Here is a 144179-nt window from a genome sequence, read left to right as displayed (position 1 = left end):
CTGCGGTGTCTAGTTTAGGGTCCAATCTCACAATGTCCATATACTACCTGATGCCAATCTGCCAATATGTCTGTTTCAGGTCCCAGTGTCACAATGTCCATATACTACTGATGTCAATTCGCCACATGTCTGTATAGGTCTCATTCATCAATGTCCATATACTACCTGATGTCAATCTCACATGTCTGTTTAGAATTTCATTCTAATCAATGTTCATATACTTCAATCTATGTCAATCTGCCACATGTCTGTTTAGGGTCTCAATCTCACAATGTCCATATATACTAGCTGATGTCAATTCCTGTCACATGTCTGTTTAGATCTCAATCTCACAATGTCCATATATATTAGCTGATGTCGGTTCACATGTCTGTTTAGACACCCAACCATCACCAATGTCCATATGCCCAATCTGCTACCTGTCTGCTTCACTCATCTATCACTGTCCATATCTCAGCTTAGATCTCACATGTCTGTTTAGGGTCTCTGCCTTATCAATGTCCATATTGCTAGTCGATGTCAATCTGCCATGTTGTGTTTAGGTCTAGCTGGATGTCAATTCGCCACATGTCCATATAGTCTCCAATTCCCACAATGCCTGAGCATGTCAATGGAGGCTAATCTCACATAGTCTGTTTAGGTTCGCAGTGTCATAATGTCCATATACTCAGCTGATGTCAATCTGCCACATGTCTGTTTAGGTCTTCATACTTCACAATGTCCATATACTACCTGATGTCAATCTGCCACATGTCTGTTTAGGGTCTCAATTCATCAATGTCCATATTATGCCTCTATGTCAATCTGCCACATGTCTGTTTTAGGTCCCATAATCACAATGTCCATATACTACCTGATGTCAATTCCAAGCATGTCTGTTTAGGTCTCATTCTTAGCTAGGACAGTCAACTGTCACATATAATCCTATACCTGATGTCAATCTGCCACATGCTGTCTGTTTAGGTCTCAATTCACAATGTCCATATACTTAGGCTTGATGGCCAATCTGCCACATGTTCGTTTGAGTCTCAATCTCAAGCAATGTCCATATATTTCACTTGATGTCAATCTTGCCACATGTCTGTTTTAGGTCTCACCCACTAAATGTCTATACCAGCTGAGGCTCAATCTGCCACATGTCTGTTTAAAGTCTCAATCTCACAATGTCCATATACCAGCCGAGTTTCATTCACGTCAATATATTAGCGATGTTACTCAGCTACGTCCGTTTAATGTCTGTTTAGGTCAGACATGTGGCAGATTGACATCAGCTAGTATATGGACATTGATAGATTGAGACCTAAACAGACATGTAAGTGGCAGATTGACATCAGGTAGTATATGGACATTGTGAGATTGAGACCTAAACAGACATGTGGCAGATTGACATCAGCTAGTATATGGACATTGTGAGATTGAGACCTAAACAGACATGTGGCAGATTGACATCAGGTAGTATAGGGATTGAGACCTATATTAATCCCAATCCAACCAGCCACACCCTCTAGACATGTGCCATATTCTAGAGATTGACAGTATCAGCATATGTACAGGTGAGATTGAGACCTAAACAGACATGTGGCAGATTGACATCAGCTAGTATATGGACATTGTGAGATTGAGACCTAAACAGACATGTGGCAGATTGACATCAGCTAGTATATGGACATTGATAGATTGAGACCTAAACAGACATGTGGCAGATTGACATCAGGTAGTATATGGACATTGATAGAATGAGAATCTAAACAGACATGTGGCAGATTGACATCAGCTAGTATATGGACATTGTGAGATTGAGACCTAAACAGACATGTGGCAGATTGACATCAGCTAGTATATGGACAAACAGACATGTGTGAGATTGAGATATGGACAAACAGACATGTGGACATGTGATTGACATCAGCTAGTATATGGACATTGTGAGATTGAGACCTAAACAGACATGTGGCAGATTGACATGAGGTAGTATATGGACATTGATAGAATGAGACCTAAACAGACATGTGGCAGATTGACATCAGGTAGTATATGGACATTGATAGAATGAGACCTAAACAGACATGTGGCAGATTGACATCAGCTAGTATATGGACATTGTGACACTGAGACCTAAACAGACATGTGGCAGATTGACATCAGGTAGTATATGGACATTGTGAGATTGAGACCTAAACAGACATGTGGCAGATTGACATCAGCTAGTATATGGACATTGTGAGATTGAGACCTAAACAGACATGTGGCAGATTGACATCAGCTAGTATATGGACATTGATAGAATTGAGACCTAAACAGACATGTGGCAGATTGACATCAGCTAGTATATGGACATTGATAGATTGAGACTAAACAAACAGACATGTGGGACATTGTGAGATTGAGATTGACATCAGATTGACATCAGTATATATGGACATTGAGATTGAGACCTAAACAGACATGTGGCAGATTGACATCAGCTAGTATATGGACATTGTGACACTGAGACCCAAACAGACATGTGGCAGATTGACATCAGCTAGTATATGGACATTGTGAGATTGAGACCCTAAACAGACATGTGGCAGATTGACATCAGCTAGTATATGGACATTGATAGACACTGAGACCTAAACAGACATGTGGCAGATTGACATCAGGTAGTATATGGACATTGATAGAATGAGACCTCTAAACAGACATGTGGCAGATTGACATCAGCTAGTATATGGACATTGATAGAATGAGATCTAAACAGACATGTGGCAGATTGACATCAGGTAGTATATGGACATTGTGAGATTGAGACCTAAACAGACATGTGGCAGATTGACATCAGCTAGTATATGGACATTGTGAGATTGAGATCTAAACAGACATGTGGCAGATTGACATCAGCTAGTATATGGACATTGTGAGATATTGACTTTGAGACCTAAACAGACATGTGGCAGATTGACATCAGCTAGTATATGGACATTGATAGATTGAGACCTAAACAGACATGTGGCAGATTGACATCAGGTAGTATATGGACATTGATAGATTGAGACCTAAACAGACATGGCAGATTGACATCAGCTAGTATATGGACAGTGTGAGATTGAGATCTAAACAGACATGTGGCAGATTGACATCAGCTAGTATATGAACATTGTGAGATTGAGACCTAAACAGACATGTGGCAGATTGACATCAGCTAGTATATGGACATTGTGAGATTGAGATCTAAACAGACATGTGGCAGATTGACATCAGCTAGTATATGGACATTGTGAGATTGAGATCTAAACAGACATGTGGCAGATTGACATCAGCTAGTATATGGACATTGTGAGATCACGTTCATGTGGATGTAAACAGACATGTGATAGACTGACAACAGCCACTGTATGGACATTTTGAGATCACGTCCGTGTCTTCCTGAAGTTGTGGAATTTCTTTGTTGAGTACAGTATTATTTAAGTCCAGATTTTCATTCATAATTTCTTTTCATGATGATGACTAATTAAGAGCCTTCTTGTTGTTAAAGAGTTGAAGCTCTTGTGGCTGAATCATTTTCTAAATCTTTTTCAGAACTATGAGCAAAAACCAATTTTCTTTGCAAGAAAATTTGAGCCTATAGTGAACCAGGAGATAATCAATAGTTTAGACGTCTATTTATTCGGTAATTTCCAACAAGGTAAGAATTTGTTTTAACATCTATAAAGGATACCTGATGGAAAAGTGAGTTCTGATGTGATGAGCTGGGCCCAGTTGACAGTTCTGATGTGATCTGCTGGACCCAGTTGACTGAGTTCTGATGTGATCTGCTGGGCCCAGTTGACTGAGTTCTGATGTGATCTGCTGGACCCAGTTGACTGAGTTCTGATGTGATCTGCTGGACCCAGTTGACTGAGTTCTGATGTGATCTGCTGGACTCAGTTGACTGAGTTCTGATGTGATCTGCTGGGCCAAGTTGACTGAGTTCTGATGTGATCTGCTGGACCCAGTTGAAAGTTCTGATGTGATCTGCAGGGTGCAAGGTTTGTTGTGATTGTGCACTCCTTCCTAGTTGGTTTCTCTGTGCTGGTACAGTGTCTTAGACCTGTGGCATGAAGGCTGTCTTCTCAACCATAAACTTACACAGCCTGAATTGACAGAAGTACTGTACATACTGAACAGAAGTACTGTACATACTGAACAGAGGTACTGTACATACTGAACAGAGGTACTGTACATACTAAACAGCAGGGATTCAGGCAGTGGAATGTAACAATATTCATGTTTTAGATATGAAAAATGAGTTTTTCAATTATAAAAATACATTTAAAGGCATCATTTGTTTTGAGAAACAATTGTGTGTATGTTTCAGACATGACTGGCTTAACCAGCTACTGGCAAAACGAATACCATCATCTGGACAAGATAGCCAAGGTCAAGGATGCCTACCCAACATTCTACCAGTCATTTGTGAGGCTGGGAGTTGCAGAACTGTCCCGCCAATCTGTATCATGTACATATCGACCTATGAAAACACTGGAGGCCAATGTGTTCTATGAGGCTGACCACTTTCATGGAATCCTGGTCCTTCACGAAGTCGAGGAGGTTGCTACAGGCAACATCATCACCATGGAAACACACATGCATCCAAAACATCACTATTCCATCCTCCAACCAAAGACAATCATAGGAAGACTCCAGACTCTGGAGGTGAGCCCACTAGACCATTAGACCAGTATACCACTGTACCACTAGACCATTAGACCAGTATCCCACTGTACCACTAGCCCATTAGACCAGTATCCCACTGTACCACTAGACCACTACCCCACTAGACCATTAGACCACTGTACCACTAGACCATTATACCACTGTACCACTAGCCCATTAGACCATTATACCACTAGACCATTATACCACTGTACCTCTAGCCCATTATACCATTGGACCACTAGACCATTATACCACTGTACCACTAGACCATAATACCACTGTACCAAAAGCCCACTAGACCATTATACCACTGTACCATTACACCATTAAACCACTGTACCACTAGCCCACTAGACCATTATACCACTGTACCACTAGCCCATTAGACCATTATACCACTGTACCACTAGACCATTATACCACTGTACCACTAGACCACTATACCACTAGACCATTATACCACTGTACCACTAGACCATTATACCACTGTACCACTAGACCATTATACCACTGTACCACTAGACCATTATACCACTGTACCATTATACCACTGTACCACTAGACCATTATACCACTGTACCACTAGCCCATTAGACCATTGTACCACTGTACCACTAGACCATTATACCACTGCCCAGACTGTTATACCACTGTACCATAGACCATATATACCACTGTACCACTAGACCATTATACCACTGTACCATTAGACCATTATACCACTGTACCACTTATAGCACCACTAGACCATTATACCACTGTACCACTAGCCCATTAGACCATTATTACCACTGTACCACTAGACCACTATACCACTTATACCACTGTACCATTATACCACTAGACCATTATACCACTGTACCACTAGACCATTATACCACTGTACCACCACTATACCACTGTACCATTATACCACTGTACCACTAGACCATTATACCACTGTACCATTAGACCATTATACCACTGTACCACTTTAGACCATTATACCACTAGCCCATTATACCATCTGTACCCATTATATAGACCACTATACCACTACGTACCACTAGACCACTAGACCATTATACCACTGTACCACTAGACCATTATACCACTGTACCACTAGACCATTATACCACTATTATACCCACTAGACCATTATACCACTGTACAAATAAGCCCACTAGACCATTATACCACTAGACCATTATACCACTGCCACTAGACCATTATGCCACTGTACCACTAGACCACTGTACCACTGGCCCATAGACCATTATACCACTAGCCCACTAGACCATTATACCGCTGTACCACTAGACCATTATACCACTGTACCACTAGACCATTAGACCACTGTACCACTAGTACCACTGCCACTAGACCATTATACCACTGTAGACCATTTATACCACTAGTACCACTAGACCATTTATACCACTGTACCACTACCACTAGACCATTATGTACCACTAGACCACTGGGCAATTAGACCATCAGACCACTGTACCACTGACCATTATACCACCACTAGACCATTATACCACTGTACCACTAGACCATATATACCACTAGACCATTATACCACTGCACCACTAGACCATTATACCACTGTACCATTAATGGACCACTAGCCTAGACCATTATACCACTAGACCATTATACCACTGTACCACTAGACCATTATACCACTGTACCACTAGACCACTAGACCATTATGCCACTGTACCACTAGACCATTATACCACTGTACCACTAGACCATTATACCACTGTACCACTACCCACTAGACCATTAAACCACTGTACCACTAGCCCACCATGATACCACTGTACCACTAGCCACCCAGACCACTAGCCCACTAGACCATTATACCACTGTACCATTATACCACTTATACCACTTAGACCATTATACCACTAGCCCATTAGACCATTTTACCACTGTACCACTAGACCATTATACCACTGTACCCACTAGACCATTGTACCATTAGACCATTATACCACTGTACCATTATACCACTCTAGCACACTAGACATTATACCACTGTACCACTAGACCATTATACCACTAGACCGCACTAGCCCACTGGACCACTGGAATCATTGTACCACTGGCCACTAGCCCACTGTACCAGTAGATCATTATACCACTGTACCCCTAGACCACACTGGGCGTTAGCCCTTTAGACCACATTATGGACCACTGATCATTATACCACTGTAGACCATTATACCACTGTACCACTAGACCATTAGACCATTATACCACTGTACCACTACTAGACCATTATACCACTGTACCACTAGACCACTACCCCTCCTAGACCATTATACCACTAGACCACTAGACCATTATACCACTGTACCTCTAGCCCATTATACCACCACTAGACCATTATACCACTGTACCATTAGACCATTATACCACTGTACCACAAGCCCACTAGACCATTATATACCACTGTACCACTACACCATTAAACCACTGTACCACTAGCCCACTAGACCATTATACCACTGTACCACTAGACCATTATACCACTAGACCATTATACCACTGTACCACTAGACCTTTATACCACTGTACCACTTTACCCACTAGACCATTATACCACTGTACAAATAGCCGACTAGACCATTATACCACTAGACCATTATACCACTGTACCACTAGACCGTTATACCACTGTACCACTAGCCCATTATACCACTAGACCATTATACCACTAGCCCACTAGACCATTATACCACTGTACAAATAGCCGACTAGACCATTATACCACTAGACCATTATACCACTGTACCACTAGACCATTATACCACTGTACCACTAGACCATTATGCCACTGTACCATTAGACCACTAGACCATTATACCACTGTACCACTAGACCATTGTAACACTGTACCACTAGACCATTATACCACTGTACCACTAGCCCACTAGATCATTATACCACTGTACCATTACACCATTAAACCACTGTACCACTAGCCCACTAGACCATTATACCACTGTACAACTAGCCCATTAGACCATTATACCACTGTACCACTAGACCATTATACCACTGTACCATTAGACCACTGTACCACTGTACCACTAGACCTTTATACCACTGTACCACTTTACCACTGTACCATTATACCACTGTACCACTAGACCATTATACCACTGTACCACTACCCCACTAGACCATTATACCACTGTACCACTAGACCGTTATACCACTGTACCACTAGACCATTATACCACTAGACCATTATACCACTATCCCACTAGACCATTATACCACTGTACAAATAGCCGACTAGACCATTATACCACTAGACCATTATACCACTGTACCACTAGACCATTATACCACTGTACCACTAGCCCATTATACCACTAGACCATTATACCACTAGCCCACTAGACCATTATACCACTGTACAAATAGCCGACTAGACCATTATGCCACTGTACCACTAGACCATTATACCACTAGACCATTATGCCACTGTACCACTAGACCATTGTACCACTGGCCCATTAGACCATTATACCACTAGCCCACTAGACAATTATACCACTGTACCACTAGACCATTATACCACTGTACCATTTCTAGACCATTAGACAACTGTACCACTAGCCCACTGGGCAACTAGACCATCAGACCACTGTACCAATTCTAGACCATTATGCCAGTGTACCACTAGACCATTATACCACTGTACCACTAGACCATTATACCACTAGCCCACTAGACCATTAGACAACTGTACCACTAGCCCACTGGGCAACTAGACCATCAGACCACTGTACCACTTCTAGACCATTATACCAGTGTACCACTAGACCATTATACCACTGTACCACTAGACCATTATACCACTAGCCCATTAGACCATTATACCACTAGACCATTATACCACTGGACCACTAGACCATTATACCACTGTACCATTAGACCACTAGCCCATTAGACCACTGTACCACTAGACCATTATACCACTGTACCATTAGGCCACTAGACCATTATACCACTGTACCACTAGCCCACTAGACCATTATACCACTAGCCCACTAGACCATTATACCACTGTACCACTAGCCCACTAGACCATACCACTGTACCACTACCCACTAGACCATTAAACCACTGTACAAATAGCCCACTAGACCATGATACCACTGTACCACTAGCTACCCAGACCACCAGCCCACTAGACCATTATACCACTGTACCATTATACCACTTTACCACTAGACCATTATACCACTGTACCATTAGACCATTTTACCGCTGTACCACTAGACCATTATACCACTAGCCCACTAGACCATTGTACCATTATACCACTGTACCATTATACCACTGTACCACTAGACCATTATACCACTGTACCACTAGATCATTATACCAGTAGACCACTAGCCCACTGGACCACTAGATCATTATACCACTGTACCACTAGACCACTAGCCCACTGGACCAGTAGATCATTATACCACTGTACCCCTAGACCACTGGACGTATAGCCCTCTAAACCACAGACCACTGGACCACTAGATCATTATACCACTGGACCACTAGACCATTATACCACTGTACCACTAGACCATTATACCACTGTACCACTAGACCACTGTACGTATAGCCCTCTAAACCACAGACCACAGGACTACTAGATTACTAGACCAGGATTGAGAACATTTGATGTGTATGGTAGGAAAATAATGTTTGCAGAATAGTAGAGACTTATTCAAGTTCTTTTTATCATCAGTTATTAGTTCTGATGAATGGTTGTTTAGTAGATTGAAGAGAAAGGAGAAAATTATAAGATAAGTTGAAAAATAATTGTATGCTAGATGCATATCAACTATTCTTTGAGGGATATATTGATGATGTCTTTTCTTTTGTAGGTGGGAACAGATTTTGATCCCAAAGAACTTTTATTCCGAAATTACGGAAAACTTATCGGCCCCTATGATGATGTGGTATTGCGTCATGTTTGGGGAGCTGGGATTGAGTTTGTGATCTCAGTGGCATGGATTGACCCAGTCAATGTCATAGCTGCATCGTATGATGTGAAGGTCCTCAGTAGTGGACACACTGGGTCCCACAAACCGCAGCTGAACCGGCCTCTGCGTCCCGGAATCTGGCAGGTGAAGCTGATGTACAACCTGCAGCTCCTGGCGGAGACCTCCTTCCTCGTCATCCCCCTCACTGTGTATGACGGACACCCCATCTCTGCCGCCGAGATCTACAGAGCTCACAGTGGACCACAAGGCTTCTACGCATCCAAAGACTTCTCTGAATTCCGGGATGTGCTGAACGTTCCTAAGCATGCTGACCTACAGACTCAGGCAGCAGTGAACGCCAAGAAGGTGGGGAAGGACCTGGAAAACTGGGTGGACAGTTTAGTGCCTTTGTTTTGGCAGGTTCAGAGGTCATGTACCATAGAGGATCTGTCTAACACCTGCCTTGTGTTAGAACAGTGCAAAAAAACATCATGGAGTTCAAGATCACCTGATCCAAAGTCAGATCTTTCAAGTGTTGGAGCTAAGTTTGCTCCAGTCAGATAACAGTAGGGGTGCTTAGGAAGTTAGTCAACTTGTTTCATTCAACACTAAGTCATGGTGATAAAAGGGTACGATCTGTCTAGATTCCTCCATAGAGGGGTGGTGAGATAGCATGCCTCACTCACTCACTCACTCACTCACTCACTCACTCCAACCTCACCCACTCACTCCAACACTCACTCACTCACTCCAACACTCACTCACTCACTCACTCACTCACTCCTCTAGTGGAATCATGTTGATCATCAGGAAGATATGGTTCCTTATTCCTGTGTTTTAGTAAATGAGCATCAAATGTATTGAATTGTGGTTTATGCTGACAAAATGTTTTTACTTTTGCTATCAAATGATGTTTGACATTCTGAAAAGTCACTGATGAGTGATTGTGCCAAACAAATTCAGACACGTCTTTTTATGATCTTTTATTATTTATAAGACTTTTTAAAAACTTTGGTATCAAAATGTTTGTGTCTAAATATACAGAATCTGTGTGGCTCAAGGAGGTCCTTTACTGACCGGATTAAAATTAGCTGTGAATATGACAGAGTTAACTTCAAGTTGAAACAGAGAACCCCCACCAAGGGAGGTGCTTGGGCAATCCGACCTGGATGCTCCTTGTCCAGTAAACAGCGGGCTCACAACAGAAGTGTAGGCATGGTCTGGTCAGGGGATCCCCTACTAAGGAAGGTGATTGGTCTGTACTACACTGTATTGATGATATGATGAGTCGACCTGGATGTCTGGTAAACAGCGGGCTCACAACAAAAGTGTAGTTTTGCTGACTAAGACTAACCTCTTGCTGTGATAATGAACCTCTTGTCACCATGGTTACAGCTGACCATGATTACTGGCAGATATGGTTACTTCCATCACTTATGGGCTGAAAGATGTCTCCATGGTTACAATTGACTTGTTGACTAAAAGATATCACCATGGTTACTGCTCACATATTGATCAACAGATATCAAAATCGTTTCTACCAACATGTTAATAGACATACGTCACCATGGTTACTGCTAACATTTTAATAGACATAAGTCACCATAGTTACTGGCTGACAGATATCACAAGTTTTACTGCTGACACATATTGATGGATATCACCATGGTTACAACTGATACATATCTCATATTGTTTCTGCAATGTGCAGCTTGTTTGTGTGGAATGTGATACAATGAACTGTTGTGTGGCCACGTGTATGTAAGCAGTGTCTGATTGTGTGTACATACCACTGCAGCCATGACTGGCTAGCTAGTTGCTGCACTGTGCTGGACCTCTGTCATGTATGTAGAAGTGCTACTCACCTGTCTCCACCTGTATGTGTCCCGTGTTTATCAAGTCCCAAGTGCCTCTCTACTATGTGAATTGGTTGTCGTAAATAGCATTTCTTTCGATACTGAAATTAAGAAAATAATATGAGTTGTCCACATCCCATGGAAGTGGTTTAGACATTTCAGGTGAGTGGAAGATCTGTTAATACCATCACTTACTTTGATGCAGGACTTGGAATATCCTGTAGAACTACTTCCTCGTTGACATATCTACGTCAACCAATTCTTGCTCTGAAGTGCCCCATGTATATTAACTTATAAATATATGTATATAGTAGACTGACATGCCCCATGTCTTGTCACAGGGGATCTGTTCACTATTAGCTGCCTCCTGTCTTGTCACAGGGGATCTGTTCACTATTGGCTGCCTTCTGTCTTGTCACAGAGGATCTGTTCACTATGAGCTGCCTTCTGTCTTGTCACAGAGGATCTGTTCACTATGAGCTGCCTTCTGTCTTGTCACAGAGCATCTGTTCACTATGAGCTACCTTCTGTCTTGTCACAGGGGATCTGTTCACTATGAGCTGCCTCCTGTCTTGTCACAGAAGATCTGTTCACTATGAGCTGCCTCCTGTCTTGTCAGAGGATCCGTTCACTATGAGCTGCCTCCTGTTTTGTCACAGGGGATCTGTTCACTATGAGCTGCCTCCTGTCTTGTCACAGAGGATCTGTTCACTATGAGCTGCCTTCTGTCTTGTCACAGGGGATCTGTTCACTATGAGCTGCCTCCTGTCTTGTCAGAGGATCTGTTCACTATGAGCTGCCTCCTGTCTTGTCACAGGGGATCTGTTCACTATGAGCTGCCTCCTGTCTTGTCACAGAGGATCTGTTCACTATGAGCTGCCTTCTGTCTTGTCACAGAGGATCTGTTCACTATGAGCTGCCTTCTGTCTTGTCACAGGGGATCTGTGCACTATGAGCTGCCTCCTGTCTTGTCACAGAGGATCTGTTCACTATGAGCTGCCTCCTGTCTTGTCACAGGGGATCTGTTCACTATGAGCTGCCTTCTGTCTTGTCACAGGGGATCTGTTCACTATGAGCTGCCTTCTGTCTTGTCACAGGGGATCTGTTCACTATGAGCTGCCTTCTGTCTTGTCACAGAGGATCTGTTCACTATGAGCTGCCTCCTGTCTTGTAACAGAGGATCTGTTCACTATGAGCTGCCTCCTGTCTTGTCACAGGGGATCTGTTCACTATGAGCTGCCTCCTGTCTTGTCACAGGGGATCTGTTCACTATGAGCTGCCTCCTGTCTTGTCACAGGGGATCTGTTCACTATGAGCTGCCTCCTGTCTTGTCACAAGGGATCTGTTCACTATGAGCTGTCTTCTGTCTTGTCACAGGGGATCTGTTCACTATGAGCTGCCTTCTGTCTTGTCACAGGGGATCTGTTCACTATGAGCTGCCTTCTGTCTTGTCACAGGGGATCTGTTCACTATGAGCTGCCTCCTGTCTTGTCACAGGGGATCTGTTCACTATGAGCTGTCTTCTGTCTTGTCACAGGGGATCTGTTCACTATGAGCTGCCTTCTGTCTTGTCACAGGGGATCTGTTCACTATGAGCTGCCTTCTGTCTTGTCACAGAGGATCTGTTCACTATGAGCTGCCTCCTGTCTTGTCACAGGGGATCTGTTCACTATGAGCTGCCTCCTGTCTTGTCACAGGGGATCTGTTCACTATGAGCTGCCTCCTGTCTTGTCACAGGGGATCTGTTCACTATGAGCTGCCTCCTGTCTTGTCACAGGGGATCTGTTCACTATGAGCTGCCTCCTGTCTTGTAACAGAGGATCTGTTCACTATGAGCTGCCTCCTGTCTTGTCACAGGGGATCTGTGCACTATGAGCTGCCTCCTGTCTTGTCACAGGGGATCTGTTCACTATGAGCTGCCTCCTGTCTTGTCACAGGGGATCTGTTCACTATGAGCTGCCTCCTGTCTTGTCACAGGGGATCTGTTCACTATGAGCTGCCTCCTGTCTTGTCACAGGGGATCTGTTCACTATGAGCTGCCTCCTGTCTTGTCACAGGGGATCTGTTCACTATGAGCTGCCTCCTGTCTTGTCACAGGGGATCTGTTCACTATGAGCTGCCTCCTGTCTTGTCACAGGGGATCTGTTCACTATGAGCTGCCTCCTGTCTTGTCACAGGGGATCTGTTCACTATGAGCTGCCTTCTGTCTTGTCACAGGGGATCTGTTCACTATGAGCTGCCTTCTGTCTTGTCACAGGGGATCTGTTCACTATGAGCTGCCTCCTGTCTTGTCACAGGGGATCTGTTCACTATGAGCTGCCTTCTGTCTTGTCACAGGGGATCTGTTCACTATGAGCTGCCTTCTGTCTTGTCACAGGGGATCTGTTCACTATGAGCTGCCTCATGTCTTGTCACAGGGGATCTGTTCACTATGAGCTGCCTCCTGTCTTGTCACAGGGGATCTGTTCACTATGAGCTGCCTTCTGTCTTGTCACAGAGGATCTGTTCACTATGAGCTGCCTCCTGTCTTGTCACAGGGGATCTGTTCACTATGAGCTGCCTCCTGTCTTGTCACAGGGGATCTGTTCACTATGAGCTGCCTCCTGTCTTGTCACAGGGGATCTGTTCACTATGAGCTGCCTCCTGTCTTGTCACAGGGGATCTGTTCACTATGAGCTGCCTCCTGTCTTGTCACAGGGGATCTGTTCACTATGAGCTGCCTCCTGTCTTGTCACAGGGGATCTGTTCACTATGAGCTGCCTCCTGTCTTGTCACAGGGGATCTGTTCACTATGAGCTGCCTCCTGTCTTGTCACAGGGGATCTGTTCACTATGTCACAGGGGATCTGTTCACTATGAGCTGCCTCCTGTCTTGTCACAGGGGATCTGTTCACTATGAGCTGCCTCTTGTCTTGTCACAGGGGATCTGTTCACTATGTCACAGGGGATCTGTTCACTATGAGCTGCCTCCTGTCTTGTCACAGGGGATCTGTTCACTATGTCACAGGGGATCTGTTCACTATGAGCTGCCTCCTGTCTTGTCACAGGGGATCTGTTCACTATGAGCTGCCTCCTGTCTTGTCACAGAGGATCTGTTCACTATGAGCTGCCTCCTGTCTTGTCACAGGGGATCTGTTCACTATGAGCTGCCTCCTGTCTTGTCACAGGGGATCTGTTCACTATGAGCTGCCTCCTGTCTTGTCACAGGGGGATCTGTTCACTATGAGCTGCACAGGGGATCTGTTCACTATGAGCTGCCTCCTGTCTTGTCACAGGGGATCTGTTCACTATGAGCTGCCTCCTGTCTTGTCACAGGGATCTGTTCACTATGAGCTGCCTCCTGTCTTGTCACAGGGGATCTGTTCACTATGAGCTGCCTCCTGTCTTGTCACAGGGGATCTGTTCACTATGAGCTGCCTCCTGTCTTGTCACAGGGGATCTGTTCACTATGAGCTGCCTCCTGTCTTGTCACAGGGGATCTGTTCACTATGAGCTGCCTCCTGTCTTGTCACAGGGGATCTGTTCACTATGAGCTGCCTCCTGTCTTGTCACAGGATCTGTTCACTATGAGCTGCCTCCTGTCTTGTCACAGAGGATCTGTTCACTATGAGCTGCCTCCTGTCTTGTCACAGGGGATCTGTTCACTATGAGCTGCCTCCTGTCTTGTCACAGGGGATCTGTTCACTATGAGCTGCCTCCTGTCTTGTCACAGGGGATCTGTTCACTATGAGCTGCCTCCTGTCTTGTCACAGGGGATCTGTTCACTATGAGCTGCCTCCTGTCTTGTCACAGGGGATCTGTTCACTATGAGCTGCCTCCTGTCTTGTCACAGGGGATCTGTTCACTATGAGCTGCCTCCTGTCTTGTCTGGGGATCTGTTCACTATGAGCTGCCTCCTGTCTTGTCACAGGGATCTGTTCACTATGAGCTGCCTCCTGTCTTGTCACAGAGGGGATCTGTTCACTATGAGCTGCCTCCTGTCTTGTCACAGGGGATCTGTTCACTATGAGCTGCCTCCTGTCTTGTCACAGGGGATCTGTTCACTATGAGCTGCCTCCTGTCTTGTCACAGGGGATCTGTTCACTATGAGCTGCCTCCTGTCTTGTCACAGGGGATCTGTTCACTATGAGCTGCCTCCTGTCTTGTCTGGGGGATCTGTTCACTATGAGCTGCCTCCTGTCTTGTCACAGGGGATCTGTTCACTATATAGGCTGCCTCCTGTCTTGTCACAGGGGATCTGTTCACTATGAGCTGCCTCCTGTCTTGTCACAGGGGATCTGTTCACTATGAGCTGCCTCCTGTCTTGTCAGAGGGGATCTGTTCACTATGAGCTGTCTTCTGTCTTGTCACAGGGGATCTGTTCACTATGTCACAGAGGATCTGTTCACTATGTCACAGAGGATCTGTTCACTATGTCTCAGGGGATCTGTTCACTATGTCTCAGAGGATCTGTTCACTATGTCACAGAGGATCTGTTCACTATGTCTCAGGGGATCTGTTCACTATGCATGAACATGTCCAGTCAGCTCACATGGTCCCACACCATGACATGATGATGTTCAAATAACAAGATTAACTGTCATGATGTTTGATCAGCTCATGTGACCAATGTGATTCATGTGTCATGATGTTTGATCAGCTCCTGTGACCATCATGACTGACATGTCAGGATGTTTGATCAGCTCATGCGACTATTGTGACTCACATGTCAAAATGTTTGATCAGCTCATGTGACCATTGTGACTGACATGTCAGGATGTTTGATCAGCTCATGTGACCATTGTGACTGACATGTCCTGATGTTTGATCAGCCCATGTGACCATTGTGACTGACATGTCATGATGTTTGATCAGCTCCTCTGACCATCGTGACTGACATGTCCTCATGTTTGATCAGCTCATGTGACCATCTTGACTGACATGTCCTGTTGTTTGATCAGCTCATGTGACCATCGTGACTGACATGTCCTGATGCTCATGTGACCATTGTGACTCACATGTCTTGTTCATTAAGCTCCTGTGATCAGCTTGAGTTTCCCTTTCATTCTCTTACATGATGTTCTTTTGGCTGATATGTGTATGAAACCTGTGTTCAAGATGAGACATTTAAGTGCTTAGTACGCATGTGTGTCAGTGTGCATGTGTGTCAATACATAGTCCACCATGTAGCTGCATGCAACTTGAACAAATCTTCAACCACGGACAGTTGATGAGTGTGCTGGATAATGATGCTTCGCCCCCTACTGACTGTATCCTTGAGCGGGTTTTAGTTGATAAGATTTCATCATTTTTCTGATCAAATGTATCCAGTTACAGTGCCACTGCATCATATCAATCATATCAGTGTTTACGTTTTTGTTGATATGCCTCATGATTTCATATTGAAAAAGTCAAGCAATGTTTATCATTGGCTTCAGAAGTTTGTTTGCAACCTAGTGTTCTATAGACCGGATGTTCAGTTGTGGCTGGTGTTCAGTGGATCTGACATTCAGCTATGGCTGATGTTCAGTGGACCTGGTGTTCAAGGTGGTTTTATCATCTCATAATTTTTCCATATATGTTAAGTTCTAAGAATTATTTTGAAAATTTTATTTCAATTGTGTATCTATAACGTAAGAAGTCTTTATTTGTCTGAACTGATAACGGTGGGGAAGTCTTTCTGACTTGTCTGAACTGATAAATATGGGGAAGTCTTTAGTTGTCTGAACTTGATAATGGTGGGGAAGTCTTTACTTGTCTGAACTGATACTTTACTGGTTCTGAACTGATAACGGGGAAGTGTTTGCTTGTCTGAACTGGTAACTGATAACAGATGGGGGTGGGGAAGTGTTTGCTTGTCTGAACTGGTAGCGGTGGGGAAGTCTTTACTTGTCTGAACTGATAATGGTGAGGGAGTATTTACTTGTCTGAAATGATAACGATGGGGAAGTCTTTACTTGTCTGAAATGATAACAGTGGGGAAGTCTTTACTTGTCTGAACTGATAACGGTGGGGAAGTGTTTGCTTGTCTGAATTGATAACAGTAGGGAAGTCTTTACTTGTCTGAACTGATAACAGTGGGGAAGTCTTTACTTGTCTGAACTGATGATAATGGTGGGAAAGTGTTTGCTTGTCTGAACTGATAACTTCTTTACTTGTGGGGAAGTCTTTACTTGTCTGTATCTTTAACTGGGGAAATCTTTACTTGGTTGGGAAGATATTTACTTGTCTGAACTGATAATGGTGGTCTGAAATGAGTATTTACTTGTCTGAAATGATAACTTGAACCATTAACGGGAAAGTCTTTACTTGTCTGTATCTATAACGGTAACGGTGGGAAGTATTTACTTGTCTGAACTGATAACGGTGGGGAAGTATGTACGTTGGAACTGAAAGTGTTTTGATTGTCTGTATCTATAATGGTGGGGAAGTATTTACTTGTCTGAACTGATAACGTTGGGAAAGTGTTTGCTTGTCTGTATCTATAATGGTGGGGAAGTATTTACTTGTCTGAACTGATAACGATGGGAAAGTGTTTGCTTGTCTGTATCTATAATGGTAAGGAAGTCATTCTCAGATTTTTCTGTTTTTGATCTTTTTTCATGTTGCTTGGGTCCCAGTGTCTTTCATGTCACCAACTGATGGATGTAGTTAGGGATACATCACATCTCAGGTCCTAGGGTCCGGTGCGTGACCAACTAGAGTTAGGGTATGACCTACTTGAGTTGTCACTACACAGGTCCTAGGGTCAGGTGCGTGACCAACTAGAGTTAGGGTATGACCTACTTGAGTTGTCACTACACCGGTCCTAGGGTCAGGTGCGTGACCAACCACAGGGGCGTGTCACGCTTTGAAACAGCGTTAGAAAGACATATAGGTATATAGACCCTACCCTAGTATTATATAAAAGGAAAGAGATGTAACGACGGAACCACCCCCTCCTCAATCTAAGTTGAATTTCACTTGAATGTCAAGGCCATCTATGGCCGACAAGTGAGTATGATTGCCGATGGTTTTGGAGAAAATGTCTGCTTACTGTTGAGGAAATGATTTGTAGATGTTGCAATAAGTTTTTAGACCCGTGGAATGGCGCTGCCGATCGAATCTAGCCCTACATAGGTGCTGTCAACGTGGCTGGAATTAATAAACAAATTTAAAAGGTGAGTTTTCGCTGTCTTGGGTGATCCATGATTTTGGCTTGGAATTGCGGAGGTAGCTGTTTTCGATGAGTCGTGGCGTTTAACTTTTGAAATAATGATCCGATTGTGATCATTTATAGCTCATTTTGTAGGGAAATCATCTCGCTTTTGATCCGTAGGCCTCGACGGGGCCTTCAAAATAGTTTACGTGGTGAAATCCAACTTAGATTGAGGAGGGGTGGGTTCGTCGTTACATCCCTTTCCTTTTATATAATACTAGGGTAGGGTCTATATACCTATATGTCTTTCTAACGCTGTTTCTAAGCGTGACACGGGTCCTAGGGTGAGGTGTATTACCAACTGGACTTAGGGTATGACCTACTTGAGTTGTCACTACACAGGTCCTCGGGTCAGGTGCGTGACCAACTAGAGTTAGGGTATGACCTACTTGAGTTGTCACTACACAGGTCCTAGGATCAGGTGCGTGACCAACTAGAGTTAGGGTATGACCTACTTGAGTTGTCACTACACAGGCCCTAGGTCAGGTGTGTGACCAACTAGAGTTAGGGTATGACCTACTTGAGTTGTCACTACACAGGTCCTAGGGTCAGATGCATGACCAACTAGAGTTAGGGTATGACCTACTCGAGTTGTCACTACACAGGTCCTAGGGTCAGGTGTGTGACCAACTAGAGTTAGGGTATGACCTATTGAAGTTGTCACTACACAGGTCCTAGGGTCAGGTGTGTGACCAACTAGAGTTAGGGTATGACCTACTTGAGTTGTCACTACACAGGTCCTAGTGTCAGATGCATGACCAACTAGAGTTAGGGTATGACCTACTTGAGTTGTCACTACACGGGTCCTAGGTCAGGTGTGTGACCAACTAGAGTTAGGGTATGACCTACTTGAGTTGTCACTACACAGGTCCTAGGGTCAGGTGTATTACCAACTGGAGTTAGGGTATGACCTACCTGAGTTGTCACTACACGGGTCCTAGGGTCAGGTGTATTACCAACTGGAGTTAGGGTATGACCTACTTGAGTTGTCACTACACAGGTCCTAGGGTCAGGTGTGTGACCAACTAGAGTTAGGGTATGGCCTACTTGAGTTGTCACTACACGGGTCCTAGGGTCAGGTGTATTACCAACTGGAGTTAGGGTATGGCCTACTTGAGTTGTCACTACACAGGTCCTAGGGTCAGGTGTGTGACCAACTAGAGTTAGGGTATGACCTACTTGAGTTGTCACTACACAGGTCCTAGGTCAGGTGTATGACCTTTAGGGGTAGTCACATTTCAGTTCCTAGGTCAGGAGTATGATCTTTAGGGGTAGTCACATTTTAGATCCTAGGTCAAGTGTATGACCTTTAGGGGCAGTCACATTTCAGGTCTTAGTGTCTGGTTTATGACCTACAGAAGTAGTACTGACTGACTGAAGGGGATGTTGTACTGAGATATGTAGTTTCTGTTGGTACTATGGACAATGAGCACAGTTTACAGAAATGTATCAAACATTCGTTATTTGTTTCATTTAAATGATGTCATATGTTTCTGGTGAAACCTCATCCTTGTATCTGTGATGTATCCGTGTATATTAAGGTTCTTATTTTCTTTATCTTGTGGGTAAACATTTATTGTATGCCAGTGACACCTCCTACTGAGCAAGTGAATGCCCTAATGCAGTGTTTCTGTGTGGGAGTCTGGCCTCTGAATGAACTGTGTATTGGAGCTGTGTTCTGTACAGTGTACAGCACTGGAGCATCAGGTTTCAGTCACATCCTTTCACTGATGCCTTTCAGGTCACCTCTGTCTGTCTCAAAAGTTCTCAGAAAAATAAACTTTACAGATTTTGTATCTTACTTCAGTACAGTCCCTTCAGCTGATCCTGCTATGTGGCGGTACTGTTTGTTTGACAACTGGTAGACAGATTTCAGACTGATCTGAGCAGGATTAATTGTTTGTTGTTTCAAAATGCTTCTAGTCTCATCTTGTATTATATTTAAAGTGCATTATTCAGAAAGGAGGTGTGTCTTGGATGACTGAAGGTTAATGCTGTTTATAATGGATGATTGTAATGAATTTGAGAAATGTACATTAGTGTTCTATGGTCTTTTTATAAGTATTTGCAGGTTGTACAGTAGAGGAGTGCATTTGTATTGAAAGAATCCTTTATGCAGAATTTATGCACCAAAGTTTATGTACAGGTTCTTGATTAAAATGGAGTAGGTCTGTGTTCCTGAGACAAATCATGCAATGTTGCCTCATCCTGAGGATGTACCCTGAAGGTTGTCTCCACACCAGAATGACCCCTTATGTTCTATCATTCTAGGCTGTATCTATGGCTGTGTCTCCACACCAGAATGACCCCTTATGTTCTATCATTCTAGGCTGTATCTATGGCTGTGTCTCCACACCAGAATGACCCCTTATGTTCTATCATTCTAGGCTGTATCTATGGCTGTGTCTCCACACCAGAATGACCCCTTTATGTTCTATCATTCTAGGCTGTATCTATGGTTGTTCTCCACAATTGGAATGACCCTTATGTTCTATCATTCTAGGCTGTATCTATGGCTGTGTCTCCACACCAGAATGACCCCTGATGTTCTATCATTCTAGGCTGTATCTATGGCTGTGTGTCCACACCAGAATGACCCCTTATGTTCTATCATTCTAGGCTGTATCTATGGCTGTGCTTCTACTCCAGGAAGCACTTGATGTTCTATCATTCTAGGCTGTATCTATGGCTGTGTCTCCACACCAGAATGACCCCTGATGTTCTATCATTCTAGGCTGTATCTATGGCTGTGTCTCCACACCAGAATGACCCCTTATGTTCTATCATTCTAGGCTGTATCTATGGCTGTGTCTCCACACCAGAATGACCCCTTATGTTCTATAATTCTAGGCTGTATCTATGGCTGTGTCTCCACACCAGAATGACCCCTTATGTTCTATCATTCTAGGCTGTATCTATGGCTGTGTCTCCACACCAGAATGACCCCTTATGTTCTATCATTCTAGGCTGTATCTATGGCTGTGTCTCCACACCAGAATGACCCCTGATGTTCTATCATTCTAGGCTGTATCTATGGTTGTGTGTGTCCACACCAGAATGACCCCTTTATGTTCTATCATTCTAGGCTGTATCTATGGCTGTGCTTCTACTCCAGGAAGCCCCCTGATGTTCTATCATTCTAGGCTGTATCTATGGCTGTGTCTCCACACCAGAATGACCCCCTTATGTTCTATCATTCTAGGCTGTATCTATGGCTTTGTGTCCACACCAGAATGACCCCTGATGTTCTATCATTCTAGGCTGTATCTATGGCTGTGCTTCTACTCCAGGAAGCCCCCTGATGTTCTATCATTCTAGGCTGTATCTATGGCTGTGCTTCCACTCCAGGAAGCCCCCTGATGTTCTATCCACTCTAGGATGCCCCAAATCCCCCGATGTTCTACCACTCTAGGATGCCCCCATGATGTTCTATCATGCTAGGATGCTGTTTTATCTGCTTCAGGTTGCCCTTGTATGTTCTCTACACTCCACAATCCTTTATGTGGCATCATTACTTTGACATGAAATCTATATTTGTCTTCCATCATGTCAACACTTGAGATATAAGTTTTGTATTCATATTTTTATTACACAAAATTTGATTAAAATATGCATTTGTTTCATGTTTTTGTCTGTCTTTTGTGTGTTTGCAAAGTTGATGTTGAAGGAATACTGGTAACAGAGAAAAGAGGCTGAATCACACACTCTTTTTCTCTGACATAGTCATTCACTCACTGTCTGTTGACTTTCGGAACCTACCAGTCTCGATCAACCAGACATTTGACTTTCTGATGTCCCTTTAGACATGCATTTCCCCATGAATACCATTCCCCGTGTCTCTCACTGTCCCAGCCCAACCTTCATATCTCTCATTGTCCCAGCCCAACCTTCATGTCTCTCACCGTCCCAGCCCAACCTTCATATCTCTCATTGTCCCAGCCCAACCTTCATGTCTCTCATTGTCCCAGCCCAACCTTCATATCTCTCATTGTCCCAGCCCAACCTTCATATCTCTCATTGTCCCAGCCCAACCTTCATGTCTCTCATTGTCCCAGCCCAACCTTCATATCTCTCATTGTCCCAGCCCAACCTTCATGTCTCTCATTGTCCCAGCCCAACCTTCATATCTCTCATTGTCCCAGCCCAACCTTCATGTCTCTCATTGTCCCAGCCCAACCTTCATGTCTCTCACCGTCCCAGCCCAACCTTCATGTCTCTCATTGTCTCAGCCCAACCTTCCTGTCTCACTATACCAGCCCAACCTTCATGTCTCACTGTCCCAGCCCAACCTTCATGTCTCTCACCGTCCCAGCCCAACCTTCATGTCTCTCATTGTCCCAGCCCAACCTTCATGTCTCTCATTGTCCCAGCCCAATCTTCATATCTCTCACTGTTCCAGCCCAACCTTCATATCTCACCGTCCCAGCCCAACCTTCATGTCTCTGACTGTTCCAGCCCAGCCTTCATGTCTCACTGTCCCAGCCTAACCTTTTAGTCTCTCATTGTCCCAGCCCAACCGTCATGTATCTCATTGTCCCACCCCAACCTTCATGTCTCTCATTGTCCCACCCCAACCTTCATATCTCTCACTGTTCCAGCCCAGCCTTCATGTCTCACCATCCCAGCCAAACCTTCATGTCTCTCATTGTCCCAGCCCAACCTTCATGTCTCTCAGCCCAACCTTCATGTCTCATGTTCCATCACTTCATGTTCCATCCCAACCTTCGTCTACTCTTCATGTCACCCCAGCCCTTCCTATGTATCTGCCCAATCTTCATGTCTCTCTGTCCCAGCCCATCTTATGTCTCAGTCCCAGCCCTTCCTATATGTCTCTCACTGTCCCAGCCCAATCTTCATGTCTCTCACTGTCCCAGCCCATCCTATGTCTCTCACTGTCCCAGCCCTTCCTATATGTCTCTCACTGTCCCAGCCCAACCTTCTTGTCTCTCACTGTCCCAGCCCAACCATCATGTTCTCACTGTCCCAGCCCTTCCTATATGTCTCTCTTCGACTGTCCCAGCCCTTCCAATATGTCTCTTACTGTCCCTCACTGTCCCAGCCTGTTCCTAACCATCATGTCTCTCACTGTCCCAGCCCTTCCTATATATGTCTCTCACCGTCCCAGCCCAACCTTTGTCTTGTCTTTAATTTTTCACCTCACTGTCCCAGCCCATATCCTAGCTGTCTCACTGTCTCTAGCCCAGCTCCTTCAGCCTTTCACCTGTCCTTTATGTCTCTCACTGTCCCAGCCCAACCTTCAGGTGTTTACTCACGTCCACCCAACCTTTGTCCTCACTGTCCCATCCTATCTCGAGATGTTCTCAACTGTCCCAGCCCAACCTTTCATGTCTCTCACCGTCCTAGCCCATCCTTATGTCTCTCACTTGTCCCAGCCCAACCTTCATGTCTCTCACTGTCCCACCCCATCCCTATATGTCTCTTCTCACTGTCCCAGCCCAACCTTCACGTCTCTCACTGTCCCAGCCATCCTATATGCCTCTCACTGTCCCAGGCCCATCCTTTATATGTCTCTCACTGTCCCGCACCCATCCTATGTGTCTCTCACTGTCCCAGCCCAACCTTCATGTCTCTCACTTTCACCCGTCCCACTGTCCCCCATCCTATATGTCTCTCACTGTCCCAGCCCAACCTTTTTTATGTCTCTCACTGTCCCAGCCCATCCTATATGTCTCAACTGTCCTCAGCCCATCCTTTATGTCTCTCCTGTCCCCAGCCCATCCTATATCTGTCCCAGCCCATCCTATGCGTCCTCAGTCCCAGCCTTCTCATGTCTCTCACTGTCCCAGCCCAACCATCATGTCTCACTGTCCCAGCCCATGTCTTCCTATATATGTCTCACTGTCCCAGCCCAACCTGATATGTCTCTCACTGTCCCACCCCATCCTATGTCTCTCACTGTCTCTCTCTCACTGTCCCAGCCCAACCTTTATGTCTCTCACTGTCCCAGCCCAACCTTCTTGTCTCTCACTGTCCCAGCCCAACCTTTATGTCTCTCATTGTCCCCAGTCATCCCTTGTGTTGTACATTTTTTCCATATTTGGCATTATAGTTTCAGTTTACCCCATTCAAAATGTTTGAAAATGGATATTCTCTTCTGTCTGTAAATCAAGGCCATCGTACTGTTTGAGACGTTTGTCTGTTCAGAGATACGACATTACCTCCTCGTGTACAACTTGCACAGCATCTGTTATTTTACCAAGATAAATATTAAGGCTCGTATATACACAAAGAGAGTTCTTGTGCAGACAAATATAAAGGATCATATAAATACAAAGAGAGTTCCCCTTGCGCAGACAAACAAAGGATTATATAAATACAAAGAGTGCTCTCCTTGCGTAAATATAAAGGATCATATACATACATAGAGAGTTCCCCTTCGGCAGAAAAACATTAAGGATTATATAAATACAAAGAGTGCTCTCCTTGCGTAAATATAAAGGATCATATAAATACATGGAGAGCTCCCCTTGCGCAGACACACATAAAGGATTATATAAATACAAAGAGTGCTCTCCTTGTGCAGAAAAAGGATTATATAAATACAAAGAGTTCCCCTTGCGCAGACAAACATAAAGGATTATATAAATACAAAGAGAGCTCCCCTTGCGCAGACAAACATAAATGGTTTGTATAAATACAAAGAGTGCTCTCCTTGCGCAGGCTGTAAAAATTCAGAGGTAAGATGAAAACACTTACACGTGTATGGTTCGAGTAATTTGAAAACTGCGATTTACAATATAACGTCTGTGTGAAAACATGATGAACAAACTGACGAGCGGTGGGTTTGAAGACTGGTAGAGGTGTTTCAGTCGAAGGAAACCTGAAGTGTCCTTCTATCATGAAAACAGTACAAGAATTTACACAAAATCTGGGGTCTTCCGGCTGAGTGACGGAGCAAGCAAAGTTGCAAGAGGATGACTATCAAAGTATAGATTTAGTTTGGGATGAACCCCTGACTTAAAACAAACCACAAGGAAACTCTGAATACACAATACCATTTAGAAAGTGGTCAGATGTAACACATGTTATACTTGGGATTACACTTTCTCAGTAAAGTACAGTTTCAAGCACTTTTGTTTGGTTAAGACCCGTCCGGGATTCGAATCCACACTCTCAGAGTTAGGCGCGTTATCGCCAGCACACAAAGTCAGCCATCTCCATACCTTGTATAAAGTTGCCAATATCGCATCACCTCCTATAAAGTTGCCAATATCGCATCACCCCGTCGCCTCGTGCAAAACCGGCAATCTCTGTGTACATCTTCCGTGTCTAGTCTGTGAAATAGACATCAATACCCAACCTTCCCTGTTTAATGTGTGAGAAAAATAACCAGACTACACCTTCCCGGTTTAATGTGTGAGATAAATAACTACACTACACCTTCCCTGTTTAATGTGTGAGATAGATAACTACACTACACCTTCCATGTTTAATGTGTGAGATAAATAACCAGACTACACCTTCCATGTTTAATGTGTGAGATAAATAACTACACTACACCTTCCCTGTTTAATGTGTGAGATAAATAACTACACTACACCTTCCCTGTTTAATGTGTGAGATAAATAACCAGACTACACCTTCCCTGTTTAATGTGTGAGATAAATAACCAGACTACACCTTCCATGTTTAATGTGTGAGATAAATAACTACACTACACCTTCCCTGTTTAATGTGTGAGATAAATAACCAGACTACACCTTCCCTGTTTAATGTGTGAGATAAATAACCAGACTACACCTTCCATGTTTAATGTGTGAGATAAATAACTACACTACACCTTCCCTGTTTAATGTGTGAGATAAATAACTACACTACACCTTCCATGTTTAATGTGTGAGATAAATAACTACACTACACCTACCCTGTTTAATGTGTGAGATAAATAACCATACCGCACCTTAACCTATTTTGTCTTATGTTCCATACAACTAGTTTACTGAAAGAGACAATGCAATAAGCTGTATCATTTCAAGGAAGGATAACAATGTATGGATGTATCATTTCAAGGAAGAATAACAATGTATGGATGTATCATTTCAAGGAAGGATAACAATGTATGGATGTATCATTTCAAGGAAGGATAACAATGTATGGATGTATCATTTCAATACAAATTAAAGACAAAGTAAAGACAATGGATATTTAACGTTCTTTATTTTTGTTGTGGTAACGGTTACGTTACGGTAAGACACCAATGAAGGGTTATTCTTGATTCGCCTCGATTAATTGATGGTAAGCCGTAGGTATGTAACTGGTCGTGTACCGATCCGTCGAATTTCAGATTTTAGAGTAGTAAAATGCATTCGACGGATGAGCTATATGATCTTAGCTATTAATTAGTTATCAAAACATGGTATCATACAAAAAAAAGACGCAAGGGATGTTGGATGATTTGACTCTCTATATTTTTGTACTTTTGTACTTATCTTTGCCTACTCATATGATACAATAGCCCAGCGGATAAGTGATCAAATTGTGCACTTTGTGTTACAAGCATGAAATTTGGCATGATTGTAGCTTATACCATTCTAATTGAATAAAGATCGTGAGGCCTCGCAGATTTTTTATATTTTCCGTTATTTTGGGGGGAAAAGTGAAAAAAAATCATTTTTTATACTATTTTCGCCATAACTTAAAAAGAAATTCTCCAAAATTCTCCAAAGTCACATATCAAATTGTAGGAAATTCATAGCTGATCATTTTCCATCTATACATGTCTTTTTATCTTTAACGGTTAGGTCTACTGAAGTCAATTTATATCATGACTACCCGAAAATGGGAAAATGGTGGCCATTTTTCAAAATGGCCGCCATATAGAGTACATAAGTAGAATAAGTATGAGATCATCCCATGATCTAAAATATTTTTATCATTTCTTTGCAAATTCAATACGAGAAGACTCACAGATTGTGGCAATTTTTCATATTTGGGGGGAAAAGTGGGGAAAAAATTGAATTTTCAAAAAATGTTATTTTAACTCAATTTTAAATCCTCATAAAATTATGTATCTAGAATATTGTGAGAACAGATGAAAGTTTATTTTACATTTTTCAATTTTTGAATGTGAATGTGGGGTGTCCATGGCATAATGTGGTGGTCAAAAGTTACTCCTAAGAATATAGCTTCCTTTTTGAAATTAAATTTCTTGGGATTATTTAGGTTCAGTTTGGGGTATAAGTTTGCATTCGCTGTGTTTTGAATATAATGGCTACGGTGTTTTGACGTTAATATTTTTAAGCCCATTTTTGGATATGATTTAGCATAGTTTGGGTTTTACTGGTGATTTGTTTTACAGACGTGGAGGGGGTCCAGAATGAAATGTCGTCTGCAAATTTAGCTGTAGAAATTTTGGGTTTTTTTTTCTGGGAAAATGTCTTTAATCATAAAATTAAATAAAGTTGGGGACAACTCTCCGAGTATAATAGTGTTGGGACCTATGAATTTTGTTAGTGTATCTAATTCATGGATAGTGAGTTTAATGGATGGTTTTCTGTATACATTTATAATGGTCATTTCTTTGTTATTAAGTTTAGTTTTTGCTGCCAGGACTTCTATATCTTGAGTTGGAATTTCGAGAGTGTGAAATGCTCCACATCTGACCTGTATTTATATATGAACAGAGATACTTCAGATGAATTTCAAGTTGTACTAATACCAACTTACTCCACAGTTTTATAATTAACTAATAAAAAACAGGAAGATGATAGTTGATTGCAAACATCCGCTTCCCTCATCTCAGAAAACATGTAGTCTAATCCAATACAGGCCGACACCTTAATTATTGAACTTAGACTCTCCCAGTGCGTTAACACGGTCTGAAATTCGACCGATTAGCACAGAACCACTCAAGCATGATTCAACGGATCGGCACTGCTGACTGTTCAAAATTCGACGGATTAGGCCGTAATTGCACTAAACTCTGTTGGTTGTCGGGTTGAGTCGTTTGATCTTGACTGCCGCTTATGTTATTGTAACCAGTCAGTGGTGCGTGCAGACTGTCGGTGGCCGACGTTTCGGTAAAGAACCTTCCCCTTGCCCTTCCTGCTTCATAGTCATTATCTGTCATCACAACAACCGTCAGTGGTATCATCACAACGACCGTCAGTAGTGTCATCACAACAACCGTCAGTAGTGTCATCACAACAACCATCAGTAGTGTCATCACAACAACCGTCAGTAGTGTCATCACAACAACCGTCAGTAGTGTCATCACAACAACCGTCAGTAGTGTCATCACAACAACCGTCAGTAGTGTCATCACAACAACCGTCAGTAGTATCATCACAACAACCGTCAGTAGTGTCATCACAACAACCATCAGTAGTATCATCACAACAACCGTCAGTAGTGTCATCACAACAACCGTCAGTAGTAGTCATCATCACAACAACCATCAGTAGTGTCATCACAACAACCGTCAGTAGTGTCATCACAACAACCGTCAGTAGTATCATCACAACAACCATCAGTAGTGTCATCACAACAACCGTCAGTAGTGTCATCACAACAACCATCAGTAGTGTCATCACAACAACCGTCAGTAGTATCATCACAACAACCATCAGTAGTATCATCACAACAACCATCAGTAGTGTCATCACAACGACCGTCAGTAGTGTCATCACAACAACCGTCAGTAGTATCATCACAACGACCGTCAGTAGTGTCATCACAACAACCGTCAGTAGTGTCATCACAACAACCGTCAGTAGTATCATCACAACAACCGTCAGTAGTGTCATCACAACAACCATCAGTAGTATCATCACAACAACCGTCAGTGGTATCATCACAACAATAACCGTCAGTAGTGTCATCACACAACAACCATCAGTAGTGTCATCACAGCAACCGTCAGTAGTGTCATCACAACAACCGTCAGGTAGTATCATCACAACAACCATCAGTAGTGTCATCACAACAACCGTCAGTAGTGTCATCACAACAACCATCAGTAGTGTCATCACAACAACCGTCAGTAGTGTCGTCATCACAACAACCATCAGTGGTGTCATCACAACGACCGTCAGTAGTGTCATCACAACAACCGTCAGTAGTATCATCACAACAACCGTCAGTATAGTGTCATCACAACAACCGACAGTAGTGTCATCACAACAACCATCAGTAGTATCATCACAACGACCGTCAGTAGTGTCATCACAACAACCGTCAGTAGTGTCATCACAACAACCATCAGTAGTCAACAACCATCAGTAGTGTCATCACAACAACCATCAGTAGTGTCATCACAACAACCATCAGTAGTGTCATCACAACAACCGTCAGTAGTGTCATCACAACAACCATCAGTAGTGTCATCACAACAACCATCAGTAGTATCATCACAACAACCATCAGTAGTGTCATCACAACAACCATCAGTAGTATCATCACAACAACCATCGGTAGTATCATCACACAACAACCGTCAGTGGTGTCATCACAACAACCGTCAGTGGTATCATCACAACAACCGTCAGTGAGTATCATCACAGCAACCATCCAGTAGTGTCATCACAACAACCATCAGTAGTATCATCACAGCAACCATCAGTAGTATCATCGCAACAACCATCAGTGGTATCATCACAACAACCGTCGGTAGTGTCATCACAACAACCGTCAGTAGTAGTATCATCACAACAACCATCAGTAGTATCATCACAACAACCATCAGTAGTGTCATCACAACAACCGTCAGTAGTATCATCACAACAACCATCAGTAGTATCATCACAACAACCGTCAGTAGTATCATCACAACAACCGTCAGTAGTGTCATCACAACAACCGTCAGTAGTGTCATCACAACAACCGTCAGTAGTGTCATCACAACAACCGTCAGTAGTGTCATCACAACAACCGTCAGTAGTGTCATCACAACAACCGTCAGTAGTGTCATCACAACAACCGTCAGTAGTGTCATCACAACAACCATCAGTAGTGTCATCACAACAACCGTCAGTAGTATCATCACAACAACCGTCAGTAGTGTCATCACAACAACCATCAGTAGTATCATCACAACAACCATCAGTAGTGTCATCACAACAACTGTCAGTAGTATCATCACAACAACCGTCAGTAGTGTCATCACAACAACCATCAGTAGTGTCATCACAACAACCATCAGTAGTGTCATCACAGCAACCGTCGAGTAGTGTCATCACAACAACCATCAGTAGTATCATCACAACAACCATCAGTAGTGTCATCACAACAACCATCAGTAGTATCATCACAACAACCGTCAGTAGTGTCATCACAACAACCGTCAGTAGTGTCATCACAACAACCGTCAGTAGTGTCATCACAACAACCATCAGTAGTGTCATCACAACAACCATCAGTAGTATCATCACAACAACCGTCAGTAGTGTCATCACAACAACCATCAGTAGTGTCATCACAACAACCGTCAGTAGTGTCATCACAACAACCGTCAGTAGTGTCATCACAACAACCATCAGTAGTATCATCACAACAACCGTCAGTAGTATCATCACAACAACCATCAGTAGTGTCATCACAACAACCGTCAGTAGTGTCATCACAACAACCGTCAGTAGTGTCATCACAACGACCGTCAGTAGTGTCATCACAACGACCGTCAGTAGTGTCATCACAACAACCATCAGTAGTGTCATCACAACAACCATCAGTAGTGTCATCACAACAACCGTCAGTAGTGTCATCACAACGACCGTCAGTAGTGTCATCACAACGACCGTCAGTAGTGTCATCACAACGACCGTCAGTAGTGTCATCACAACGACCGTCAGTAGTGTCATCACACTGTACATTAACCTCTTCAGTTGTATGAACTCTAATATCCTTCATGTGTATGTTCTCCTGGTGTTTAATGTTTTGTATCACTTGCTTGATAATTGTGTTAGCATCTCCACCGAAACATGGCATCTACACCGAAACATGGCATATACACCGACACATTGCATCTACTCCGAAACATGGCATCTCCACCGAAACATGGCATCTCCACCGAAACATGGCATATACACCGAAACATGACATCTCCACCGACACATTGCATCTACTCCGAAACATGGCATCTCCACCGAAACATGGCATCTCCACCGAAACATGGCATATACACCGAAACATGACATCTCCACCGACACATTGCATCTACTCCGAAACATGGCATCTACACCGAAACATGGCATATACACCGAAACATGGCATATACACCGAAACATGGCATCTATTGAAATAGAGAAGTTGTTCCGCTTCAGTACAAATGAGTTTTACAAAAGATTTTCGTTCAGCGATCTCAGCGTTACACATGTTGCCTGTGTTAATCTGTAGAAGTTACAATGGCCTTACATGCAGCCGTACGTGGATCTGCAGCTGTCTACATCACCTTCATGTGGCCGACTTAAATAATCCCGAGTGTGGCGAGTAATAATCTCAGTGTCATGAAAATCAGATCCCTTTGTTCACCTCTTAACTGAGGATCTGAGGACCGGTATTAGAGCAACCTTTCATCCAACCAATCAGACCGACGGAATAATGTCCGAATCCTGCTGGTGTTCGGCAGGGGGTTTGTACTGCCATGGTGGGCAGTCGCGGGTGTATACCTTCCTCACGAACACGCTCACTGATCTTTCCTGTGAGGACTGGAAGTGAAAAAGGTTTGTTTATGCTTAATTCCCTTTACAATATTTTGTAGCTTCAGCTACCTTGATGGAAATGGAAATGGACGGTGTGACACGCTGGTGAAAGAAGCACACGAACACACACGCACGCAACACATCTACGCGCGCATGTATGTGTAATTTTAACGTTATGAGACACTGTTGTGTAGCCATGTAGTGAATGTCGATGTTATACGACACTGTTGTTGTAGCCATGTACTGAATGTCGATGTTATACGACACTGTTGTGCAGCCATGTACTGAATGTCGATGTTATACAACACTGTTGTGTAGCCATGTACTGAATGTCGATGTTATACGACACTGTTGTGTAGCCATGTACTGAATGTCGATGTTATACGACACTGTTGTGTAGCCATGTACTGAATGTCGATGTTATACAACACTGTTGTGTAGCCATGTACTGAATGTCGATGTTATACGACACTGTTGTGTAGCCATGTACTGAATGTCGATGTTATACAACACTGTTGTGTAGCCATGTATTGAATGTCGATGTTATACGACACTGTTGTGTAGCCATGTACTGAATGTCGATGTTATACAACACTGTTGTGGAGCCATGTACTGACTGTACTTAACTTGACTTTCAGATTTGCACACTTATTTGCATACAGACGAGATAGCCGCCATCACCGATGTCGCTGTCACGTCGCTGTGTTCTGTCTGTGTATGTTGTGCTCGGGCTGTTGATCATGACGTTGCAGCTTCGGTGGATGACCTTGACCTTTCTTCACAAACAACAACTGAAACACAGTTTGAACGAGTTTGAGTTTCCACAACGCGCACTTCCTTTACCACACAGTATGATAACAAGCTGTCAAAAGCTCATACAGGGTGATGAAGATGAGATTAACAGGACTAGCATCCTCAGTACCTCGGACCTTCACCTTCAGAAGGACCTAAACGTTCATATTGGTGAGTTGAGGTCATGCAGCAAGTATCTGCGGTCTAGGCGATTCATTAACCACGCAGTGAGATCGGAACTGGACTTTCCTATAGCTTATAGTATTTTAATATTCAAAGATTTCGATCAGTTTGTGTCTTTACTCGAGGCTATATGGCGCCCCCAGAATGTATACTGTGTTCACGTGGACGGGAAGAGCAGCCACATGTTCCACGTGGCCGTGAGGAGGCTGATGTCCTGCTTCACCAACGTCTTTATGGCGTCTAGAGCAGTGAGGGTGCAGTGGGGCACATTTACCGTCCTTCAACCTGAACTTGTGTGCATGAGGGACATGTGGAGGCTGCCAACAAAGTGGCGCTATTTCATAAATCTGACGGGTCAGGAGTTTCCGCTGAAGACAAACTACGAGCTGGTGGAAATCCCTCCAAGCATATAACGGCACGAATGACACATATCGGGACCTCCAGAAGGTATGTAACCACCACGAGCGTCACTGTAACTATAAGCATCACTGTAACTATAAGCATCACTGAAACCACGAGCATCACTGAAACCACGAATATCACTTTAACCACGTCGTGCCCGATGTGTGTACTACTCACTCCTACTACTTCTACTACTACTACTACTACTACTACAGCTGTTACAACTACTACTACTGCTACTACTACTACTACTACTACTGCTGCCACTACTACTACTACTACTGCTACTACAGCCACCAACCACCACTCACTGCCAATGCCATCTACTCACCACCACTACTCACTCACTACAAGAGCTACCACTACCACAGCTGCCACAACCACTACTATTGCTACTACCACTACTCACACCACTACTCACTACTGCTACTACTTCTACTACTACACTACTGTGACTACTAATACTCACTGGTTGCTACTACTACAACCACTAATACTACCAATTACTCACTACTACTTCTAATACTTACTACGGCCACTACTGCCACTGCTACTGCTACTTCTAATACTCTATTTCACACCATCAAGTGACTACTTCACTACTACTACATCAAGTGACTACTACTACTTTACTGCTGCTACTACTACTCACTTCTACTCTCTACTCACTCACTCACTACAGCTGCTACTTCACTACTTCCCCTCTACTCACTACTACTACTACTGCTGACTGCTACTACTACTGCTACTACAGCTAGCCACAACCACCACTCACTGCTTCCCACTACCACCGTTACCACTAATACCAATGACTCACTCACTGCTACTCTTACTCACTCTACCACTACTACCACCACCGTGGACTCACTCACTGCCACTCTCTACCACCACTTGCCACTCACTGTTACCACCCCACTACCACTCTACTCACTCACCACTACCACCACTCACTCACCACTTCTACTCACTGCCTCCTACCACCACCACTCACTACCACCACTCCCACCACCATTCCTACCACCACCACCACCACCACCACCATCCCCACCACCATTCTACCACTAGTACCGCCACTCACCACCACCACTCCCACCGCCACCACTACCACCACCACCACCGCTACTCACACCACCACCACTCTCACTCTACCACCACCACTACCATCACTCACCACTTCACTCACCACCACCACCACCACCACCACCACCACCACCACTCACCACTCACTACCACTACCACTACCACCCCCACCAATCCTACCTCACTCACTCCCCACTACACCACCACCTCTAATCCTGCCACTAATCCCACCACCATTCCCCACTAATTATTCTACCACTACCACCACTGCCACCAATCCCATACCACACTACCACCACCACTACCACTCACCACTACCACCGCCACCAATCTCACTAATGCTACCACCCCACCACCGCTACCCACTAATCCCACTCACCATTCTCCACTACTCTCACTTCACTTCCCCACCACCACTCTTCCCACTCACCACTACCGCTACCAATCCCACCACTATTTCTACTACTACTACTACTGCTACCACTCCTACTACTTCTACTACTACTACTACTACTACTACTGCTAACTGCTGCTACTACTACTGCTACTACTCCTACTACTTTTTCTCCTCCTACTACTACTACTACTACTACTGCTACTACGACTACTACTGCTACTACGACTACTTATGCTACTGATGCTACAGATGCTACGTCGTAGGGCTAAGATTAGAACAATACAATAAGGAGCCTCCTTACCTGGGCAAATTAATAAACTTTCTGAAAGTCAATCTAAATCATCATTTCATACAGACTTTTAAAAACTGGTTTTTACTGGACGATGTATTTCCAGGGCAAACAAAGGTCGGTGGCGGGGAGCCGTACCTACACCACATGCAATAACTCCGATGAAAGGACCTGTCCACGTGATAGCTTCACGTGGCTTTGTCGAATACGTCTTGCATTCGCACGTGGCGCATCATTTTCTGCACTGGACGACTAAAACAAAGTACCCGGATGAGACGTTTTTCGCCTCACTGAACAACAACAAACATCTCGAAGTTCCTGGACATTACGCAGGTAAACACAGGTCATGGCCCCTCCCTGTCACGCAGGTAAAAACAGGTCATGGTTCCCATCTGTCACGCAGGTAAACACAGGTCATGGCCCCTCCCTGTCACGCAGGTAAAAACAGGTCATGGCTTCCCTATCATCTGTCACGCATGGCTCCTCCTATCGTAAACACAGGTCATGGCTCCCCCCTGTCACACAGGTAAACACAGGTCATGGCCCTCCCCTGTCACGCAGGTAAACACAGGTCATGGCCCCTCCCTGTCACGCAGGTAAAAGGTGATGGCACAGGTCATGGCTCCTCTGTCTCACGCAGGTAAACACAGGTCATGGCCCCTCCCTGTCACGCAGGTAAACACAGGTGATGGCTCCTCTGTGTCACGCAGGTAAAAACAGGTCATGGCCCCTCCCTGTCACGCAGGTAAACACAGGTCATGGCCCCTCCATCCCTGTCACGCAGGTAAACACAGGTCATGGCCCCCTGTCATCTGGTCACGCGCAGGTAAACACAGGTCATGGCCCCTCCCTGTCACGCAGGTAAACACAGGTCATGGCCCCTCCCTGTCACGCAGGTAAACACAGGTGATGGCTCCTCTGTGTCACGCAGGTAAACACAGGTCATGGCCCCTCCCTGTCACGCAGGTAAACACAGGTCATGGCTCCTCCCTGTCACGCAGGTAAACACAGGTCATGGCCCCTCCTGTCACGCAGGTAAACACAGGTCATGGCTCCCATCTGTCACACAGGTAAACATGTCATTGCTCCTCCCTATCACGCAGGTAACCACAGGTCATTGCTCCCATCTGTCACGCAAGTAAACACAGGTCATGGCTCCTCTGTGTCACTCAGGTAAACACAGGTCATGGCTCCCATCTGTCACGCAGGTAAACACAGGTCATGGCTCCCATCTGTCACGCAGGTAAACACAGGTCATGGCTCCCATCTGTCACGCAGGTAAACACATGGCATTGCTCCCATCTGTCACGCAGGTAAACACAGGTCATTGCTCCTCCCTGTCACGCAGGTAAACACAGGTCATTGCTCCCATCTGTCACGCAGGTAAACACAGGTCATGGCTCCCATCTCTCACGCAGGTAAACACAGGTCATGGCTCTTCTGTGTCACGCAGGTAAACACAGGTCATTGCTCCTCCCTATCACTCAGGTAAACACAGGTCATTGCTTCTCCCTATCACGCAGGTAAACACATGTCATTGCTCCCATCTGTCTCACGCAGGTAAACACATGTCATTGCACCCATCTGTCACGCAGGTAAACACAGGTCATGGCCCCTCCCTGTCACGCAGGTAAACACAGGTGATGGCTCCTCTGTGTCACGCAGGTAAAAACAGGTCATGGCCCCTCCCTGTCACGCAGGTAAACACAGGTCATGGCCCCTCCCTGTCACGCAGGTAAACACAGGTCATGGCCCCTCCCTGTCACGCAGGTAAACACAGGTGATGGCTCCTCTGTGTCACGCAGGTAAACACAGGTGATGGCTCCTCTGTGTCACGCAGGTAAAAACAGGTCATGGCCCCTCCCTGTCACGCAGGTAAACACAGGTCATGGCCCCTCCCTGTCACGCAGGTAAACACAGGTCATGGCCCCTCCCTGTCACGCAGGTAAAAACAGGTCATGGTTCCCATCTGTCACGCAGGTAAACACAGGTCATGGCCCCTCCCTGTCACGCAGGTATACACAGGTCATGGCTCCTCTGTGTCACGCAGGTAAACACAGGTCATGGCTCCTCCCTATCACGCAGGTAAACACAGGTGATGGCTGCTCTGTGTCACGCAGGTAAACACAGGTCATGGCTCCTCCCTATCACGCAGGTAAACACAGGTCATGGCTCCCATCTGTCACGCAGGTAAACACAGGTCATTGCTCCCATCTGTCACGCAGGTAAACACAGGTCATGGCCCCTCCCTGTCACGCAGGTAAACACAGGTGATGGCTCCTCTGTGTCACGCAGGTAAACACAGGTCATGGCCCCTCCCTGTCACGCAGGTAAACACAGGTCATGGCCCCTCCCTGTCACGCAGGTAAACACAGGTCATGGCCCCTCCTTGTCACGCAGGTAAACACAGGTGATGGCTCTCTGTCACGCGCAGGTAAACACAGGTCATGGCCCCTCCCTCGTCACACAGGTAAAAACAGGTCATGGCCCCTCCCTGTCACACAGGTAAACACAGGTCATGGCCCTCCATCTGTCACGGGTAAACATCATGGCTCCCATCTGTCACGCAGGTAAACACAGGTCATGGCCCCTCCCTGTCAGGGTAAACACAGGTCATGGCTCCCATCTGTCACGCAGGTAAACACAGGTCATGGCCCCTCCCTGTCACGCAGGTAAACACAGGTGATGGCTCCTCTGTGTCACGCAGGTAAACACAGGTCATGGCCCCTCCCTGTCACACAGGTCAAACAGCATGGCCCCTCCCTGTCAAGGTAAACACAGGTCATGGCCCCTCCCTGTCACGCAGGTAAACACAGGTCATGGCCCCTCCCTGTCACGCAGGTAAACACAGGTGATGGCTCCTCTGTGTCACGCAGGTAAACACAGGTCATGGCCCTCCCTGTCACACAGGTAAAACAGGTCATGGCCCCTCCCTGTCACACAGGTAAACACAGGTCATGGCCCCTCCCTGTCACGCAGGTAAACACAGGTCATGGCTCCCATCTGTCACGCAGGTAAACACAGGTCATGGCCCCTCCCTGTCACGCAGGTAAACACAGGTCATGGCTCCCATCTGTCACGCAGGTAAACACAGGTCATGGCCCCTCCCTGTCACGCAGGTAAACACAGGTCATGGCTCCTCTGTGTCACGCAGGTAAACACAGGTCATGGCCCCTCCCTGTCACACAGGTAAAAACAGGTCATGGCCCCTCCCTGTCACACAGGTAAACACAGGTCATGGCCCCTCCCTGTCACGCAGGTAAACACAGGTCATGGCTCCCATCTGTCACGCAGGTAAACACAGGTCATGGCCCTCCCTCCACGCGGGTCACAGGTCATGCAGGTAAACACAGGTCATGGCCCCTCCCTGTCACGCAGGTAAACACAGGTCATGGCCCCTCCCTGTCACGCAGGTAAACACAGGTCATGGCCCCTCCCTGTCACGCAGGTAAACACAGGTCATGGCCCCTCCCTGTCACGCAGGTAAACACAGGTGATGGCTCCTCTGTGTCACGCAGGTAAACACAGGTCATGGCCCCTCCCTGTCACGCAGGTAAACACAGGTCATGGCTCCTCCCTGTCACGCAGGTAAACACAGGTCATGGCTCCTCCCTGTCACGCAGGTAAACACAGGTCATGGCTCCCATCTGTCACACAGGTAAACACAGGTCATTGCTCCTCCCTATCACGCAGGTAAACACATGTCATTGTCCTCAGTCCTCACGCAGGTAAACACAGTCATGGCTCCTCTGTGTCACGCAGGTAAACACAGGTCATGGCTCCCTGTCACGCAGGTAAACACATGTCATGGCGCTGTCACGCAGGTAAACACAGGTCATGGCTCCCATCTGTCACGCAGGTAAACACAGGTCATGGCTCCCATCTGTCACGCAGGTAAACACAGGTCATGGCTCCTCCCTGTCACGCAGGTAAACACAGGTCATGGCTCCTCTGTGTCACGCAGGTAAACACAGGTCATGGCTCCCATCTGTCACGCAGGTAAACACAGGTCATGGCTCCTCTGTGTCACGCAGGTAAACACAGGTCATGGCTCCTCCCTGTCACGCAGGTAAACACAGGTCATTGCTCCTCCCTATCACGCAGGTAAACACATGTCATTGCTCCCATCTGTCTCACGCAGGTAAACACATGTCATTGCTCCCATCTGTCACGCAGGTAAACACAGGTCATGGCTCCTCTGTGTCACGCAGGTAAACACAGGTCATGGCTCCTCTGTGTCACGCAGGTAAACACAGGTCATTGCTCCCATCTGTCACGCAGGTAAACACATGTCATGGCTCCTCTGTGTCACGCAGTTAAACACATGTCATCGCTCATCTGTGTCACGCAGGTAAACACATGTCATGGCTCCTCTGTGTCACGCAGGTAAACACAGCTAACTAGATGCTACAGCTAAACAGAGAACATTTATCTCTAACTAGATGTAACAGCTAAACAGAGAACATTTATCTCTAACTAGATGTAACAGCTAAACAGAGAACATTTATCTCTAACTAGATGTAACAGCTAAACAGAGAACATTTATCTCTAACTAGATGTAACAGCTAAACAGAGAACATTTATCTCTAACTAGATGTAACAGCTAAACAGAGAACATTTATCTCTAACTAGATGTAACAGCTAAACAGAGAACATTTATCTCTAACTAGATGTAACAGCTAAACAGAGAACATTTATCTCTAACTAGATGTAACAGCTAAACAGAGAACATTTATCTCTAACTAGATGTAACAGCTAAACAGAGAACATTTATCTCTAACTAGATGTAACAGCTAAACAGAGAACATTTATCTCTAACTAGATGTAACAGCTAAACAGAGAACATTTATCTCTAACTAGATGTAACAGCTAAACAGAGAACATTTATCTCTAACTAGATGTAACAGCTAAACAGAGAACATTTATCTCTAACTAGATGTAACAGCTAAACAGAGAACATTTATCTCTAACTAGATGTAACAGCTAAACAGAGAACACATTTATCTCTAACTAGATGTAACAGCTAAACAGAGAACATTTATCTCTAACTAGATGTAACAGCTAAACAGAGAACATTTATCTCTAACTAGATGTAACAGCTAAACAGAGAACATTTATCTCTAACTAGATGTAACAGCTAAACAGAGAACATTTATCTCTAACTAGATGTAACAGCTAAACAGAGAACATTTATCTCTAACTAGATGTAACAGCTAAACAGAGAACATTTATCTCTAACTAGATGTAACAGCTAAACAGAGAACATTTATCTCTAACTAGATGTAACAGCTAAACAGAGAACATTTATCTCTAACTAGATGTAACAGCTAAACAGAGAACATTTATCTCTAACTAGATGTAACAGCTAAACAGAGAACATTTATCTCTAACTAGATGTAACAGCTAAACAGAGAACATTTATCTCTAACTAGATGTAACAGCTAAACAGAGAACATTTATCTCTAACTAGATGTAACAGCTAAACAGAGAACATTTATCTCTAACTAGATGTAACAGCTGGACAAACAGAGAACATTTATCTCTAACTAGATGTAACAGCTAAACAGAGAACATTTATCTCTAACTAGATGTAACAGCTAAACAGAGAACATTTATCTCTAACTAGATGTAACAGCTAAACAGAGAGAACATTTATCTCTAACTAGATGTAACAGCTAAACAGAGAACATTTATCTCTAACTAGATGTAACAGCTAAACAGAGAACATTTATCTCTAACTAGATGTAACAGCTAAACAGAGAACATTTATCTCTAACTAGATGTAACAGCTAAACAGAGAACATTTATCTCTAACTAGATGTAACAGCTAAACAGAGAACATTTATCTCTAACTAGATGTAACAGCTAAACAGAGAACATTTATCTCTAACTAGATGTAACAGCTAAACAGAGAACATTTATCTCTAACTAGATGTAACAGCTAAACAGAGAACATTTATCTCTAACTAGATGTAACAGCTACAGAGACATTTATCTCTAACTAGAACATTTATCTCTAACTAGATGTAACAGCTAAACAGAGAACATTTATCTCTAACTAGATGTAAGCTAAACAGAGAACATTTATCTCTAACTAGATGTAACAGCTAAACAGAGAACATTTATCTCTAACTAGATGTAACAGCTAAACAGAGAACAGAGAACATTTATCTCTAACTAGATGTAACAGCTAAACAGAGAACATTTATCTCTAACTAGATGTAACAGCTAAACAGAGAACATCTAACTAGATGTAACAGCTATCTCTAATGTAACAGCTAAACAGAGAACATAGATGTAACAGCTAAACAGAGAACATTTATTATCTCTAACTAGATGTAACAGCTAAACAGAGAACATTTATCTCTAACTAGATGTAACAGCTAAACAGAGAACATTTATCTCTAACTAGATGTAACAGCTAAACAGAGAACATTTATCTCTAACTAGATGTAACAGCTAAACAGAGAACATTTATCTCTAACTAGATGTAACAGCTAAACAGAGAACATTTATCTCTAACTAGATGTAACAACTAGCTGACAGAGAACATGTTATCTCTAACTAGATGTAACAGCTAAACTCGAGTTTTATCTCTTAACTAGATGTAACAGCTAAACAGAGAACATTTATCTCTAACTAGATGTAACAGCTAAACTGAGAACATTTATCTCTAACTAGATGTAACAGCTAAAGAGAGAACATTTATCTCTAACTAGATGTAACAGCTAAACAGAGAACATTTGAAATCACGCTGGATCATTGTGTCTCGTAGTTTTATGAATACACAATGCCATTAACATCGCTGACTTTGTGTGCTGCCCATTAGGTGCCTGACTCTGAAAGTGCGGGTTCGAATCCCGGATGGGACTCATAACAACTGGGACATTGTACACCCTTTTTACCTTGAAGTGCGATCGTATGTCTCCAATGTCGTCATACACAGCGGCTGCACAGAGTAGTTGTTACTTTTACAATATATTGTCAAATGTCATTGTTTATACAATATATTGTCAAATGTCATTGTTTATACAATATATTGTCAAATGTCATTGTTTATACAGATTTACAACACAATAAATGTTAAGAAACACACCAGAAACGTACACAGATATAATCTCAACTCTCGATTTTGTTGTTTCATAACATTTTACGTATGACTACTATATCCAGGTACAATGTATATGTTTCTGATCTGGTCAAAAAATGTTTTTACCTTTATTCTATTTAATCTGTAAAACCTATATTGTGTTACCATAGTTACTACATTGGGTCACCTGTTGTTATTCCCTTTGAACTGAAACAATATGTTTTCATCACAACAATGAAGTCTGCCCTCTACATAGTTCCGGGTCGAACTGGAAGTTCCTTCCCTAAATCAGCAGCTCCATGACAGACATATGATACACGAGTGAGTTTCATATGCTTAATGACATAAATATACTGGTGATTCAAAATATCCAACTTTGGAACAGTAACAATGGGTACTTAATTAAAGCTTTACTTAAAGTACAACTTTAATATGAAACCATCTTAATTCAGTACTTTGTGAACATCTTTTGGCCATAATGTTAGAGTGTATCCTTTCTGTATCTGTATAGTGTGTGCTTCAAAACAATTTTTGCTGTTACACCTTTGTTTAATAAAGTGGACATAATGAACTACCTTCCTTTATACTGCATTATTTATTGTTATACGTTTGGTGCATTATATGACAATATAGGCCTTCGGCAAACAAAACGTTTCACATTGTTATTCTGTGAATAACAGAGCATTGAGGGTTTTACGCCTTGACAGGTAAAACAATCTGTCAGTACTACTTCATCAACTTCACATAATGTCACTGTGTCGAGACTGAAACCAGTTACATGAGCTTACCCTTTTGATGCCACCGTGGAATGTAGAAAGACTTACAACCAATTCTGATTTCGTTATTCCAGACACTTTTCTGCATCATGTCTTTGACAGATGGTTTAACATTATCACAACTGAAGTATGATTTTCGTCCAAACGATATTATCAATGTTTTGAATAATCTTTGCTATAATAAAAGCAGCATCAACCAATCAAATTGCATTTGCATTTACTACATTTTCAAAACGAGAAAAGCTGCCTATGGCGGAATTACCATAAACCGTTTTCTGAATACATCTATAGATAGTTTTCCCAGAAATTATTGAGAAAATCTTTGTTTCCTAATTCTGATAGCAGAATTTTAAAATAGGTGTTACATTATGTAGTAGGGTACTCAGTATGGGAGGCAACTCTTGTAGGCTTAAAGAATGAACCGTTCTACATCAAGAGTGACCTCCCCTGGTGTAGCAGACGGTTTCCTGTCTTGACATGGCAGATTTGACAGCAGAAGCGAAAAAAAACCTGGTTCTAGATGATTTTGAAAGGGGTGTGACCAATGCGAAAGAGTTAGCTGGTAGACATGGCCTTCACTCTATCTACAGTATATATAACTTTGAAGAATATTCAGTCAGGAGTTGGGACTGAGCACAAGACAGGGGCAGGGAGGCCTGTTCCACGGATCGCCGGCGTCGTGCTCACATTGTGAGTAGGGGAAACTTGAAAAGCGTTGAGAATATGAGAAAAGAGAGGCATTCTAGAAGTTGCAAGTAATAGGAATGACAAGTCTTTATGGATGATCAAATTCTTTATTGTATAATAGCGACGTCTCGGTATAGATAGATGCACCGTATTCAAGCATGAGGTGGTGAATGAGTACAGCATCATATATGAGAGCTAACAAAGACATAGGATGACAAACAAGATTATTAACAATGAAAACAAGCATAATTATTGATTACTTCTTACCTCGGCTTGTACCATGTATAAGTATGCTTACGTGTTGGTAGTTTTCGTGTTGCTCTAATTATTTCCCTCTTGCTTCGAGTATATTCTCGTTTCTTCAAAGTTTCTTTCTGTGATTATTATCTGGTTCCTTCGATAACTTTTATGTTTTCGTTACTTCGATTATTTTCAGTTTCTCTTAAAACTTCCGAGTTTCCCCGATATGGACTTCAATTTTAACTCATTACAATTTGCAAATATATTTCTTGATGGCATGATTGTATGATAATCTATTTTCCATTCTTTGACGAGTCCTATATAATGTGAAAGGGCAGAGTTAAATACTGCTGCAATGGCACTAAACTGACTGTGTTAAGATTCTGTAAAAGATCCTGTGTTAACGTAAGTTATATGTATGTATGTATTCACTACCCGTGAAGGTCCGGGTTAGAATATTGATCCTCAGTAACCCATGCGTGTCGTAAGAGGCGACTAACGGGATCGGGTGGTCAGGCCTACTGACTTGGTTGACACATGTCATCGGTTCCCAATTGCGCAGATAGATGCTCATGCTGTTGATCACTGGGTTGCCTGGTCCAGACTCGATTATTTACAGACTGGAAATATTATAGCTAGAATATTGCTGAGTGCGGCGTAAAACTAAACTTACTCACAGATGCCTGGTGTTCCTTGACTGTCATGCTTTGGGGGCCATCGTGACCACATCCGACCACACCCAAGCCCATCCGAATCATATCAGTCTTGGGAACAGCATCAACATCCTTGAAGCCAAGGCAGACGCCGCCATATATCTGGAATATTGCTGAGTGCGGCGTAAAACTAAACTCACTCACTCTAATGCAAACTGTGGCGTGACAGTTGCTATATTTTGATGCTTTTGTAATTAAGAGTAATCTAAAATATTCTTGAACACAAGGCTATAGGCTTGGTAGTCAGGCTATATACATCGGCAAGCACATGCCTCAGTCAGCTTATGTGAAAATTTGACCACGTGCTACTACGGTAATAGTATTATCACTCCATTGCTATTATATATTGTTATATATTGTACTGCAATTTTATTTTGTATTGCGACTATCTTGTGTACTAACATTGCAATTACTTTGATGCAGTTTGTATTGACTTGTAAACCTAGTTATTTGTCTACTACAACTATATATTGTATAACATCTATTTGTTCTTTAATGGTTCTACACTGAACCATTTTGCTGACAGACGTCCTGGTTAACGTATTGCTAACCGAAATATATATAGCCTGCAATCTCTTGAGGTTCCACATGGACTGATAAGATATTTGCGATTCATGCTGATTGAAGGATGTTACAGTGACCAACATTTCTTGTAGAATTAGAGCAGTCAGGTGTTTTAGTGTGGGCTGACCTCGAAACGATAAGCACGGGACGTTACCTCTGACCTCAGACTCACACAGTAACGGTGTCAAGTTCACTGCTGATTCGTGTTATAAATACGGAGCTCTGTGCTAGATACACACACTCCGACATGAGCCAGCTCACTGTCTTGTCTGTTGCCTTGGTAACAACATGTCTTCAACTCATCACTGCTGCTGACAAACCACACATCGTCTTCATCGTGGCAGATGACCTTGGCTGGAATGACGTCGGCTGGATCAACCCGGACATCCAGACGCCGACACTTGACCGCCTCGCCCGTGACGGCGTCATCCTCAACTCCTCCTACGTCCAGCCGCTGTGTTCCCCCTCAAGAAACTGCTTCATGTCGGGCAAGTTCCCCTACCACACGGGGCTCCAGGATAATGTAGTCTTCATAGAACAACCCAAGTACATGCCGGCGGACCTGATCACCATCCCACAGAGGCTGAAGACCCTGGGTTACGATACCCACATGGTCGGCAAGTGGCACCTCGGCTTCTGTAACTTGAAGTACACTCCCACCTACAGAGGCTTCGACACCTTCATGGGCTACTATGCAGGTATGGAGGACTATTTCACACATGTCAGGGACGAGCTGACTGATTACTATGGATATGACTTCAGGAATATGACAGATGCCTACAAAGACGCACAAGGGGAGTACTCCACGTATGTGTTTGTAAAGAGAGCCATCGATATCATAATGAACCACGACAAATCCAAGCCCATGTATCTGTACTTGCCGTTTCAAGCTGTACATATCCCACTGCAGGTGCCTGCTAAATATTCCGATCGCTACAGCCACATTCATGATTTGAATAGGATGGTTTACAGTGGGATGGTGAGTGCTTTGGACGATGCTGTGTACAACATCACCACCGTCCTGGAGGACCTTGGATTCATGGACAATCTGCTTCTTGTGTTTACAACAGACAATGGTGGTCCTCCTGGTGATGGCGCTAATAACTGGCCTCTGAGGGGCGGGAAAGCCACATTATGGGAGGGAGGCACCAGGGGAGCTGGGTTCGTCTACAGTAAGACTCTGCTGAAGAAGAGAGGCTACACTCACCCTGGGATGTTCCATGCCGTGGACTGGTACCCTACGTTACTGGACATAGCTGGGGGAGACTCCCGTCAACTGGATATCGACGGGATGAGTCAGGTCGACATGGTCCTGAACGGAGGCAGCAGCGTAAGGAATGAATTTGTCTACAACATCTACGACGACCACTACGCCGCAGCTCTCAGATGGGGAGACCTGAAGTTGATCGTTGGTGACCCTGGGTACGCAGGGTGGTATCCTCCTGCTGGATCTGACATAGACGGCTCTGCCATGGACGACTCTCCCCTCCCAAGTGTTATGCTGTTCAACATCAGCGCCGACCCCACGGAGCACCATGACATCTCCAAGGACAACCCCATCCTCGTCAAATCCCTCCTGCAGATGCTGGCCCTGAAGAATGCGACTCGGGTGCCTGCGATGGATCCACCCTCTGACCCTCGATCTAACCCGGTCAACTTCAACGGTGTCTGGAGCCCCGGCTGGTGCTAGTTGTGGACATTGCCGTGCCACGCAGTTTCTCTGACTATGAAGTTCCACGTTTCTCACCTAACCCAGACTACCTTTCTCCATTACCATTGCAACAATTCTGCAGCACATTCTACGACTACACGTATAGCTATATGAACCTGGCAAATTCACTTTAACTTGTACATATTCAAATAAAAATATGTCATATACAGTCTTTGAACGGCATTTAGGAATGATACACGAAAAGGCGAGAATTTGGGATGTCAACTTCTTTATTTTGAGGGACACGACAATTATAATCCCTGGCTTCCACTTCCACTTTCCACCCTCCTTACCAATTTAGCACGAATTAACTACTGGCTTCCCTTGTCACCTTACCACTGTTGTTGTTTCACATGCAAATTTACTTATCACTTATTCATGACATATAATATACATTGCTGATTATGAAAAAAACATATAAACAAAATTATAGGCGTACAATCGCAAATCAAAAGTGCAATATTTTGTACTTGGGTTTACTTCCCTCGAAACGAAGCAACCGAGATACCGAACCCAGTCAGAGCGGGTGGGTGTGCACTCAAGTGTAACGGCTGGTTCATTTGCCGATGCCCTCACGGCTCATTGTGTGTGTGTGTGTGTGTGTATAGAGATGTTGGGTTTTGTAAATACATGCTCATTTTTTGTGTATAACATTTTGCAATCAACAGACATCATAACATGTCATGTGTACAAGTATCACACCTGCTTGTCTGTGTAATTACATAATGTGACAGAGACAGAACTCGGGCCATAAATCAATGCGTTTCGTTTATGGTGTATAGCCTGATAGGTGTTAAGTTCAAATTGCATGTGGTCAGTGAGCGAAGTTGTGTATTGAATATTGTCATTAGCAGACAGGCAGGCAGACACATAGGTGTCAATAAAACAGACATTGAGTTTTGTCTGTGACAACGACATATCTATATCACAGTTAGAAATTCTGTCAATGCTAAGTAATGGCATTGCTTTTAAGTATCGAACTGAGAAAGTGACTCGGTAAGAAGAACGTGTGGTGAGATAGACAAATGAAATTATATAAACAGTTAAATCGGTAATCTACTGTCATAACATATAAAAAGCTTGCGCCTGTGAAATATCAACAAAATATTAGAAAAATAGCTCACATCAAAGCCTTCATCGAGTATTCACCGCCAGCGAAAGTTTTCCGTCTTGAAATGTCGAACGCCTCACTGGTTGACACATAGCTGAGTAGATCTAGATCCTAACAAGGTTCCTTTATGTAATGAGTAGATTATTTACTATTTGTTTTGATTAGACTACTCCTGCTCACGACCTTATAATCCGGACACCCGGTGTCCTGCCAAAACTTCGGTTTACTCCCATAAGAACTACATCCCATTTGTAACATATGTTATATTTGGGATTACACTTTCTTTGTAAAGTACAGATTCTAGTACTTTTGTTGGATTGAGTCCCATCCGGGATTCGAACCCACCCCCTCAGAGTCAGGCACCTAATCGCCAGCACACAAAGTCAGACGCCTAGACCGCTCAGCCACCTCGGCTTCCCCAGGGATTAATTAGGGATTAATTATCTGAGTAGGTGCACCCCCATGGCATGTAATGAGCATAGCCCATCAGCTCTCCCAGACCAGTAATTATGTTGTTGTAAAGGTAATCTAATAACCAGAAAGTAAAGAGAGAAGGGTATGCTGTAGTAAGTGAATGTTCTTGTATTCGTATGATAGTTGAGTTGAGTTGAGTTGGGCTTTACGTCACATCGGCATTATTCCAGCCAAAAAGTGACGAGATAAAGTTTCCATTCATTACCATTTTAAGTCCAAGGTCCAAAAGGGTTATATTTAAAAAATATACATTACATTTATATTAAAAGAAGAAAATGTCATAGCACTAAACACAAAAGCAAGCAATTCGTTATTTAAAAAACAAGCTTAGTATATTAGAGTAAAGGTAAAGGTATATTGGAGTAAAGGTGAAATACAGACGAATAGTTTTTAAGTTAAAATACTATTGTTATAGACTACGATCCAGTACCTCATGCAGTTGGCTACTTATTGAAGCTGGGCTACACTAGTTCTACGTGGATCAGATTGAACACTGAGGATGAAGGTGAAACGATATTATCACACTAAATATATAAGCCTATCTTTAGATGAACTATCTATACATCTATATATAAAACTCCGCCGTTCAACAGCTCTTCATGTGTACAATGAAAACTAAGTGTCGTCATAGGCGACGCAAAACAGTAGTAGCTTTGTCGTCATCATGCGTATGACGTTACAGTTAGTGACAATAGGTAATATGTAATAGATATATAAGGCATATCTTCTTAGGTAGTTGAAAATACTGTTCATAAAGCAGTAAAAGTCCCAAGAGAGACACTTATGAAAACAAAAGAGACAAATAAAGATATGTACATTCTTCAATTTGTTTGTACCTACAATCCTAATAACTGTACACTCATGCCCATTACATAAAGGCAAATCCTCCAATTTTGTATGAAAAAAGGTTTGTAAGCCAGTGTAACAAAATGTCAAACACCTCGATGCGGAACTTGTTCAATCATAACTGAAGACTGCAATTTACATTTTGTGAAGGCAAACTATTTACTGTCAAAACCACCATGAACTGCCGCAGCTAAAATGTTATATATGTTTTATTTGTTTTCTGTTGGACGCAGGTGACAGCATGTAGTTAATCTGTGCACTGGACCATAACATGTGTTGTTTTAAGCTGTAGTTCTTATGGGATGTAGTTCTTATCTCCATGAAGGAAGTTCACAGGGTTTTAGTTCAAGCCAAGATAGGGAAGGCGTGTGGCCTTGATGGTATTCCAACGGAGGTCCTAAAAAATACACCTAGTATGCACTTTTGACACAGACTTTTTACTGACTGTTTTATCTCAGGAAGGATCCCTACAGAGTGGGGTAAAGGCATTATTAACCCCATACCTAAAACGTCGACAGCTGATCCCAGAGACCCACTGTCATATCGAGGTATAACTCTGACTAGTGCTTGTTATATACTGTACTGTAACATCCTCAACTCTAGACTAACTGACCACGTGGAGACTCAAAACTTACTGGCTGACGAACAAAACGGTTTCAGAAACAAAAGATCCACAACTGAACATACATATATGCTTTAACTTCAGTGATTGAGTCAAGAAAGAATATGAAGAAACAGACATTTGTTGCTTTTGTGGATTTAAAAAAAGCATATGATTGTGTTGATAGAGCTATTTTATGGAAGAAGGCAATATGTATCGTGCTATTGTGTCTTTGTATGACTCTGTACGGAGCTGTTTGACGTGAAATGTGGCCTTCGACAAGGTTGTTTGCTATCCCCCCTTCTTTTTAACATTTTCATCAACGACTTCATTCTTCGTATAAATCAGCTTGAACTTGGTGTCCAAATCAATGACCACTTTGTAAATGTTCTTGCCTACGCGGATGACGTTGTCCTTCTGGATGAGAATGAAAATAACCTGAACTTGATGCTGGACTGTTTAAACTCGTGGTGTCAAGAGAACAAGATGACTGTGAATCAAGCCAAATCCAAGGTAAATCACTTCCGGAATCCGGCAACTCCTGGGACAGAATCTTCGTTTCTATGTGGGGACATCGAACTGGAGGTATCAGACAGCTACACCTATCTCGGACTTTTTCTTACTGAATATTTAGACTACAGGCGAATGGGCAAGGTGGCAGCAAGTTCAGCAAGTCGGGCGCTTGGACTCCTCATATCTAAGTTACAAAGTGATGGGAGGAATGAGATACCAGACGTACACTAAGCTCTACGATTCTATGGTCTGGTCTGTAGTTGAATATGGAGCGGCAATCTGGGGCCAATACACCGTGCCAGCTGTTAATGCTTTACATAATCGAGCTATGCGGTTCTATAGGGGGCTCAACAAATACGTGCCAAATGCAGCCTTGGTTGGTGATATGGGATGGATTCCACCGTGCGTGAGACAATGGAGAAGCGTTGTAAAGTTCTATAAACGTTTAAGTTCCATACACCATGATCGGTTCTTATCTAAGGTTTTTATCTGGAGCAACACTCAAGCAGAACGTCGCAAGCGGAACTGGAATAAACGAGTCCATGATAAGTTGAGAAGTGTGAACTTAGATCATTTATCCCTCTAAACAACGATTTTCACACCTGTTTTATCGCATCTGAACTATGTGCCAAAGTCAAGGAGAGTTTTAGAGCCAGTTGGCAAACTGATGTGCAAAGGACTCACAGTAGGAGAAGTGTGGAAGGGAATAAGCTGCGGCTGTACAGTCATTTTAAGAGTGATATCTGTGTTGAATCCTATATTTTTAATTCCATTTTCAGAAGCAACAGAAGTGTCCTAGCTCAGGTCAGATGCGGAGTAGCCCCTATACACATACATAGAGACTGAACGGTACACTAATACACCGGTGGAGGAGAGAACTTGTTTTTATTGTAAGGATAAATTTGAATATGAAATCCATGTTTTACTACACTGTCCCCTTTATAATGATATACGTTTTACCCTCCTAAGTAAATGTTCAAATAGCTGTGATAATTTTAATGATTTTACAGATATACAGAAAGTTAGTTTCATCTTAGCCAATACGAATATTGTTTTTTTATTCTGCCAAAACCTGAAAGCTTTTACTTCAGAAACGGAAACAAATTGTATATGGTAATAGGTAATGGTTTTATATTGTCTATGTATGCGTATACTTTATGATATCTTACTGATGTATTGTTTATTGTTCTTCGTTATTTAATAATAACTTTTATTACCCACGTGGTCAACGAATGGGTAGTTGCATATTAATCTCGTACGTCACACGAGTGTCGCATCGCGTTGACCAGGGCCCAGATTTTCGAAGCTCTCTTAGCGCTAAAATAGTCGTAAGTGCCATACATTAACATTAACTTACGACTATCTTAGCGCTAAGATAGCTTCGAAAATCTGGGCCCTGTGTCGTAACGACTTGACCTGAAATTCTAACGATTTGATTGGATAACCGATGACCTCTCAATTAGGTCACATTCTGACGTTACTATTTTTTTCATTCATAATAAACACGTGAATTCATTCATTCTACAACTTAAATTCATTGTGGGAATGTAAACATTGCGAACGTTGCCGTGTCGCTGTTCAATTGTGAGTCGAACTGAGACATTATATCTGTCGAAAAACAAACGCAATGTTTCCACCAGTGATGTTAGCCGAATGAAGCAACTGGAAACCAAGAAACGAGGTGCAATGGAGTAGTTTACTGTAGGAGGCTGTACGAGGCGATGACAACTGACATGGCAGTGACGTCATTAGTGTGACGTCATGCAAATATTGTACTACAGTACAAAACTCTTCCGCAACCTCTTTATGAAACCGGTTTCGGTTTGAAACCAAAAACATAACAAAAATACGCTATTTTGTCAATTTAAATGCATGTAAGACGTGGGTAATAAATAAAATACCACACTCGGTCTCATTACCACAGGGGTTCGAATCACTGTTTGGACAATCATTTTTAAAATTAAAAACTAGATTTTTGCAACCGTATATTGTTTTTATATGTTATGAGTAACTTATATTTCACATTTGAACGAAATCGGTGAAGAAATGGACTTTTTAGAAAATTCTCCCGCTACACTCATTACATAAAATACACAACTTGTGTATTTTATGTAATGAGTGTAGCGGGAGGACACTCGTTTCGTATAATTCGTATGTAATGAGACCTCGTGTAGTATTCTCTATCTATGTGTATATAGTTTTCATATTGTGTGTATATGTTCTTAGGTAATAGTCTCTCGTAATCCAGAAAGGGAGGCTCACTGTTTTATTGTACTTGTATTGTGTATTGTTACTATGCACTTGTGAGGTGAGACTTTAATAAACTATCTGTCTGTCTTATGGGAAGACACCAAAGCTTCTACATGCCAAAACTTCTACAGACTAAAACAACAAAATACATGATCCAGTGCACAGTTATCCCGTGCCCCTCACCTCAAGTGCACTGGATGGACTAGTCCCACTAGTTAGGCTTAATTAGGCTCAAGATCAAGTTGAATAAAAGTACAAGAGATAATATTAGGGACTCAACCCAAAAAGTACTAGAATCTGTACTTTACTGAGAAAGTGTAATCCCAAATATAACGTATGTTACATTTGACCACTTTCTAAATGGCATTGTGGGTTGAGTCCCATCCGGGCATAGTGTATTTCATAGCTTTCGGCCGTGGGAGCCGTGCCAATTAACACTTATCAGAGGGGTACACAAAGTCCGCAGTCTAGACTACCAGTTGACCGACTTCCATTTTTGTGTAAGCCGAGGTGGCTGAGCGGTCTAGGCGTCTGACTTTGTGTGCTGGCGATTAGGTGCCTGACTCTGAGGGTGTGGGTTCGAATCCCGGTTGGGGCTCAACCCCAAAAGTACTAGAATCTGTACTTTACAAAGAAAGTGTCATCCCAAATATGACATATGTTACATTTGACTACTTTCTAAAATGGCATTGTGTATTTCATACTTTTTTTAAGTTTGACTGTAATTTGTCCTCAATCTTTTTTTTACAAACTTTCACCCATTCACAATAAAAAACGAATTTATAGGTCACATAACAATCAATTATTACTTTCACTTTTCAAAATAAGGTGACTTGTTTTAGGACAAAAAAATACCTGTTTTAAATATAGGAAATTATCCTAATTAAAGTACATGGTAATTTCAATTATGTTTTCGTTTTTGAAATGTTAAATGATTGCTCTATCAAATTATAAATGTTATTTTTTGGAAAGGTTTACAATTTCATTTCAGACAAAATTATACGGTAAAAATACAGGGTGGTGCTTATTTTATGCACTGACTATATTAAAATATACTTTACAATATAACAAGACTAATGAGTTTACTTTTATATTTATTGCTTGAAGTTCCTCTACTACAAAAACATACCTGAATTTTGTTGTGCTTACTTGAAGCTGTACTACATATTGAAGCTGTACTACCAAACATTTGAGCTCTACTACCAAACATACTTGAAGCTCTGACTACCAAACATATTTTACATACCTAATTGCTTGAAGCTCTACTACCAAACACTTGACCAAAACATACTTGAAGCTCTACTACCAAAACATACTTGAAGCTCTACTACCAAACATACTTGAAGCTCTACTACCAAATATACTTTGAAGCTCTACTACCAAACATACTTGAAGGTCTACTACCAAATATAAGCTTGAAGCTCTACTACCAAACATACTTGAAGCTCTACTACCAAACATACTTGAAGCTCTACTACCAAACATACTTGAAGGTCTACTACCTAATATACTTGAAGGTCTACTACCAAACATACTTGAAGCTCTACTACCAAACATACTTGAAGGTCTACTACCAAACATACTTGAAGCTCTACTACCTAATATACTTGAAGGTCTACTACCTAATATACTTGAAGGTCTACTACCAAACATAAGCTCTGAAGGTCTACTACCAAACATATACTACCAAATACTTGAAGGTCTACTACCAAACATACTTGAAGCTCTCTACTACCAAACATACTTTGAAGGTCTACTACCTAATATACTTGAAGCTCTACTACCAAACATACTTGAAGCTCTCTACTACCTAATATAATTTGAAGGTCTACTACCAAACATACTTGAAGCTCTACTACCAAATATACTTGAAGGTCTACTACCAAACATACTTGAAGCTCTACTACCTAATATACTTGAAGGTCTACTACCTAATATACTTGAAGGTCTACTACCAAACATACTTGAAGGTCTACTACCAAACATACTTGAAGCTCTACTACCAAACATACTTGAAGGTCTACTACCAAACATACTTGAAGCTCTACTACCTAATATACTTGAAGGTCTACTACCAAACATACTTGAAGCTCTACTACCTAATATACTTGAAGGTCTACTACCAAACATACTTGAAGCTCTACTACCTAATATACTTGAAGGTCTACTACCAAACATACTTGAAGCTCTACTACCTAATATACTTGAAGGTCTACTACCTAATATACTTGAAGGTCTACTACCAAACATACTTGAAGGTCTACTACCAAACATACTTGAAGGTCTACTACCAAACATACTTGAAGGTCTACTACCAAACATACTTGAAGCTCTACTACCTAATATACTTGAAGGTCTACTACCAAACATACTTGAAGCTCTACTACCTAATATACTTGAAGGTCTACTACCAAACATACTTGAAGCTCTACTACCTAATATACTTGAAGGTCTACTACCAAACATACTTGAAGCTCTACTACCTAATATACTTGAAGGTCTACTACCAAACATACTTGAAGGTCTACTACCAAACATACTTGAAGGTCTACTACCAAACATACTTGAAGCTCTACTACCTAACATACTTGAAGCTCTACTACCAAACATACTTGGAGGTCTACTACCTAATATACTTGAAGCTCTGCTACCAAACATACTTGAAGCTCTACTACCAAACATACTTGAAGGTCTACTACCAAACATACTTGAAGCTCTACTACCAAACATACTTGAAGCTCTACTACCAAATATACTTGAAGCTCTACTACCAAACATACTTGAAGCTCTACTACCAAACATACTTGAAGCTCTACTACCAAACATACTTGAAGGTCTACTACCTAATATACTTGAAGCTCTACTACCAAACATACTTGAAGCTCTACTACCTAATATACTTGAAGGTCTACTACCAAACATACTTGAAGCTCTACTACCTAACATACTTGAAGCTCTACTACCAAACATACTTGAAGCTCTACTACCAAACATACTTGAAGGTCTACTACCTAATATACTTGAAGGTCTACTACCAAACATACTTGAAGCTCTACTACCAAACATACTTGAAGGTCTACTACCAAACATACTTGAAGGTCTACTACCAAACATACTTGAAGCTCTACTACCTAATATACTTGAAGGTCTACTACCAAACATACTTGAAGCTCTACTACCAAACATACTTGAAGCTCTACTACCAAACATACTTGAAGCTCTACTACCTAATATACTTGAAGGTCTACTACCAAACATACTTGAAGCTCTACTACCAAACATACTTGAAGCTCTACTACCTAATATACTTGAAGGTCTACTACCTAATATACTTGAAGGTCTACTACCAAACATACTTGAAGGTCTACTACCAAACATACTTGAAGGTCTACTACCAAACATACTTGAAGGTCTACTACCAAACATACTTGAAGCTCTACTACCAAACATACTTGAAGGTCTACCTCTACATACTTGGGTCTTGAAGGTCTACTACCAAACATACTTGAAGCTCTACTACCAAACATATACTTGAAGGTCTACTACCAAACATACTTGAAGCTCTACTACCTAATATACTTGAAGGTCTACTACCTAATATACTTGAAGGTCTACTACCAAACATACTTGAAGGTCTACTACCAAACATACTTGAAGGTCTCTACTACCAAACATACTTGAAGGTCTACTACCAAACATACTTGAAGCTCTACTACCTAATATACTTGAAGGTCTACTACCAAATATACTTGAAGGTCTACTACCTAATATACTTGAAGCTCTACTACCAAACATAAGGTCTACTACCAAACATACTTGAAGCTCTACTACCTAATACTTGAAGCTCTACTACCAAACATACTTGAAGGTCTACTACCTACTACCTGGAACATATAACTTGAAGGTCTACTACCTAATATACTTGAAGGTCTACTACCAAACATACTTGAAGGTCTACTACCAAACATACTTGAAGGTCTACTACCAAACATACTTGAAGGTCTACTACCAAACATACTTGAAGGTCTACTACCAAACATACTTGAAGGTCTACTACCAAACATACTTGAAGGTCTACTACCAAACATACTTGAAGCTCTACTACCTAATATACTTGAAGGTCTACTACCAAACATACTTGAAGCTCTACTACCTAATATACTTGAAGGTCTACTACCTAATATACTTGAAGGTCTACTACCAAACATACTTGAAGGTCTACTACCAAACATACTTGAAGCTCTACTACCAAACATACTTGAAGCTCTACTACCAAACATACTTGAAGCTCTACTACCAAATATACTTAAGGTCTGAAGCTCTACTACCAAACATACTTGAAGCTCTACTACCTAATATACTTGAAGCTCTGCTACCAAACATACTTGAAGCTCTACTACCAAACATACTTGAAGCTCTACTACCAAACATACTTGAAGCTCTACTACCTAATATACTTGAAGCTCTACTACCTAATATACTTGAAGGTCTACTACCAAACATACTTGAAGGTCTACTACCAAACATACTTGAAGGTCTACTACCAAACATACTTGAAGCTCTACTACCAAACATACTTGAAGCTCAACTACCAAACATACTTGGAGGTCTACTACCTAATATACTTGAAGCTCTGCTACCAAACATACTTGAAGCTCTACTACCAAACATATTTGAAGCTCTACTACCAAACATACTTTGGAGGTCTACTACCTAATATACTTGAAGCTCTGCTACCAAACATACTTGAAGCTCTACTACCAAACATATTTGAAGCTCTACTACCAAACATACTTGGAGGTCTACTACCTAATATACTTGAAGCTCTGCTACCAAACATACTTGAAGCTCTACTACCAAACATACTTGAAGCTCTACTACCAAACATACTTGAAGCTCTACTACCTAATATACTTGAAGGTCTACTACCTAATATACTTGAAGGTCTACTACCAAACATACTTGAAGGTCTACTACCAAACACTATAAACCACTTGGAAGGTCTACTACCAAAATATACTTGAAGCTCTACTACCAAACATACTTGAAGCTCTACTACCAAACATACTTGAAGCTCTACTACCAAACATACTTGAAGCTCTACTACCTAATATACTTGAAGGTCTACTACCTAATATACTGGAAGGTCTACTACCAAACATACTTGAAGGTCTACTACCAAACATACTTGAAGCTCTACTACCAAACATACTTGAAGCTCTACTACCAAACATACTTGAAGCTCAACTACCAAACATACTTGGAGGTCTACTACCTAATATACTTGGAGGTCTACTACCTAATATACTTGAAGCTCTGCTACCAAACATACTTGAAGCTGTACTACGAAACATATTTGAAGCTCTACTACTAAACATACTTGAAGGTCTACTACCTAATATACTTGAAGCCCTACTACCAAACATACTGGCATTAAAGATTCGAGACATAAACAGATAAATCAGTTTAATTCAAATACGGAAATTGATAATGTTATGGTATGGACATTGGAATTGATTGTTACGGTAGTGACACAACAACAGTAGTGTGACAACAACAGTAGTGACACAACAACAGTAGTGTGACAACAACAGTAGTGACACAACAACAGTAGTGTGACAACAACAGTAGTGACACAACAACAGTAGTCGCATTTTTAATAATAGCCAGTTTTATATGTTTACTTTTAAAGATAATTTAATGAAATTTCAGAATGTTTGAAGAATATGTAATAGGCAAAAGATTTACTTATGGATGTCCCTGTCATGTAAGAAACAGGTAAAGACTGCATGTTACTGCATTGACATTGTGACGGTATGTAATGTCACTACCGTAACGACCCTATCACAGCCGTTTTCCTCTTTGGCACAATCCGTTACACTACCGTGCCGTAACAAAACCCCTTCACACTTCAGGCGGAATGAGCGGGAAAGCTGTTGGAATGAAAATTCCGTGAGATTCCTGGAAATTCCAACTGCATTCTAACACTTCTTAGTGCATTCCGAATGCACTCAAACTATTCGTGTCAATTCTTGTAACATGCCCGGATGTTATGAACATGTTCAAAACTCACCAGGTATATTCGAAGTGGAAAAATTTCAAACGGCATTTGAAGTGCATTCTAACGGCATTCGAAGTATTCTTACTGCATTCTAACTACATTCTTACTGCAGTCTAAGTATTCTTACTGCATTCTCACTGCATTCTAAGTATTCTTACTGCATTCTAACTGCATTCTAAGTATTCTTACTGCATTCTAAGTAATCTTACTGCATTCTAACTGCAGTCTAAGCATTCTTACTGCATTCTAAGAATTCGTACTGCATTCTAACAGCATTCCAAGTATTCTTACTGCATTCGAACTGCAGTCTAAGTATTCTTACTGCATTCGTACTGCATTCTAAGCATTCTTACTGCATGCCAACAGCATTCTAAGTATTCTTACTGCATTCTGACTGCAGTATACATATTCTAACTGCATTCTAACTGCATTTTAAGCAATCGTACTGCATTCTAAGCATTCTTACTGCATTCTAACTGCATTCTAAGCATTCTTACTTCATTCTAACTGCATTCTAAGTATTCTTACTGCATTCTAACTGCATTCTAAGCATTCTTACTGCATTCTAACTGCATTCTAAGCATTCTTACTGCATTCTATTCTACTGCATTCTAAGTATTCTTACTGCATTCTAACTGCATTCTAAGTATTCTTACTGCATTCTAACTGCATTCTAAGTATTCTTACTGCATTCTAACTGCATTCTAAGCATTCTAACTCCATTCTAAGCTTTCTTACTGCATTCTAAGAAATTCTATCTGCATTCTAAGTATTTGTATTGCTTCTAACTGCATTCTAAACATTCTTACTGCATTCCGACTGCAGTCTATGTATTCAGAACCACCAACATCAACGCCATCAGAACCACCAACATCACCATGAGAACCACTAGGACCAGCATCAGAACCACCATGATCATCACCATCAGAACCAACAGCACCAACACCACCACCACCAGAACCATCAAAATCAACACCATCAGAACCACCAAAATCAACACCATCAAAACCACCAACATCACCATCAGAACCACCAGCACCAACAGAACCACCAGCACAAACACCATCACCATCAGAACCACCAACAACACCATCAAACCACCAGGACCATCACAGACAACCACCACCACCAACACCATCACCATCAGAACCACCAAAATCACCATCAGAGCCACAATCACCAACACCATGACAACCACCAGTACCATCACCATCAGAAGAACCAACATCACCACCATCAGAACCACCAACATCAACACTATCAGAACCACAAGCATCAGCACCATCACCATCAGAACCACCAGCACCAGCACCATCACCATCAAAACCTCCAGCACCACCAGAACCATCACCATCAGAACAACCACCACCAACACCATCACCATCAGAACCTTCAACATCAACACCATCAGAACCACCAGCACCATCACAATCAGAACCACCAGCACCATCACCATCAGAACCACTCGCAACATCACAATCAGAACCACCAGCACCACTACCATCAGAACCACCAGCACCATCACCATAACCATCAGACCCACAAACATCACCATCAGAACCACCAGCACCATCAGAAACACCAGCACCAACACCATCAGAAACACCAACATCAACACCATCAGAACAACCAACATCAACACCATCAGAACCACCAGCACCAGCACCATCAGAACCATCAACATCAACACCATCAGAACCACCAGCACCATCACAATCAGAACCACCAGCACCATCACCATCAGAACCACTCGCAACATCACTATCAGAACCACCAGCATCATCACCATCAACATCAAAACCACCAACATCAACGCCATCAGAACAACAACCACCATCACCATCAACATCAGAACCACCAACATCAACACCATCAGGACGACCAGCACCATCACCATCAGAACCACCAGCACCATCTACCATCAGAACCACCAGCACCATCACCATCAGAACCACCAACATCAAAACCATCAACATCAGAACCACAAACATCACCATCAGAACCACCAACACCATCACCATCAGAACCACCAACACCATCACCATCAGAACCACCAGCACCATCACCAGCACCATCAGAACAACCAACATAAATACCATCAGAAGAACCATCAGAACCACCATCACCATCACCATCAGAACCACCAGCACCATCACCATCAGAACCACCAACATCAACACCATCAGAACCACCAACATCAACACCATCAGAACCACCAACACCATCACCATCAGAACCACCAGCACCATCACCATCAGAACCACCAGCACCATCACCATCAGAACCACCAGCACCACCAGAACCATCACCATCAGAACACCACCACCAACACCATCACCATCAGAACCATCAACATCAACACCATCAGAACCACCAGCACCATCACAATCAGAACCACCAGCACCATCACCATCAGAACCACCAGCATCAGACATCACCATCAGAACCACCAACAGCATCATACCATCAGAACCACCAGCACCCATCACTATCAACCATCAGAACCACCAGCACCATCACCAGAACCACCAGCAAACATCACCATCAGAACCACCACCAGCACCATCAGAACCACCATCAGAACCACCAGCACCAATCACCATCAGAACCACCAATCAACATCAACACCATCAGAACCACCAGCACCATCACCATCAGAACCACCAGCACCACCATCACCATCAGACCACCAGCACCATCACCATCAGAACCACTCAACATCACCACCAGAACCATCAGAACCACACCAGAACCATCAGAACCAAACATCAATCAGAACCACCAAATCATCACCATCAGAACCACCAGCACCATCACCATCAGAACCACCAGCACCATCACCATCAGAACCACCAGCACCACCACCATCAGAACCATCACCCATCAGAACCACCAACATCAAATCACAATCAGAACACCATCAGAATCACCACCATCACCATCAACCACCAGCACCATCACCATCACACATCAGAACCACCAACATCAACACCATCAGAACAACCAACATAAATCACCATCAGAACCACCAACACCATCACCATCAGAACCACACCAGCACCATCAGAACCACCAGCACCATCAGAACCACCAGCACCATCACCATCAGAACCACCAGCACCACCATCAGAACCACCAGCACCATCAGAACAAACACACCAACACATCATCACCATCAGAACCACCAACATCATCACCATCAGAACCACCATCACCATCACAATCAGAACCACCACCATCACCATCACCATCAGAACCACCAACATCACCACCAACATCAGAACCACCAGCACATCACCATCAGAACCACCAACACCATCACCATCAGAACCACCAGCACCATCACCATCAGAACACCAACAAACCATCAGAACCACCAGCACCATCACCATCAGAACCACCAACACTCAACACCATCAGAACCACCAGCACCAACACCATCAGAACCACCAACACCAGCACACCATCAGAACCACCAAACATCATATCATCAGAACCACCAAACATCATCACCATCAGAACCACTCAGCACCATCATCATCAGAACCACCAGCACTTATCAGAACCATCAACATCAGAACCATCAGCACCATCACCATCATCATCAGAACCACCAACACAATCATCACCATCAGAACCACCATGCACCATCATCACCATCAGAGAACCACCATCACTATCAAGAACCACCATCACACCATCAGAACCACCAGCACCATCACCATCAGAACACCAACATCATCACCATCAGAACCACTCAGCACCATCACCATCAGCAACATCAGAACCACCAGCATCACACCATCAACATCAGAACCACCAGCAATCACCATCAGAACATAAACATCACCACCATCAACAGTCCAGCACATCCATCAGAACCACCAACCATCACCATCACCATCAGAACCACCAACATCAACACACCATCAGAACCACCAGCACCATCACTATCAATCATCAGAACCACCAACATCATCACCATCAGAACCACCAACATCATCACTACACATCAGAAACACCAGCACCATCACCACCAGAACCACCATCACAATCACCAACATCACCACCAGCACCATCACCATCAGAACCACCAACATCAACACCATCAGAACCACCAGCACCATCACCATCAGAACCACCAAACCACCATCACATCACCATCAGAACCACCAGCACCATCACCATCAGAACTACCACATCAACACCATCAGAACCACTCAGAACCACCAACATCAACACCATCAGAACCACACCAGCACCATCACCATCAGAACCACCAGCACCATCAACACATCACCACCATCAGAACCACAACATCACTACCACCAGCAACCACATCAACAGACCACCATACATCAACATCAGAACCACCAGCACCATCCAACATCACCACCACAAAACACCACCATCAGAACCACCAACAGAACAACCATCAGACCACCAACACCATCACCATCAGAACCACCAACATCAACACCATCAGAACCACCAGCACCATCACAATCAGAACCACCAGCACCATCACCATCAGAACCACTCGCACCATCACCATCAGAACCACCAGCACCACTACCATCAGAACCACTCAGAACCACATCAACACCATCACCACCATAACCATCAGAACCACCAGCACCATCACCATCAGAACCACCATCACCATCAGAACCACTACAGAACATCACCAACATCAAACCACCAACAGAACCACCATCACCACCAGCACCAGACACCATCAGAACCAGAACCAAACACCAGCATCATCACCATCAACATACCAACACCACCAGCACCAGCAGAACCACTACTCAGCACCACCAGCACCATCACCATCAGAACCACCAACATCAACATCATCAGAACCACCAGCACCATCACCATCAACATCAGAACCACCAACATCATCACCATCAGAAACCACCAACATCAGAACAACTATCAGAACCACCATCAACATCACCATCAGAACCACCAACCATCAACATCAGAAACACCACCAGCACCATCACCATCAGCAACCACCACTCAGCACCATCACCATCAACCATCAGAACCACCAACATCAACATACCATCAGAACCACAAAACCACCATCACCATCAACCATCAGAACCACCAACATCAACACCATCAGAACCACTAGCACCATCACACTCAGACACCACCACCACTATCACCATCAGGAACCACTCAGAACACACATCACCATCAGAACCACCAACATCATCACCATCAGAACCACCAACATCAACACCATCAACATCAGAACCACAAACATCACAATCAAAACCACCAACATAAAACCATCAGAACCACCAACACCATCACCATCAGAACCAGCATCACCATCACCATCAGAACCACCAGCACCAGCACCATCACCATCAGAACCATCACCATCACCATCAGAACCATCAACATAAACACCATCAGAACCACCAACACCATCACCATCAGAACCACCAGCACCATCACCATCACCACCAGAACCACCAACATCACCATCAGAACCACTAACATCAACACCATCAGAACCACCAGCACCAACACCATCAGAATCACCAGCACCATCACCATCACCATCAGAACCACAGCACCAGCACCACTACCGCTACCAGCCTCACCAACACTACCACTGCTAGCCTCACCACCACTACGACCACCAGCCTCACCACCACAACCAAAACCAGCCTGACCACCACTAACACAACTAGCCTCACCACCAAATACCACTACAACTACCAACATCAACTTCACCATCACCACCATTACCACCAGCAGCCTTACCACCACTACCACAACCAGCCTCACCACCACTACCACCACCAGACTCACCACCACTACCACCACCACTACCACAACCAGTCTCACCACCACAACCACAACCAGCCTCACCACCACTACCACAACCAGTCTCACTCACCACCACTACTACTCACAACTACAACTACTACCAACCATCAACTTCACCATCACTCACCACTACCACCAGCAGCCTCACCACCACTACCACAACACCACCTGCCTCACCACCACCAGCCTCATCACCACTACCAACCACCAGCAGCCTCACCACAAATACCAACACCTGCCTCACCACCACTATCACTACCACCAGCCTCACCACCACGACCACCACCAGCCTCACCACCACGACCACCACCAGCCTCACCACCACGACCACCACCAGCCCCACCACCACTACCAAAACCTGCCTCACAACCACTAACACTACCAGCCTCACCACCACTATCACCAACAGCCTCACAACCACTACAACCACCAGCCTGACCACCACTACCACAACCAGCCTCACTACCACTAACACCACCAGCCTCACAACCACTACCCCTACAACTACCACCATCAACTTCACCATCACCACCACTACCACCACTAGCCTCACCAACACTACCACCAGTAGCCTCACCACCACCAGCCTCACAACCACTACCCCTACAACTACAACCATCAACTACACCACCACCACCACTACCACAACCAACCTCACAAACCACTACCATCACCACCTTCACCACCACTAACACCACCAGCCTTACTACCACTACCTCTACAACTACCACCATCAGCTTCACCATCACCACCACTACCACCAGCAGCCTCACCACAACTACGACCACCAGTCTCACCACCACTACCACAACCAGCCTCACCACCACTACGACCACCAGCCTCACCACGACCAACACCACCAGACTCACTACCACCACCACTATCACAACCAGCCTCAACACCACTAACACCACCAGCCTCACCACAACTAACACCACCTGCCTCACCACCACTATCACCATCACCAGCCTCACCACCACCCACCACCACTACCAATCAGAACCACCAGCACCATCACCATCAACATCAGAACCACCAACATCAACACCATCAACATCAGAACCACAAACATCACCATCAGAACCACTCAACATAAACACCATCAGAACCACTCCAACACCATCACCATCAGAACCAGCATCACCATCACCATCAGAACCACCAACATCAACACCATCACCATCAGAACCACCAGCACCATCACCATCACCATCAGAACCATCACCATCACCATCAGAACCACCAACATAAACACCATCAGAACCACCAACACCATCACCATCAGAACCACCAGCACCATCACCATCACCATCACCATCAGAACCACCAACATCACCATCAGAACCACCAACATCAACACCATCAGAATCACCAGCACTATCACCATCAGAACCACGGCACCAGCACCACACACCAGCCTCTCACCACCACTACCACTGCCAGCCTCACCACCACTACCACTGCCAGCTAGCCTCACCACCACTACATGACCACCAGCCTCACCACTCACAACCAAAACCAGCCTCTCACCACTACCAACAACACAACCAGCCTCACCACCAAATACCACTACAACTACCAGCACCAACACTATCAGAATCACTAGCACCACCACCACTAACACTGCCAGCCACTCACCACCACTACAACACCACCACAACCAGCCACCACTTGATCACTACTACAACCAGCCTGACCACATCTACCACCACCAGACTCACCACCACTACCACCACTACTACCACAACCTGCCTCACCACCACTATCACCACCACCAGCCTCACCACCACTCACCACCACTACCAATCAGAACCACCAGCACCATCACCATCAGAACCACCAACATCAACTCCATCAGAAACACCAGCACCATCACCATCAACATCAGAACCACAAGCATCATCACCATCAAACCCACCAGCACCATCAACATCAAAACCACCAGCATCATCAGCATCAACGTCAAAACCACCAACATCAACACCATCAGAACCACAACCACCAACATCAACACCATCAGCACCACAACCACCATCACCATCAACATCAGAACCACCAACATCAACACCATCAGAACCACAACCACCATCACCATCAATATCAGAACCACCAAATATCAATACCATCAACATCAGAATCACAAAATATCACAATCAAACCACCAAATATAAATATCACACCATCAGAACAACCAACACCATCACCATCAGAACCACTACCACCAGCACCATCACCATCAGATCCACCAACATCAACACCATCACCATCAGAACCACCAGCACCATCACCATCACCATCAGAACCATCACCATCACCATCAGAACCACCAACATAAACACCATCAGAACCACCAACACCATCACCATCAGAACCACCAGCACCATCATCACCATCACCACTCAGAACCACTAACAACATCACCATCAGAACCACTAACATCAACACCATCAGAACCACCAGCACCATCACCATCAGAGCCACAGCACCAGCACCTACACCAGCCTCACCACCACTACCACTGCCAGCCTCACCACCACTACCACTGCCAGCCTCACCACCACTACGACCACCAGCCTCACCACCACAACCAAAACCAGCCTGACCACCACCAACACAATCAGCCTCACCACCAAATACCACTACTACTACCAGCACCAACACCATCAGAATCACCAGCACCATCACCGTCAGAACCACAGCACCAGCACCACCACCAGCCTCACCAGCACTAACACTGCCAGCCTAACCACCACAACCACAACCAGCCTCACCACCACTACCACAACCAGCCTGACCACATCTACCACCACCAGACTCACCACCACTACCACCACCACTACCACAACCAGTCTCACCACCACAACCACAACCAGCCTGACCATCACTAACACAACCAGCTTCACCACCACTACCACTACAACTACCAACATCAATTTCACAATCACCACAACTACCACCAGCAACCTCACCACCACAACCACAACACCACCTGTCTCACCACCACTACCACCACCAGCCTCATCACTACTACCACCACCTGCCTCACCACCATCACTACCACCACCAGCCTCACCACAAATACCAACACCTGCCTCACCACAACTATCACCACCACCAGCCTCACCACCACTAACACCACCAGCCTCACCACCACGACCACCACCAGCCTCACCACCACTATCACCACCAGCCCCACCACCACTATCACAAACAGCCTGACCGCCACTACCACCACCAGCCTCACTACCACTAACACCACCAGCCTCACTACCACTAACACCACCAGCCTCACAACCACTACCCCCACAACTACCACCATCAATTTCACCACCACCACCACTACCACCACCAGCCTCACCAACACTACCACCAGCAGCGTCACCACCACCAGCCTCACAACCACTACCCCTACAACTACAACCATCAACTACACCACCACCACCACTACCACAACCAACCTCACCACCACTACCATCACCAGCCTCACCACCACTAACACCACCAGCCTCACTACCACCATCAGCTTTACCATCACCACCACTACCACCACCAGCGTCACTACCACTACCACCTCCAGCCTCACTACCACTACCACCACAAGCGTCACTACCACTACCACCTCCAGCCCCACTACCACTAACACCACTAGCCTCACAACCACTACCACTACAACTACCACCATCAACTTCACCATCACCACCACTACCACCACCAGCCTCTTCACCACTAACACAACTAGCCTCACCACCACTACCAAAACCAGCCTCACCACCACTACCACCACCAGCCTCACCACCACTACCACCACCAGCCTCACCACCACTACCACCACCAGCCTCACCACCATTACCACAACCAGCCTCAACACCACTAACACCACTAGCCTCACCACAACCACTATCACCACCACAGCCTCACCACCACTACACCATCACTACTCACCACTAGCCTCACCACCACTAACACCACCACTAGCACCACCACAACCACTACAACTACCACCACCATCAACTTCACCATCCACCACCAGCCTTTTCACCACCACCACCACCACCACCAACCCTCACCACCACTACTCCACCATCACCACTACCACCACACAACATCCACCACCACCCTCACCACCACTACCACCACCATCCTCACCACCACTACCACCACCATCCTCACCACCACTACCACAACCAGCCTCACCACTACCACCACCAGTCTCACCACAACTACCACCACCAGCCTCACCACAGCTACCACCGCCGCCAACGCCAGCACCAACGGCAACATGAACCCCTGTCAGGTGAGACAACTGACATATTTCTTCAGATGCAATGAGAACACTGAAAAGGGAGATAACTCGTCGAACGTTATCCTTGTTGATGACTGGGACTCCCAAGTTGCATGACTTGATGACTGTATCCTTTGTATTGTTCAGCTGACTTGATGACTGTATCCTTTGTATTGTTCAGCTGACTTGATGACTGTATCCTTTGTATTGTTTAGCTGACTTGATGACTGTATCCTTTGTATTGTTCAGCTGACTTGATGACTGTATCCTTTGTATTGTTCAGCTGACTTGATGACTGTATCCTTTGTATTGTTCAGCTGACTTGAGGACTTGATGACTGTATCCTTTGTATTGTTTAGCTGACTTGATGACTGTATCCTTTGTATTGTTCAGCTGACTTGATGACTGTATCCTTTGTATTGTTCAGCTGACTTGATGACTGTATCCTTTGTATTGTTCAGCTGACTTGATGACTGTATCCTTTGTATTGTTCAGCTGACTTGAGGACTGTATCCTTTGTATTGTTCAGCTGACTTGAGAACTGTATCCTTTGTATTGTTCAGCTGACTTGAGGACTGTATCAATCTTTATTTCAGTACTGAGGAGGCCACAGGCCTATAGTACATTTCATATATACAAATTTCTTATCGACATGGCTTGATAAATGAAAACCGCAACAGTTTTAATTACACTTTCATTTGAAGAATTCAATAGAGACGAAAATTTATCAATTGATGGATGGACAAAATAGAGTTCTTTAATATATATTTTTTCATATAGTATTATATGCTGGGCATAGTAGAAGAAAATGATATTCGTCTTCTATAAAATTATTATTACAACATCTACATATTCTATCCTCTCTTTTGATATTGAGATGAACAACGGAAACGAGCTAAAGCTATTCTATATTATTTTTAACATTAACACATGATAAATAACGTTCAGTATAAATGTGTGTTTTAAAGATTGAATAATAATTACATTTTGTAGCTAATGAAATTGTTTCCAACCATTTCTGCTGGTAAATATCTTTTAATCTTTGCGTGAATGCATTTAGAAACAATGACGATGTGATAAACAAAATGAAGATTCATTCATCGTCAGAGTGCTCATTTATTCCACTTCTCATGTCAGTTCATGTTCAGGTCCCTCAAATTCATAGTTTCACAGATTCAAGCTCAAGACATACATATTCAATTTCATCATTCTCAATTCTCATCATAAATCCTCTCAGACGAATGAAATGTTTGACTGTAAAAACCCCAAAAATAGTAATAGGTACCTAAAGTATTACATGTCTAAAAAAATTACAGTCAATAAATGGAAAAAATAGATGAAATACATTTATTTTAACCTACACCCTAACCTTATAAAATACACTTTAAATTTACTCAATGAAGAAATTTAACCAGTGCATGAAAACTAAGTACATTTATCAAACATGGCAATAAAACATGGAAAATTTATTATAGTAATATTTTATGCATTACCATATCTCAAACACACAAATAAATTATATTAACAATAAAAATATCTACATACCATTTTGTTAGACCCCATTTGCTCAGCTTTCCATATCTCAAAAACAAAATGTCTTCACTCAGACCACATGACCACATGACCACATGGACTGCATCCTTTGTATTGTTCAGCTCACTTGTGGATTGTGTGTTTTCTATTGCTCAGCTGACTTGAGGACTGTATGCTTTGTATTTTGTTAGCTGACTTCAGAATTGTGTGTTTTCTATTGTTCAGTTGACTTAAATACTGTATCCTTTGTATTGTTCAGCTCACTTGTGGATTGTGAGTTTTCTATTGTTCAATTGAATTGTTTTCTGAATCGTTTGTATTGTCAGGGACCATATTCCGATATATGTATATCCCCAGGTCAGCTGAACAATACCAGAGACCATATACATATATATTGTTCAGCTGACCTTGGGACTGTATCCTTTGTCTTGTTCAGCTGATCTGAGGACTGTATGTTTTGTATTGTTCAGCTGACCTGAGGACTGTATGTTTTGTATTGTTCAGCTGACCTGAGGACTGTATGTTTTGTATTGTTCAGCTGACTTAAGGGCTGTATCCTTTGTATTGTTCAGCTGGCTCGTGGGCATGTGTGTAGCTGCTGTTCCTGGCTCCAGCTGTGAGAACGCAATGCTAGTGAGTACCTGTTGTTCTAAGTAACTGAGTCAACGTGTTTTTTAACAGTACATTAAGGTCAGAACTCCGACGGCAGGTCGGGGTCGGTCTGACCTGTCCATCCAACCTGTTTGAAGCCAGGTAGAGTTTGATCATGCATGACTCACCTCGCTCTGTCATACAGCAGCAAACCACGGTGCCCATGATCTACGAACAGTTGCTCTTCCTCAGTACACACATGTAATAACACCATTTTATAACATCGTATAATAACACCGTGTAATAACACCGTATAATAACACCATGTAATAACACCGTGTAATCTCACCGTATAATGACATCGTGTAATAACACCGTACAATAACACCATGTAATAACACCGTATAATAACAGCGTATAATAACACCGTCTAATGACACCGTGTAATAACACCATGTAATAACACCGTGTAATAACTGACTGACTGACTGACTGAGTTTAGTTTTACGCCGCTTTTGGCAATATTCCAGCAATATCACGGCGGGGGACGCCAGAAATGGGCTTAACACATTGTGCCCATGTGGGGAATCGAACCCGGGTCTTCGGCGTGACGAGCCAACGCTTTAACCACTAGGCTACCCCACCGCCTCCCGTGTAATAACTCCGTATAATAACACCATGTAATAACACCGTATAATAACACCATGTAATGACACCGTGTAATAACACCATGTAATAACACCGTATAATAACACCCTGTAATAACACCATGTAATAACACCGTGTAATAACACCGTATAATAACACCGTGTAATAACACCGTATAATAACACCATGTAAACTCACATTGGATTGAATAAGCGAGCAACAAGGACCCCTAGCCACCGCTCAAGGCTCTAATGAAATGAACCTTATCACATTATCGACTGCCTAGCCTTGTGGAATCCCACCGCCGTTGTGGAAGAAAAGTATTAATTATGCATGGCGTGCTGAGATGGTGAGACAGGACGAGGCTGGCAGGCTGGGGAGGGAAGAGGGATGTTGCTATGTAGTCCTCTGAAGTCGGAATTTTACACTTGAATAATCGGCGGGGAACGAGCAGTGCGTGTCGGTTCTCATCTCTGATGACTGTCAATCCCCGCTCAGTGAGCGTCTTGCTCGTGCAGTGACTACCAGTCTTCACGTTCGTAGCAGATCGATAAAATTGACATGCTTGTTCTGATAAAATTTTGCTTCGGGAACTAAGTTGGACGAAGAAAGAGGACAACCTGTTTTTACAACCTGGGAGAGAGTAGTTGATCGTTAACACGCTGTTGGTGGAGTCGGAATGTTGGAGTCACAGACGCCGCCTCAGCGACTACATCCGTCCCTCCTCCCCGTTCACCTGTAGCTGGTCAGCTGGTCATCAGAGAGGTCGCGTGACCCACACGATCAGGACGTGCCCATGGAGCTAGCGAGGACTGCACGCGCGACTTGATGAACTAAACTGTGTGTGACTCGATGAAGCGCCTGCTCCAATGGGTTGAAACGGACCATACAGCACGGTTGTGAGTATTAACCTATACACTTCTCACACAACTTATAGCAGATATATACTAGCACTGAAACTCTCTTCGACCGGAAACAAACCCTCACCAGCTTCCGTGTTACCCCCGCCCCTCCTGCTGGATGCAAGCTGTCTGCAGGATGAGCTTCACGTAGACAACACAAACTCAGTTTATGCTAATATTGGTAGTTGTAGATCTACATGTGCAGGACGAGCCGGGATAACACGATCAACTAAAAGCGTACACCATAGTTACATGGCAGCAGCATAGCTAACTCGCAGGAATGAAACGTATACACTGTTGTGTGAGCTACTTGTGTCATTGTCACAAGGGTCAAGGGTCTGACTGTCACACGAGCAACCTGTATCCATGTGTCACAATCTGTATCCATGTGTCACAGTCTGTCTTCATGTGTCACAGTCTGTATCCGTCTGTCACAGTTTGTATCCATGTCTGACAGTCTATATCCATGTGTGACAGTCTGTATCGATGAGTCACACTCTGCATCCATGTCACAGTCTGTATTCATGTGCCACAGTCTGTATTCATGTGCCACAGTCTGTATTCATGTGTCACTGTCTGTATCCATGTGTCACTGTCTGTATTCACGTGCAACAGTCTGTATTCATGTGTCACTGTCTGTATCCATGTGTCACAGTCTGCATTCATATGTAACAGTCTGTATTCATGTGTCACAGTCTGTATTCATGTGTCACTGTCTGTATCCATGTGTCACTGTCTGTATCCATGTGTCACAGTCTGTATTCATATGTCACAGTCTGTATTCATGTGTCACAGTCTGTATCAATGTGTCACAGTCTGTATCCATATGTAACAGTCTGTATTCATATGTCACAGTCTGTATCAATGTGTCACAGTCTGTATCAATGTGTCACAGTCTGTATCTACACGGTACCTAACATGTTACACTCACGTTCATTACAACACTGTCCACATAGCAACACATTACACTCACGTACATCAAGACTGTCTACACAGTGACAGGTTACACTCACATACATTACAACACTGTCTACATAGCATCAGGCTGCACTCACGTACATTGCAACACTGTTTACATAGCAACAGGTTACACTCACCTACATTACAACACTGTCTACATAGCATCAGGCTGCACTCACGTACATTGCAACACTGTTTACATAGCAACAGGTTACACTCACCTACATTGCAACACTGTCTACATAGCCACAGGTTACACTCACGTACATCAAGATACTGTCTACATAGCAACAGGTTACGTTCAGATACGCTGGAACACTCTCTCTATCTGTTGATCTTTGTCTCGGGCTGCAATAATCACATTACGATCATGTCGTGTTATTGTCATAGCTGCCGATTTTGCAATAGCCCAGAGATCGATGACCAAGACTCATCGTTTAATCGGGAGGAAACGCGCTGATTGATTGTAGCGTGCCCCGTCGGTAATTATCGTGAAAACATCACGGCTTGCCCCACCAGGACGCTGAGTCTGTCTCATGCATGCTCACGTGATGTTTTAGTGGGGAGACCAGCTGATTCACGTGTTGTTTTAGTGGGAAGACTAGCTGACTCACGTGATGTTTTAGTGGGAAGACCAGCTGACTCACGTGATGTTTTAGTGGGAAGACCAGCTGACTCACGTGTTGTTTTAGTGGGAAGACCATCTGACTCACGTGATGTTTTAGTGGGGAGACCAGCTGATTCACGTGATGTTTTAGTTGGGAGACCAGCTGATTCACGTGATGTTTTAGTGGGAAGACCATCTGACTCACGTGATGTTTTAGTGGGAAGACCAGCTGATTCACGTGATGTTTTAGTGGGAAGACCATCTGACTCACGTGATGTTTTAGTGGGGAGACCAGCTGATTCACGTGATGTTTTAGTGGGAAGACCAGCTGATTCACGTGATGTTTTAGTGGGAAGACCATCTGACTCACGTGATGTTTTAGTGGGAAGACCAGCTGATTCACGTGATGTTTTAGCGGGAAGACCATCTGACTCACGTGATGTTTTAGTGGGAAGACCAGCCTGATTCAGTACACTAGTCATATCACCATTGTTTTTTCAGTTATGACAAGATGTTTAGGAAAACCTTTCACATTTCTCGGCACAGAATCTACAAGGATGAAAATGGCGGCATGTAAAACACATTGGACGATGCGTTACACGTCGCCGCTGTGACTGTAGTAGACATGGACAGAGCTCCGATTATCAGAATAAATGAAGGCCGTAAAAGAAACATGAGCGAAATATAAATGCGGCTTTATGTTTCTCAGTGCCATAAACTGTACTCTCGGCAAAGTATTTTCCATTAAGTTTATGTCATCGTAATCGATATTCTATCTGCGGCCGATACTTGAGTGATACCAGATGGTGAAGGACTGTTCTTGTGCTGAGGTATGCGTTCATATCAGTTTGGGCTTTCATCACGTCACTGGACATACACACCATAGATAACATTGGCTTATGTAAGTTCTCATAACTGTTACTGGACAGCTCAGTACCCACGATATGAATAGGTTTGAACGGTATCACATCAAGGATGCCAGTGCAGCTTCGGAATCCTGGCAATCTCGGAAACATGGATCTGAATTCATGGATCTGATCATTGCTACTTCATCAAGATCTGAGTTATCACTGCTTCATAAAGATCTGCGTTATCACTGCTTCATCAAGATCTGTGTTATCACTGCTTCATCAAGATCTGCGTTATCACTGCTTCATCAGGATCTGCGTTATCACTGCTTCATCAAGATCTGCGTTATCACTGCTTCATCAGGATCTGCGTTATCACTGCTTCATCAGGATCTGCGTTAACACTGCTTCATCAAGATCTGCGTAATCACTGCGTCATCAAGATCTAAGTTATCACTGCTTCATCAAGATCTAAGGTATCACTGCTTCCCCAGCTTCTTGACCATTGAACTCAAACCTTGGTTATTGCATCGTTAGAATTTAGGTCACCTCGTCTTTAACTTCAAGATCATAACAAGGTCTTTAGCTTCAAGGTTATCCCAACGTCTTTTGGTTATTGCATAGTCAGATTTTAGGTCACCTCGTCTTTAGCTTCAAGGTCATCCCAACATCTTTTGATGTTAGGTCACCCCCACGTCATTTGACGTTACGTCGTCCCCACGTCTTTCGATGTTAGGTCATCCCCACATCTTTTGACGTTAAGTCATCCCCACATCTTCTGACGTTAGGTCACCCCACGTGTTTTGTCGTTAGGTCGTCCCCGGTCCTTCGATGTTAGGTCATCCCCACGTCTTTTGACGTTAGGTTGTCCCCGCGTCTTTTGATGATATGTCATCCTCACGTGTTTTGTCGTTAGGTCGTCCCCGGGTCCTTTAATGTTAGGTCATCCCCATGTCTTTTGACGTTAGGTTGTCCCCACGTCTTTCGATGATATGTCATCCTCACGTCTTTCGATGTTAGGTCATCCTCACGTCTTTTGACGTTAGTTGTCCCCGCGTCTTTCAATGCAAGGTCATCCCCACGTCTTTGGATGTTAAGTCATCCCCATGTCTTTTGACGTTATATCATTACCATGTCTTTTGCTGATAGGTCATTCCTACGTCTTTTACGTTAGGTCATCCCCACGTCTTTTGCAGTTTGGTCATCCCCACGTCTTTTGATGTTAGGTCATCCCCAGGTCTTTGGATGTTAGGTCATTCCCATGTCATTTGACGTTAGGTCATCCCACGACTTTTGATGTTAGGTCATTCCCATGTCTTTAGATGTTAGGTCATCTCCGCATCTGTTGATGTTAGGTCATCCCCACGTCTTTCGATGTTTGGTCATCTCCACGTCCTTCGATGTTAGGTCATCCCAACGTCTTTTGACGTTAGGTCATCCCCACGTGTTTCGATGTTAAATCATTACCATGTCTTTAGATGTTAGGTAATCACCACATCTTTCAATGTTAGGTCATCCCCGCGTCTTTCGATGTTTGGTCGTCCCCGCATATGTTTACGTTAGGTCATCCACACGTCTTTCGACGTTAGGTTGTCCCCGCATCTTTCGATGTGAGGTCATCCCCACGTCTTTGGATGTTAGGTCATCCCCATGTCTTTGGATGTAAGGTCATCCCCACGTCTTTGGATGTTAAGTCGTCCCCGCGTCTTTGGATGTTAGGTCATCCCCATGTCTTTTGACGTTAGGTCATCCCCACGTCTTTGGATGTAAGGTCATCCCCACGTCTTTGGATGTTAAGTCGTCCCCACGTCTTTGGATGTTAGGTCATCCCCATGTCTTTTGATGTTAGGTCATCCCCACGTCTTTGGATGTTAAGTCGTCCCCGCGTCTTTGGATGTTAGGTCATCCCCATGTCTTTTGATGTTAGGTCATCCCCACGTCTTTCGATGTTAGGTCATCCCCATGTCTTTTGATGTTAGGTCTTCCCCGCGTCTTTCGATGTGAGGCCATCCCCACGTCTTTGGATGTTAGGTCATCCCCACGTCTTTGGATGTTAGGTCATCCCCACGTCTTTTGATGTTAGGTCGTCCCCGCGTCTTTTGATGCAAGGGCATCCCCACGTCTTTTGATGTTAGGTCGTCCCCGCGTCTTTAAATGTTAGGTCGTCCCCGCGTCTTTAGATGTTAGGTCATCCCCATGTCTTTTGACGTTAGGTCATCCCCACGTCTTTGGATGTTAGGTCATCCCCATGTCTCTAGATGTTAGGTCATCCCCATGTCTCTAGATGTTAGGTCATCCCCATGCCTTTTGACGTTAGGTCGTCCCCGCATCTTTCGATGTGAGGTCATCCCCACGTCTTTGGATGTTAGGTCATCCCCATGTCTTTGGATGTTAGGTCATCCCCACGTCTTTGGATGCTAGGGCATTCCCACGTCTTTGGATGTTAGGTCGTCCCCGCGTCTTTGGATGCTAGGGCATCCCCACGTCTTTTGATGTTAGGTCGTCCCCGCGTCTTTAAATGTTAAGTCGTCCCCGCATCTTTAGATGTGAGGTCATCCCCATGTCTTTTGACGTTAGGTCACCCCACGACCTTTGATGTTAGGTCATCCCCACGTCTTTCGATGTTAGGTCATCCCCATGTCTCTAGATGTTAGGTCATCCCCATGTCTCTAAATGTTAGGTCATCCCCACGTCTTTCTATGTGAGGTCATCCCCATGTCTTTTGACGTTAGGTCATCCCTTATGTCTTTGGATGTAAGGTCATTCCCATTTTTTTGATGTTAGGTCATCCCTACGTCTTTGGATGTTAGGTCATCCCCACGTCTTTGGATGTTAGGTCATCCCCATGTCTTTTGATGTTAGGTCATCCCCACGTCTTTTGATGTTAGGTCGTCCCCGCGTCTTTAGATGTTAGGTCATCCCTAGGTCTTTGGATGCTAGGGCATCCCCATGTCTTTTGATGTTAGGTCGTCCCCGCGTCTTTAGATGTTAGGTCGTTCCCGCGTCTTTAGATGTTAGGTCATCCCCATGTCTTTTGACGTTATGTCACCCCACGACTTTTGATGTTAGGTCATCCCCACGTCTTTGGGTGTTAGGTCATCCCCATGTCTTTAGATGTTAGGTCATCCCCACGTCTTTCGATGTGAGGTCATGTCCATGTCTTTTGACGTTAGTTCGTCCCCGCGTCTTTCGATGTGAGGCCATCCCCACGTCTTTGGATGTTAGGTCATCCCCACGTCTTTGGATGTTAGGTCATCCCCATGTCTTTTGATGTTAGGTCATCCCCACGTCTTTTGATGTTAGGTCGTCCCCGCGTCTTTAGATGTTAGGTCATCCTTAGGTCTTTGGATGCTAGGTCATCCCCACGTCTTTTGATGTTAGGTCGTCCCCGCGTCTTTAGATGTTAGGTCGTCCCCGCGTCTTTAGATGTTGGGTCATCCCCACGTCTTTTGACGTTAGGTCACCCCACGACTTTTGTTGTTAGTTCATCCCCACGTCCTTCGATGTTAGGTCATCCCTACGTCTTTTGACGTTAGGTCATCCCCACGTCTTTTGACGTTAGGTCATCTCCACGTTTTCGTTGTTAGGTCATCCCCACGTCTTTTGACGTTAGGTCATCCCCACGGTTTTTGCTGTTAGGTCATCCCCACGTCTTTCGATGTGAGGTCATCTCCATGTCTTTTGACGTTAGTTCGTCCCCGCGTCTTTCGATGTGAGGCCATCCCCACGTCTTTGGATGTTAGGTCATCCCCATGTCTTTTGATGTTAGGTCATCCCCACGTCTTTTGATGTTAGGTCGTCCCCGCGTCTTTAGATGTTAGGTCATCCTTAGGTCTTTGGATGCTAGGGCATCCCCACGTCTTTTGATGTTAGGTCGTCCCCGCGTCTTTAGATGTTAGGTCGTCCCCGCGTCTTTAGATGTTGGGTCATCCCCATGTCTCTTGACGTTAGGTGACCCCACGACTTTTGTTGTTAGTTCATCCCCACATCCTTCGATGTTAGGTCATCCCTACGTCTTTTGACGTTAGGTCATCCCCACGTCTTTTGACGTTAGGTCATCTCCACGTTTTCGTTGTTAGGTCATCCCCACGTCTTTTGACGTTAGGTCATCCCCACGGTTTTTGCTGTTAGGTGATCCCCACGTCTTTTGACGTTAGGTCGTCCTCGCATCTTTCAATGTGAGGTCATCCCCACGTCTTTGGATGTTTTGTCATCTCCACGTCCTTCGATGTTAGGTCATCCCCACGTCTTTTGACGTTAGGTAATCCCCACGTCTTTTGACGTTAGGTCGTCCTCGCATCTTTCAATGTGAGGTCATCCCCACGTCTTTGGATGTTTTGTCATCTCCACGTCCTTCGATGTTAGGTCATCCCCACGTCTTTTGACGTTAGGTCATCCCCACGTCTTTTACTGTTAGGCCATCCCCAGGTCTTTTGACGTTAGGTCTTCCCTACGTGTTTTACTGTTAGGCCATCCCCACGTCTTTTGACGTTAGGTCATCCCCACGTCTTTTACTGTTAGGCCATCCCCAGGTCTTTTGACGTTAGGTCTTCCCTACGTGTTTTGACGTTAGGTCGTCCCCATGTCTTTTGACGTTAGGTCATCCCCACGTGTTTTGACGTTAGGTCGTCCTCGCGTCTTTCGATGTTTGGTCATCCCCACGTTTTTTGCTGTTAGGTGATCCCCACGTCTTTTGACGTTAGGTCGTCCCCGCATCTTTCGATGTGAGGTCATCCCCACGTCTTTGGATGTTAGGCCATCCCCAGGTCTTTTGACGTTAGGTCGTCCCCACGTCTTTTGACGTTAGATCATCTTCACGCTGCAGATCAGCCTCATGTCTTTAATTTCTAAGTCAACCCCCACCTAACACATCCCCATATACCGGTAACAATCGTTCTACTCCGACCCGGTGGGGGGTAGGCTGCATACTTTAGTGTGATGGGATCACAGACAACACACTAGCCGTATTGAGCATGTTCGTCTTCTCAGTCGCCGTCCTACAGCTACTTGAAACATCGACTTACAGCGACAAGCTGTCATAATGATCTCTTCCAGAAGACACAATGCATGCATAACAGTTATAACAGGAATATGTGGTCAGTATGTTTGCACACTGTGGTGAACGTGTATATTCCCCTCTGTATGTTTGCACACTGTGGTGAACGTGTATATTCCCCTCTGTATGTTTGCACACTGTGGTGAACGTGTATATTTCCCTCTGTATGTTTGCACACTGTGGTGAACGTGTATATTCCCCTCTGTATGTTTGCACACTGTGGTGAACGTGTATATTCCCCTCTGTATGTTTGCACACTGTGGTGAACGTGTATATTCCCCTCTGTATGTTTGCACACTGTGGTGAACGTGTATATTCCCCTCTGTATGTTTGCACACTGTGGTGAACGTGTATATTCCCCTCTGTATATTTGCACACTGTGGTGAACGTGTATATTCCCCTCTGTATGTTTGCACACTGTGGTGAACGTGTATATTCCCCTCTGTATGTTTGCACATTGTGGTGAACGTGTATATTCCCCTCTGTATGTTTGCACACTGTGGTGAACGTGTATATTTCCCTCTGTATGTTTGCACACTGTGGTGAACGTGATATTCGTGTATATGTATATTCCCCTCTGTATGTTTGCACATTGTGGTGAACGTGTATATTCCCCTCTGTATGTTTGCACATTGTGGTGAAGGTGTATATTTCCCTCTGTATGTTTGCACATTGTGTCCACAGGTTAGCTCAATACGTTGGTGAACGTGTATATTCCCCTCTGTATGTTTGCACATTGTGTCCACAGGTTAGCTCAATACGTTGGTGAACGTGTATATTTCCCTCTGTATGTTTGCACACTGTGGTGAACGGGTTAGCTCAATACGTTGGTGAACGTGTATATTCCCCTCTGTATGTTTGCACATTGTGTCCACAGGTTAGCTCAATACGTTGGTGAACGTGTATATTCCCCTCTGTATGTTTGCACATTGTGTCCACAGGTTAGCTCAATACGTTGGTGAACGTGTATATTCCCCTCTGTATGTTTGCACATTGTGTCCACAGGTTAGCTCAATACGTTGGTGAACGTGTATATTCCCCTCTGTATGTTTGCACATTGTGTCCACAGGTTAGCTCAATACGTTGGTGAACGTGTATATTCCCCTCTGTATGTTTGCACACTGTGGTGAACGTGTATATTTCCCTCTGTATGTTTGCACATTGTGGTGAACGTGTATATTCCCCTCTGTATGTTTGCACACTGTGGTGAACGTGTATATTCCCCTCTGTATGTTTGCACATTGTGTCCACAGGTTGCCTGATGATGCAAACAGTGATCACCTGGAGACGGCCGATGGATGCCAGTATCTACCCTCCCACGGGCAACCCATGCACCTACCTGCTGGGGAACGCGCTGTGCTACATCATCTCGGGGATGCTGCTGCTAGTGGTTGGTGTTATCATAACGTCACTGACGTTCCAGAATCTGGAGGATTACCAAGATGAGAACAAAGAACGTTACGCGGGTCCAGTGTTGATTGGGGCTGGGATACTGGTGATCGCTCGCGGGGCGTTCAGTCGACTCCGGCCTCACAGGTCGAACCTTGCTCGGAGACGCTCGCTGTTGAGGCGTTACGTCAGGGAGGTGTACAGTCGCCCCATTTTAGCAGTAAGTGTCACTGTTTCATGTCTTCACCCCAATATACAGAAGTATTTATAACTTGATGTTATCTAGATGGTTTTAAAGCGTCAACACGCACGTGTCTTCACCCCTTATCTCGATGCCAAACAATGTATGTACGACGACAACGTTAACTGGCCGGTGTTAACGAGTCAGGATTCACATGCTTTCAGAATGCTGTCTAGCGAGTACTAGTCTATATTCACCCGTACCTTGTGTTTTGGAACATTCTTTTGGACCCTTTCAGTCACTGGGTTGTCCAGACTTAGATTATAAACAGACCCAGAAGTTGTTGGGTGCAGCATGTGACAATATTCGTCATTCATACACTCCATTTAGTACGACGCTTTCACGTTACGCACGTGGGTTATCACCCAGCATGACATTTAGACAATCTATATACCTGGAGCAAGGACTGGTTGGTCTCATGGAATCCCAAGAAGCAATGTTTTGTTGATGAAACTAAAGAATTGAAATTATTTTTTTGACGGAAAGCAAATCAATTTAGGGATGGTTGTACCGTACAACAGATGGAAAACTTAGCGAAACCTCAGTTATAAGCTGTCAGAATAGTTACGGGTCTTACTAGATATACCTCACGGGAAATTCTATATTATAAGACAGGATGGGAAAGGCTGGATGAAGGAAGAAAAAGAAGAATGCTTTATCCATTCTATAAAATGATTAGCTCCTGTATACTTAAAAGATATCATTCCAGACAATGTAGGATCAAGATATACTAATAACCTTCTGCTGGGTCAGGACATACGTATCATTCCTCTGTCATCTAGAAGGTTATGGAACAGTTGTTCTGATACCGAAAGAAATCGGCCTTCATTTCAAAGTTTCAAGCCATACTTAAAGTGTCAGCAGCCTGTAGCTCCACCATATTACTCGTTTAGAATTAGCAAATTTAATATTATACCAACAAAGTTGAGATATATGACTAGTCAGCTAAACCATGACCTGTATCCTTTCAACATGAAAGAGTCGGCTTCTTGTCTCTGCGGCAACGCTTGTGGAAATGTACATCACTGCCTGTTAGAGTAAACTGTATAACATTCAAAGAGAGACCTTAGTGTTAAAGTTTAAAAGTATTGTCAAATGTGATTCTCCAGTCACATTGTCATTAATGTTACTTGGAAGTCCAGATATGGCTATTCAACAGAATGAATATGTTTTCAAATGTGTTTTTATTTATCAATCACGTGTCCCTTCCTCTCTTCCCCATCAACTTTCCTATACTTTCTATCTATTCCCTCCCAGGTTGTATGATAGTGAAAATGCATGTATGTAAATATTAGGGAGGGGGTATTTTAAGATGGATAACTTCTCCAATCCCTTTCACATTTGTGGATAAAATATGTTTAAATCAAACTGGAATAAATGGTTCACCTCCAGGTGTACTGTGTGTAACTGACATTGGAGACAGATGTCCTCACATGAGAGTACAAGTAGTGTTGTGTTTCTCCGAGACAGTGTGATGTGCGGGCGCTGATTGCCACGGCAGTCCCGGCAATCAATGAAGACCCCACACCTGCGCTCGCTGCTGGCAACGCGAGGAGAACCCGTCTCTCTTGAACTGCTTGTCAATAGAATTAGCTCGATAATGTAAAAACCAAGCAACAAATCACTGGCAGATAGCAACTGATCTGGTGATATATCTTAGTAATTATACAAAACTCACCTTTTCTCCATCAGTCCTCAGTTGCTCCTATTTGACAAATAACACCTGCTCCTGTATCTCGTAGCAGCATAAGCTGCATAAAGGACTGGGGGATATTGGTTGCAGCCAGCCGAGCTTTGTCAAGTAGGTTGGAAAAGCAAGACTTTATGTAGGCTTCGACCTTAGGCAGCGATGCGACTTGTGTAATAGCATTGGTAGGATTGAATAAGGAAGGAATAACATTGGTAGGATTGAATAAGGAAGGAATAACATGGGTAGGATTGAATAAGGAAGGAATAACATAGGTAGGATTGAATAAGGAAGGAATAACATGGGTAGGATTGAATAAGGAAGGAATAACATGGGTAGGATTGAATAAGGAAGTAATAACATTGGTAGGATTGAATAAGGAAGGAATAACATGGGTAGGATTGAATAAGGAAGGAATAACATAGGCAGGATTGAATAAGGAAGGAATAACATGGGTAGGATTGAATAAGGAAGGAATAACATGGGTAGGATTGAATAAGGAAGGAATAACATAGGTAGGATTGAATAAGGAAGGAATAACATTGGTAGGATTGAATAAGGAAGGAATAACATGGGTAGGATTGAATAAGGAAGGAATAACATTGGTAGGATTGAATAAGGAAGGAATAACATGGGTAGGATTGAATAAGGAAGGAATAACATAGGCAGGATTGAATAAGGAAGGAATAACATGGGTAGGATTGAATCAGGATGGAATATCATTAGTAGGATTGAATCAAGGTGGAATAACATTGGTAGGATTGAATCAGCAACGAATAACATTGGTAGGACTGAATAAGGGTGGAATTCAGGGATGATTTTTAAATGCCTGTTCCCAGCGGATTATAAGATCATTGGCTATCCCTAGATATCAAGCCTTCGTCTATATGGAAGATCATTGGCTATCCCTAGATATCAAGCCTTCGTCTATATGGAAGATCATTGGCTATCCCTAGATATCAAGCCTTCGTCTATATGGAAGATCATTGGCTATCCCTAGATATCAAGCCTTCGATAAGATCATTGGCTATCCCTAGATATCAAGCCTTCTTCTATATGGAAGATCATTGGCTATCCCTAGATATCAAGCCTTCGTCTATATGGAAGATCATTGGCTATCCCTAGATATCAAGCCTTCGTCTATATGGAAGATCATTGGCTATCCCTAGATATCAAGCCTTCGTCTATATGGAAGATCATTGGCTATCCCTAGATATCAAGCCTTCGTCTATATGGAAGATCATTGGCTATCCCTAGATATCAAGCCTTCGTCTATATGGAAGGTCATTGGCTATCCCTAGATATCAAGCCTTCTTCTATATGGAAGATCATTGGCTATCCCTAGATATCAAGCCTTCGTCTATATGGAAGATCATTGGCTATCCCTAGATATCAAGCCTTCGTCTATATGGAAGATCATTGGCTATCCCTAGATATCAAGCCTTCGTCTATATGGAAGGTCAGCCACTGTGGTTATCAGCTGAACATTATTATCATTGACTTAATGGTTTTACCACTCCTATTTTATTTCATACTGGCCTCTTCGTTGTGCACTCATACATATCATACACATTCATCCTTTGCGGTAATTTGTATTGAATTGTGAACCTACATAATTGGTTCACTGGTAACAGCACAGTAACGCCACAGGTAACAGCACTGGTAACATAACTGGTAACGCCACAGGTAACAGCACAGGTAACAGCACTGGTAACATCACTGGCAACGGCACTGCTAACATCACTGGCAACGGCACTGCTAACGGCACATGTAACAGCAATGGTAACGGCACAGGTAACATAACTGGTAACATCACTGCTAACGGCACAGGTAACAGCACTTAAATAAGCGATGAAAATATTCACGAAGCGGTAGCTGTTGTGATTTTGAAACAATGGCGTGAGTTGGCCTTCTTACGTCGTCGTAATTACGTGCAGAAAGTTTTATATCATACTGAATAAGCCTATGGCTGTTCCATTCCAGATTGCACTTGGTCGCAACAGCATGAACATAGCATTTCCAAACCACTGCTTACATCAGCTAGTAACATGCTATAACTTCCAGTAATCCTACAGATCTGGTCCGAAACTATGCCATACAATGACAGCATTACAGTGTCATATCATGCTGTACAATACTATAGTTGCAAAGCAAGCAACCCATGAGGAACATACTAACATGCCAGCATGGCTTTCTGGAACCACAGATCTCAACGTAACTGCGGTGAACAATCTACATTGGTGTGTCCTTTCTTACAATCTAGTCGAGCGATTAATCTATGTGATCGCCCGGGGTACATCGGCCAGGTCGAGGGAGAGTTTGTTTTGAAACGTACTGTATGAATATATACATAACAAAGAGTATATGTTTGGATTTGGGTGTTCAGAGCAATAGCGGGACCAGACATTCCAAGTGGATGTTTGTTGAGTGCCAATACTCCACGAAGCACTGATCTGTTGGTTATGTGACAACTTTCTTCCACTGTGTCTGTTATGGCTTTACGATGAAACTTGTTACGTTTCTTCTGATGTCAATATGCGTCCAATAGTCTTAGTTCGTGATGTGATTAAGTAAACATCCGCCAGTCAATCATCACATTTCCTGATGCTGTTATGTAACCAATCATCACATTTCCTGATGCTAATATGTAACCAATCATCACATTTCCTGATGCTGTTATGTAACCAATCATCACATTTCCTGATGCTGTTATGTAACCAATCATCACATTTCCTGATGCTGTTATGTAACCAATCATCACATTTCCTGATGCTAATATGTAACCAATCATCACATTTCCTGATGCTAATATGTAATCAATCATCACATTTCCTGATGCTAATATGTAACCAATCATCACATTTCCTGATGCTGTTATGTAACCAATCATCACATTTCCTGATGCTAATATGTAACCAATTATCACATTTCCTGATGCTAATATGTAACCAATCATCACATTTCCTGATGCTAATATGTAACCAATCATCACATTTCCTGATGCTAATATGTAACCAATCATCACATTTCCTGATGCTAATATGTAACCAATCATCACATTTCTTGATGCTAATATGAAACCAATCATCACATTTCCTGATGCTAATATGTAACCAATCATCACATTTCCTGATGCTGTTATGTAACCAATCATCACATTTCCTGATGCTGTTATGTAACCAATCATCACATTTCCTGATGCTAATATGTAACCAATCATCACATTTCCTGATGCTGTTATGTAACCAATCATCACATTTCCTGATGCTAATATGTAACCAATCATCACATTTCCTGATGCTAATATGTAACCAATCATCACATTTCCTGATGCTGTTATGTAACCAATCATCACATTTCCTGAGGCTGTTATGTAACCAATCATCACATTTCCTGATGCTGTTATGTAACCAATCATCACATTTCCTGTGATGCAATCAAACCTTGACCTTGAAAGCCGTGTTTGAGGAACTGCAAAGAATGTGCTGGATTCATTCCAGGTAAGTCATCTCTGCGCCAATATGCCAGACGTGGACGAAAGTAGAACGAGAGTAGCTGATTCAAAATGTCACCAACTGCTTTATGGAATAATAGGTGGATGAATAGCGACAAAACAGTTTTACATCTATAAATAGGTTTTAATAAATGGTTTCCTTTTCAGTATGCATAATCTGACCAATCATCTGTCTGTTTCAGTTTCGTAACAGCTCCTCCCTGAGCCTGTGTGATATTCAAGTAACAGACCTACACGACTGCCCCAGGTGAGTGTAGTCGCCCACGTCGATCTTGTATGACGTCATCAGGAACATGTGACTAACATTGTATATTAAGTCATCTCATGTTGACATTAGAGGTCTCTTGTTTAACATCAGGTTATACCGCCACTGAGTGGTATATCAGATTCCAATCACCAGTTGGTTGACCAGCATTCGTCATTCTGAACATTAAAGGTGATTTTGTTTAACATGTAAGCAGAGCCAGTTTAACATATCGTTACATTACAGGTGATTTTGTTTAACATGTAAGCAGAGCCAGTTTAACATATCGTTACATTAGAAAGGAATAGCCTTGAGGAAGATATATTTGGTCAAGCGTAGGTATGGCACCTTTCTCATTTTGAAGCGTACCATATCGATTTTATGGTGTGTTGAGAAACATCTGTTCTCCCATTAGACTGTTGGCAATCTGAACAGGCTAGGTAGGCCTATGCGCGTGTGTCTCTGTGTGTGTCTGCCTGTGTGTCTGTCTATCTGTGTTTGTGTGTGTGTGTGTGTGTGTGCGTGCGTGCGCGCGCACTCGTATTGGCGTTGGCAATACTTGTTCTACTTATGTTTTGAATGTATGAAAACTGACCACTTCTTGTTCTGGATATAAACTATACCTGATACCTGATACCTGTAACCTGATTTCCCCCAGCCAGGTGTGATTCTATCAGCATTTAGTCCTTGACCTTGACCTGATACCTGTAACCTGATTTCCCCCAGCCAGGTGTGATTCTATCAGCATTTAGTCCTTGACCTTGACCTGATACCTGTAACCTGATTTCCCCCAGCCAGGTGTGATTCTATCAGCATTTAGTCCTTGACCTTGACCTGATACCTGTAACCTAATTTCCCCGAGCCAGGTGTGATTCTATCAGCATTTAGACCTTGACCTTGACCTGATACCTGTAACCTGATTTCCCCCAGCCAGGTGTGATTCTATCAGCATTTAGTCCTTGACCTTGACCTGATACCTGTAACCTGATTTCCCCCAGCCAGGTGTGATTCTATCAGCATTTAGTCCTTGACCTTGACCTGATACCTGTAACCTGATTTCCCCCAGCCAGGTGTGATTCTATCAGCATTTAGTCCTTGACCTTGACCTGATACCTGTAACCTGATTCCCCCCAGCCAGGTGTGATTCTATCAGCATTTAGTCCTTGACCTTGACCTGATACCTGTAACCTAATTTCCCCCAGCCAGATGTGATTCTATCAGCATTTAGACCTTGACCTTGACCTGATACCTGTAACCTGATTTCCCCCAGCCAGGTGTGATTCTATCAGCATTTATACCTTGACCTTGACCTGATACCTGTAACCTGATTTCCCCCAGCCAGGTGTGATTCTATCAGCATTTAGACCTTGACCTTGACCTGATACCTGTAACCTAATTTCCCCCAGCCAGGTGTGATTCTATCAGCATTTAGACCTTGACCTTGACCTGATACCTGTAACCTGATTTCCCCCAGCCAGGTGTGATTCTATCAGCATTTAGTCCTTGACCTTGACCTGATACCTGTAACCTGATTTCCCCTAGCCAGGTGTGATTCTATCAGCATTTAGTCCTTGACCTTGACCTGATACCTGTAACCTGATTTCCCCCAGCCAGGTGTGATTCTATCAGCATTTAGTCCTTGACCTTGACCTGATACCTGTAACCTGATTTCCCCCAGCCAGGTGTGATTCTATCAGCATTTAGACCTTGACCTTGACCTGATACCTGTAACCTGATTTCACCTAGCCAGGTGTGATTCTATCAGCATTTATACCTTGACCTTGACCTGATACCTGTAACCTGATTTCCCCCAGCCAGGTGTGATTCTATCAGCATTTAGTCCTTGACCTTGACCTGATACCTGTAACCTGATTTCCTCCAGCCAGGTGTGATTCTATCAGCATTTAGTCTTTGACCTTGACCTGATACCTGTAACCTGATTTCCCCCAGCCAGGTGTGATTCTATCAGCATTTAGTCCTTGACCATATGTTGTATATACGTTTCCATCACAAGACAATATTTCCCCACCACAACGTACTGGTTTCACTATCACAGCCCACCGCTATTTGATCACAAGACAATATTTCCCCATCACAATGTACTGGTTTCCCTATCACAGCGCACCACGTTTCCATCACAACACAATATTTCCCCATCACAATGTACTGGTTTCCCTATCACAGCCCATCGCTATTTGGTCACAAGACAATATTTCCCCATTAAAACGTACCTTCAGCAGTTCAATGAGGTGCTACTGGAAACAGGAAAACGGATGTTTGAACACAAAAAGAAGAAGAGAAAAGAATGGATATCAGATGACACCTGGAGGAAAATAGAAATGCGAAAAGGGAAAAAGAGTAAAATCCTTGGCACCAGGTCGCAGAGATTAACAGAACAATTGCAGACAAGAGGAGATACATCGAAAGAATAGCAGAGGAAGCCGAGCAAGTAGCATCTAAACAAGACATGAAAACCCTCTACAGACTGACCAAGACACTCTGAGGGAAATGCCAAACTGCTGCTGATCCGGTCAGACCAACAGGGAAACATCGTGTCCAAAGAGGAAGAAGTCATGCTGCGCTGGAAAGAACACTCCGAGAAAGTGCTGAACCGGGAAGACCAAGATATAGAAGCAAACATTGAACCTGCAGCCGACGGCCTGGACATCAGCACAGAACCACCGAACATTGAAGAGGTGAAAAGAGTAATGAGGGCACTTAAGAACGGGAGAGCACCAGGAATGAACCAGATATATACAGATATGCTCAAGGCAGAGGACACCAGCGCTACTAACAGACATAATATCAAACATATGGGAGTCTGAAGAAGCGCCTGAGACCTGGAAGATAGGCTTATTAGTAAAACTGCCAAAGAAAGGGGATTTGACCAACTGCGATAACTGGAGAGGGATAATGTTGCTATCTGTGACCAGCAAAGTACTGAGCCGAGTAATCCTCAACAGACTTTCGAGAACCATGGACACACTCATGCGAGAAGAACAAGCTGGCTTCAGGAAAGGAAGATCATGCATGGACCAAATATTCACCCTCAGACAGATCACAGAACAAAGTAACGAATGGAACGCAACCGTCTATGCCAACTTCATAGACTTTTCCAAGGCCTTCGACAGTATTAACAGAGCCGCTCTCTGGAAAATCCTCACCCAGGGATCCCAGACAAACTATCATGAAGATGCTGTACAACAACTTCAGCACCAGAGTCATATGTGGATCGACCGTAACCGAGGACTTCAACATCAGAACAGGGGTGAAACAAGGCTGTATCTTATCCCCGCTCCCCTTCACCATCTGCTTGGACTGGGTACTAAAGAGAGTCACCGAGAGCAAGCAAAGAGGAATCAGCTGGACATTCACCCAGAGTCTAGAAGATCTTGACTTTGCTGACGACATTGCCCTGCTCGCCCAACGTTTCCAAGACATCCAAAGCAAAACACAAGACCTTGCCACAACAGAAGAAACGATTGGCTTGAAGATCAACACCGAGAAGACCAAAATTCTCAAGATTAATGCCAAATCTACACTGCCAGTATCCCTTGGAAGTACAAACATCGACGAAGTTCAAGACTTCTCCTATCTTGGCAGCAAGAAGCAGATGTACAGTCAAGAATAGGCAAAGCTAGCGGAGTGTTCAGTTCACTGAAGAACATCTGGAGGTCAAAATCAATGAGCACAATCACCAAAATGCGAATCTTCAAGAGCAACATTCTTGGAGTCCTATTGTATGGAGCAGAATCCTGGAAGATATCCCACAACATCTGCAACAAACTTGATGTATTCCAAACCAGATATCTCAGAAGAATACTTCGCATCTTCTGGCCAAGCACCATCTAAAATGAAGAACAGTACATGCGCATGAACACCAGCCCACTGTCCCTCGAGATCCAGAAGAGAAAATGGCGTTGGATCGGTCATGTCTGCAGGATGCACCCAGATTCCATACCAAGGGTTGCTATGCGATGGACACCAACAGGAAAAAGAAACAGAGGACATCCAAAGGAGACATGGAGAAGATCTGTGGAGGCAGCGATGAAGGTCGCAGGATGGACCTCGGGACAGGTGCAGCAATGGGCCCAGGATAGACAGCATTGGAAAACTCTAGTAACGGCCTTATGTGCTAAGAGTACGAAGAGGATTAAGTAAGTAAGTAAGTACAACGTACTCAGTTTCCCAATGACAGACCACCACGTTTCCATCACAAGACAATATTTCCCCATCACAACGTACTGGTTTCCCTATCACAGCCCACCGCTATTTGGTCACAAGATAAGGTTTCCCCACCAAAACATTATATTTCCTTATGCTAACTCACGTTTCCCCTGTAAGATCTCAACGTTCATCCGTCACAACACAATATCTTTCTATCACAATGCTGTTTCCTATAACAACTGCAATGTTGTCCATCACAGCAGTGCTCCCTGCGCACAACATAATGTAGCAATATAATATGTTTATCAAACATAAACACGACACAGTACGTAAATGTCACGTAACATTACGTAACTGCCATGTAGCCGTACGTATTTGTCATGTAACAAACCGTACGTAAGTGTCATGTAACAAACCGCAGGTAACTGTCACGTAACCGCAACACGGCAATCCAGTTCCCACAACAAACATCGTCTAGGGCCTTACTGTACGTATCAGCCATTCACAGTGGCTGCTTTCACCATGATTCACCAGACCTCTTACTGTACGTATCAGCCATTCACAGTGGCTGCTTTCACCATGATTCACCAGACCTCTTACTGTACATATCAGCCAATCACAGTGGCTGCTTTTACCATGTTTCACCAGACCTCTTGCTGTATGTATCAGCCAATCACAGTGACTGCTTTCACCATGATTCACCAGACCTCTTTCTGTATGTATCAGCCAATCACAGTGACTGCTTTCACCATGATTCACCAGACCTCTTACTGTATGTATCAGCCAATCACAGTGGTTGCTTTCACCATGATTCACCAGACCTTTTACTGTATGTATTAGCCAATCACAGTGGTTGCTTTCACTATGATTCACCAGACCTCTTACTGTATGTATCAGCCAATCACAGTGGTTGCTTTCACCATGATTCACCAGACCTTTTACTGTATGTATCAGCCAATCACAGTGGTTGCCTTCCCCATGATTCACCAGACCTCTTACTGTATGTATCAGCCAATCACAGTGGTTGCTTTCACCATGATTCACCAGACCTTTTACTGTATGTATCAGCCAATCACAGTGGTTGCTTTCACCATGATTCACCAGACCTCTTACTGTATGTATCAGCCAATCACAGTGGTTGCTTTCACCATGATTCACCAGACCTCTTGCTGTATGTATCAGCCAATCACAGTGGTTGCTTTCACCATGATTCACCAGACCTCTTGCTGTATGTATCAGCCAATCACAGTGACTGCTTTCACCATGATTCACCAGACCTCTTACTGTATGTATCAGCCAATCACAGTGGTTGCTTTCACCATGATTCACCAGACCTCTTGCTGTATGTATCAGCCAATCACAGTGACTGCTTTCACCATGATTCACCAGACCTCTTACTGTATGTATCAGCCAATCACAGTGGTTGCTTTCACCATGTTTCACCAGACCTCTTACTGTATGTATCAGCCATTCACAGTGACTGCTTTCACCATGATTCACCAGACCTTTTACTGTATGTATCAGCCAATCACAGTGGCTGCTTTCACCATGATTCACCAGACCTTTTACTGTATGTATCAGCCAATCACAGTGGTTGCTTTTACTATGATTCACCAGACCTCTTACTGTATGTATCAGCCAATCACAGTGACTGCTTTCACCATGATTCACCAGACCTCTTACTGTATGTATCAGCCAATCACAGTGGTTGCTTTCACTATGATTCACCAGACCTCTTGCTGTATGTATCAGCCAATCACAGTGGTTGCTTTCACCATGATTCACCAGACCTCTTGCTGTATGTATCAGCCAATCACAGTGGTTGCTTTCACTATGATTCACCAGACCTCTTACTGTATGTATCAGCCAATCACAGTGACTGCTTTCACCATGATTCACCAGACCTCTTACTGTATGTATCAGCCAATCACAGTGGTTGCTTTCACCATGATTCACCAGACCTTTTACTGTATGTATCAGCCAATCACAGTGGCTGCTTTCACCATGATTCACCAGACCTATTGCTGTATATATCAGCCATTCACAGTGGCTGCTTTCACTATGATTCACCAGACCTCTTACTGGACGTATCAGCCATTCACAGTGACTGCTTTCACCATGTTTCACCAGACCTTTGTCAGTACATTTACTTCTTTGTTCAAACACCACGTGTGATGGTTTACTGGGCAGATCCGTTACATATGTCGAGTATAGATTCCAACACAGAATCGCTTAGGTTAGGCATTGTAATAAACCATGGCATATGCAGGCTGTACAAGCTGCTCTGGTAGATGGAGATGTGGCAGGAGACGTTGATGCACCCACCTCTCCCGGGTCGAGACTGAGAGTTACACTTCGATCAAAGAATTCCAGCGTGCTGGGCCTTTTCAAAAACTCATTGATTTTACAGTGGCCAGCACAATGGGAGGCAGCTAAAGAGTGAACATAGCAAATAGCGGCACGACATCAACAATGATACACAGCCGTCATAAATATATACCTAATTGGTAAATACAACCAATAGTGATTGTACGTAACCAACAGTGAAACATAACCAACAGTGATCACACGTAACCAATACGTGGCCAATAATGATACACGACCAATAGTGATACACAACCAGCAGTGACGCATATCCAGTGATGTTATCTTGTTATCTTTGTCGAAAGAGATATGACTGTGTTACCATTGTCTGTAGAGACAAGTCTGTGTTACCATTGTCTGTAGAGACAGGACTGTGTTACCATTGTCTGTAGAGACAGGACTGTGTTACCATTGTCTGTAGAGACAGGACTGTGTTACCTTTGTCTGTAGAGACAGGACTGTGTTACCTTTGTCTGTAGAGACAGGACTGTGTTACCATTGTCTGTAGAAACAGGACTGTGTTACCATTGTCTGTGGAGACAGGACTGTGTTCCACAACCAGCAGTGACGCATATCCAGTGATGTTATCTTGTTATCTTTGTCGAAAGAGATATGACTGTGTTACCATTGTCTGTAGAGACAAGTCTGTGTTACCATTGTCTGTAGAGACAGGACTGTGTTACCATTGTCTGTAGAGACAGGACTGTGTTACCATTGTCTGTAGAGACAGGACTGTGTTCCCATTGTCTGTAGAGACAGGACTGTGTTACCATTGTCTGTAGAGACATGACTGTGTTCCCATTGTCTGTAGAGACAGGACTGTGATAGCATTGTCTGTAGAGACAGGACTGTGTTACCATTGTCTGTGGGGACAGGACTGTGTTACCATTGCCTGTAGAGACATGGCTATGTTACCATTGTCTGTGGGCACAGGACTGTGTTCCCATTGTCTGTAGAGACAGGACTGTGTTACCATAGTCTGTAGAGACAGGACTGTGTTACCATTGTCTGTAGAGACATGACTGTGTTACCATTGTCTGTAGAGACAAGACTGTGTTACCATTGTCTGTGGAGACAGGACTGTGTTACCTTTGTCTGTAGAGACAGGACTGTGTTACCATTGTCTGTAGAGACATGACTGTGTTACCATTGTCTGTGGGGACAGGACTGTGTTAACATTGTCTGTAGAGACAGGACTGTGTTACCATTGTCTGTGGGGACAGGACTGTGTTACCATTGCCTGTAGAGACATGGCTATGTTACCATTGTCTGTCGGCACAGGACTGTGTTCCCATTGTCTGTAGAGACAGGACTGTGTTACCATAGTCTGTAGAGACAGGACTGTGTTACCATTGTCTGTAGAGACATGACTGTGTTACCATTGTCTGTAGAGACAAGACTGTGTTACCATTGTCTGTGGAGACAGGACTGTGTTACCTTTGTCTGTAGAAACAGGACTGTGTTCCAATTGTCTGTAGAGACAGGACTGTGTTACCGTTGTCTGTAGAGACAGGACTGTGTTACCATTGTCTGTGGAGACAGGACTGTGTTACCATTGTCTGTAGAGACATGACTGTGTTACCATTGTCTGTGGGGACAGGACTGTGTTAACATTGTCTGTGGAGACAAGACTGTGTTACCATTGTCTGTGGAGACAAGACTGTGTTACCATTGTCTGTAGAGACAAGACTGTGTTACCATTGTCTGTAGAGACAGGACTATGTTACCATTGTCTGTAGAGACAGGACTGTGTTACCGTTGTCTGTAGAGACAGGACTGTGTTTCCATTGTCTGTAGAGACATGACTGTGTTCCCATTGTCTGTAGAGACAGGACTGTGATAGCATTGTCTGTGGAGACAGGACTGTGTTACCGTTGTCTGTAGAGACAGGACTGTGTTACCATTGTCTGTAGTGACATGGCTGTGTTACCATTGTCTGTAGTCACTGTTTGACTCTATCATGGACAACACAATGTATACATGCCTGTGTAGACAGTGTGTACCTCAGTGATAATGGCGGCCTTGTTGGCTATCAGGAATATGGACGCCCCTTCATGAATATTTATGCATTGTAATTTCTCAAACAGACGAGCGGATATTAGTCACACATAGTTTTCGTTTTCTTTCTTCCTTTGCGCAGATAATAAACGCTTCTCAAGACAGTCAGGGAATGTAAAATCCTGTGCACGAGCACGTCAATACGCACGAGTAATGCTGTCAAGGCGTGCTGGTAGCGGCAGCACCAGCCATAGACGCTCATACACCGTACGTGGGTCAAACCGACTGGGATGTTTTAAGGGAATTGAGCCACAGAAATATGAAATAAGCAAACATGTATACTCATGTAACACGTAGGGGATTACGGCTGGAGACATATAACACGTAGGACATTACTGCTGTAGATATATAACACGTAGGACATTACTGCTGTAGATATATAACACGTAGGACATTACTGCTGTAGACATAAAACACGTTGGACATTACTGCTGTAGACATATAACAGGTAGGACATTACTGCTGTAGACATATAACACGTAGGACATTACTGCTGTAGACATATAACACGTAGGACGTTACTGCTGTAGACCTATAACACGTAGGACGTTACTGCTGTAGACCTATAACACGTAGGACGTTACTGCTGTAGACCTATAACACGTAGGACGTTACTGCTGTAGACCTATAACACGTAGGACGTTACTGCTGTAGACCTATAACACGTAGGACGTTACTGCTGTAGACATATAACACGTAGACCGTTACTGCTGTAGACTTATAACACGTAGGACGTTACTGCTGTAGACATATAACACGTAGGACGTTACTGCTGTAGACATATAACACGTAGGACGTTACTGCTGTAGACATATAACACGTAGGCCATTACTGCTGTAGATATATAACACGTAGGACATTACTGCTGTAGACCTATAACACGTAGGACATTACTGCTGTAGACATATAACACGTAGGACATTACTGTTATAGACATATAACACGTAGGGCATTACTGCTGTAGACATATAACACGTAGGACGTTACTGCTGTAGACATATAACACGTAGGCCATTACTGCTGTAGACATATAACACGTAGGACATTACTGCTGTAGACCTATAACACGTAGGACATTACTGCTGTAGACATATAACACGTAGGACATTACTGTTATAGACATATAACACGTAGGGCATTACTGCTGTAGACCTATAACACGTAGGACGTTACTGCTGTAGACATATAACACGTAGGACATTACTGCTGTAGACAGATCACACGTAGGGATTACTGTTGTAGACATATAACACGTAGGACATTACTGTTGTAGACATATAACACGTAGGACGTTACTGTTGTAGACATATAACACGTAGGACATTACTGCTGTAGACAGATCACACGTAGGGATTACTGTTGTAGACATATAACACGTAGGACATTACTGTTGTAGACATATAACGCGTAGGGGATTACTGTTGTAGACATATAACACGTAGGCCATTACTGCTGTAGACATATAACACTTAGGACATTACTGCTGTAGACATATAACACGTAGGACATTACTGCTGTAGACAGATAACACGTAGAACATTACTGCTGGAGATATTTAACACGTTGGGGTGATAGTTATAAAAATAAACACTAAGAGAGAATACGTATTTATTTATCCTCAGATCTTCGTGTTTGATTCTGCCATGTCATAAGTTCAGTTACTCGTTAAAGCATTTGAGGAATTTATATACATCTGTATAGTCAGTTTATTCATTTTGTAATATTTGTACTTTGCTTAAAGTAAAAAGGGCTGGTGGTCAGGTTATGTCTGGTACATTACCACAACATGCTATAACACAGACATATGGACAAGTTTCATACTGTAACAAAAGAGATTCTTGAATATTTGTCAGCCTGTATATTGTAGCAGTTTACACCGCTTTGTGAATGTCCAAGTAACAGTTCGAGGTAGTAGCACTGTTTGTAATCACGCTCGTGCTTGAGGAAGGGGTGGTAGACAAGGTGTGCTTAAACACAAAGGGACATTAAAGCTATGGAGTGGTGTGATAATGAGGGCGAGACTCCATTGCTGGATGTAGAAGTTTGGTGACGTAGACTGGCTACTGCAGCACTGCTACAGGCTGTGTTCTGGAAAGTTTTTAAAATGTTAGGCGCGTACTAGACTGTAGATCAATTATCACTTTAATCGTTTAGAAATTAGCAAGTTTCAGATTAGTTGAACAAACCTATTTGAGGCGTGAGCGTTGTCGAGACTGTTAATGGCATGATTAAATTGTGTGCTTATCGTGTGTACCGTTACCCGCGCTCGTTCGAACAGTTAGACAAGGGATGTTGGGACCTCCAGTTAAAAAACAAAGTGTAAATTCAATAACGCTTGTGTTTGAGCGCGTGCCTCTTCTGTGGTCGGAACATCCGAGGGATTGCCGTGTTGCAACACAGACCCCTTGATCATTATTCAAAATAGGGCCATTGTTATTGCAGGGCAGGGTCGACTTGGGCCAGTCTCAGCCACGGAGGCTGTCCAGTTTGGCCATAATTAACTAATGGCACAGAACTAACGTACACGCTGACTTCTACCTAGCCTTGCATGTATAAGGCGTCATCCAAGGTGTATGATTACACAATGCCATATAGAAAGTGGTCAAATGTAACATATGTTATATTTGGGATTACACTTTCTTAGTAAAGTACAGATTCTAGTACATTTTGGGTTGAGTCCCATCCGGGATTCGAACCCACACTCTCAGGGTCAGTCGCCTAATCGCCAGCAAACAGAGTCAGCCGCCTAGCCCGCTCAGCCATCGCGACTTCCACAGTGGAAGTCAGCCGCCTAACCCGATCAGCTACCGCGACTTCCACAGTTTAAGTTAGCCGCCTAACCCGCTCAGCCACCGCAACTTCCCAGTGGAAGTCAAGGTGGCTGAGGGGGTTAGGCGGCTGACTTTGTCTGCTGACGATTAGGCGCCTCTGAGAGTGTGGGTTCGCCTCAACCCAAAAAGTACTAGAATCTGTACTTTACTGAGAAAGTGTAATCCCAAATATAACATATGTTACATCCAAGGTGTACTCGTCCTGGGACAAGGGTCACTCTTCAGAGATGTTCGGTCACGTTAAAATAACGCAGGAATATCACTGTGCGATCACATGATCCGAGATATGACTCCAAGATTGCATGCTCCGAGTTGTGACTATGTGATCACAAGATACGTGATATGACTCCAAGATAGTATGCTCCGAGTTGTGACTATGTGATCACAAGATACGTGATATGACTCCAAGATGGTATGCTCCGAGTTGTGACTATGTGATCACAAGATACGTGATATGACTCCAAGATAGTATGCTCCGAGTTGTGACTATGTGATCACAAGATACGTGATATGACTCCAAAATAGTATGCTCCGAGTTGTGACTATGTGATCACAAGATACGTGATATGACTCCAAGATGGTATGCTCCGAGTTGTGACTATGTGATCACAAGATACGTGATATGACTCCAAGATGGTATGCTCCGAGTTGTGACTATGTGATCCCAAGATACGTGATATGACTCCAAGATAGTGTGCTCCGAGTTGTGACTATGTGATCACAAGATACGTGATATGACTCCAAGATAGTATGCTCCGAGTTGTGACTATGTGATCACAAGATACGTGATATGACTCCAAGATAGTGTGCTCCGAGTTGTGACTATGTGATCACAAGATACGTGATATGACTCCAAGATAGTATGCTCCGAGTTGTGACTATGTGATCACAAGATACGTGATATGACTCCAAGATAGTATGCTCCGAGTTCACACTTTGCTGTAATGGATGCGATGTTCTGATGTCGACACTTTGTAGGGATGTGTGCGATGTTCTGATGTCGACACTTTGCTAGAAGGTGTGCGATGTTCTGATGTCGACACTTTGCTAGAAGGTGTGCGATGTTCTGATGTCGACACTTTGCTAGAAGGTGTGCGATGTTCTGATGTCGACACTTTGTTGGGATGTATGCGATGTTCTGATGTCGACACTTTGTTGGGATGTGTGGGATGTTCTGATGTCGACACTTTCTAGGGAAGTGTGAGATGTTCTGATGTCGACAGTTTGTAGGGATGTGTGCGATGTTCTGATGTCGACACTTTGTAGGGAAATGTGCGATGTTCTGATGTCGACACTTTCTAGGGAAGTGTGAGATGTTCTGATGTCGACAGTTTGTAGGGATGTGTGCGATGTTCTGATGTCGACACTTTGTAGGGAAGTGTGCGATGTTCTGATGTCGACACTTTCTAGGGAAGTGTGAGATGTTCTGATGTCGACACGATTGTGTTTGGATGTATGTCGATGTTCCGATATATGCAGTGTTGAGGGTAATGTCGAGATTGTGTTTGGATGTATGTCGATGTTCCGATATATGCAGTGTTGAGGGTAATGTCGAGACTGTGTGGTATGTGTGACATTCTGATGTCAGCTCCGTGTGCTGATGGTAGAGCTGACAGGTGACCTCTTCGACAGGTCTGCAGCAGTCTCGTGTATGTGCCTTGATATTGATCTTCGTGGTTTTTTACTGTGGTGACCAGCTGACCCCTGACACCTGGCCACTCACCGCGAACTAAAACAGAATTGTTCCATCCATTCGGGCTGTGTGAGAGTTGATGAAACATACTGTACCAAGTGAAACACTGTCACATGATGTTCAGTCTGTCCTGAATGACTTCCACTGATAAGGACCCGGGTTACACAGAAAGAACTTCAAAGCAGCCCGCCGACCAGCCTTTCCGTGCTTTCGACTCGAGCCGTAGTAACAAGGCCCTTATAATCGATATTTGGAGTCCTTGTAACCAGGACCTACTAATCGATACTCGGATCCTTGGAAGTATTTGTCGTGTACATTGCAGATATTGGATGTTTGAGTTAAAGAAACGACACACGAACAGACTGTGGAGAGGGACACTCAGTTACTCAAGAGCTGTCCGTCCATTACGTGGTGAAAGCTCATTCTGGTTTACAGACAAGATTGCCAATTGCGCTAACTGCAAACACAGAGTAATGCGTTATACCTGTTCCATCACGCTATTATTCCATTCCATTTAACTGACGTTATTATCAGCGTGGTGAAGGCGACACATACATCCTAGCAGGACTAAAGACTTCAATGAAACGTTGCGCAATATGAAACTGTCCACTAATCCAGTCAAGTTTGTTTACTGAGTTTCGTTGATTGCCCTTTATCGATATGAAACACTACGTAATTGTGTATTGAAGGGAGCACTCAACACAGACAGTGTCAGGGGTAAATACAGCGTACAACGTCTCTCCAGACACTGTCAAAGTATACAGTTTCTCTCCAGTCACTATCATGGTTAGATGCGTTGAAGAGCACTTTTCCCGATACTGTCAGAGTAAACAGTGTCAGAGTAAACAGTGTCAGAGTAAACAGTGTCAGAGTAAACAGTGTCAGAGTAAACAGTGTCAGAGTAAACAGTGTCAGAGTAAACAGTGTCAGAGTAAACAGTGTCAGAGTAAACAGTGTCAGAGTAAACAGTGTCAGAGTAAACAGTGTCTGCCCAGTATAGGCGTTTCTCTCGTGAATTGGGTAGAAAGGTAGTGCTGCGTCTAAGCAGACAGTGCCATGGATAGATGTTGTTAAAAGCGTCTCTCCGGATAATTTCTGGGTTGTATATATATCTTTTCAAGCTCCGCCCTATAGTGTGTCCAGCTCCGGACTGTCGTGTGTCCAGCTCCGGACTGTCGTGTGTCCAGCTCCGGACCGTAGTGTGTCCAGCTCCGCCCTGTAGTGTGTCCAGCTCCGCCTTGAAGTGTGTCCAGCTCCGTCATGTAGTGTGTCCAGCTCCTCCCTGTAGTGTGTCCAGCTCCGCCCTGTAGCGTGCCCAGCTCCGCCATGTAGTGTGTCCAGCTCCTCCCTGTAGCGTACCCAGCTCCGCCATGTAGAGTGCCCAGCTCCTCCCTGTAGCGTGTCCAGCACCGCCATGTAGTGTGTCCAGCTCCTCCCTGTAGTGTGTCCAGCACCGTCCTTTAATGTGTCAAGCTCCTCCCTGTAGTGTGTCCAGCCCCGCCCTGTAGTGTGTCCAGCTCCTCCCTGTAGTGTGTCCAGCTCCGCCCTGTAGTGTTTCCAGCTCCGCCCTGTAGTGTTCCAGCCCGGTCCTTTAGTGTGTCCAGCTGCGACCTGTAGTGTGTCCAGCTCCTACCTGTAGCGTGTCCAGCTCCTCCCTGTAGTATGTCCAGCTCCTCCCTGTAGTGTGTCCAGCTCTGCCCTGTAGTGTGTCCAGCCCCGCCCTGTAGTGTGTCCAGCTCCTCCCTGTAGTGTGTCGGGCTCCTCCTTGTAGTGTGTCCAGCTCCGCCCTGTAGTGTGTCCAGCTCCGCCCTGTAGTGTGTCGGGCTCCTCCCTGTAGGTTGTCCAGCTCCGCCCTGTAGTGTGTCGGGCTCCTCCCTGTAGTGTGTCCAGCTCCGCCCTGTAGTGTTTCCAGCTCCTCCATGTAGTGTGTCCATCCCGGTCCTTTAGTGTGTCCAGCTGCGCCCTGTAGTGTGTCCAGCTCCTACCTGTAGTGTGTCCAGCTCCTCCCTGTAGTATGTCCAGCTCCGCAATGTAGTGTGTCCAGCTCCGCCATGTAGTGTGTCCAGCCCAGTCCTTTAGTGTGTCCAGCTCCGCCATATAGTGTATCCAGCTGGGCCATGTGGTGTGTCCAGCTGGGCCATGTAGTGTGTCCAGTTCCGCCCTGTAGTGTGTCCAGCTCCTCCCTGTAGTGTGTCCAGCTCCGCCATGTAGTGTGTCCAGCTCCATCATGTTGTGTGTCCAGCTCCTCCCTGTAGTATGTCTAGCTCCTCCCTGTAGTGTGTCCAGCTCCTCCCTGTAGTGTGTTCAGCTTCACCATGTAGTGTGTCCAGATCCTCTCTGTTGTGTGTCCAGCTCCGCCATGTAGTGTGTCCAGCTCCTCCCAGTAGTGTGTCCAGCTCCGCCATGTAGTGTGTCCAGCTCCGCCCTGTAGTGTGCCCAGCTCCGCCCTGTAGTGTGTCCCGCCCCGTCCTTTAGTGTGTCCAGCTCCTCCCTGTAGTGTGTCCAGCTCCTCCCTGTAGTGTGTCCAGCTCCGCCATGTAGTGTGTCCAGCTCCGCCCTGTAGTGTGTCCAGCTCCTCCCTGTAGTGTGTCCAGCTCCGCCCTGTAGTGTGTCCGGCTCCGCCATGTAGTGTGTCCAGATCCTCTCTGTAGTGTGTCCAGCTCCATCATGTAGTGTGTCCAGCTCCTCCCAGTAGTGTGTCCAGCTCCGCCATGTAGTGTGTCCAGCTCCGCCCTGTAGTGTGTCCAGCTCCGCCATGTAGTGTGTCCCGCCCCGTCCTTTAGTGTGTCCGGCTCCTCCCTGTAGTGTGTCCAGCTCCTCCCTGTAGTGTGTCCAGCTCCACCATGTAGTGTGTCCAGCTCCGCCCTGTAGTGTGTCCAGCTCCTCCCTGTAGTGTGTCCAGCTCCGCCCTGTAGTATGTCCAGCTCCTCCTTGTAGTATGTCAAGCTTCGCCCTGTAGTGTGTCCGGCTCCGCCATGTATTGTGTCCAGCTCTTCAATGTAGTATGCCCAGCTCCGCCATGTAGTGTGTCCAGCTCCACCCTGTAGTGTGTCCAGCTCCGCCATGTAGTGTGTCAAGCCCCTCCTTTAGTGTGTCCAGCTCCTCCCTGTAGTGTGTCCAGCTTCGCCATGTAGTGTGTCCAGATCCTCCATGTAGTGTGTCCAGATCCTCCATGTAGTGTGTCCAGATCCTCCATGTAGGGTCTACAGCTCCGCCCTGTAGTGTGTCCAGATCCTCCCTGTAGTGTGTCCAGCTCATCGATGTAGTGTGTCCAGATCCTCCCTGTAGTGTGTCCAGCTCCGCCCTGTAGTGTTTCCAGATCCTCCATGTAGTGTGTCCAGCCCGGTCCTTTAGCGTGTCCAGCTGCGCCCTGTAGTGTGTCCAGCTCCTACCTGTAGTGTGTCCAGCTCCTACCTGTAGTGTGTCCAGCTCCGCAATGTAGTGTGTCCAGCTCCTCAATGTAGTGTGTCCAGCCCAGTCCTTTAGTGTGTCCAGCTCTGCCATATAGTGTATCCAGCTGGGCCATGTGGTGTGTCCAGCTCTGCCATATAGTGTATCCAGCTGGGCCATGTGGTGTGTCCACCTGGGCCATGAAGTGTGTCCAGCTTCGCCCTGTAGTGTGTCCAACTCCTCCCTGTAGTGTGTCCAGCTCCGGCATGTAGTGTGTCCAGCTCCGCCATGTAGTGTGTCCATGTAGTGTGTCCAGCTCCGTCATTTAGTGTGTCCAGCTCCGCCCTGTAGTGTGTCTAGCTCCGCCATGTAGTGTGTCCAGCTCCTCCCTGTAGTGTGTCCAGCTCCGCCCTGTAGTGTGGCAAGCCCCTCCTTTAGTGTGTCCAGCTCCTCCCTGTAGTGTGTCCAGCTTCGCCATGTAGTGTGTCCAGATCCTCTCTGTAGTGTGTCCAGATCCTCCATGTAGTGTGTCCAGATCCTCCATGTAGGGTCTACAGCTCCGCCCTGTAGTGTGTCCAGATCCTCCCTGTAGTGTGTCAAGCTCCGCCCTGTAGTGTTTCCAGATCCTCCATGTAGTGTGTCCAGCCCGGTCCTTTAGTGTGTCCAGCTGCGCCCTGTAGTGTGTCCAGCTCCTACCTGTAGTGTGTCCAGCTCCTACCTGTAGTATGTCCAGCTCCGCAATGTAGTGTGTCCAGCTCCTCACTGTAGTGTGTGTACCTCCGCCTTGTAGTGTATCCAGATCCTCTCTGTAGTGTGTCCAGCTCCGCTATGTAGTGTGTCCAGCTCCTCCCAGTAGTGTGTCCAGCTCCGTCATGTAGTGTGTCCAGCTCCGCCCTGTAGTGTGTCTAGCTCCGCCATGTAGTGTGTCCAGCTCCTCCCTGTAGTGTGTTCAGCTTCGCCATGTAGTGTGTCTAGATCCTCTCTGTAGTGTGTCCAGCTCCGCTATGTAGTGTGTCCAGCTCCGCCATGTAGTGTGTCCAGCTCCGCCCTGTAGTGTCCAGCTCTGCCATGTAGTGTGTCCAGTCCCGTCCTTTATTGTGTCCAGCTCTTCCCTGTAGTGTGTCCAGCTCCGCCATGTAGTGTGTCCAGCTCTTCCCTGTAGTGTGTCCAGCTCTTCCCTGTAGTGTGTCCAGCTCCACCCTGTAGTGTGTCCAGCTCCTCCCTGTAGTGTGTCCAGCTCCGCCCTGTAGTGTGTCCAGCTCCGCCCTGTATTGTGTCCAGCTCCTCAATGTAGTGTGCCCAGCTCCGCCATGTAGTGTGTCCAGCTTCACCCTGTAGTGTGTCCAGCTCCGCCATGTAGTGTGTCAAGCCCCTCCTTTAGTGTGTCCAGCTCCTCCCTGTAGTGTGTCCAGCTCCGCCATGTGGTGTGTCGAGCTCCGCCATGTATTGTGTCCAGCTCCTCAATGTAGTGTGTCTTGCTCCGCCTTGTAGTGTGTCCAGATCCTCTCTGTAGTGTGTCCAGCTCCGCTATGTAGTGTGTCCAGCTCCTCCCAGTAGTGTGTCCAGCTCCGCCATGTAGTGTGTCCAGCTCTTCCCTGTAGTGTGTCTAGCTCCGCCTTGTAGTGTGTTCAGCTTCGCCATGTAGTGTGTCCAGATCCTCACAGTAGTGTGTCCAGCTCCGCCATGTAGTGTGTCCAGCTCCTCCCAATAGTGTGTCCAGCTCCGCCATGTAGTGTGTCCAGCTCCGCCCTGTAGTGTGTCCAGCTCCTTCCTGTAGTGTGTCCAGCCCTTCCTTTAGTGTGTCCAGCTCCTCCCTGTAGTGTGTCCAGCTCTTCCCTGTAGTGTGTCCAGCTCCGCCATGTAGTGTGTCCAGCTCCACCCTGTAGTGTGTCCAGCTCCTCCCTTTAGTGTGTCCAGCTCCGCCCTGTAGTGTGTCCTGCTCCTCCCTGTAGTGTGTCCAGTTCCGCCCTGTAGTGTGTCCAGCTCCACCATGTATTGTGTCCAGCTCCTCAATGTAATGTGCCCAGCTCCGCCATGTAGTGTGTCCAGCTCCACCCTGTAGTGTGTCCAGCTCCGCCATGTAGTGTGTCAAGCCCCTCCTTTAGTGTGTCCAGCTCCTCTCTGTAGTGTGTCCAGCTCCGCCATGTAGTGTGTCCAGCTCCTCCCTGTAGTGTGTCCAGCTCCGCCTTGTAGTGTGTCCATATCCTCTCTGTAGTGTGTCCAGCTCCGCTATGTAGTGTGTCCAGCTCCTCACAGTAGTGTATCCAGCTCCGTCATGTAGTATGTCCAGCTCCGCCCTGTAGTGTGTCCAGCTCCGCCCTGTAGTGTTTGCAGCCTCGTCCTTTAGTGTGTCCAGTTCCTCCCTGTAGTGTGTCCAGCTCCTTCCTGTAGTGTGTCCAGCTCCTCCCTGTAGTGTGTCCAGCTCCGCCATGTAGTGTGTTTATCTCCGCCCTGTAGTGTGTCCAGCTCCTCCCTGTAGTGTGTCCAGCTCCGCCCTGTAGTGTGTCCAGCTCCTCCATGTAGTGTGTCCAGCTCCGCCCTGTAGAGTGTCTAGCTCCGCCATGTAGTGTGTCAAGCCCCTCCTTTAGTGTGTCCAGCTCCTCCCTGTAGTGTGTCCAGCTCCGCCCTGTAGTGTGTCCAGATCCTCACTGTAGTGTGTCCAGATCCTCCATGTAGTGTGTCCAGATCCTCCATGTAGTGTGTCCATCTCCGCCCTGTAGTGTGTCCAGATCCTCCCTGTAGTGTGTCCAGCTCATCCATGTAGTGTGTCCAGATCCTCCCTGTAGTGTGTCCAGCTCATTCCTGTAGTACGTCCAGATCCTCCATGTAGTGTGTCCAGATCCTCCATGTAGTGTGTCCAGGTCCTCCAAGTAGTGTGTCCAGCTCATCCATGTAGTGTGTCCAGCTCCGCCCTGTAGTGTGTCCAGATGATCCATGTAGTGTGTCCATATCATCCACGTAGTGTGTCCAGATCCTCCATGTAGTGTGTCCAGCTCCTCCCTGTAATGTGTCCAGATCCTCCCTGTAGTGTGTCCAGCTCCTCCCTGTAGTGTGTCCAGATGATCCATGTAGTGTGTCCATATCATCCCTGTAGTGTGTCCAGATCCTCCATGTAGTGTGTACAGCTCCGCTCTGTAGTGAGTCCAGATCCTCCATGTAGTGTGTCCAGATCCTCCATGTAGTGTGTCCAGATCCTCAATGTAGTGTGTCCAGATCCTCAATGTAGTGTCTACAGCTCCGCTCTGTAGTGTGTCCATCTCCGACATGTTGTGTGTACAGCTACCCCCTGTAGTGTGTCCAACTCCGACATGTTGTGTGTACAGCTCCCCCCCCTGTAGTGTATCCAGGTCCTCCCAGTAGCGTCTCCAGCCCCGCCCCATCTAATTTCTTCCAGTATTATCAAGGTCTAATATAGAGTGATTACCCAATTTCCCCAATAAGTTCAGGGTTTGTAGAGGGATGACACAATTCCTCCAGTATATTCAAGGTCTAATGTAGAGTGATGACCCAATTCCTCTAATATGTTCGGGGTTTATAGAGGGATGACACAATTCCTCCAGTATAATCAAGGTCTAATATAGAATGATGACCCAATTCCTCTAATATGTTCAGGGTTTGTAGAGGGATGACACAATTCCTCCAGTATAATCAAGGTCTAATATTGAGCTATGACACAATTCCTCCAATATGTTCAGGGTTTGTAGAGGGATGACACAATGTCTCCAGTATAATCAAGGTCTAATATAGAGTGATGACCCAATTCCTCTAATATGTTCAGGGTTTGTAGAGGGATGACACAATTCCTCCAGTATAATCAAGGTCTAATATAAAGTGATGACCCAGTACATCTAATATGTTCAGGGTTTGTAGAGGGATGACACAATTCCTCCAGTATAATCAAGGTCTAATATAGAGTGATGACCCGATTCCTCTAATATGTTCAGGGTTTGTAGAGGGATGACACAATTCCTCCAGTATAATCAAGGTCTAATATAGAGTGATGACCTAATTCCTCTTATATGTTCAGGGTTTGTAGAGGGATGACACAATTCCTCCAGTATAATCAAGGTCTAATATAGAGTGATGACCCGATTCCTCTAATATGTTCAGGGTTTGTAGAGGGATGACACAATTTCTCCAGTATAATCAAGGTCTAATATAGATTGATGACCGAATTCCTCTTATATGTTCAGGGTTTGTAGAGGGATGACACAATTCCTCCAGTATAATCAAGGTCTAATATAGAGTGATGACCCAATTCCTCCAATATGTCCATGGTTTGTAGAGGGATGACACAATTCCTCCAGTATAATCAAGGTCTAATATAGAGTGATGACCCAATTCCTCCAATATAGTCAGGGTTTGTAGAGGGATGACTCAATTCCTCCAGTATAATCAAGGTCTAGTATAGAGTTATGACCCAATTCATCTAATATGTTCAGGGTTTGTAGAGGGATGACACAATTTCTCCAGTATAATCAAGGTCTAATATAGAGTGATGACCCAGTACCTCTAATATGTTCAGGGTTTGTAGAGGGATGACACAATTTTTCCAGTATAATCAAGGTCTAATATAGAGTGATGACTCGATTCCTCTAATATGTTCAGGGTTTGTAGAGGGATGACACAATTTCTCCAGTATAATCAAGGTCTAATATAGATTGATGACCGAATTCCTCTTATATGTTCAGGGTTTGTAGAGGGATGACACAATTCCTCCAGTATAATCAAGGTCTAATATAGAGTGATGACCCAATTCCTCTAATATGTTCAGGGTTTGTAGAGGGATGACACAATTCCTCCAGTATAATCAAGGTCTAATATAAAGTGATGACCCAATTCCTCTAATATGTTTAGGGTTTGTAGAGGGATGACACAATTCCTCCAGTATAATCAAGGTCTAATATAGATTGATGACCGAGTTCCTCTTATATGTTCAGGGTTTGTAGAGGGATGACACAATTCCTCCAGTATAATCAAGGTCTAATATAGAGTGACGACCCAATTCCTCTAATATGTTCAGGGTTTGTAGAGGGATGACACAATTTCTACAGTATAATCAAGGTCTAATATAGAGTGATGACCCAATTCCTCTTATTTGTTCAGGGTTTGTAGAGGGATGACACAATTCCTCCAGTATAATCAAGGTCTAATATAGAGTGATGACCCAATTCCTCCAATATGTCCATGGTTTGTAGAGGGATGACACAATTCCTCCAGTATAATCAAGGTCTAATATAGAGTGATGACCCAATTCCTCCAATATGTTCAGGGTTTGTAGAGGGATGACTCAATTCCTCCAGTATAATCAAGGTCTAATATAGAGTTATGACCCAATTCATCTAATATGTTCAGGGTTTGTAGAGGGATGACACAATTTCTCCAGTATAATCAAGGTCTAATATAGAGTGATGACCCGATTCCTCTTATTTGTTCAGGGTTTGTAGAGTGATGACAAAATTCCTCCAGTATACTCAAGGTCTAATATAGAGTGATGACCCAATTCCTCCAATATGTCCATGGTTTGTAGAGGGATGACACAATTCCTCCAGTATAATCAAGGTCTAATATAGAGTGATGACCCAATTCCTCCAATATGTTCAGGGTTTGTAGAGGGATGACTCAATTCCTCCAGTATAATCAAGGTCTAATATAGAGTGATGACCCAATTCCTCTAATATGTTCAGGGTTTGTAGAGGGATGACACAATTCCTCCAGTATAATCAAGGTCTAATATAGAGTGATGACCCGATTCCTCTAATATGTTCAGGGTTTGTAGAGGGATGACACAATTCCTCCAGTATAATCAAGGTCTAATATAGAGTGATGACTCGATTCCTCTAATATGTTCAGGGTTTGTAGAGGGATGACACAATTTCTCCAGTATAATCAAGGTCTAATATAGAGTGATGACCCGATTCCTCTTATATGTTCAGGGTTTGTAGAGGGATGACACAATTCCTCCAGTATAATCAAGATCTAATATAGAGTGATGACCCGATTCCTCTAATATGTTCAGGGTTTGTAGAGGGATGACACAATTTTACCAGTATAATCAAGATCTAATATAGAGTGATGACACAATTCCTCCGATATGTTCAGGGTTTGTAGAGGAATAACACAATTCCTCCAGTATAATCAAGGTCTAATATAGAGTGATGACCTAATTCCTCCAATATGTTCAGGGTTTGTAGAGGGATGACACAATTCCTCCAGTATAATCAAGGTCTAATATAGAGTGATGACCCAATTCCTCTAATATGTTCAGGGTTTGTAGAGGGATGACACAATTCCTCCAGTATAATCAAGGTCTAATATAGATTGATGACCCAATTCCTAATATGTTATAGAGTTGTGACACTGTTTCTTCAGATTTAACAACAATCTGTTATTATTAATGCCATGGTGATCCTGTAATTGTTTCCGCAATATGAGAAATGAGATTTTAAAAAAACACTACCTGACGTAAATTGATTGATTCTGGCATAAATTCGACTGTAATATCAATGCAATTTGAAATTGAGGTGTCTATGGTTTTCCTTTCTAAATTCATCACAAAGGGGTGGTTCCACTGAGGAGTAGTTCCACTGAGGGATAGTTCCACTGACGGGTTTTTCCAAGTTCCACTGAGGGGTGGTTCCACTGAGGGTAGCTCCACTGAGGGGTAGTTCCACTGAGTGTTCCACGGAGTGGTTTTCACTGAGGTATAGTTGCACTGACGGGTTGTTCCAAGTTCCACTGAGGGGTAGATCCACTGAGGGGTAGCTCCACTGAGGGGTAGTTCCACTGAGGAGTAGTTCCACTGACGGGTTGTTCCAAGTTCTACTGAGGGGCGGTTTCACTGAGGTATAGTTGCACTGACGGGTTGTTCCCGGTTCCACTGAGGGTTGGTTCCACTGACTGGTTGTTCCAAGTTCCACTGAGGTATAGTTTCACTGACGGGGTGAACCGCTGAGGCGTAGTTTCATTGAGGGATAGATCCACTGAGGGGTAGTTCCACTGAGGGGTGAACCGCTGAGGCGTAGTTTCATTGAGGGGTAGTTCCACTGAGGGGTTGTTCCACTGAGGGGTAGTTCCACTAAGGGGTAGCTGCACTGAAAGGTTGTTACACTGCGTGGTAGGTCCACTGAGGGTAGTTCCACTAAGAGGTGAACAGCTGAGGGGTAGTTCCACTGAGGGGTAGCTCCACTGAGGGGTAGTTCCACTGACGGGTTGTTCAAAGTTCTACTGAGGGGCGGTTTCACTGAGGTATAGTTGCACTGACGGGTTGTTCCCGGTTCCACTGAGGGTTGGTTCCACTGACTGGTTGTTCCAAGTTCCACTGAGGTATAGTTGCACTGACGGGTTGTTCCCGGTTCCACTGAGGGTTGGTTCCACTGACGGGTTGTTCCAAGTTCCACTGAGGGTTGGTTCCACTGACTGGTTGTTACAAGTTCCACTGAGGGGTGGTTCCACTGAGGGGTAGTTGCACTGAGGGTATTCCCTCTGAGGGGTGGTTCCACTTAGGGGTAGTTCCACTGAGGGGTGGTTCCACTGAGGGGTAGTTCCTCTGACGGGTTGTTCCAAGCTCCAGTGATGGCTGGTTACACTGACGGGTTGTTCCAAGTTCCACTGAGGGGTAGTTCCACTGAGGGGTGGTTCCACTGAGGGGTAGTTCCACTGAGGGGTAGCTCCACTGAGGGGTAGCTCCACTGAGGGGTAGCTCCACTGAGGGGTAGTTCCACTGACGGGTTTTTCCAAGTTCCACTGAGTGGTGGTTTCACTGAGGTATAGTTGCACTGATGGGTTGTTCCAAGTTCCACTGAGGGGTAGATCCACTGAGGGGTAGCTCCACTGAGGGGTAGTTCCACTGAGGAGTAGTTCCACTGAGGGGTAGCTCCACTGAGGTATAGTTCCACCGACGGGTTGTTCCAAGTTCCACTGAGGGGTAGTTCCACTGAGGAGTAGTTCCACTGAGGGGTAGCTCCACTGAGGGGTAGCTCCACTGAGGGGTAGCTCCACTGAGGGGTAGTTCCACTGACGGGTTTTTCCAAGTTCCACGGAGTGGTGGTTTCTCTGAGGTATAGTTGCACTGACGGGTTGTTCCAAGTTCCACTGAGGGGTAGATCCACTGAGGGGTAGCTCCACTGAGGGGTAGTTCCACTGAGGAGTAGTTCCACTGAGGGGTAGCTCCACTGAGGGGTAGATCCACCGACGGGTTGTTCCAAGTTCCACTGAGGGGTAGATCCACTGAGGGGTAGATCCACTGAGGAGTAGTTCCACTGAGGGGTAGCTCCACTGAGGTATAGTTCCACCGACGGGTTGTTCCAAGTTCCACTGAGGGGTAGTTCCACTGAGGTGTAGCTGCACTGAAAGGTTGTTCCACTGCGTGGTAGGTCCACTGAGGGTAGTTCCACTAAGAGGTGAACCGCTGAGGTGTAGTTCCACTGAGGGGTAGTTGCACTGAAGGGTGGTTCCACTGAGGGTTGTTCCACTGACGGGTTGTTCCAAGCTCCACTGAGGGGTAGTTCCACTGAAGGGTGGTTCCAGTGAGTATGGTTCCACTAAGGCTAGTTCCACTGAGGGGTAGCTCCACTGAGGGGTAGTTCCACTGAGGGATGGTTCCACTGAGTATGGTTCCACTGGGGGGTGATTCCGCTGAGGGGTAGTTCCACTGACGGGTTGTTCCAAGTTCCACTGAGGGGTAGTTCCCCTGAGGGGTAGTTCCACTGACGGGTTGTTCCACTGATGGGTAGTTCCACTCAGGGGTAGTTCCACTGAGTATGGATCCACTGAGGGGTAATTCGACTGAGGTGTAGATCTATTCAAGGATAGTTTCACTGACGGGTTGTTCCAAGTTCCACTGAGGTGTAGTTCCACTGAGGGGTGGTTCCACTGAGGGGTAGTTCCACTGAGGGGTAGCTCCACTGAGGGGTAGCTCCACTGAGGGGTAGCTCCACTGAGGGGTAGTTCCACTGACGGGGTTTTCCAAGTTCCACTGAGTGGTGGTTTCACTGAGGTATAGTTGCACTGACGGGTTGTTCCAAGTTCCACTGAGGGGTAGATCCACTGAGGGGTAGCTCCACTGAGGGGTAGCTCCACTGACGGGTTGTTCCACTGATGGGTAGTTCCACTCAGGGGTAGTTCCACTGAGTATGGATCCACTGAGGGGTAATTCGACTGAGGTGTAGATCTATTCAAGGATAGTTCCACTGATGGATGGTTCCACTGAGGTGTAGTTCCATTGAGGTGTAGTTCCTCTGAGGGGTGGTTCCGCTAAGGGATGAACCTCAGGGGTAGTTCCACTGAGGGTTGGTTCCACTGAGGGGTAGTTCCACTGAAGGGTGATTCCGCTAAGGGATGAACCGCTGAGGGGTAGTTATTTAACTGTTATTATTTGCATGGTGTCCTTGTAATTGTTTCCAAAATATGAGAAATGTGATTCAAAATACTACCTGACGTAAATTGATTGATTCCGGCATAAAATCGACTTTTATATCAATGCAATTTGAACGATGAGACCAGAAGGAAATTGCTGTGTCTATGGTTTTCCTTTTTAAATTCATCACAGAGGGGTGGTTCCAATGACCGATAGTTCCACTGAGAGGTAGTTCCACTAAGGGTAGTCCCACTGAGGGATGAACCGCTAAGGGGTAGTTTCACTGAGGGATAGATCCACTGAGGGATGAACCACTGAGGGGTAGTTCCACTGAGGGGTAGTTCCACTGAGGAGTAGATCCACTGATGGGTGGTTCCGCTAAGGGATGAACCGATGAAGGGTGGTTCCACTGAGGTGTTGTTCCACTGAGGGGTAGTTCCACTGGGGGGTAGTTCCACTGAGGGGTAGTTCCACTGAGGGGTAGTTCCACTGACGGGTTTTTCCAAGTTCCACGGAGTTGTGGTTTCACTGAGGTATAGTTGCACTGACGAGTTGTTCCAAGTTCCACTGAGGGGTAGATCCACTGAGGGGTAGTTCCTCTGACTGGTTGTTCCAAGCTCCACTGAGGTATAGTTCCACTGACGTGTTGTTCCAAGTTCCACTGAGGGGTGAACCGCTGAGGCGTAGTTTCATTGAGGGATAGATCCACTGAGGGGTAGTTCCACTGAGGGGTGAACCGCTGAGGCGTAGTTTCATTGAGGGGTAGTTCCACTGAGGGGTTGTTCCACTGAGGGGTAGTTCCACTAAGGGGTAGCTGCACTGAAAGGTTGTTACACTGCGTGGTAGGTCCACTGAGGGTAGTTCCACTAAGAGGTGAACAGCTGAGGGGTAGTTCCACTGAGGGGTAGCTCCACTGAGGGGTAGTTCCACTGACGGGTTGTTCAAAGTTCTACTGAGGGGCGGTTTCACTGAGGTATAGTTGCACTGACGGGTTGTTCCCGGTTCCACTGAGGGTTGGTTCCACTGACTGGTTGTTCCAAGTTCCACTGAGGTATAGTTTCACTGACGGGTTGTTCCCGGTTCCACTGAGGGTTGGTTCCACTGACGGGTTGTTCCAAGTTCCACTGAGGGTTGGTTCCACTGACTGGTTGTTACAAGTTCCACTGAGGGGTGGTTCCACTGAGGGGTAGTTGCACTGAAGGTATTCCCTCTGAGGGGTGGTTCCACTTAGGGGTAGTTCCACTGAGGGGTGGTTCCACTGAGTGGTAGTTCCTCTGACGGGTTGTTCCAAGCTCCAGTGATGGCTGGTTACACTGACGGGTTGTTCCAAGTTCCACTGAGGGGTAGTTCCACTGAGGGGTGGTTCCACTGAGGGGTAGTTCCACTGAGGGGTAGCTCCACTGAGGGGTAGCTCCACTGAGGGGTAGCTCCACTGAGGGGTAGTTCCACTGACGAGTTTTTCCACTGAGTGGTGGTTTCACTGAGGTATAGTTGCACTGACGGGTTGTTCCAAGTTCCACTGAGGGGTAGATCCACTGAGGGGTAGCTCCACTGAGGGGTAGTTCCACTGAGGAGTAGTTCCACTGAGGGGTAGCTCCATGAGTTGCACTGACGGGTTGTTCCAAGTTCCACTGAGGGGTAGTTCCACTGAGGGGTAGTTCCACTGAGGGGTAGCTCCACTGAGGGGTAGCTCCACTGAGGGGTAGCTCCACTGAGGGGTAGTTCCACTGACGGGTTTTTCCAAGTTCCACGGAGTGGTGGTTTCACTGAGGTATAGTTGCACTGACGGGTTGTTCCAAGTTCCACTGAGGGGTAGATCCACTGAGGGGTAGCTCCACTGAGGGGTAGTTCCACTGAGGAGTAGTTCCACTGAGGGGTAGCTCCACTGAGGTATAGTTCCACCGACGGGTTGTTCCAAGTTCCACTGAGGGGTAGTTCCACTGAGGTGTAGCTGCACTGAAAGGTTGTTCCACTGCGTGGTAGGTCCACTGAGGGGTAGTTCCACTAAGAGGTGAACCGCTGAGGTGTAGTTCCACTGAGGGGTAGTTGCACTGAGGGGTGGTTCCACTGAGGGGTAGTTCCACTGACGGGTTGTTCCAAGCTCCAATGAGGGGTAGTTCCACTGAAGGGTGGTTCCAGTGAGTATGGTTCCACTAAGGCTAGTTCCACTGAGGGGTAGCTCCACTGAGGGTGTCCTTGTAGTTCCACTGAGGGATGGTTCCACTGAGTATGGTTCCACTGGGGGTGATTCCGCTGAGGGGTAGTTCCACTGACGGGTTGTTCCAAGTTCCACTGAGGGGTAGTTCCCCTGAGGGGTAGTTCCACTGACGGGTTGTTCCACTGATGGGTAGTTCCACTCAGGGGTAGTTCCACTGAGTATGGATCCACTGAGGGGTAATTCGACTGAGGTGTAGATCTATTCAAGGATAGTTCCACTGAGGTGTTGTTCCACTGAGGGGTAGTTCCACTGGGGGGTAGTTCCACTGAGCGGTAGTTCCACTGAGGGGTAGTTCCACTGAGGGGTGAACCAATGAGGGGTAGTTCCACTGAGGGGTGAACCATTGAGGGGTGGGCTACCTGAGGGATGAACCGCTGAGGGATGGTTCTTTTATCAGCTTAATTTACTGTATAACTAACTATACTATCACAACTCGTATACTGTCGATGTGACTGTATAACTATATTATCACAACTCGTCTACTGTCGGTGTGACTTTATAACTAACTATACTATCACAACTCGTCTACTGTCGGTGTGACTGTATAACTATACTATCACAACTCGTCTACTGTCGGTGTGACTGTATAACTAACTATACTATCACAACTCGTCTACTGTCGGTGTGACTTTATAACTAACTATACTATCACAACTCGTCTACAGACGGTGTGACTGTATAACTATACTATCACAACTCGTCTACAGTCGGTGTGACTGTATAACTATACTATCACAACTCATCTACTGTCGGTGTGACTGTATAACTATACTATCACAACTCGCCTACTGTCGATGTGACTGTATAACTAACTATACTATCACAACTCGTCTACAGACGGTGTGACTGTATAACTATACTATCACAACTCGTCTACAGACGGTGTGACTGTATAACTATACTATCACAACTCGTCTACAGTCGGTGTGACTGTATAACTATACTATCACAACTCATCTACTGTCGGTGTGACTGTATAACTATACTATCACAACTCGCCTACTGTCGATGTGACTGTATAACTAACTATACTATCACAACTCGTCTACAGTCGGTGTGACTGTATAACTATACTATCACAACTCGCCTACTGTTGGTGTGACTGTATAACTATACTATCACAACTCGTCTACTGTCGGTTCGACTGTATAACTATACTATCACAACTCGTCTACAGACAGTGTGACTGTATAACTATACTATCACAACTCATCTACTGTCGGTGTGACTGTATAACTATACTATCACAACTCGCCTACTGTCGGTGTGACTGTATAACTATACTATCACAACTCGTCTACAGACGGTGTGACTGTATAACTATACTATCACAACTCGTCTACAGTCGGTGTGACTGTATAACTATACTATCACAACTCGCCTACTGTCGGTGGGACTGTATAACTATACTATCACAACTCGTCTACAGTCGGTGTGACTGTATAACTATACTATCACAACTCATCTACAGTCGGTGTGACTGTATAACTATTCTATCACAACTCGTCTACAGACGGTGTGACTGTATAACTAACTATACTATCACAACTCGTCAACAGACGGTGTGACTGTATAACTATACTATCACAACTCGTCTACTGTCGGTGTGACTGTATAACTATACTATCACAACTCGTCTACTGTCGGTGTGACTGTATAACTATACTATCACAACTCGTCTACTGTCGGTGTGACTGTATAACTATACTATCACAACTCGCCTACTGTCGGTGTGACTGTATAACTATACTATCACAACTCGTCTACAGACGGTGTGACTGTATAACTATACTATCACAACTCGTCTACAGACGGTGTGACTGTATAACTATACTATCACAACTCGCCTACTGTCGGTGTGACTGTATAACTATACTATCACAACTCGTCTACAGACGGTGTGACTATATAACTATACTATCACAACTCATCTACTGTCGGTGTGACTGTATAACTATACTATCACAACTCGCCTACTGTCGGTGTGACTGTATAACTATACTATCACAACTCGTCTACTGTCGGTGTGACTGTATAACTATACTATCACAACTCGCCTACTGTCGGTGTGAGTGTATAACTAACTATACTATCACAACTCGTCTACAGTCGGTGTGACTGTATAACTATTCTATCACAACTCGTCTACAGTCGGTGTGACTGTATAACTATTCTATCACAACTCGTCTACAGACAGTGTGACTGTATAACTAACTATACTATCACAAATCGTCAACAGACGGTGTAAATGTGTAACTATACTATCACAACTCGTCTACAGACGGTGTAACTGTGTAACTATACTATCACAACTCGTCTACTGTCGGTGTGACTGTATAACTATACTATCACAACTCGTCTACAGACGGTGTAACTGTGTAACTATACTATCACAACTCGTCTACTGTCGGTGTGACTGTATAACTATACTATCACAACTCGTCTACAGACGGTGTAACTGTGTAACTATACTATCACAACTCGTCTACACACGGTGTGACTGTATAACTATACTATCACAACTCGTCTACAGACGGTGTGACTGTATAACTATACTATCACAACTCGTCTACAGTCGGTGTGACTGTATAACTATACTATCACAACTCGTCTACACACGGTGTGACTGTATAACTATACTATCACAACTCGTCTACTGTCGGTGTGACTGTATAACTATACTATCACAACTCGTCTACAGACGGTGTGACTGGATAACTAACTATACTATCACAACTCGTCTACTATCGGTGTGACTGTATAACTATACTATCACAACTCGTCTACTTTCGGTGTGACTGTATAACTATACTATGACAACTCGCCTATTGTCGGTGTGACTGTATAACTATACTATCACAACTCGTCTACAGACGGTGTGACTGTATAACTATACTATCACAACTCGTCTACAGACGGTGTGACTGTATAACTATACTATCACAACTCGTCTACAGACGGTGTGACTGTATAACTATACTATCACAACTCGTCTACAGACGGTGTGACTGTATAACTATACTATCACAACTCGTCTACTGTCGGTGTGACTGTATAACTATACTATCACAACTCGTCTACTGTCGGTGTGACTGTATAACTATACTATCACAACTCGTCTACAGACGGTGTGACTGTATAACTATACTATCACAACTCGTCTACAGTCGGTGTGACTGTATAACTATACTATCACAACTCGTCTACTTTCGGTGTGACTGTATAACTATACTATCACAACTCGTCTACTGTCGGTGTGACTGTATAACTATACTATCACAACTCGTCTACAACGGTGTGACTGTATAACTATACTATCACAACTCGTCTACAGTCGGTGTGACTGTATAACTATACTATCACAACTCGTCTACAGACGGTGTGACTGTATAACTATACTATCACAACTCGTCTACAGACGGTGTGACTGTATAACTATACTATCACAACTCGTCTACAGTCGGTGTGACTGTATAACTATACTATCACAACTCGTCTCTACTGTCGGTGTGACTGTATAACTATACTATCACAACTCGTCTACTGTCGGTGTGACTGTATAACTATACTATCACAACTCGTCTACAGACGGTGTGACTGTATAACTATACTATCACAACTCGTCTACAGACGGTGTGACTGTATAACTATACTATCACAACTCGTCTACAGTCGGTGTGACTGTATAACTATACTATCACAACTCGTCTACAGACGGTGTGACTGTATAACTATACTATCACAACTCGTCTACTGTCGGTGTGACTGTATAACTATACTATCACAACTCGTCTACAGACGGTGTGACTGGATAACTAACTATACTATCACAACTCGTCTACTATCGGTGTGACTGTATAACTATACTATCACAACTCGTCTACTTTCGGTGTGACTGTATAACTATACTATCACAACTCGTCTACTGTCGGTGTGACTGTATAACTATACTATCACAACTCGTCTACAGACGGTGTGACTGTATAACTATACTATCACAACTCGTCTACAGACGGTGTGACTGTATAACTATACTATCACAACTCGTCTACAGACGGTGTGACTGTATAACTATACTATCACAACTCGTCTACAGACGGTGTGACTGTATAACTATACTATCACAACTCGTCTACTGTCGGTGTGACTGTATAACTATACTATCACAACTCGTCTACTGTCGGTGTGACTGTATAACTATACTATCACAACTCGTCTACAGACGGTGTGACTGTATAACTATACTATCACAACTCGTCTACTGTCGGTGTGACTGTATAACTATACTATCACAACTCGTCTACTGTCGGTGTGACTGTATAACTATACTATCACAACTCGTCTACAGACGGTGTGACTGTATAACTATACTATCACAACTCGTCTACAGTCGGTGTGACTGTATAACTATACTATCACAACTCGTCTACAGACGGTATGACTGTATAACTATACTATCACAACTCGTCTACTTTCGGTGTGACTGTATAACTATACTATCACAACTCGCCTACTGTCGGTGTGACTGTATAACTATACTATCACAACTCGTCTACTGTCGGTGTGACTGTATAACTATACTATCACAACTCGTCTACTGTCGGTGTGACTGTATAACTAACTATACTATCACAACTCGTCTACAGACGGTTAGACTGTATAACTATTCTATCACAACTCGTCTACAGACGGTGTGACTGTATAACTATACTATCACAACTCGTCTACTGTCGGTTCGACTGTATAACTAACTATACTATCACAACTCGTCTACTGTCGGTGTGACTGTATAACTATACTATCACAACTCGTCTACTGTCGGTGTGACTGTATAACTATACTATCACAACTCGTCTACAGACGGTGTGACTGTATAACTATACTATCACAACTCGTCTACAGACGGTGTGACTGTATAACTATACTATCACAACTCGTCTACAGTCGGTGTGACTGTATAACTATACTATCACAACTCGTCTACAGACGGTGTGACTGTATAACTATACTATCACAACTCGTCTACTGTCGGTGTGACTGTATAACTATACTATCACAACTCGTCTACAGACGGTGTGACTGTAACTAACTATACTATCACAACTCGTCTACAGACGGTGTGACTGTATAACTATACTATCACAACTCGTCTACTTTCGGTGTGACTGTATAACTATACTATCACAACTCGTCTACTGTCGGTGTGACTGTATAACTATACTATCACAACTCGTCTACAGACGGTGTGACTGTATAACTATACTATCACAACTCGTCTACAGACGGTGTGACTGTATAACTATACTATCACAACTCGTCTACAGACGGTGTGACTGTATAACTATACTATCACAACTCGTCTACAGACGGTGTGACTGTATAACTATACTATCACAACTCGTCTACTGTCGGTGTGACTGTATAACTATACTATCACAACTCGTCTACAGTCGGTGTGACTGTATAACTATACTATCACAACTCGTCTACAGACGGTGTGACTGTATAACTATACTATCACAACTCGTCTACTTTCGGTGTGACTGTATAACTATACTATCACAACTCGTCTACTGTCGGTGTGACTGTATAACTATACTATCACAACTCGTCTACAGACGGTGTGACTGTATAACTATACTATCACAACTCGTCTACAGTCGGTGTGACTGTATAACTATACTATCACAACTCGTCTACAGACGGTGTGACTGTATAACTATACTATCACAACTCGTCTACAGACGGTGTGACTGTATAACTATACTATCACAACTCGTCTACTGTCGGTGTGACTGTATAACTATACTATCACAACTCGTCTACTGTCGGTGTGACTGTATAACTATACTATCACAACTCGTCTACAGACGGTGTGACTGTATAACTATACTATCACAACTCGTCTACAGTCGGTGTGACTGTATAACTATACTATCACAACTCGTCTACAGACGGTATGACTGTATAACTATACTATCACAACTCGTCTACTTTCGGTGTGACTGTATAACTATACTATGACAACTCGCCTACTGTCGGTGTGACTGTATAACTATACTATCACAACTCGTCTACAGACGGTGTGACTGTATAACTATACTATCACAACTCGTCTACAGACGGTGTGACTGTATAACTATACTATCACAACTCGTCTACAGGCGGTGTGACTGTATAACTATACTATCACAACTCGTCTACAGACGGTGTGACTCTATAACTAACTATACTATCACAACTCGTCTACTGTCGGTTCGACTGTATAACTAACTATACTATCACAACTCGTCTACAGACGGTGTGACTGTATAACTATACTATCACAACTCGTCTACAGACGGTGTGACTCTATAACTATACTATCACAACTCATCTACTGTCGGTGTGACTGTATAACTATACTATCACAACTCGTCTACTGTCGGTGTGACTGTATAACTAACTATACTATCACAACTCGTCTACAGTCGGTGTGACTGTAGAACTATACTATCACAACTCGTCTACAGACGGTTAGACTGTATAACTATTCTATCACAACTCGTCTACAGACGGTGTGACTGTATAACTATACTATCACAACTCGTCTACTCTCAGTGTGACTGTATAACTATACTATCACAACTCGTCTACAGACGGTATGACTGTATAACTATACTATCACAACTCGTCTACTTTCGGTGTGACTGTATAACTATACTATGACAACTCGCCTACTGTCGGTGTGACTGTATAACTATACTATCACAACTCGTCTACAGACGGTGTGACTGTATAACTATACTATCACAACTCGTCTACAGGCGGTGTGACTGTATAACTATACTATCACAACTCGTCTACAGACGGTGTGACTCTATAACTAACTATACTATCACAACTCGTCTACTGTCGGTGTGACTGTATAACTAACTATACTATCACAACTCGTCTACAGACGGTGTGACTGTATAACTATACTATCACAACTCGTCTACAGACGGTGTGACTGTATAACTATACTATCACAACTCATCTACTGTCGGTGTGACTGTATAACTATACTATCACAACTCGTCTACTGTCGGTGTGACTGTATAACTAACTATACTATCACAACTCGTCTACAGTCGGTGTGACTGTAGAACTATACTATCACAACTCGTCTACAGACGGTTAGACTGTATAACTATTCTATCACAACTCGTCTACAGACGGTGTGACTGTATAACTATACTATCACAACTCGTCTACTGTCGGTTCGACTGTATAACTAACTATACTATCACAACTCGTCTACAGACGGTGTGACTCTATAACTATACTATCACAACTCGTCTACAGACTGTGTGACTGTATAACTATACTATCACAACTCGCCTACTGTGTGTGTAACTGTATAACTAACTATACTATCACAACTCGTCTACCGTCGGTGTGACTGTATAACTATACTATCACAACTCGTCTACAGTCGGTGTGACTGTATAACTATACTATCACAACTCGTCTACTGTCGGTGTGACTGTATAACTATACTATCACAACTCGTCTACAGACGGTGTGACTGTATAACTATACTATCACAACTCGTCTACAGTCGGTGTGACTGTATAACTATACTATCACAACTCGTCTACTGTCGGTGTGACTGTATAACTATACTATCACAACTCGTCTACAGACGGTGTGACTGTATAACTATACTATCACAACTCGTCTACTGTCGGTGTGACTGTATAAACTATACTATCACAACTCGTCTACTGTCGGTGTGACTGTATAACTATACTATCACAACTCGTCTACAGACGGTGTGATAACTGTATAACTCGTCTACTATACTATCACAACTCGTCTACTGTCGGTGTGACTGTATAACTATACTATCACAACTCGTCTACTGTCGGTGTGACTGTATAACTATACTATCACAACTCGTCTACAGTGACTGTATAACTATACTATCACAACTCGTCTACTGTCGGTGTGACTGTATAACTATACTATCACAACTCGTCTACTGTCGGTGTGACTGTATAACTATACTATCACAACTCGTCTACTTTCGGTGTGACTGTATAACTATACTATCACAACTCGTCTACTGTCGGTGTGACTGTATAACTATACTATCACAACTCGTCTACTGTCGGTGTGACTGTATAACTATACTATCACAACTCGTCTACAGACGGTGTGACTGTATAACTATACTATCACAACTCGTCTACAGACGGTGTGACTGTATAACTAACTATACTATCACAACTCGTCTACAGACGGTGTGACTGTATAACTATACTATCACAACTCGTCTACTGTCGGTGTGACTGTATAACTATACTATCACAACTCGTCTACAGACGGTGTGACTGTATAACTATACTATCACTATCACAACTCGTCTACAGTCGGTGTGACTGTATAACTATACTATCACAACTCGTCTACAGTCGGTGTGACTGTATAACTATACTATCACAACTCGTCTACAGACGGTGTGACTGTATAACTATACTATCACAACTCGTCTACAGTCGGTGTGACTGTGTAACTATACTATAACAACTCGTCTACAGACGGTGTGACTGTGTAACTATACTATAACAACTCGTCTACTGTCGGTGTGACTGTATAACTATACTATCACAACTCGTCTACAGACGGTGTGACTGTATAACTATACTATCACAACTCGCCTACTGTCGGTGTGACTGTATAACTATACTATCACAACTCGTCTACTTTCGGTGTGACTGTATAACTATACTATCACAACTCGCCTACTGTCGGTGTGACTGTATAACTATACTATCACAACTCGTCTACTTTCGGTGTGACTGTATAACTATACTATCACAACTCGCCTACTGTCGGTGTGACTGTATAACTATACTATCACAACTCGTCTACTGTCGGTGTGACTGTGTAACTATACTATAACAACTCGTCTACAGACGGTGTGACTGTGTAACTATACTATAACAACTCGTCTACTGTCGGTGTGACTGTATAACTATACTATCACAACTCGTCTACAGACGGTGTGACTGTATAACTATACTATCACAACTCGTCTACAGTCGGTGTGACTGTGTAACTATACTATAACAACTCGTCTACAGACGGTGTGACTGTATAACTATACTATCACAACTCGTCTACTGTCGGTGTGACTGTGTAACTATACTATAACAACTCGTCTACAGACGGTGTGACTGTGTAACTATACTATAACAACTCGTCTACTGTCGGTGTGACTGTATAACTATACTATCACAACTCGTCTACAGACGGTGTGACTGTATAACTATACTATCACAACTCGTCTACAGACGGTGTGACTGTATAACTATACTATCACAACTCGTCTGCAGACGGTGTTACAGTAGAAGTGTGTTATGACAGCTACTGTCGGCGTCTCCACTGTATCATTAGACCTTGGATGCACTACTGAGTCTACACAGCACCATCCCCTTCTCGCTCTGCTAGTGAAGCAGCGTGACTGGTGTCTTATCTGAGCAGACCATCCCTGCTGCTACAAGTCCCCCTGGCTCATATTGGATTCTTATTAATCTCTTCTGTTCCATCGCTTACACCCTCCAAAAGCTACTACTGAATGAAGCCCCCGGGGATCTGTGCTCGTTTCAGTAATTCCGTGTCCTTAGTGCGTCACAAGCTGTAATAACAAGATCTCACAGCAATGAGTAACACACTCGGGGTCCAGCGAGACATTGTGGGGATGGAGGGGGCGTTTCAGATCATCCGTCACAGATATATTGACATCATGTGTATACATTTTGGCCTACTGTAGAACCTGCCTGTTAAGACTGACAGCAAAAATACATGTCAGTTGCTAGGGTGTAGTACAGGCACAGCGCGTGTTTTGTTTTCTATGACCACTTCAGTGGCTCACATATAGGTCACATGTAAGTCGTCATATGGATCACATGTATGTCACATGTAAGTCGCCATGTGGATCACATGTATGTCACATGTAATTCGTCATGTTGGACACATCTAGGTCATATGTAGGTTGCCTTGTGGATCACATATATGTCACATGTAAGTCGCCATGTGGATCACACTTGGGTCATGTAGGTCGCCATGTTGGTCACATCTAGGTCATATGTAGGTCGTCATGTGGGTCACATTTAGGTCGCCATGTAGGTCAGAAGTAGGTTGCCATGTAGATCACATGTAGGTCACAATTCGGGTCACATGTAAGTCGCCATGTAGGTCACATGTAAGTCGCCGTGACGGATCATGATCATCTAGCGTCTTCCCTTATGAAGTTTCACGTCCATTAGCGTGAACCACATCACGGCCTTGGGGGGGAAGAAATTACTTGCTACTGTATTGGTGTACAGTTGCTATTTTGAAAATATATTTTAGGTAGGATTGATTAGCTGGGGCCCCTTTGCCCTTTGACAATGACAACAACGTCCACCTCGTGGCCAGCGTGAGCCGCTGATGGAGTTGACGCGTGGCTATTATGGTGAAGCTAAAGAAGGGTCAGCCTTATCCACGCTATTCACAAGCACCATCGACTGATGAGACATACTGCGTCAAAACCTTCAAGGGTCTTTGTTAAAGCGACTTGAGCTCTGGCAGCACTGGCGGTAGTCGGCTTGATATAATCCTATGAGGGCAATGAGGACATGCCATCACATCCCCTCACGAACACACACGCACACGTCCCTTCATCACACCCCTCACGAGTACAATCGCACCCGTTCCTTTATCTGTGAGCGCCAAAGGAGAGGGGAGGTAATCACTTTCGAACATCCCTCTGTTATTATATGTTGCCAATGATGGGGTGGTACATGCATACCAAGCAACCCCCCTTCGTAACTACCATCGATGTGACATATGAGATAGGTCTCCGGTTCGTGGTGCTGGTCACGCCACGGCATTGTGTGTATCCACACAATAGTCACCACACACGCCGATACAACGAATATAGAGATTACTACATGAGTGTTTGTGGCATATTGATTCAATGTTGTCTTCGCTGTGTTGTCAACGCCTCATAGTGATGGTGTAGTGAAGTGTTCCACAAGGCAACTAGTGCAGTAAGCATGACAGCATGACGTCAAGACAATTAATTGTTTGATCAGCATTCTAGAAGTGGGTGAGTAAAAAATGTAGTCGCTGTACTTTCACTGACAAGTTGTCCCAGCTGCTGTACTTTCACTGACATGTTGTCCCAGCTGCTATACTTTCACTGACATGTTGCCCCAGTTCCTCTACTTTCACTGACATATTCTCCCAGCTGCTGTACTTTTACTGACAGGTTGTCCCAGCTGCTGTACTTTCACTGACACGTTGCCCCAGTTCCTCTACTTTCACTGACATATTCTCCCAGCTGCTGTACTTTCACTGACGTATTGTCCCAGCTGCTGTACTTTCACTGACAAGAAGGCCCAGCTGATGGACTTTCACTGACAAGTTGGACTAGCTGCTGTACTTTCACTGACATATTGACCCAGCTGCTGTACTTTCACTGACATGTTGGTGCCTGCCGCCCGTTACCCATGATATGATCTAAAAAGTCGCGTACAGTCGGTGCTACCTCTATGTGATGGCTCTCAGTCTGGTGGCCGCTCAGTGTCGTCTGTATTTACAGTAGACTATAAAATCTGTCTACTCCAATTACGGACAAGGATGTTTCATGTCTTATACAAGCACATGGGGCAATGAAATGCCTTCACAGAGCAAACCCTTTACAGTATACAGTTTAGTGTGGTAAACAGACACAGGCTAGACGCTGGACGGGAGGAAATCATAAAGAGATTTGATGTTATAATGTGGAGAGTGGCTGTATGGAAGTTGGGTGTTCAGGAGGCGTAAAGGCCGAGGTAAACGCTTCCCATCACGGATTGGGCTGTTGGTGACATCTTTGGTGGATCGATCCTGCTTGCTTACTTTCGATATGATCTATACGACTGGCTCGTTACTATCTGTGTATACGCCGGCACATGCCCATACTCTCTTACAGGCGTCTGTCATCTATACGACTGACTCGTTACTATCTGTGTATACGCTGGCACATGCCCATACTCTCTTACAGGCGTCTGTCATCTATACGACTGACTCGTTACTATCTGTGTATACGCCGGCACATGCCCATACTCTCTTACAGGCGTCTGTCATCTATACGACTGACTCGTTACTATCTGTGTATACGCCGGCACATGCCCATACTCTCTTACAGGCGTCTCATCATCTATACGACTGACTCGTTACTATCTGTGTATACGCCGGCACATGCCCATACTCTCTTACAGGCGTCTGTCATCTATACGACTGACTCGTTACTATCTGTGTATACGCCGGCACATGCCCATACTCTCTTACAGGCGTCTGTCATCTATACAACTGACTCGTTTACTATCTGTTTTACGCCGGCACATGCCCATACTCTCTTACTTTCGATATGATCTATACGACTGGCTCGTTACTATCTCTGTATACGCCGGCACATGCCCATACTCTCTTACAATTTGCAGGCGTCTGTCATCTATACGACTGACTCGTTACTATCTGTGTATACGCCGGCACATGCCCATACTCTCTTACAGGCGTCTGTCATCTATACGACTGACTCGTTACTATCTGTGTATACGCCGGCACATGCCCATACTCTCTTACAGGCGTCTGTCATCTATACGACTGACTCGTTACTATCTGTGTATACGCCGGCACATGCCCATACTCTCTTACAGGCGTCTGTCATCTATACAACTGACTCGTTACTATCTGTGTATACGCCGGCACATGCCCATACTCTCTTACTTTCGATATGATCTATACGACTGGCTCGTTACTATCTGTGTATACGCCGGCACATGCCCATACTCTCTTACAGGCGTCTGTCATCTATACGACTGACTCGTTACTATCTGTGTATACGCCGGCACATGCCCATACTCTCTTACAGGCGTCTGTCATCTACACGACTGACTCGTTACTATCTGTGTATACGCCGACACATGCCCATACTCTCTTACAGGCGTCTGTCATCTATACGACTGTATGCATGGGGTAAGTCCTCAAACCCTACTGTGGGTATGTAGATTTCCATGACTCTGGATTTGTTGGCTGGCGTCATAGAATGTATTGTCTTGAATAAACCCCAAGGGCTGTGCATCCTAATGCAATGCGTACACCTTGGAAAGTCGACTAATGCCGTATATACTTCACAGTCTGTGTAGACTAATATCATTCACATATCACCTGTGTGTGTAGGCTAATATCACTCATATATCACCTGGGTGTGTAGGCTAATATCACTCATATATTACCTGGGTGTGTAGACTAATATCACTCATATATCACCTGTGTGTGTAGGCTAATATCATTCATATATCACCTGGGTGTGTATACTAATATCATTCAGATATCACCTGTGTGTGTAGGCTAATATCACTCATATATTACCTGGGTGTGTTGGCTAATATCACTTATATATTACCTGGGTGTGTAGGCTAATATCACTCATATATTACCTGGGTGTGTAGGCTAATATAACTCATATATCACCTGGGTGTGTAGGCTAATATCATTCAGATATCACCTGTGTGTGTAGGCTAATATTATTCATATATCACCTGGGTGTGTAGACTAATATCATTCAGATATCACCTGTGTGTGTAGATTAATATCACTCATATATTACCTGGGTGTGTAGACTAATATCACTCATATATCACCTGGGTGTGTAGACTAATGTCACTCATATATCACCTGTGTGTGTAGACTAATATCACTCATATATCACCTGGGTGTGCAGAATAATGTCACTCATATATTACCTGGGTGTGTTGGCTAATGTCACTCATATATTACCTGGGTGTGTTGGCTAATGTCACTCATATATCACCTGGGTGTGCAGAATAATATCACTCATATATCACCTGGGTGTGTAGACTAATGTCACTCATATATTAACTGGGTGTGTTGGCTAATGTCACTCATATATCACCTGGGTGTGTAGACCAATATCATTCAGATATCACCTGGGTGTGTAGGCTAATATCATTCATATATTACCTGGGTGTGTTGGCTAATATGATTCAGATATCACCTGTGTGTGTAGGCTAATATCACTCATATATTACTTGAGTGTGTAGGCTAATATCACTCATATATTACCTTTGTATGTAGGCTAATATCACTCATATATTACCTGGGTGTATAGGCTAATATCACTCATATATTACCTGTGTGTGTAGGCTAATATCACTCATATATTACCTTTGTGTGTAGGCTAATATCACTCATATATTACCTGAGTGTGTAGGCTAATATCACTCATATATTACCTGTGTGTGTAGGCTAATATCACTCATATATTACCTTGGTGTGTAGGCTAATGTTTATACAATTCATGAGGTGTACGGCGTATATCTCGCCATTAAAGGCATCATCATCAGTAGTGTTCGGGCTCACCCTCTTCGTTTAAGACATAATCAGTGCACTGCGCGAGAGGGAAAGCGGCCCCATATTGATCTTTACAACGGCGCTGGAACGCATTAATCTTTCTAGGAGAACATTTAGAAAACTGAAAACGTTTCAGAGATTTTATTAGACAACGAAATTGAATGTTTGAGAGCGACTTGAGCATACGGAGTTTTTCCCTCTGTATTGATCTCTACATTATATCGCGCTCACGTGACCCACTTCCAGTGTTGGGGGAGTGCATTCCTCAGTGTCTGCCTCTGTATCGCGGAAGTTAAATCTGTGGGGTCGGGGAACAGAAGGTGCAAGAGAAGTACAACTATTCAAGGGAACACCGGGATGTTGAGGCACGAGTGAAGAACTTCTATTCAAGGGAACACCGGGATGTTGAGGCACGAGTGAAGAACTTCTATTCAAGGGAACACCGGGATGTTGAGGCACGAGTGAAGAACTTCTATTCAAGGGAACACCGGGATGTTGAGGCACGAGTGAAGAACTTCTATTCAAGGGAACACCGGGATGTTGAGGCACGAGTGAAGAACTTCTATTCAAGGGAACACCGGGATGTTGAGGCACGAGTGAAGAACTTCTATTCAAGGGAACACCGGGATGTTGAGGCACGAGTGAAAACTTCTATTTAAGGGAACACCGGGATGTTGAGGCACGAGTGAAGAACTTCTATTCAAGGGAACACCGGGATGTTGAGGCACGAGTGAAGAACTTCTATTCAAGGGAACACCGGGATGTTGAGGCACGAGTGAAGAACTTCTATTCAAGGGAACACCGGGATGTTGAGGCACGAGTGAAGAACTTCTATTCAAGGGAACACCGGGATGTTGAGGCACGAGTGAAGAACTTCTATTCAAGGGAACACCGGGATGTTGAGGCACAAGTGAAGAACTTCTATACAAGGGAACACCGGGATGTTGAGGCACGAGTGAAGAACTTCTATTCAAGGGAACAGCGGGGTGTTTGGGTATAGGAGAAGTACTAATCTTCCTGGGAACCGCTGAGTTAAGGGGCATAGCGGACTCGTCCCGCTACAACCCCATAAGTATGTATGTATCATCTTACCCTAGCACACATGTACCAGCTCACCCTAAACAGTACACTAGGAGACATCCAGTCGAGTGGCATGTCGCTTCCTCTTGCCGTCGTCTACAGTATTGATCTCACATGTGATGGAAAGGTTCAACCAGGCGAGGATGTAAGTGTCAAATATAGACATCAGGATCAATACATCTGATTGTTGCCACCCACCAAACTGGTCCATAACACTACACCTTGTCGTCTACTATCTATATCGTAAAACAAACACACTCCATACCTTGTCGTCTACTATTTATATCCTAAAACAAACACACTCCATACCTTGTCGTCTACTATCTATATCGTAAAACAAACACACTCCATACCTTGTCGTCTACTATCTATATCCTAAAACAAACACACTCCACACCTTAGCTTGTCGTCTACTATCTATATCCTAAAACAAACACACTCCATACCTTGTCGTCTACTATCTATATCGTAAAACAAACACACTCCACACCTTGTCGTCTACTATCTATATCCTCAAACAAACACACTCCATATCTTGTCGTCTACTATTTATATCCTAAAACAAACACACTCACGCCTTGTCGTCTACTATTTATATCCTCAAACAAACACACTCACGCCTTGTCGTCTACTATTTATATCCTAAAACAAACACACTCCACACCTTGTCGTCTACTATTTATATCCTCAAACAAACACACTCACACCTTGTCGTCTACTATCTATATCGTAAAACAAACACACTCACACCTTGTCGTCTACTATTTATATCCTCAAACAAACACACTCACACCTTGTCGTCTACTATTTATATCCTAAAACAAACACACTCCACACCTTGTCGTCTACTATCTATATCCTCAAACAAACACACTCACACCTTGTCGTCTACTATCTATATCCTAAAACAAACACACTCCATATCTTGTCGTCTACTATTTATATCCTAAAACAAACACACTCACGCCTTGTCGTCAACTATTTATATCCTAAAACAAACACACTCACACCTTGTCGTCTACTATCTATATCGTAAAACAAACACACTCCATACCTTGTCGTCTACTATTTATATCCTAAAACAAACACACTCACACCTTTGTCGTCTACTATCTATATCCTAAAACAAACACACACTCCATACCTTATCCCAAAACAAACTACACTCCTTATACCTTGTCGTCTACTATCTATATCCTAAAACAAACACACTCCATACCTTGTCGTCTACTATTTATATCCTAAAACAAACACACTCCACACCTTGTCGTCTACTATTTATATCCTAAAACAAACACTCCACACCTTGTCGTCTACTATCTATATCCTTAAACAAACACTCCATACCTTGTCGTCTACTATTTATATCCCTAAAACAAACACACTCACGCCTAGTCGTCTACTATCTATATCCTAAAACAAACACTCCACACCTTGTCGTCTACTATCTATATCCTAAAACAAACACTCACACCTTGTCCTCTACTATCTATATCCTAAAACAAACACTCCACACCTTGTCGTCTACTATCTACATCCTAAAACAAACACTCCATACCTTGTCGTCTGCTATTTATATCCTTAAACAAACAAACTCTCGCCTTGTCGTCTACTATCTATATCCTAAAACAAACACACTCACACCTTGTCGTCTACTATCTATATCCTAAAACAAACATTCCACACCTTGTCGTCTACTACCTACATCCTAAAACAAACACTCCATACCTTGTCGTCTACTATCTATATCGTAAAACAAACACGCTCCACACCTTGTCGTCTACTATCTATATCGTAAAACAAACACACTCCATACCTTGTCGTCTACTACCTACATCCTAAAACAAATACACTCCACACTTTGTCCACCATTTAGATTGTAACACGAACATACCCCACCGTACACCTTGTACAACTATGTATACCTCCGCACATAGCACAACACCTTGGACACCCGTGAAGATCCGGCTTAGGATTGGTCTGCAGTAACCCATGCTTGTCGTAAGAGGCGACTCACGGGATCGGGTGGTCAAGCTTGAGGACTTGGTTGACACATGCCATCGTATGTCAGTTGTTTAGAACGATGCTCATGATGTGTTGATCATTGGAATGTCTGGTCCACATCCAGCAAAGAACTCTACGCGCATAACACAACACCTCGTCCACCATATGCACACCCAACCACGAACTCACCACACCTCGTCCACCGGTATCCACACCCAACCATGAACTCACAACACCTGGTCCACCATATTCACACACAACCACAACTTCACAACACCTCGTCCACCAGTATCCACACCCAACCATGAACTCACCACACCTGGTCCACCATATTCACACACAAACACAACTTCACAACACCTTGTCCACCGGTATCCACACCCAACCATGAACTCACAACACCTCATCCACCATATCCACACCCAACCATGAACTCACAACACCTCGTCCACCATATCCACACACAACCACAACTTCACAACACGTCGTCCACCATATTCACACACAACCACAACTTCACAACACCTGGTCCACCATATCCACACCCAACCATGAACACACAACACCTCGTCCACAAGTATCCACAACCAACCATGAACTCACCACACCTGGTCCACCGGTATCCTCACCCAACCATGAACTCACAACACCTCGTCCACCAGTATCCACACCAAACCATGAACTCACCACATCTCGTCCACCAGTATCCACACCCAACCATGAACTCACAACACCTCATCCAACATATCCACACCCAACCATGAACTCACAACACCTCATCCACCATATTCACACACAACCACAACTTCACAACACCTGGTCCACCGGTATCCACACCCATCCATGAACTCACCACACCTCGTCCACCATATTCACACACAACCACAACTTCACAACACGTCGTCCACCATATTCACACACAACCATGAACTCACCACACCTGGTCCACCATATTCACACACAAACACAACTTCACAACACCTGGTCCACCGGTATCCACACCCAACCACGAACTCACAACCCCTTGACCACCGGTATCCACACCCAACCATGAACTCACAACACCTCATCCACCATATCCACACCCAACCATGAACTCACAACACCTCATCCACCATATCCACACCCAACCATGAACTCACAACACCTCATCCACCATATCCACACCCAACCATGAACTCACAAATACACCTCCTCATCCACCATATCCACACCCCAACCATGAACTCACAACACCTCATCCATCATATCCACAACACTCTTCCACCACTATCCAACCATGAACTCACCACACCTCGTCCACCATATTCACACACCAACCACAACTTCACAAACACGTCGTCCACCATATTCACACACAACCATGAACTCACCACACCTCATCCACCATATCCACACCCAACCATGAACTCACCACACCTCGTCCACCATATTCACACACAACCACAACTTCACAACACGTCGTCCACCATATTCACACAAAACCATGAACTCACCACACCTGGTCCACCATATTCACACACAAACACAACTTCACAACACCTGGTCCACCGGTATCCACACCCAACCATGAACTCACAACACCTCATCCACCATATCCACACCCAACCATGAACTCACAACACCTCATCCACCATATCCACACCCAACCATGAACTCACAACACCTCATCCACCATATCCACACCCAACCATGAACTCACAACACCTCGTCCACCATATTCACATCCAACCATGAACTCACAACACCTCATCCACCATATCCACACCCAACCATGAACTCACAACACCTCATCCACCATATCCACACACAACCACAACTTCCACCCAATGCACACACCTGGTCCACTGGTATCCACACCCAACCATGAACTCACAACACCTCATCCACCATATTCACACACAACCACAACTTCACAACACCTGGTCCACCATATCCACACCCAACCATGAACTCACCACACCTGGTCCACCATATTCACACACAACCACAACTTCACAACACGTCGTCCACCATATTCACACACAACCATGAACTCACCACACCTGGTCCACCATATTCACACACAAACATAACTTCACAACACCTCATCCACCTCACACTCCCTTAATATCCACACCCAACCACGAACTCACAAACACTTTCACATCCACCCATCCACCATATTCAACCATGAACTCACAACACCTCATCCACCATATCCACACCCAACCATGAACTCACAACACCTCATCCACCATATCCACACCCAACCATGAACTCACAACACCTCATCCACCATATCCACACCCAACCATGAACTCACAACACCTCATCCACCATATCCACACCCAACCATGAACTCACAACACCTCATCCACCATATCCACACCCAACCATGAACTCACAACACCTCATCCACCATATCCACACCCAACCATGAACTCACAACACCTCGTCCACCATATTCACACACAACCACAACTTCACAACACCTCATCCACCATATCCACACCCAACCATGAACTCACAACACCTCATCCACTATATCCACACCCCAACCATGAACTCACAACACCTCATCCACCATATCCACACACAACCATATCCACACCCAACCATGAACTCACAACACCTCGTCCACCATATCCACACCCAACCATGAACTCACAACACCTCATCCACCATATCCACATCCAACCACGAACTCACAACACCTCATCCACCATATCCACACCCAACCATGAACTCACAACACCTCATCCACCACTATATCCACACTTCCAACCATGAACTCACAACACCTCATCCACCATATCCACACCCAACCATGAACTCACAACACCTCATCCACCATATCCACACCCAACCATGAACTCACCACACCTCGTCCACCATATTCACACACAACCACAACTTCACAACACGTCGTCCACCATATTCACACACAACCATGAACTCACCACACCTCATCCACCATATCCTCACCCAACCATGAACTCACCACACCTCGTCCACCATATTCACACACAACCACAACTTCACAACACCTCGTCCACCATATTCACACACCAACCATGAACTCACAACACCTCATCCACCATATCCACACCCAACCATGAACTCACAACACCTCATCCACCATATCCACACCCAACCATGAACTCACAACACCTCATCCACCATATCCACACCCAACCATGAACTCACAACACCTGGTCCACCATATTCACACACAACCACAACTTCACAACACCTCGTCCACCATCCACCATATTCACACACCTCGTCCACCAATCCATGAACCATGACTCACAACACCTGGTCCACCATATTCACACACAAACACAACTTCACAACACCTGGTCCACCGGTATCCACACCCAACCATGAACTCACAACACCTCGTCCACCATATCCACACCCAACCATGAACTCACAACACCTCATCCACCATATCCACACCCAACCATGAACTCACAACACCTCATCCACCATATCCACACCCAACCATGAACTCACAACACCTCATCCACCATATTCACACACAACCATGAACTCACAACACCTCATCCACCATATCCACACACAACCATGAACTCACAACACCTCATCCACCATATCCACACACAACCACAACTTCACAACACCTGGTCCACCATATCCACACCCAACCATGAACTCACAACACCTCGTCGACCATATCCACACCCAACCATGAACTCACAACACCTTGTCCACCGTTATCTACATCCAACCACGATCTGCCAGCATATCCACATTCAGTAGAAGCTATGGCGACGATGTTACCCCTTATTGCAGAATACGAAAACACTTTAGGGGATTGATGACTGAACATGAAAATTCAGTGATGACTGGAAAATGCATTAATCGATTGATATTATCGAAAACGACAGTGGCAATCCATCTATATTCTGGTTCGATAATTGGATCGAACCTCATTACACAGGGATATAGGCTGTGATTTTGCGTTATATAACGGCATAGTAACATTTATTTACATTAATGAAATGACCCTCGATTCACTGGGGCCACTAAATGGTGATAAAACATCATTCCCTATCCGAGGAAGAATCTGGCGGAGTTCCTGCAGCGATGATGGAGGATTCGGATGACATCGTAAACGTCGCCCAGGATCATCCGAGACGTGTTCAGTTTGTGACGAAACAGGGTATCTTCGGGCCAGGTCAGCACACTGACATTGCTCGGATTAAGATAATTCCGTACAACTCAAACAACGACCAACTGCAAAATCTCATCTCGGTACCTCACAGCATTCAAATGTTCAATATCATTGTCGTCCTTGCTGCAGCTGATATCCCACCAAGGATCATAACGACCCCACCTCCAACACGAGCCTTTCCTAGTACACACGGTGACAAGACCGCTTCTCCCCTTACTCCCTCCAGTACTGTCTACTCCACTGTAGGTGCAGACGTCGATGTAGACTAACGCTTAGTCTGAATATATATAATTTTAATAGTAACAAACAAGTCCATTTAATTTGAAAAGGAGCCCCAGTGAGACCAGAGATTCAGAACCTGAGGAAATCAAGACTTGCTTTATTTCGTGCTATCTGTGAAGTATGTTCGCGGTTGGGTGGGGATAGGCGTGGACAGGGTATAGTGCTATATGTGAAGTATGTTCGCGGTTGGGTGTGGATGTTGGTGGACAAGGGTATAGTGCTATCTATGAAGTATGTTCGCGGTTGGTTGGGGATAGTCGTGGACAAGGGTTTAGTGCTATCTGTGAAGTATGTTCGCTGTTGGGTGGGGATAGTCGTGGACAAGGGTATAGTGCTATCTGTGAAGTATGTTCGCGGTTGGGTCGGGATGTTGGTGGACAGGGTATAGTGCTATATGTGAAGTATGTTCGCGGTTGGGTGTGGATAGTCGTGGACAAGGGTATAGTGCTATCTGTGAAGTATGTTCGCGGTTGGGTGGGGATGTTGGTGGACAGGGTATAGTGCTATATGTGAAGTATGTTCGCGGTTTGGTGTGGATAGTCGTGGACAGGGTATAGTGCTATCTGTGAAGTATGTTCGCGGTTGGGTGGGGATAGTCATGGACAAAGAATAGTGTTATGTGTTGAGTGTGTTCGTTGTTGGATGTTATGTTTTTCAAATATATGTCGTTTGTCTTGAAGGACAGACACAAACAACTCTCCTTGAGGGACATATGACCGGTGCACTATCACATGCAGTGTTTAGTCTGGACCCCGGCAGTGTTAAGTCTGGATCAAGGCAAGGTTTAGTCTGGACCCAGGCAGTGTTAAGTCTGGATCAAGGCAAGGTTTAATCTGGACCCAGGCAGTGTTTTGTCTGGACCCAAGCAATATTCGCATTCAGCCTGAACCCATTCAATGTCTAGTCTAGTTCCAGGCAATGTTGAGTCTGGACCCAGGTAGTGTTTAGTCTGGATCCGGCAATGCTTAGCCTGGACTCAGGCAGTGTTTAGTCAAAACCCAGGCAATGTTTAGTCTGGACCCAGGCAATGTTTAGTCTGGACCCCGGCAATGTTTAGTCTGGACCCAGGCAGTGTTTAGTCTGGACCCCGGCAATGTTTAGTCTGGACCCAGGCAGTGTTTAGTCTGGACCCAGGCCCTGTTTAGTCTGGACTCAGGCAGTGTTTAGTCAAGACCCCGGCAATGTTTAGTCTGGACCCAGGCAGTGTTTAGTCTGGACCCAGGCCCTGTTTAGTCTGGACTCAGGCAGTGTTTAGTCAAGACCCCGGCAATGTTTAGTCTGGACCCCGGCAATGTTTAGTCTGGACCCCGGCAATGTTTAGTCTGGACCCAGGCAGTGTTTAGTCAAGACCCCGGCAATGTTTAGTCTGGACCCAGGCAGTGTTTAGTCTGGACCCAGGCACTGTTTAGTCTGGACTCAGGCAGTGTTTAGTCAAGACCCCGGCAATGTTTAGTCTGGACCCCGGCAATGTTTAGTCTGGACCCCGGCAATGTTTAGCCTGGACTCAGGCAGTGTTTAGTCAAGACCCCGGCAATGTTTAGTCTGGACCCAGGCAATGTTTAGTCTGGACCTGGGGAGTGTTTAGTCTGAACCCATTCAGTGTTTAATCTGGACCTGGGGAGTGTTTTGTCTGAACCCATTCAGTGTTTAGTCTGCACCTGGGGCGTGTTTAGTATATGCCCTCTAAGTGATTTTCTAAGTCATGTTTAGTCTAGATCCTGATCGCGTTTATGCTAAGAAATTTTCGTCTATATCCAGTTAATGTGATGTTGTGGCTAGCCATCGCACTTTGACAGGAGGATCTTACAATAGTCTTGTTGAGGACGATGTACTTATATTCCTTGATGACACTTTCTATTATATATTTCAGAACGCGTCTGTACAGTGATGAGCCACCGCCATACGACATCGTCACCAGCGACGAGTATTTAGCTCGTCATTGCCAGGCACAGACGAACCTAGGCCACCAGGTGGAGGATAGCAGCTGCAACGGAAGTGACATATCTACTCTCGAACCGCCGCCAACGTATGCAGAGTTCATGAGATCGGAGGAGATGAGGACTACTCGGTTGTAGCACTTATGGTGGGAAATACATTTACAAAGGTGAATGCTCTGCATGAGAGCACTGGCGTCAGTCAGCTTGGCCGACTACCCCCTGCTGTCGGGGCAGGGGTCTACCAGTGTAGGTGGTCATGTTCGGAATCGAGGCATAGTTGGCAGGTGATGTGTAAGATTCTAGGACTAGAGGTGTCCAGCTTACTTCCACCTGCACAGAACGCGATGGACTCGTTTAGTCGCTGGTGGATTTTCAAAGAAGCTCAGATATGAGAATGGAGGAAATATGCTGCTTCCCATTGACGTTAGATTTCGCGGCTGTCAGTGTCGCTCATGTTTGTCGTGTGGTCAGTGGCTGTGTACTTGTCGCAAATCACGTGACAGCCTACTACCGCTCAGATCCCTCTTCACGTGGTCGAGGGCCTCAAGTGCACATTATCGTATGTGTTGTGGAGTACGTGTTGCGCATGTTAGTATAGCCTCTTGGCATATTCCACAAACACCCCGAGACGTACGAGTTGATCAGTTGCTGAACATGTGCAGGAGCCATGGTCTGGATGACCCATGGTCTGGATGACAAACAAACAACTAGTCCACCGAAACAACGAAATATAATCACCCTGAACCTTTGCTTGATGAAGAGCAATAAGAAAGCTGTCTAAACCCATTGTCATTCCTTATTGGAGGAATAAGTCAGCAAGCAATTATTTCCAAGTGTCCAAGTGTGCTAGTTTTATAAAAGTAGATGAAAGTGGATAGTATGGAGGTATACACAACCACTGGTGCTGAGGCTTGCAAGCTACAACTACATGATAGTGGCTGTGTGGACGTCCCTCTTACGTGCATGTTTTCCACTGGCAGTCTTCAGTCATCATTTTAGGAATTCCCCGATGATTGAATTCATTTTTCATTTGTGCATTTTAACATTCATGTTAACATTTATTGTTCAGATTTGTCAGCAGCATTGTCCCTATCATCCTGCCTTTAGCCTGTTCCTGGTGCAGTATGAAGGTGCCTATACGAACTTGGTCAGTGCTGCTTGTCTCTGAGGAGTTCGTGTGCAGTCAGCTGGTGGTTGAATCACCCAGACTGTTTCAGAGCGACTATATTTTAACTACATATCAATTTGGTCGACCCGTTCTACGGCCTTTCAACATGGTCAGGTGTGTTTCTTCATCAATACAACCATCACTACAGTCTACATGAGTAAGTGAGGGTGTTGTCACGTGTTTCTTCATCAATACAACCATCACTACAGTCTACATGAGTAAGTGAGGGTGTTGTCACGTGTTTCTTCATCAATACAACCATGACTACAGTCTACATGAGTAAGTGAGGGTGTTGTCACGTGTTTCTTCATCAATACAACCATCACTACAGTCTACATGAGTAAGTGAGGGTGTTGTCACGTGTTTCTTCATCAATACAACCATCACTACAGTCTACATGAGTAAGTGAGGGTGTTGTCACGTGTTTCTTCATCAATACAACCATCACTACACCCTCTACATGAGTAAGTGAGGGTGTTGTCACAGTGTTTCTTCATCAATACAACCATCACTACAGTCTACATGAGTAAGTGAGGGGTTGTCACGTGTTTCTTCATCAATACAACCATCACTACAGTCTACATGAGTAAGTGAGGGTGTTGTCACGTGTTTCTTCATCAATACAACCATCACTACAATCTGCATGAGTAAGTGAGGGGTGTTGTCACGTGTTTCTTCATCAATACAACCATCACTACAATCTACATGAGTAAGCGAGGGTGTTGTCACGTGTTCTTCATCAATACAACCATCACTACAATCTACATGAGTAAGTGAGGGTGTTGTCAAGTTTCTTCATCAATACAACCATCACTACAATCTACGCCCAGTAAGTGAGGGTGTTGTCGCGTGTTTCTTCATCAATACAACCATCACTACAGGTCTACATGAGTAAGTGAGGGGTTGTCAGTGTTTCTTCATCAATACAACCATCACTACAGTCTACATGAGTAAGTGAGGGGGTTGTCACGTGTTTCTTCATCAATACAACCATCACTACAGTCTACATGAGTAAGTGAGGGTGTTGTCACGTGTTTCTTCATCAATACAACCATCACTACAGTCTACATGAGTAAGTGAGGGTGTTGTCACGTGTTTCTTCATCAATACAACCATCACTACAGTCTACATGAGTAAGTGAGGGTGTTGTCACGTGTTTCTTCATCAATACAACCATCACTACAATCTACATGAGTAAGTGAGGGTGTTGTCACGTGTTTCTTCATCAATACAACCATCACTACAATCTACATGAGTAAGTGAGGGTGTTGTCACGTGTTTCTTCATCAATACAACCATCACTACAATCTACATGAGTAAGTGAGGGTGTTGTCACGTGTTTCTTCATCAATACAACCATCACTACAGTCTACATGAGTAAGTGAGGGTGTTGTCACGAGTAAGTTGTCTTTCTTCATCAATACAACCATCACTACAGTCTACATGAGTAAGTGAGGGTGTTGTCACGTGTTTCTTCATCAATACAACCATCACTACAGTCTACATGAGTAAGTGAGGGTGTTGTCACGTGTTTCTTCATCAATACAACCATCACTACAGTCTACATGAGTAAGTGAGGGTGTTGTCACGTGTTTCTTCATCAATACAACCATCACTACAGTCTACATGAGTAAGTGAGGGTGTTGTCACGTGTTTCTTCATCAATACAACCATCACTACAATCTACATGAGTAAGTGAGGGTGTTGTCACGTGTTTCTTCATCAATACAACCATCACTACAGGACATATGTAGAGTGAATGTTTGTCTTTGATACTATTTTCAGATTACCATTTACGGAATATTTTGTTGTATCGCAAGATTGCTGCTACTGCTGTACGCCGATGATGTAGGCAGACAGTACATGCTTCTGGACATACAGTGATGATGTAGACAGACAGTACATGCTTCTGGACATACAGTGATGATGTAGGCAGACAGTACATGCTTCTGGACATACAGTGATGATGTAGACAGACAGTAGATGCTTCTGGACATACAGTGATGATGTAGGCAGACAGTAGAGGCTTCTGGACATACAGTGATGATGTAGGCAGACAGTACATGCTTCTGGACATACAGTGATGATGTAGACAGACAGTAGATGCTTCTGGACATACAGTGATGATGTAGGCAGACAGTAGAGGCTTCTGGACATACAGTGATGATGTAGGCAGACAGTACATGCTTCTGGACATACAGTGATGATGTAGACAGACAGTAGATGCTTCTGGACATACAGTGATGATGTAGGCAGACAGTAGAGGCTTCTGGACATACAGTGATGATGTAGACAGACAGTACATGCTTCTGGACATACAGTGATGATGTAGACAGACAGTACATGCTTCTGGACATACAGTGATGATGTAGACAGACTGTAGAGGCTTCTGGACATACAGTGATGATGTAGGCAGAGAGTAGAGGCTTCTGGACATACAGTGATGATGCAGGCAGACAGTAGAGGCTTCTGGACAAACAGTGATGATGTAGGCAGTCAGTAGATGCTTCTGGACAAACAGCGATGACATAGACAGGCAGTAGAGGCTTCTGGACATACAGTGATGATGTAGGCAGACAGTAGAGGCTTCTGGACATACAGTGATGACATAGGCAGACAGCAGAGGCTTCTGGACATACAGTGATGATGTAGGCAGACAGCAGAGGCTTCTGGACATACAGTGATGATGCAGGCAGACAGCAGAGGCTTCTGGACATGCAGTGATGATGTAGGCAGACAGTAGAGGCTTCTGGACATACAGTGATGATGTAGGCAGACAGTAGAGGCTTCTGGACATACAGTGATGATGTAGGCAGACAGTAGAGGCTTCTGGACATACAGTGATGATGTAGGCAGACAGTAGATGGCTTCTGGACATACAGTGATGATGTAGGCAGACAGTAGAGGCTTCTGGACATACAGTGATGATGTAGGCAGACAGTAGAGGCTTCTGGACATACAGTGATGATGTAGGCAGACATTAGATGCTTCTGGACATACAGTGATGATGCAGGCAGACAGTAGATGCTTCTGGACATACAGTGATGACTGTATATTTGTGATTTCAGTGACTGATGAATGATATGTGCTAGAAAGAACATATGGTGGTTTGAGTGACTTCCCTTCAACCATTAGCAACCGCATCTCGCCTTATGTGTCCCAGCTCACAGTCTTTAGCAATACGCTCTTAGCTTGATTATGTGTGGTAATGTGTGTGTACCGGATGTTGATATTGTTTTCTTACAACTGTTTTATGTATATACGATGCTGCGGTGTGGGTGTACAATGGCGAGGTTTGGATGTCGTACTGTATTAACACAGATGAATAACAGCAATAAGCTCATGAAGAGCCAGTAGACTACCGCTCTCTGACATACATGCTCGGGTCGACTGCTTAATATTCGACTGAGATAATGGAGAGGGGGAATTTCTTTTTGAGACAGAATATTTGTTCAGTCAATACGCACAATATTTGCTCTGAAAGATGGCAGTTGTTTCGCCCACTGCTTCAGAA

General features: G+C 44.3%; 4 protein-coding genes and 1 long non-coding RNA gene across 5 annotated transcripts in view; all 5 read left to right on the top strand.

Moving 5' to 3' along the window:
* LOC124270654 (xylosyltransferase 1-like) overlaps positions 1-11389 on the top strand; it is a 14543-nt gene extending 3154 nt beyond the window's left edge. Inside the window, exons 3-5 of the mRNA XM_046705691.1 lie at positions 3562-3667; positions 4340-4677; positions 9576-11389. Coding sequence (XP_046561647.1) covers positions 3562-3667; positions 4340-4677; positions 9576-10238 — 1107 coding nt within the window. The 3' untranslated portion in view covers positions 10239-11389. The remainder of the gene's footprint in view (positions 1-3561; positions 3668-4339; positions 4678-9575) is intronic.
* A 6499-nt stretch (positions 11390-17888) lies between these two features.
* On the top strand, positions 17889-21031 carry LOC124270655. Its single transcript, XR_006896848.1, has 4 exons — positions 17889-18181; positions 19181-19215; positions 19347-19544; positions 19676-21031. It is a non-coding gene; the product is annotated as an uncharacterized LOC124270655 (long non-coding RNA).
* A 12016-nt stretch (positions 21032-33047) lies between these two features.
* LOC124270653 (beta-1,3-galactosyl-O-glycosyl-glycoprotein beta-1,6-N-acetylglucosaminyltransferase-like) lies at positions 33048-33752 on the top strand. Its single transcript, XM_046705690.1, has one exon. It carries the CDS (start codon positions 33048-33050, stop codon positions 33750-33752), a length of 705 nt encoding a protein of 234 aa, XP_046561646.1.
* A 12072-nt stretch (positions 33753-45824) lies between these two features.
* On the top strand, positions 45825-47460 carry LOC124270652 (arylsulfatase B-like). The gene has a single exon (XM_046705689.1). It carries the CDS (start codon positions 45825-45827, stop codon positions 47265-47267), a length of 1443 nt encoding a protein of 480 aa, XP_046561645.1. The 3' UTR covers positions 47268-47460.
* Positions 47461-72409: 24949 nt separating this feature from the next.
* Positions 72410-140178, top strand: LOC124270650. Its single transcript, XM_046705688.1, has 4 exons — positions 72410-72953; positions 81681-82036; positions 87441-87505; positions 139431-140178. Exons 2-4 carry the CDS (start codon positions 81689-81691, stop codon positions 139633-139635), a joined length of 618 nt encoding a protein of 205 aa, XP_046561644.1. The 5' UTR covers positions 72410-72953; positions 81681-81688; the 3' UTR covers positions 139636-140178.
* Positions 140179-144179: the final 4001 nt, after the last annotated feature.

The sequence above is a fragment of the Haliotis rubra genome, unplaced genomic scaffold (genome assembly GCF_003918875.1).
Source record: "Haliotis rubra isolate DU_JTF1 unplaced genomic scaffold, ASM391887v1 Scf1533, whole genome shotgun sequence".
Classification (NCBI taxonomy): domain Eukaryota; kingdom Metazoa; phylum Mollusca; class Gastropoda; order Lepetellida; family Haliotidae; genus Haliotis; species Haliotis rubra.
Note: the sequence above shows the minus strand (reverse complement) of the source record. Positions and strands in the feature narration are given on the sequence as shown.

Excerpts from the sequence above, each read along its gene's own strand:
- LOC124270653 (XM_046705690.1), top strand. The coding sequence starts at position 33,048 with ATGTCGCTGTCACGTCGCTGTGTTCTGTCTGTGTATGTTGTGCTCGGG.
- LOC124270652 (XM_046705689.1), top strand. The coding sequence starts at position 45,825 with ATGAGCCAGCTCACTGTCTTGTCTGTTGCCTTGGTAACAACATGTCTT.
- LOC124270650 (XM_046705688.1), top strand. The coding sequence starts at position 81,689 with ATGATGCAAACAGTGATCACCTGGAGACGGCCGATGGATGCCAGTATC. Across the intron at positions 82,037-87,440 it reads ACAGTCGCCCCATTTTAGCA|TTTCGTAACAGCTCCTCCCT; the intron begins GTAAGTGTCACT and ends TGTCTGTTTCAG. Across the intron at positions 87,506-139,430 it reads GACCTACACGACTGCCCCAG|AACGCGTCTGTACAGTGATG; the intron begins GTGAGTGTAGTC and ends TATATATTTCAG.